The following is a 144179-nucleotide window of genomic DNA, read 5'->3' on the forward strand; positions in this document are numbered from 1 at the left end:
CACTTTCACTTTTCACTTTCATGCACTGGAGAAGGAAATGGCAACCCACTTCATTGTTCTTACCTGGAGAATCCCAGGGACGGCAGAGCCTGGTGGGCTGCCGACTATGGGGTCGCACAGAGTCGGACACAACTGAAGCTACTTAGCAGCAGCAGCAGCAGCAGCAGGGAAGCCTGGCGTGCTGCAGTCCATGGGGTTGCAAAGAGTTGGACATGACTGAGTGACTGAACTGAAGTGACTCTAACTTTGAATTCTCAAAGAGGTGTCAAAAATAAAATTAAATTAAAAAAAAAACCTCAATACTGAAAAAACTAAAAAAATAAAAATTAAAAAAAATAAAATTCAGGCTATAAGTTTAATATTGAATAAATTAAACAATTTACTTTTAAACAATAGCTCAACTGTAATGAGCTGAAAAGAATCAAATAGAGTCTCACTTCTAAATTCAAATGAAATTGTTGGAATTGCTGATTTTTTTTTAATGTTGTACCCTCTGCTCCCTTAAAAACATTCTGAAAGAATTTTTTCATCAATTCATCTCAAAGGAAAAAAGGTTGCCATAGTTTTAAACTGTTTGACACAGCATTTATAAATATGTTTTAAAACGTGGCTGCCATTGTTAAAGGAGTTGAAATTTCCCCCAAATCCTCAAAATCAGTGCAGTGTTTTGATCACTGGTTCTAGAGTTAGCCTTTTCTGGGTAATTTTAGCTCCGTGACTTCCTTACTGCTCAGCTTGGGGGAAGATTACATAACCTTGCTCAGAGCCATTTTTTTTTTCCAGCTGTAAAGTAGGGTCAACCATAATCTCTACCTCATAGGTTGATATTGGTACAAGATAAGGCATGAGTAGAAGGAGATACACTGCTAGTCATAGTAAGGCTCTATAAGCAATTCCATTTGTTGGTTTGTTATCATTTTTATTATAAGCTTATTATATATTTAAAATTGACACTCTGAGAACACATTCTCCGGAGTTTCACCTGTTTCATAGACCACAAGTGGCTGGCAGTACTCCAGGGCTGCCGCATGATCAGCTATGTCTTCAGAGGCAGAGGAGTATCTAGGGCATCTGGCTCTTCACACCCAGCTGGGCTATCTCATATCCTGGTCTCCAAATATCCAAAGTCAATATGAAACTGGGGATCCATGGAGAAGACAGAGCTGACATTGAATAAACTGTAGTTTATGATTTCACAGGCTCACAAGTCACTTGTCTTCCTGAAGAAGGTAAACTCTGGATTTAACAATAATGGCTTTTGCCTCAATTACTCTATCAAGACTTCTTGAGATGAGATCTGTATTTAACACCAGTGTAGGAGCACATGACTAGCACTGTCTTTAGAAAGAATGAGCTGATTTCTTTGGGGGATAAAGATATGCAAGTAGTCTGGATAATGGCCAAAATAGGCTAACAATGAGGATGGCAAGCTAGGTACACTGCAATTATGATCACACATGGCCCCTGAGTCCCAATAACAGGTATCAGAGCCAAAGGCAAGGACTGAAAGAAAACCAGCAAGACGGAAGGTGTTTTGTTATTTTGTTACTCTTGGTACCTACCCTTTTGTCCAAATCACAGTCCTCCTTGTATTAGACTATTTGTGTAACTATTTTATCAACACTTAATTGAGAATTCCACAGAGCCAGGTTTCATGCCACATGCTGCTATGTGAGGACTGACAGAGTCTGTCTGAGGAAAATGAGCCAGTCAATTACTAACAAAGTGTCCACATTCAAAGCCAACTTAAAATATAATGCTAAATTCAGATATGGCTTAGATATTAGCCATCGCGCAAAGTACATAATCATGCCAATTGGAAAGCCGCAATAGGTAAAGCTATTTCAATAATAGAAGATTGTCATAATTTATATTTCATATTTAAATAAGAAGAATAAGAGTTAAAAGTAATGTCTGGAGTAACCACTTGTCTGCAGTATTTAATCAGAGTAGGAGAAACAATCTCTTGAATGGATGTGCAAGTGACTGCCTCTCCAAGGTGCCATTCAAGATATTCAAAGGGATGGGATCAGGTTAAGTATGGAATAACAGAGGCAAGATAGAAATGCACTTGCAGGTAACTCACTTTTATATACATGCAGCTGAGAAGCATGTATATAAAAAACCAGGCGCATCAGAAACCCAGTGTCATTGTTTCCTTTTTTTTTTTTTTTTTGGGAGCATCGATTGACTAAATGTCTCTAGAGAAGAAATGAGAGGAGTAAAATCTGTGAAAAGAATGTAACAAGGTCTGTAAAATCCCTCCAGACTAACTGGGTTTATAATCTAAATTAGATTAACAAGGTCTATACTCGATGGAGGTTTCAATTAAGCAAGATCAATTATAACAACTGCACAGTCTCCACAACTTCAGAGGGGCAAAACAGTATTATACCTAAGTTACATGTAACTAAAATTAATTTACCTTTCATGGCAAGACTCTCAGAGACAGTAAAATCTGACAACAGTGTTTTAGCATCTTAAGATTTCACAGATGCTATTTTTATGAATGTACTTGAGTTCCTAATAGACACTTATCCATATAAAAATATAGAGCCAAACTGTAAATAATTTTTTTTCAATTCAAGACAGCTAGATAAAGGAACTGGCCAATTGTTTTGCTTGGTTAATCATCTTTTTTTATGCTTTGTGAAAGGAATTCATGGGAATTATATCCCTTTCAAAGGCAGAAAATTGTTTCACTTTATTCCTTATTCTCTATAAATCATAATCTCTAAAAACAGAGGTTTATCCCATACTTAGAAAAACCTAAAGAATATGTTCAGTCACACGTGAATCTTTTAAAAAAATTGATTCTGTATATCCAATTGCATTTCAAGGAGCTATTCAAGATTTATACCAATTTTCTAGAAAGTCCCCATCTCCTAAAAATAAAGAAGGAAGGAAGCAAGGAAGGAAGGGATAGAGATAAGGGGAAGGAATTAAAAATAAAGAAAAATAAGAAAACTATGAAAGTTAACATATTAAAGCAGAATTTTAATTACTATGTCTTCTATAGGAGAAACTGGCAAATAGATTAGCTGAAAAACAGGTAATTAATAGAAAATCTAGGTAAATTTTAAGATTTTTCTTAGTTTGCTTTTAAAACAAAGATTTCTAATACCTATTTTATTGAGCTAAATCAATCTTTGCCACCCATGAACTGTGGTCTACCAGACTCTTCTGTCCATGGGATTCTCCAGACAAGAGTACTGGAGTGGGTAGCTGTTCCCTTCTCCAGGGCTCTCCCCAACCCAGAGATGGAACCCAGGTCTCCTGCACTGCAGGCAGATTCTTTACCAGCTGAGCTACTCCGAAAGCCCATGTATATATCAGCTAAAGTTTTACATAATGTACTACTTGGGATGTTGGATTTCTATCCTTAATATTTAAGAGGACAGTTTACAGTTCTTCCCGCCCATTCAAATCTCAAATATGACATTTAAAAAGGGGTAAATATACAGAGAGAAGCTTATGTTCTCTTAAAGCAAAAACTAAAAAAAAAACAAAACTATTCACTGAATATTGCTTTGAATTCTGTGAACATATATAGAGTATTATGTGTCTTTTGACAGTGAGATTATAGAATCCAATGATTCTCAAGCCACTCTAAACATACAATTTAAATACTTAATAATATGGACTCATTTATTTCAAACTGTAATGACTGTGACCCAGAATAAAATAGATAATGTACATTGCAACCTAATGCATACACATCCCATGAAAGTTTTATGAAACAATATATACCCTTGCCAAGTGTGAAGTATAATATTTTTAATTCTACATTTTCTATTTTAGTCCAGTCAAAGCTATTCATTTTTATAAAAGTGTTTTTAAAAAATGAAAAAAATCTTTTACAACTCCATTAAAGATATGTGAACTCAGTGGGGTCTAAGGTCCATTTATAAAGGCTATGTGTTCTCTTTGTAAACGGAAAACTCTGGAAAAACCACATTTAAGATTCAGAAGATGAATTAAAGGCTGATTCCAAATGCAACCTTCAGGCACTGTGCAACAGAGAAATCTTGATTATAAATGAAACAGGAATTTTAAAGAGCTTTAAAAGAATCTGATAAGCATTTATGTAGCATTTACTATGTGATGAGCACTGTCCTAAGTGCTTTGTGGATCCTGTTTATCTTAATTCTTCTGCCAATTCTTCATGAGATCTCAACTCAGGGGTAGAGAATCTGAGGTATAGAGTGTTTAATGTCCAAAGAGCTGTCTGTTTATCAATGGAGGCTAAGTTTGCAAATAGAGTATTAGCAACAAGAGATGCTGAGTGATGTATACTGAGGACACGGTTGCAAAGAACATTTTGATAGTGCTTAGGAAATCTAGACACTTTCCAGAACAGAAATATAGGGAGGAGACTGGTGGGCTGCCATCTATGGGGTCGCACAGAGTCGGATACGACTGAGGCGACTTAGCAGCAGCAGCAGTATCATTCTGGGGCTTACCAGGTGATACGAGGGATAAAGAACCCTATTGTCAATTCAGGAGATGTTAAGAGGCACGGGTTTAATCCCTGGGACAGGAAGATTCCCCTGGAGGCGGGCATAGCAACCCACTCTAGTATTCTTGCCTGCAGAATCCCACAGACAGAGAAGCCTGAAGGGCTATAATCCATGGGGCCGCAAAGAGTCAGACACGACTAAAGTGGTTTAGCATACATGTACAGTATCGCTCTAGATTAATCTGGGATAAAGCAGGGACTCATGGAGTCAGGTATGTGACATTAGTCTTATTACTAAGGAAATATGGTGTCAACAACAATGGCAGTAAGAATGATTAATGTCTCCCACTGGTTTCAAAGGTTGGCCAGGAGGTCAGAAGATTTGTAGATAAAACAGTAAAGTATTGGTGTGAAAATAGACACATAGGTCAATAGAACAGAACAAGAGACCAGAAATAAATGCACACATACATGGTCAATTAATTTATAACAAAGGAGCCAAGAATATACAATGAGGAGAGGACAGATTCTTCAATAACTGGAACTGAGATAACTGGACAGCCACATGCAAAAGAATTAATAAGGACCACTATACATACACACAAGTTAACTCAAAACGGACCTGAGACTTGAATTTACATTCAAGTACCATCCCTGAAACCAAAGAACTCCAAGAAGAAGACACAGGAAGTAACCTTTTTGACATTGGTCTTGGTGATTTCTTTTTAATCTAGCATAAAAAGCAAAACAAGTACAAGTTCAAACTAAAACGCTTCTGCACAGCAAAGGAACAAAATGAAAAGGCAATCTACTGAATAAGAGAAATTATTTTCAAATCACATATCTGAGAAGGAGTTAATATCCAAAATAGACAAAGAACTCACACATCTCAGTGTAGGAAAAAAATCCAATTAAAAAATAGGCAGAAGAACTGAAAGACATTTTTCCAAAGACAACATACAGATGGTCAACAGGCACAAGAAAAGATGCTCAGCATCACTATCAGAGAAATTTAAATCAAGACTATAATGAGGTATCATCTCATACCTCTTAGAACAGTTAATACTAAATAGACAAAAGATGAGTGCTGGTGAGAATGTTCAGAAAAGGAAACCCTTGTGAACTATTAGTGGGAATGTAAACTAATGTAGCCAGTATGGAAATCAGTATAGCAGCTCCTCACAAAAGATGAGTGCTGGTGAGAATGTTCAGAAAAGGAAACCCTTGTGAACTATTAGTGGGAATGTAAACTAATGTAGCCAGTATGGAAATCAGTATAGCAGCTCCTCAAGAAAATAAAAGGCAAAGAATTTTTGTAACTAAGTATAGTAACAGATTGTTAAGTTACGTAGACATATTGTGGTGATCACTTCACAATGTATACCAATATCTAATCATGTTGTACACCCAAAACTAATATATTATATGTCAGTTCAGTTCAGTCGCTCAGTCGTGTCTGACTCTTTGTGACCCCATGAATTGCAGCATGCCAGGCCTCCCTATCCATCACCGACTCCTGGAGTTCACTCAGACTCACGTCCATTGAGTCAGTGATGCCATCCAGCCATCTCATCCTCTGTCGTCCCCTTCTCCTCCTGCCCCCAATTGGAAAACATGCTACTCTATGCCCTTTGGCACATTTTTACCTCTAATTCTTCACTGTAAAGGGCTATATATATATAAATTAATATATATATATATAAATATAAATTAATATATATATATAAATATAAATATAAATTAATTTATCATTGAGGATTGTCATGAGAATATGTAAAGCATCCAGTAAGTAACTTTGTATGCAGGAAAACCATTATAAATGGTTTACAATCTTTTTTTTATTTTATTCTCATTCTTGTCAATTCTATAATTTGTGTTTTTTCCTTCTCCCCAAGCCTGAAATTAAATTGTGAAATGAAGCTAAATCTGTTGGGAGAAGGTTAAGTGGCCCAGCTTTAACATAAAAGATGGGAAGAGACTGGATCAAGTATTCATACTCTGCGATGACTAACCTGAATTTCTCAGTTGAGAAGATTTACATTTTTTGATTTCACATCAAGTGGTTGTGTCCATCTGCTTCTGAGCATGTTATTAAATATGCTTGACAAAAAAGAAGGGTAAGGACGATGTGATTGCCACTTTCCAAGGAGAGGGGGGAAAAGGACTAAAATGATCTACTTAAATCTGTCAGGTTAATAGTGTTTTATAATGTAAAGCTTCAGCTTCTCTCTTAAAAGAAAAAAATTTAACAATATACTCCTTAGGGTATATTTCCCAGAGAAACCTAAGAGCTTGATATTGATGTCAGGAAGGGTGCAGTCAACTTTGTATTTAGTAAATAATTTTGATTTCTTGCCTATTTTGACAGTCCTTCAAAAGTTTTATCCTTTGATTAGAGCCATATAAGTGAAAATGCAAGAGAAAGAAGAAAACATTGGGGAAAAAATTACTTCATTTTATTTCTTTGCCAGTGAACTGAAGATATGATTAAGAAATATGCCTACATCCCTCCTTAAGCAGAAAAGTGACAGTAAAACAAATAACTAAGGGGAAAAAAATCAATAACTTTGAAAATATAATTAAATATTTTGTAAGCAATAATCATGAAATGAAAGTCAAGTGACATTTTTGGAAAATCATTTGCAACAAGTGTGCTAACTGGGTTAATAATATCTTCTATATAGAAATTCTGAGAGATAAAAATGTTAACACCAAAACAAAACTGGACAAAGAACAAGAGGAGACAAACAGCAAAGAGATAAAAGGCTAAGAGTTTAACTTCAGTCCGCTTCCAATAAATTAAAAAGTGAACAAGCAAGTTAACATTATCACCAAAATGACTTTTTTTTTCAGTTTTCTTTGTTTTTTTAATTGCCTATAAGTCTGAAGTAAGTATCCAGAGACATACATGTCCATATATTACTATGGATGTTTTGAAAGTGGAAAAAAAAAAATCTCTGTAAAAACTATTCCTTGTAAATGGAAATTGTAGACAGATTTAATACCAGAATCACTAAGATTGAGTGCAGGTCATCTGGACCACAAAATTAGAGGCACATGTCACTGATTTCCATCCACACCTCTTGTTTGTACTAACATTGCTTTCTGCTGCAAGAGATCATGCATGGTGAAAATTTCCAACTCAGTAAGTACCAAAGGATGAGAGAGAAAAGATGATATATTCATTCCAAACTAGAGGTCCTAAAATCAAGGTATCCTTAGCTTAGATATGTTCACCCAACTTGCAGCTCCTGCAAAAGCTTCTAACTTCCTCTCCTATTTTGTTCAAAGAGCCAAGGATGAAGGTTTGGAAGGCTACTTATGTAGAAAGAAAGAGAATCCTATTTTTCCACAGAAAACATTAAGAAATCTTTTATCCTTAAGTACAGACTATAACCGATGGACCTAACAATGGCTTGAAAACCAGGCTTACTTCTGAACCACAAAGGGCTTTTTTAAAGGGAAATCCTTTAATGGTAGCTTCTTTGTCCTGTATTGGTCTCCCTCTAAGATTTTACTAAGTAAAATGAATTTTAAAAATTCAGAGATAACATGATCAAACTTGATATTATAAGAAAAAACAACAAAATTATCAAAGCTATTAAGCAGTTGGCAAATTATTAAAAAAAAAAAAAAACTTCAGGAAATGAATCTATTCTACAGTTAGGTTGACCAATGTGTCTTTGCTGGTCTGGCAATTTCCTAGACTTCCCACTGAAATCCTTGCCTCTCAGGAAGTCACTCTATTCCAGGCAAACCATGACAGTTGGTTACCTTATGACTTGAATCTTCATATAGATTTAGAAAATGATAACCTACCTTGAGACAATGAGAGGCTAATGTTGTTTAGTCACTTCAGTCATGTCCCACTCTTTGCAACCCCAAGGACGGCAGCACACCAGGCTTCCTTGTCCTTCACTATTTCCTGGAGATAACTCACTCATGTCATGTCGATGATGTCATCCAACCACCTCATCCTCTGTCGCCCTTTCTCCTCCTGCCGTCAATCATCACCAGCATCAAGGTCTTTTCCAGTGAGTCCCCTCTTTGCATCAGGTGGCCAGAATACTGCAGACCAGGTTTACCAAGCTTTACTATTTACCAAATAGTATATGATGAAGTGCTTCTCGAAGGGTAAATGGAAATTCTCTATTCGAAGATCATGGCATCTGGTCCCATCACTTCATGGGAAATAGATGGGGAAACAGTGAAAACACTGTCAGACTTTATTTTTGAGGGCTAAAAATCACTGCAGATGGTGACTGCAGCCATGAAATTAAAAGACGCTTACTCCTTGGAAGAAAAGTTATGACCAGCCTAGATAGCATATTGAAAAGCAGAGATATTACTTTGCCAACAAAGGTCCGTCTAGTCAAGGCTAAGGTTTTTCCAGTGGTCACGTATGGGAGAGTTGGACTGTGAAGAAAGCTGGGTGCCGAAGAATTGATGCTTTTGAACTGTGATGTTGGAGAAGACTCTTGAGAGTCCCTTGAACTGCAAGGAGATCCAACCAGTCCATTCTGAAGATCAGCCCTGGGATTTCTTTGGAAGGAATGATGCTAAAGCAGAAACTCCAGTCCTTTGGCCACCTGAGTTGACTCATTGGAAAAGACTCTGATGCTGGGAGGGATTGGGGGCAGGAGGAGAAGGGGACGACAGAGGATGAGATGGCTGGATGGCATCACTGACTCGATGGACATGAGTCTGAGTGAACTCCGGGAGTTGGTGATGGACAGGGAGGCCTGGCGTGCTGCTATTCATGGGGTCGCAAAGAGTCGGACATGACTGAGCGACTGAACTGAACTGAACTGAACTGAATACCAAGGCAGACGGGGTTCTTGATTAACGGTTGTCTCATTTAACCAATACATTCACCAGGTCTCTGAGGGAAAGAAGCCATTCAATACACATCTCCCTCTAAAATGAGGGAAAAAAAAAAACAAAAACTTGAGCTAGAGCATTCCATCTCTTATGGGATTTATTCAGAATCCAACTCTCAACCCAAATAATTCTGGACCTGGAATACTGTTCAAGAATATCTCTATGGTCTTTTTTTTTTCAATATATTTATTTAATAATGTATTGAGACATGTAAATGCATTAAGAGCTAACTGGCACATAAAACATAATAGAGCTCATGGCTATTCCTGATCAAGTATTGTGGTACTTTATCAGCATTTCCAGGATCTTTAAAAAACTATAAAATATTTCTTGGCATACTAAACTATACAGGGACAAAATCTTCTCCCCACTTGGAGTTCTAGGAAGGGAGTTACTGTAGACTTATATTGTGTGACATCAATATCATTTGATTTGAATATTTCTGGATCAATCAAATTTCTTAGTATATGTATTAAAACATCTGATGTGACTCTATTGATTGAATATATTAAACTAGTTAAAATAGCTCTATGTAAAAGTATATGTAAATTAATTATAAATATGAGAAAATCCACAAACTTTAAACTACTAAGAAGTATGAAGTAAGGACAGATTTTTAATTAAATTTAAGTGGGACAACTTAACTTTGTCAAATGGAAAGACGTTCTTGTCAAAATTGTAAAAGTTCGACTTTTTCTCCAGATATTTTAGTAACATTCAAATGCACAGATATTTGGATTCACCATGTAGACAAAACATCCTACTGATTACTTGAATTGATTAAATTTATTCATCTCTTTCAGATGACAACACTATGTGGGCAGACTGATTTTCAAGAGTTTGTCTAATGACAATCTTGAAAATGAAAAAACTTTTCTGGAATAGATTTTTCTCAAAAGGCGATGCTTCCATCTTCTTGCTTCCACCTTCTTGGGAATCTTCAGATGCTGAAAGTGACCTTCTTTTTTATGTTGTTTAACTGAAAGAAATGATTAAGAGGCTGATACAGAACAGTCTTCCCTGGTTATCTATCTACAGATTTGAGCAGATTTTGGCATGATTTGTTTTTGAAACAAAGAGTAGTAAGATTAAGATTATGGATTATAGTTTTTTTTTAACTATTCAACGACAATTTCCTGATTGTTGAGCACAGATGTGAAAGGGCACTGTTTACTGTCACTGCCTTATATTTATCCCTCATTTTGACATCAATATTTCCAGACTGGACTGCTCTGTAACACTAGTGTTAAATGAGAATTTTAGTATTTAGAAGAAAATTCTAGAACCTCATATTAACAAAAGCATGAAAGATGGCCAGAAGATAACATTCCATGGTGAAGAAGATCAAGAACCAGGATTGGAGACAAAGGATATTATCATTGCTTTAGATCAAAAGGACCATGTTTTTACTTAAGGAGGAGAATACCATCTCATGTGCATGAACTTGCAGCTGCCTGATGTTTTGTGTGGCTTCTAAAAGGCAATTTACCTTTGACGACCAAACCATAGTCATCACTTCTCATCCAGGTCAGATTGTCAAGCATAAACACATCAAGGGTGTGCTAAATGAAGGCATGCTGATTTATCATAGACTATATGAAAAGGGCTGCCTAATCACTGAATTGAGGTTAAACTTTCCCAAGAATGGCTTTCTCTCCCCTGATCAACTCTCTGTGCTAGATAAACTCCTGAGAAGGAAGTAAAAGAGATTGATGAAACAGACCAAGTAAAACTAGTGGACTTTGATTCAGATCAGGAAAAACAGTGCCATTCAATGGAGAAGCATATGAGGATGATGATCATTCTTGAGGTGGTGTCAGTGTCAGACTTCTTACCGGGACCAGGAGTGAAACTCACCACTGGCATTTTATTTTTAATAGTAACAGAATGAAGGACTATAATCATCATACTTTCACTACTTGCTATTATTTTAATATTCATATATAGCAGTGTTTTAAAAGTTAAATGAAGAGTATTCTTGCATATAAAAGTTTAAAAATACCTCAAAATATTGGATATTTCAAAATACTCAATGGATTGGCCTTAAATGCAAAAAAATAATGTAGAATATTCTATTCTACCAACATTATTAACATTATGTTCTCAAAAAAAAAAAAAACATTATGTTCTCATACTTCTCAGCATAAGATGTGGTTCCACCTCAAAATAGGGGAAAATATCTTAAATATTCATTGGAAGGACTACTGCTGAAGCTCCAATACTTTGGCTGCCTGATGCAAAGAGCCAATTCATTGGAAAACACCCTGATGCTAAGAAAAAGACGGAAGGTAGAAGGAGAAGAGGGCGGCAGAGGATGAGATGGTTAGACAGCATCACTGACTCAATGGAGATGAATTTGAACAAACTCCAGGATATAATGGAGGACAATGGAGCCTGGCCTGCTCCAGTCAATTCATAGAATTACAAAGAGACAGACATGACTTAGTGACTGAACAATATAACAACATCATAAAATACACAAAACATCAAGATATTATTTATCATTTTAATTGTATGATAAATATCCTTTTGTTATGAAGACAGAGTAACTTTCTTCCAAAAAATACTGAGTTGCATCAAAATGTTTTTTTACACAAGAACTGTACATTTTAGAACTAGGTAAATGAAGGAGATTATGAATTAGTCATTTGCTCCACTTCCACTTTTACCACTCTGCTCCCTCTCTTTCTAATTCCACTGTTGTTCATTTATAGAAATCACTATTTATTATGAGTGCTTGTGATATTAGGAAGCTCCCTCCTTGTTTTGATTGCACATATTTTGGAAGCAAGTCATGCCTTCACTTGAATCCAGCTTCTTTATACATTGTTTTATAGTTGGATCAAATTGTTATTTAAACCCCAGGTTGGATCAGCAACATAATCTGCTGGGAAACACCATACTGGGAGAACAAAGCATTAATATTTATTGAAAAATTTGTAGACAGTGGCCTCAGTTATATATCTTTGACTATTTCTGAGGTACAAAATATGTTTTACTGATGAGAAAACAAGAACTCTGAGATGAGAGATATTTAGGAACTTGTTCAGAGACACAGTGTCAGGGTTGATATGCAAACCATGATCTATCTGGATTTCAAAAGTCTTTATTATTTTCATTGTATCTCACTAATCGTCATTCTAGGAAGTCCAAGTAGCAAACTGAAATGACAAAAGTTTCTTAATCCTTTAGACTGAGATGGAAGATATTTGAAATTCTTGTCCAATGTGAATGAATGCTTCATGACCCTATTGAACTACAGAATACCATGATTCCCACCCTTGGCCTTTTGCTAATAACTAATGTGACTTTGAACAATTCATTTCATCCTTTTCAAACTTAGTTACACATATATAAAATTTAAAGAAAACTCTTCAAACATGAGACTATCATTACATCTGTGATATATTATTTTATCCTTATTCTAATTCCAAAGTAGAATTTAGTGAAAATGTTAATTGCATTACTTTTCATATTTTTCTCTATTTGGGTACAAAGGGTTATAATTGTTGCCATTTATTGAGTGTCCTGTTATTTGATTCAAAATAATATAAAATTCTAAGTTACTAAAATAAATGTCAAATTGACTATGTACATTTAATATTGAGAGTTACATATCCACAAATGACGAAGATTAAGACTCATGAAACAGTCTCGAATAACTGCCAGAGTGTAATTCAGAGTTTTATAAAGCCACAATCTTCATGTAATGTGCCCACCCTAAACAATGAATAGCTAATTTATAAAATTGATATGTGCTAAGCCCACAAATTAAATCACATTTATCATCGTGCAAGTAAAACTAAAACAGTAATTGTCTTTACCCATATCTCTATTAGAAGCAAATAGAAAATGCTACTGGTCATGGCTAGTACCCTCAGGACACAATAACAGTTGAGATTTACAAAAAAAATAAATAAATAAAGTCCAATGTTTTCCATTACTAATTTCTCTGTGCAATTATCATTTGTGTTTTGAATTTAAATTTTCAGATTATATGGAAGTCTCTGAAGTAAAATTTCATAAAAGTTTATATGACTTCTCCTGATGTAGTTACTTATTGTAACAATTTGATAAATCAAACAGAAAGAACATACAGGTAGATAGAAGTTATTTAGCTGGGTGGAGGGCTCACTATTCAACATATTTTTATATTCAATTATTCTACTACTCAGTATATTATTAAAACAGAAATATTTTTCACAGAACTAGAACAAATAATTTCATAATTTGTATGGAGATACAAAAAACTTTGAATAGTCAAAGCAATCTTGAGAAAGAAGAATGGAACTGGAGGAATTAACCTGCCTGACTTCAGACTATACTATAAAGTTAGTCATCAAGACAGTATGGTACTGGCAAAAGACAGAAATATATATCAATGGAACAAAATAGAAAGTCCAGAGATAAATCCATGCACCTATGGACACCTTATCTTTGACAAATGAGGCAAAAATATACAATGGAGAAAAGATAATCTCTTTAACAAGTGGTGCTGGGAAAACTGGTCAACCACCTGTAAAAGAATGTAACTAGAACACTTTCTAACATCATACACAAAAATAAACTCAAACTGGATTAAAGAGCTAAATGTAAGACCAGAAACTATAAAACTCTTAGAGGAAAACATAGGCAAAACACCCTCTGACATAAAATACAGCAAGATCATATATGACCCACCTCCCAGAGTAATGGAAATAGAAGCAAAAATGAACAAATGGGACCTAATTAAGCTTAAAAGCTGTTGCACAATGAACGAAACTATAAGTAAGGTGAAAAGACAGCCTTCAGAGTGGGAGGAAATAATAGCAAATGAAGTAACTGACAAAGAATTAATCACAAAAATATATAAGCAGCTCATGCAGCTCAATAGCAGAAAAATAAATGATCTAATCAAAAATTGAGCCAAAGAACTAAACAGACATTTCTCCAAAGAAGACATACAGATGGCTAACAAACACATGGAAAGATATTCAACAGCACTCATTATCAGAGAAATGCAAATCAAAACTACAATGAGGTACCATCTCACACTGGTCAGAATGGCTGCGATCCAAAAGTCTATAAGCAATAAATGCTGGAGAGGGTGTGGAGAAAAAGGAACCCTCTTCCACTGTTGGTGGGAATGCAAACTAGTACAGCCACTATGGAGAACAGTGTGGAGATTCCTTAAAAAACTGGAAATAGAACTGCCGTATGACCCAGCAATCTCACTGTAGGGCATACACACTGAGGAAACCAGAATTGAAAGGGACACGTGTACCCCAGTGTTCATCACAGCACTATTTATAATAGCCAGGACATGGAAGCAACCTAGATGTCCATTGGCAGACAAATGGATAAGAAAGCTGTGGTACATATACACAATGGAATATTACTCAGCTATTAAAAAGAGCACACTTGAATCAGTTCTAATGAGGTGGATAAACTGGAGCCTATTATACGGAGTGAAGTAAGTCAGAAAGAGAAACACCAATACAGTATATTAATGCATATATATGGAATTTAGAAAGATGGTAACAATGACTGTAACAATGACTGTATATGTGAAACAGCAAAAGAGGCCCAAATATAAAGAACTAACTTTTGGACTCTGTGGGAGAATGTGAGGGTGGGATGATTTGAGAAAACAGCATTGAAACATGTATATTACCATATGTGAAATAGATGACCAGTCCAAGTTCAATGCATGAAACAGGGCACTCAAAGCCTGTGCATGGGGACAACCCAGAGAGAAGGGATGGGGAGGGAGGTGAGAGGAGGGTTCAGGATGGGGAACATGTGCACCCATGGCGGATTCATGTCAATGTATGGCAAAACCCACCACAATACTGTAAATTAATTAGCCTCTAATTAAAATAAATTGATTAAAAAAAGAAATATAAATGGATAGATTTATTTCTGTGATGAAAATGTGTGATATATCAAGGAGGAATCAATTCTTAAATACTAACCAGCTTGAAATCTATGTTTAATTATTTTTGTTTACCTTACAATTTTGAGCTAGGTAAAAGTTAAATGGGAGACTTCCCTGGTGGCTCAGACAGTAAAGCGTCTGCCTACAATGTGGGAGACCTGGGTTCAATCCCTGGGTTGGGAAGATCTCCTGGAGAAAGAAATGGCAACCCACTCCAGTATTCTTGCCTGGAAAATTCCATGGATGGAGGAGCCTGGTGGGCTATATAGTCCAAAGGGTCGCAAAGAGTCAGACATGACTGAGCGACTTTACTTTCACTTTCAAAAGTTAAATGAGAAATATGATCTTTTTAAATAGTAGTTCACAATAATGGAATTTTATGTAGCAAAAAAAGGAATAAGCCATTTGTGTAACTATGGTATATTAAAATATGTATCTTCTATTTTGTAAACTGATTAACATGCATAAATTAAAAATTAAAGATACTACATATTATAATCATTGAACACAAATTTAGTACACTATTGACAACTTTAGTCATAGTGTCCAACATTTAACTCAAATTTGTGATTGGAAAGTAAATGTTCTCTTGAAATAAGAGAGTTATTTTTGTATAGCCCACTAGAATGTGATGCATTTTAACACATAAGTACTTTAGAGATGAGGTTATTGATTGAGGAAAAGTCACAATTTGAGAGCCAGATGTGCTCTGACTCCCCTTTAAAATACATCCTTAATTAATTAAAGAAACATCTAGCTCTTCCTTTGTTTAACTAAGTAGATGGTAATTTAAGTCAGCCCCATAGCATCATATCCAAGGTCTACTCTGTGTAGAGACTCAAGACATTCTTGCTTTATCGTTATCATCAACACTGATAATTTTTTCTACAAATTCTTTACCACCACTATGATCACCATCTAAATTATACCTCTAAAACTCTCATAACTCAAAGACTGTAATGTTAGGAGCAAAACTAAGTTCCTCCAAAGTATAGAGAGAAACCAAGTTTAAATACAATTTTAAACAAGGCAGCATATGCTATTTACTGCTAGGCGATGGCGGCATCATGGGGCATGCAGGAATTGAAGTGAGCGTCACTCAAAGGCAATAAAGGCAGAGTATAGATTCCAAAGTGAAGGGACAGAAATATGAACATCAGTTGACCCTGCGAACCACAGTCCCGGCTGCTACCCAGAAGATATCCTGCAAGTGAGAAGTGAGCTCTCAATGCTACCTGAATTTAAATCAAAAGGAATAGGAAGCAAACTCTCCTTCTGCTTTGAATACAATTCTTTAAAATTAGTACCATGTTCATGGCCATTTATTGTATTTTTATCAAAATGTAATTATCTGCAATATGATTTAATATTTAAGTTTAATATTTAAGTTTAGGAATATATAGTTAACATATAAGGAACCATCCCAAGTTATTCTAGTATTCTGAATCACTTCAAATCTGATATATTTCTAAGTTTTCGATATCTAGGTTTCATGTCCTGATTTGGCAGATGTTTAAAATAGCTGAACCATATGGTCTACTAAAGATAACTTTATCAAATTCAGTATGTAATTCCTCATGTTCCAATATGTCCTACTCAATTATTTAAGTCACAGTGTCTCCTTAATTGTCTACTGGAAGAAAAATATACAACCTTACAATTCACTGGTGTCCAGGAGTCTTGTGGTGACCCATGTACAATTTTGCACAAAATAATGTTTCTGCCATAAGAAAATAATATTCTAGAGATGAAGAAAGACAAGACAAACAAGGAGGACAAGTAGATACACTGCATTAGTCTAACTGCATTAGATTAAGATGTTGGTAAAAACAGGAAACAGTGGCTTTGCACTAGTGTCTGAATGCATGATTCCATTTAGCATGATGAGGGAGAAAATAGTTCACAGTTTTGGCTTGGACACTATATGAGATGTCCATAAAACAAACAAGGAAACTCAGTTGTATATACACATCCAAAAACCAGAACAGCAGTCTAGGATGGCTTTAAAATAATAGGAATTATTAACAATTAGGTAGTATTTAAAAACTTGGGAAAGTAGATGACTCCTAACATAGTACAGTTTGAGATAAAGGTAGAAAGGTGGTACAACATGCTGAATCCAGAATTTCAGCCTGCAAAGAATGGGTAGAGGAAAGACAGATAATAATGCTAATGTAAGCAGCCAGCAAAATCTAAAGGATGCCCTGGCTCCATGAAAGTATTTCAAGGGAGAGCAAGTGACTGACTGTTGAAACCTGCTGGAAAGTCTACGTAAATATAATCAGGAAGCTCATGGTAAAGCAAAATTCATTGTTGTTCCTGATGAGAAAAGCTTCAGTGAATTGTTAGGGAAAGAATTCAGTTTGGGGAGGATGGAGAGGTTAATAAAAGAGGAAAAAGGGATACAGAAAATCTAGAATATACTTTTGAAGACAATTTAGGAGATAGAGAACAAAGGGGAAGAATTCCTTGAATAAGGTTGGGGGAATGAGATTCACAATATTCAAGAATTCTTAATAGGAAGATGGTAAAAAGATTGGAATAGATGTACGCTTGCATTTAACAATCAACAACTGGGAAAGTGTTGGCCAGTAACTTCCATTTCTCCATCATGTGTGAGGAAAGGGTACCCTGGAGTGAAAGGGATGGGAGGCTTTGTCAAGGATTTTAGGAGAAAGGATGCAACTGGTCATCTCAAAGTGTGGGAAAGGTAAATATGAGAGAAAATAGCATGACTGCAAGAAGTGTTGATTATTCATTTAAGTTTAGTGCTCTGTGAATTCTAAATAAATAATAATTCCTCCAGAACTTAAAGTTAAGTTTGAGGCATGGAGAACCTGTTTTGGACAAAAAGGAACTCTAGTTCCAATCTTGGCATTTCCCTGTGCCTTGCCAAGTACTGTCAGCTCTTACATGCCTACCGATTGCCCTTTACAGATTTGCTATTTTCTAATTCCTTCTGTGTCTTTTTAAAACATGTGTACTTTGTTCTCAGGGCTTCCCTGGTGATTCAAATGGTAAATAATCTGCCAGCAATGCAGGAGACCAAGGTTCAGTCCCAGGGTCAGGAAGATCCCCTGGAAAAGAGAAACAGCTACCCACTCCAGTATTCTTGCCTGAAGAATTCTATGGACAGAGAAGCCCAGTGTACTATACCCCACGGGGTCTCAAAGAGTGGGACATGACTGAGTGAATAACACTTTCACTTTTCACTTTCACTTGTCTCATTTAAACTTGTTAGATCTCAGTAGAAAAAGGAAAAAAATCAGTATGTATGGATCTATAAAGAAAGCTCCTGCTGCTAAGCCGCTTCAGTCGTGTCAGACTCTGTGTGATCCCATAGCCGGCAGCCCACCAGGCTCCACCATCCCTGGGATTCTCCAGGCAGGAATACTGGAGTGGGTTGCCATTTCCTTCTCCAATACATGAAAGTGAAAAGTGAAAGTGAAGTCGATCAGCGACCCCATGGACTGCAGCTCACCAGGCCTCCCTGTCTATCACCAACTCCCGGAGTTTACCCAAACTCATGTCCATTGAGTCCATGATGCCATGCAACCATCTCATCCTCTGATGTCCCCTTCTCCTCCCACCCTCAATCTTTCCCAGCATCAGGGTCTTTTCAAATGAGTTAGCTCTTCGCATCAGGTGGCCAAAGTACTTGAGTTTCAGCTTCAACATCCGTCCTTCCAATGAACACCCAGGACTGATCTCCTTTAGGATGGACTGGTTGGATCTCCTTGCAGTCCAAGGGACTCTCAAGAGTCTTCTCCAACACCACAGTTCAAAAGCATCATTTCTTCTGCACTCAGCTTTCTTTATAACAACTCTCACATCCATATATGACTACTGGAAAAATCATAGCCTTGACTAGATGGACCTTTGTTGGCAAAGTAATGTCTCTGCTTTTTAATGTGCTGCCTAGCTTTGTCATAACTTTCCTTCCAAGAAGTAAGTGTTTTTGTTTTTTTTTTAATTTCTTGGCTGAAATCACCATCCGCAGTGATTTTGGAGCCCCAAAAAATAAAGTCTGACACTGTTTCCCATCTATTTCCCATGAAGTAATGGGACCAGATGCCATGATCTTAGTTTTCTGAATGTTGAGCTTTAAGCCAACTTTTTCACTCTCCTCTTTAACTTTCATCAAAAGGCTCTTTAGTTCTTCTTCATGTTCTGCCATAGGGTGGTGTCATCTGCATATCTGAGGTTATTGATATTTCTCCCGGCAATCTTGATTCCAGCTTGTGCTTCTTCCAGCCCAGCGTTTCTCATGATGTACTCTGCATATAAGTTAAATAAGCAGGGTGACAGTATACAGCCTTGACATACTTCTTTTCCTGTTTGGAACCAGTCTGTTGTCCCATGTCCACTTCTAACTGTTGCTTCCTGACTTGTATACAGATTTCTCAAGAAGCAGGTCAAGTGGTCTGGTATTCCCATCTCTTTTAGAATTTTCCACAGTTTATTGTGATCCACCCAGTCAAAGGTTTTAGCATAGTCAATGAAGCAGAAATAGATATTTTTCTGGAACTCTCTTGCTTTTTGATGATCCAGCAGATGTTGGCAATTTGATATCTGGCACTCTGCCTTTTTTAAACCAGCTTGAACATCTGGAAGCTCACGGTTCATATACTGCTGAAGCCTAGTTTGTAGAATGTTGAGCATTACTTTACTAGCATGTGAGATGAGTGCAGTTGTGCAGTAGTTTGAGCATTCTTTGGGATTGGAATGAAAACTGACCTTTTCCAGTCCCGTGGCCACTGATGAGTTTTCCAAATTTTCTGGCATATTGAGATTGAGTGCAACAACTTAACAGCATCATCTTTTAGAATTTGAAATAGCTCAACTGGGATTCCATCACCTCCGTTAGCTTTGTTCATAGTGATGCTTTCTAAGGCCCACTTGACTTCACATTCCAGGATATCTGGCTCTAGGTGAGTGATCACACCATCATGATTACCTGAGTCATGAATATCTTTTTGTATAGTTCTTCTGTGTATTCTTGCCACCTCTTCTTAATATCTTCTGCTTTTGTTAGGTCCATACAATTTCTGTCCTTTATCGAGCCCATCTTTGAATGAAATGTTCCCTTGGTATCTCTAATTTTCATGAAGAGATCTCTAGTTTTCCCATTCTGTTGTTTTCCTCTATTTCTTTGCACTGATCAATGAGGAAGGCTTTCTTATCTCTCCTTGCTTTTCTTTGGAACTCTGCATTCAAATGGGTATATCTTTCTTTTTCTCCTTTGCTTTTCGCTTCTCTTCTTTTCTCAGCTATTTGTAAGGCCTCCTCAGAAAGCCATTTTGTGTTTTTTTTCCATTTCTTTTTCTTGGGGATGGTATTGCTCCCTGTCCCCCATGCAATGCCATGATCCTCCATCCATAGTTCATCAGGCACTTTGTCTATCAGATCTAGGCCCTTAAATCTATTTGTCACTTCCACTTTATACCCATTATTAGGATATGTGTATTCATAGAACCCTATGTGTTAGACTTCACTCTAAAATTAACAACTGTGTAATATGGTGATTATACCTCCCTTTATAATCTCTCACTGAATTCTGGCATCTCCAGGATGGAGTTCATACACCACAGTTTTTCATTAAGGTTTTTATGTTCCCCAGTTATAGCGTCATTCACCCTGATCACCCTTCATGCAACACAGAAAATAAGAATATGCACATCACTTTTAATTATATCATATTAAGAATCATATTAAATATTTTTATTTAAATGTGTACCTATTCACCTAAGATGTTCATAAATAACTGCATTTCTTTTTCCACTTAGCCTTAAGTCATGGATATTTTCACATGCCACTGGCCTTTCCCCTACACTGAATCTCATGTCTGCTTAGAGTTAACTCCTATGAAATTGTGATGATTTATCTTACACTATTCCACTTTGGGGGCACATGCATCACTTTTAACTATGCACTTTTATCAACCATGCTGTGACAACTGCTTTCCCTGAGAAGTTTTAATTCATCTCTGATTGTTTCCTAGAACTTGAGTAACTTGGCAGAGACTTAGGATGATCTTAAACACATTGACAAATTACCATTTCAATACCTTTTACTGGCTAATATTCCCATCAGAACTAACTGAGATTATCTATTTCCTACACCACTATCACCTCATGTTAATATTTTCAAAAAACAACTAATTTCTCATGAAAAAAAGAGCCAACACCATCTACATACACCATTCATCTATCTTTATGACTGAAGAGTGTGGAGTTCAATGCAGGCATCTGTTATGTCTGATGGTTGCATGATTCCATATGCCTAGATTAAAGCATTAAATAAAGATCTAATGTTTGAATAAATAAAAATTCCCTGACGCTTAAGTTTGTAACTACCTATGACACAGCTCCCTCTGATGAGCTGCAGAAACCCAAATCTCAATATATTAGAAGTTAAACTCATGTAACTTCCCCAACTTTATTAGATCCACAGTCATTCCCAGAGTTACCCATGTCTGAAACTTCAGAGTCATTTTCAGGGTTTCTATCTCAATCTACACTCAATAAGCTACCAATTTGCACAGATTATTCTTCTTCAGTCTGTCCACTGAGTCTCCTTCTGAAGTTCCTTTAGTCTCTTAGTTCTGGTTTTGTTTTCTATCTGAACTGTAGCATTAGTCTCCTAAGAAAGCAGTCCACCATGGACAACTCTTTCTAACCATCCCACAAGCTACACAGGGGTTTCTCAGCACTACTGCTATGGTGGTCTTGGTATTCTTTGTTGTAAGGTTGTCCTTCATATTGCAGGGAGCTTAACAGCACCCCACGTCTCTCTATTCACTAGATGCTATTAGAATATCACCAACCATGATGAGAAATGTCAGTTGTTATTGGTTAGTTGCTAAGTTGTGTCCAAGTCTTTATGATCCCATGGACTGTATGTAGCCCAACAGGCTCCTCTGTCCATGGGTTTTCCAGGCAAGAATACTGGAGTGGGTAGCCATTCCCATCTCCAGGGGATCTCATGACCCAGGGATCAAACTTGCATTTCTTGCATTGGCAGGCAGATTATTTGCCACGGAGTCACCAGGGAAGCCCAGAAATGTCTGTAAATATTATCAAATGATTCCTGTGAGGCCATATTGTCCTCCACATGCCCTCCTGAGGATCACTGACCCATACATTAAAGCTTGCAGGTCTTGTAGGTTTCTTCTTTTCCAGGAGACCAAAGTCCACATTTATCATGACATTCAAGTTTCTTGAAATCAAATATCTTTTTTTTCTTTTCCCTGCTTCATTGTTTTTATCAGCTCTATTTCTTTCCTATCTTTTCCCTCAAGTCAAGTAGAATATCTTGATATTTCCAGAACATACCATGTGTTCTGTTGTACAAAGAACCTACCCATTCTTCAAGATTCATCTCTCCTGCATCATTTTTATGATTCTTTTCCTGATTCTCATGTGCTTCAATAGCTCTCTTACAGCACTTAGTACTTTGTTCTTTATTATTGATATGTGGGCTACTTCTTGAGAGCAAGAATTGCTTTCCATTGATCTTTGTACACCCAATTCTGAGCACAGTGATCAGCCTATGGTGGAGTTCAATAAATACTTAATGAATTTGAAGTGATTGTTTGATTGATTGATTGATTGTTTCAGGTGTATACACTTAAAAACCTCATCACAGCTATAGTAGAGTGTTTGGTTTTTAAGAGAACCGCTGTTAAGTTCTGGAATCATATAAGAGCACCTCACTCTTAATACTTATATGGTATTCTTTGCATATTTGAAAGTATTTTTATATACTATACATAGATATATTTTTCTGATTCAGTCCTTTCATTATTTTATATAAGGGTTGCTGCTGCTGCTAAGTCACTTCAGTCGTGTCCAACTCTGTGCGACCCCATAGATGGCAGCCCACCAGGCTCCCCCGTCCCTGGGATTCTCCAGGCAAGAACACTGGAGTGGGTTGCTATTTCCTTCTCCAATGCATGAAAGTGAAAAGTGAAAGTGAAGTCGCTCAGTTGTGTCCGACTCTTGGCAACGCCATGGACTGCAGCCCACCAGGCTCCTCCATCCATGGGATTTTCCAGGCAAGAGTACTGGAGTGGGGTGCCATAGCCTTCTCTGATATAAGGGTTAACTATACAGAAAACACTGTGACATTTTCACTAACATAAATTATGCCTCACACACATAAAAAGTCCCATTATATACATATTGTATAGTTACATTTTTTCACTAATATGACTCTGGCTATCATGTCTCTGAATTGCCACCTACTCAACCTGGATAATCTTGAGTGGTGCAAAATTCCATTTTTTGATTGAACGCATGCAAACTGAACACTTAGCTGACTTATTAACTTCTGCTTAACTGCCTGAGACAATTTAAGAGGCAAGTAGGAAATGAATATAGCTCCAGAAACCCTGAAATATTCCTACTGACTATTCACAAAGAGTAGAAGAGATAATGACGAAGTGCCTCTAAGGCATACCATTGGGTTTCCTTGAAAAGGAAGGAGACTGTTAGAAGCAGTGGGTTGAAGAAACATATCAACAATTATTTCGTGGAGAAAGCCATCAGCCATTATCTGGGTCTGTGCAGAGGTCAACATCGTAACACAGGTGAGGTCACCCTTGAGGCATTTTCCTCACATACCATTATCTGTTAGTGTACACAGTTTAAGGCAGTAGTTTAAAATACTCAATAAGGATTAATAATTTATTAAATTGCCTACATTAGAGAGGTGATAAATGCTGTTATTTTCACATAGTCAATAAAGAGCTACAAGAAGATATTAAATGACTCGATCATTAAAGCAAAATCAAAAAGTAGGGTTTATGTTAGAACAGACAACTTTCAATAATAAGCTCCTTTCTAGAAGTCAGTGATTGCTCTTTAAGCATTTAGCATCTAGGGTGAGATCTAACGGAAAATACACAGACACTGTCTAAATGTAATTAAATTTAAATATTTTGGTGGCAAGAGTCCTGGCCACCAAAAAAACAATGCCATCCATAGTACTGCCTCTTATGTGTAATTAACAGATTAAGTTTATTATCTCTGGTAACAAATAATTATTTTATTGCTTCAAAAAAATTCAGATGTAGAAACAATAATCTGTCTAGTAGAGTGAGAGGAGACACTTGCTCAAAGTCTGATTTTAGTTCAGCTCCCAGCTTGACTGCTGATTAACTGTAACATCTAGAATAGCCACTTTAGGCAGATTTTAGCCATTATACATCCCTACTCCTCTTGTTTCCCCAGTTTTGGGTTAAAAGGCAGAAGTCACATAAAGAAGAAAAGAAAAACAGAATCACACAAGTAAGAGAATGTATACATTCTTCTAAATGTCAAAATCTCTTGGGGAAATGGAGCTATGGAAATTTCCTCACCATTCAACCCTAAATTGTAATTGTTTAGATGGTACATGGGTTTTTGAGAGGGGAAAAGGAAGAATTGAACTAGACAGCTTGAAAAAATTAGGTAGACGATAAAATATAAATTTTGCAGGAAATATATTCACCTTTCAGTGACAGAAAATGTAAAAATCATAAGTGTGAAGTTTTTGACATGTCTAACTATGAAAGAACCATGAGTCTCTTTAATCCAAAAAATATATCATACTTGGAATGGCTTACAGGTAACAAAAAAAATGTAAATGATAGAAACAAAACTGATGACATCATTTAGGGTTTAACAATGGAAAAAGACTATTCAAAGAAGCCAGTTTCTATAGGTCAAATCACAATTTCTCATGCGCTGTAATTGCAAATATTAATTCCTGAAAACAACAGAAAATGAACCAAAAAGAACAGCACCCTGGCAATGCAACAGTCAAAGAAAGGTAATGCATTTAAATAAAATCGCACGAATGTGTCCATTTGCATTGTAATTGAAATGGTATTTTGAGGGCTAAGCACAAAATTATCTTAGGTAGAGAATATATACCAAAAAATTTATAATTCTGGTCATAACCTGACAGGCTTTTGAAATACTCAGTGTGAAAAGATGGATGCTTGAAATATGAGAGAAGAATGGAAGGAAGAAAAAGGACTGTCATTTCACTTATCTCTGTAGTTATTTTCCTAATTATTTTATTCCCAATGTTAGCTTAAGTGAAATCCCATCATTCACTATGTAGAACCTTTATCCTTTTAAAAAGGATAAAGGAAATATTTATTTCTAATTCTCAAAATTGCCTTCTATGTTTTTTCTTATATTGTAGACTTAAATGTTAAGAATACCTTTTCAATAAAAAAAAAGTAACTTATCAATGAAGTACAGTTGAAAGTGGGTGAATATAGAAGAGTAATCAACAGGCCTTAGCCATAGGAGAAAAGAAGGGTTTTCAGGCTTTTTTTTTTTTTTTTTTTAGTACCTTGAAAAGGGATCATACATGACAAGGTACAAATTTCAAAAGTAATTTTGCTGACTCTTTGACAAAGCCCTGTTATGCAATTTTCTTCTGTTGAAAAGAAGAAAAAGTTGAATAGGTAACTGTATTTTTAACTTTAATTTAGGAAGTTCAAAGAGCAAAGTACATGAGACTGCTACATATACTACAAGTATATGAGAGATCATCTTCTTTTATTGCCAAAGGACAGCATTAGGGGTCACTCAATAGCACTGGGCTGTTGATTCTCTCTCTTAAATGAACTGCATGCCGAATTTGGCACAATTGTTTTAGCATTTTAATCCTTGAAGGGTCTCCATGCTTTGTCCCCAACAAAAAACAGGGGACATCTGAGGTTTCTTCTGGGAGCAGCTAAAATGTATTAAGCACCCACTGTGTGCAAAAAACTCTACTGGGCATGTATATATTACATGATGTTTAAGAATTATAAGTGAAGTGAGATTAACTCATTCCACATAGACTAAGGCTCCATGAGATTTAGTAGATGGCATGAGATCATATAAGTCACTGAAGTAAACGGAGGGAGCAAGATTCGAGCTAAGACTACAAGCCCAGTCTTCTCTATGGCATGAACTCTTTTAAGTTCGTATATTTTAGGACTGTTGCATGATTAGGATTTAAGAGTTTCCTGTATTGAGTATGGTTTCCCTCATAGTTCAGCTGGGAAAGAATCTGCCTGCAATGTAGGAGACCCCGGTTTGATCCCTGGATTGGGGAGATCCCCTGGAGAAGGAAAGGCTACCCACTCCAGAATTCTGGCCTGGAGAATTCCATGGACTGGTTGCAAAGAGTCGGATACGACTGAGCGACTTTCATTTTACATTGAGTAACGGACCACTTAACATTATAGATCTTTGCTCCTCATGACTAAATGTGGAAAACTTTTCTGCATTTGAATTCAACTGCACTAAAAGGTCTTCATCAGTCATTACAGTGTGTAGATAAGAAGCCAAGAGCTGACTGGGTTTTGTTTCTGAGCACTTGGACAGCATAGTAACTATCACCAATATAAGTCAGAAAAGGTTTACCATAGATTAAAAGATTCGACCTAAGTTATCAGGACGCCACAACCATATTTAGCTCTGCATGCTGTCAGGCACACAGGGTCATAAGTCACTGTATCCCTAAAGCAACATTTGAAGAAATTAAGTCCCTAGAGGAGCCTGGTGTTCTACAGTCCACAGAGTCTCAAAGAGTTAGATATGACTTAGCAAATAAACAGCAACAATCCTTTATTTCTCTCCTACACAGATTCTCAATCACAACAATATTAGTAACAGTGGCATTCCAGCCTAGTGTGGTGTTTGCTTGTAGCAAGGCAATGCTCACCCACACAGCCCAAAATAAGGGCTGGGAAACACTTCCTTCTGCTAATGGGCTACTTGAATCATCAGACACTGTCCTAATTAATACACTTAGTGCTGCCTGCCTTGTTGGGACACCCTCTTCTCATAATCACAAAATATCAGTGTAAGGATCTCTTCCACAAACAGTAGACAATTCCTAAGCTTCACTGTGACTGGACCATTTCAGGTGATATGCCCACTCTTGAGCAAATTGACCAGGTTTCATCTCCAGGCCCCACCCCTGTAGCCGGAAGTGGTCAGCTTCTCTTAGGCACTTGTGTGTTGTCAGTGAGGGACGCAGCCAGCAGGGGACAGCTATGCAAAGGAAATGGAGGCTGTGTGACCCAGAGTGACAGGAAATGGTATCTGGGAGGCAGAATTCACAATATGTTTGCTACACTAGAGACAAACACGAAGAACTCCAAATTTAGTTCTCTTTATTGCGTAAGATGTTTTTAGTAAAAAATCTTGACTGTGTCTCAACTATTCTCTGTAGAAATCTTATGGTCCAAAGGAATTCTGAAACAAAGGTTTTCAAAATCATGTTCATTAATTCCATGGCTTGACTTTTGTATATATTCATGTATTCCTCTGTGTTTGACCTAAACTATAAAGGGGTAAGTATTTTTGATAGTAAGCATATGTTGGTTTTGTATAATTACTGTCATCTTTTTAGGAACTTTGTTTTACTTCTGTGTATCTGGCGTTACTAGGCAGGTATGTAATAGATGGTTAGGGTCTTCGGATGTGTAGCTGAGTTTATTCTTCATTTATTTACAATCATCCTGTACATATATCTGTTTACAGAGTTCTAATAAGCATTTTACTGTTACAACAGTGAGAATATGATTGACTATTAGTAGTATTAATACCAATGTATTTAATAATTTATAAACTTGTCTAAGAATATTAATACCAGCTGCATAATAGATACTCTATAAATACTTCTTCAAACCATGACATAATTTACTGAAGTATTTCATCTCTTAAACAGTGATTTTTCTCTTTTAATTATTTGGGATTCTATAGAGCAAATTATTGGAATTTCTTAATGTTGTTACATTTAAACAGATTTTCATGATAGACACAAAATAGGTAGGTTTCCTTTTTGCAGTATGACCAAAAAAAAAAGAGCAAAAAGAAAAATATTAATTAGAAAAAGTACACACATACGCATCACCTACAAAGAGCTGCCCCTGGAAACATGTTGGCTTTGGCCTTAATCAATGGTTTTCCACTGAGACCGTATTTCCCTCACCCCCAAACAGCCAGATGGCAGTGTCTCCAGACACTTTTGGTTGTGAAAACTAACGGGAGATGCTACTGTGCTATCTAGTGGGTAGGAGTCAGGGATCCTGCTCAATATTTTTAAGCTCAGAACAGTTCTGACCACAACAAATCATCCATCTGTCATTAGTACCAGTGTCGAGAAACCTGCTTTTGACCTTGTCCATAATTTATTTTTTAAAAATAAAGAGGGACTTCCCTGGCGGTCCAGTGGTTAAGACTTTGCCTTCCAATGCAGGGGGTGCAGGTTCGAACCCTCATCAGGGAACTAAGATCCCACATGCCTTATGAACAAAAAAGCAAATATATAAAACAGAAGCAATATTGTAACAAATTCAATAAAGATTTAAAAAAAAATAAATAAAAAAAATAAAGAAAGCTTCTATGAGAAGTGATAAACCTAAGCTGACCCCAACATAGATTTGAGACCTAAATTCACACTGTAAATGAAAACATTCAATGTAAAGAATGCTCTCTAAGCCATCTCTGTGATAGTTAATTATGTTAAGTAGTAGGACTTTGAAAGAGAAAGACATTGTACTGGCTAGGCTTCTCAGCAATAATCACAGAGGCAAGAAAACATTGGGAACATCTGAAAATATCTAAAGTTTAATTGAATTCAGAGTGTTTACATTTAAATATATATATATTTAAAACACTGGGGAAAAGTGGTATTAACCTAGAATGTATACATGAATAATATATTCATGTATATCAAATGAATGTATTTGGTATTAATAAAATCGACAGGGAAAAAAATTGAGAGGGTTTAACAAAATAATTTAACCCTACTAAAGGAACATTTATAGACATGTCTGAGGTATAAAAACTATTGATGATCAAAGAAAATTCGTGAACAGAAACTTAAAAAGGATAAATTAAATTCAAATAGAAATACGAGCACTATTAGTAAAATGAAATTAATTCTCCAAAGCATAAAGATGGATAGTTAGTAATCCAGTTTTATACATTCCAAGGAACAAGCTTATATAATATGACCTTGTTCTACATGAATAATTTCAAAAACAGCACAATCCACTGCACGTACCTCCTATCCTGAAGCCAGCACTAAGGTCCGTCAGGAAAAACAGAAAATAGCTTTTAAAAACATACAAGTGAAAAGAGAAAGAAGCATCATACGTGCTCATGAACTGCTCTTCTTATAGTGCTTTCAGAGAACTTCCAGAAAGCCTCCTTACAAAATTATGCTGGAAGTATCCCTGCCTCCTGATACCTTTGCATCTGTTTCAGGATGAACAAAACTTTGCTGAAGGACAAGATGAAACAACAGAGAAATGCTCAAAATATGCCATTTAAAACCCTCACTTGGTATTTAATTTGATAATGATAGGGCACCACTTATTTAAAGAACACTTAGCCAAAGTGGAACCTCCCTAACATTTTCACATTCACTTTCTTTATATTGCTGACCATTCTCGGAAATGCAGGCAGCCCTAAGCAATGCTAACACAGCTGTCTTGAGAGCCCAGGTTACCAACAGGAAGGTGCCAGAGTCTCAGGTCTGGAGAAGAAAGCAGGGCAAGTCCCTCTGAGAGATCTTCCTCAGCAGTGACAGCGAAGAGAGGCATCAATACACAATGTGCTTAAGCTTAGAAGAGCATGGATGAGAAAGGAGGGAGAGTACATTACAAAAAAAACACAAACTGCCAGACTTTATTTTTCTGGGCTCCAAAATTACTGCAGATAGTGAGTGTAGCCATGAAATTAAAAGACGCTTACTCCTTGGAAGGAAAGTTATGACCAACCTAGACAGCATATTGAAAAGCAGAGACGTTACTTTGCCAACAAAGGTCCGTCTAGTCAAGGCTATGGTTTTTTCCAGTGGTCATGTATGGATGTGAGGGTTGGGCTGTGAAGAAAGCTGAGCACCGAAGAATTGATGCTTTTGAACTGTAGTGTTGGAGAAGACTCTTGAGAGTCCCTTGGACTGCAAGGAGATCCAACCAGTCCATTCTGAAGGAGATCAGCCCTGGGATTTCTTTGGAAGGAATGATGCTAAAGCAGAAACTCCAGCACTTTGGCCACCTCATGTGAAGAGTTGACTCATTGGAAAAGACTCTGATGCTGGGAGGGATTGGGGGCAGGAGGAGAAGGGGACGACAGAGGATGAGATGGCTGGATGGCATCACCGACTCGATGGACATGAGTCTGGGTGAACTCCGGGAGTTGGTGATGGACAGGGAGGCCTGGCATGCTGCGATTCATGGGGTTGCAAAGAGTCGGACATGACTGAACACTGGATACCCAGCCATCAGAAAATGGTATTTAAGTAGATCCTGAATGGGAAAAGTGAGGAAGACAAGAGTGTTTTGTTTTGTTTTTTTAAAGTGGGGTGCCATTTTCCAGAGCAAACTGTTGTAAGTAAACTGGGAGGATCTTTTGTATCAATTCCCTGTGCCCATTGAGGGAAGGATGGGGCTTATGGAAAAAATAAAATGGAACCAATAAATACCTTCCCTAGAACATTTTTCAAAGACTGAGAATCTATAAATTTCCTATGAAAGAGTAAATTTTCTATTTATATTTTGCATAGAAGAAAACCTTAGGAAAAATGTAAGTTGGTTCTCTGAGAAAACAAAGGCTCTATTTATATCTATTACGATGTGTTATTTTTTTCCCCAATCACCTTACCTAAATATAACTGAATATTCTGAATACAGTAAGTAGATTCCATGAGACTAACATTCTTACATATTTACATTACTCTCAGCTATTTGGGGCTTCCCTTGTGGCTCAACTGATAAAGAATCTGCCTGCCTGGAGACCTGGGTTTATTCCTAGGTTGGAAAGATCCCCTGGAGAAGGGAAAGCCTACCCACTCCAGTATTCTGGCCTGGAGAACTCCATGGACTGTATAGTCCATGGGGTCATAAAGAATCAGACACAACTGAGTGACTTTCACTCATTTAGCTATTTGAGTTTAGTTAGCAGACCCTGAAATTATACACTGTCCAGTGGTTTTCTTTGGGGCTTTTTCTCTCAGTTTTGTGTTCAGTGTTGAGAACATTTTTTTTTTTTCCTCCCAGTATGACAAGTATATTGCAATTCAGTTGGAGTTAAAGTGGATCTATTATCCTAAGATTTAGTTCTGTTATTTAGAGCTTAACCTATTTTATTTTTTTATCTGTCTATAAAGGATATAACACCTACTACAGAGTTGTGAATTGCAACTCTGATTTCTGAAGTACATGCTACTTGACTTTCTGTATAGTAACAGTGGGGGAGAGGCGATGCATGCAGCTCTACCCATCTCTTCTTACTGCTGCTGATGCTGGCCATCTGCTCGCTGTAGATGACTTCTCCTTGTGCTGAATCCCAACCACCCAGTCACTGAAAAATCCATATGCTGGGCTCACCCATTTGCATGTACCTGCCTGTTTCTGTCAACTATGGACTCTCAGGCTCAAAAAATATATATATTCAGTTTTTAACAAGAGAAGTGAAAGAAAATCTTCTATCTTTGCTTTCAGATATGGTTTTCTGCAATTTAACTGAAACCTAAAGGAACTTACACAAATAACTTGGTGTTCTGAACTCTCTTGATACTCTTGAGTATCACTGTGTGTAGTTCTTTTTTTTTAACTACATGATATTCTACATTATATATATATATATCATATCACATCATATTATATATATGATATATAATGTGTATTTCATATATATATATATATATATACACACACACACATAATATTGACCACCTGGATTGCCAGATCTTAATTCCCCATGTTTAGGGATTGAACACACACCCTCAGCAGTAAGAGCACAGACTCTTAACCATTGTATTGGTAGGGAATTCCAGTGTCTTGATTCTTAAATCAGAAGTTGACAAGTGGAAAGGGTTAGTCACTCAGTCTTTTCCAACCCTGAGATCCCTTGGATTGTAGCCCACCAGGGTACTCTGTTCACTGAATTCTCCAGGCACAAATACTGGGGTGGGTAGTCATTCCCTTCTCCAGGGGATCTTCTGAACCCAGGCATTGAACCCGGGTTTGTAAGAAGACTCTTTCCTGTTTGAGCCATCAGGGAAGCCCAGAGGTTGGCAAGCTTTCTGTCAAAAATCATATAATAAATATTTGAGAATTTTCAGCCTTGACTGTCTGTCACAACTACTTATTTCTGCTTTTCAAACAAAAGCAGCCACAGACCACATGTGAATAAATGAAGTGAGGCTGTTTCAATACAATGTTAGCTATGGTCACTGAAATGTCAATTGGCAATTTTAAATCATTTGCACTGGTAACAAACTATTTCTTTAGCCTTTCAAAATTGAGAGTCCCTTGGACTGCAAGGAGATCCAACCAGTCCATCCCAAAGGAGATCAGTCCTGGGTGTTCATTGGAAGGACTGATGCTGAAGCTGAAACTCCAGTACTTTGGCCACCTCATGCGAAGTACTGACTCATTGGAAAAGACCCTGATGCTGGGAGGGATTGGGGGCAGGAGGAAAAGGGAATGACAGAGGATGAGATGGCTGAATGGCATCACTGACTAGATGGACGTGAGTCTGAATGAACTCCGGGAGATGGTGATGGACAGGGAGGCCTGGCGTGCTGAGATTCATGGGGTTGCATAGAGTCGGACATGACTGAGCTACTGAACTGAACTGAATGTAAAAAAAAAAAAAAAAATTGCAAGCCATAGAGAAACAAGCAGTGACCACACTTGGCCTATAGGCTGTAGTTTCTAAACTTCTGCTTTTAAGTCCAGTATCTAAACCTCCAGATCTCTCACTTCTTCCATCAGAAATTTTCCAGTCTACACTTTCCCTTTAAGAACAAGACAAACACACGAAGCATCACTACAATCTGTTTCTACCAGAGAGCACAGGCAACCTTTTGAGTATTAAATATCAATATTTATGTATGTGATATCTCTTTTGGAAACATACCTTCATCCTAGAAACACTGAAGCTCTCTGTACAACCTTCTTCATAAACAATACATCTTATTTCTCTGATTGAATATTTTGAGTATTTTTTTTAAGATGGTAAGAGTCAATTCCGCATTGTGATCAATGCAAGAAACATGCCATTTGCACGTGGCTCTCCAGCAACATCAAAGTAGCCTTAGATTTTTCAACATATACCCAATATGGGTTGAAAATCAATAGAAAATCAGGCCCGTAATGACTCCAAACAACCACACTGCTACTGTACATGCAGCAACAAATTCAAGATCAAAGCTGTTAGAAATTAAGTTCTCTGCTACCACAGCATCATGGCAGTATTTTTCTGGGGAAGCCTGAGGATTACACAATTGCCTTGTCTCAAGATATCTATTTTTTCCCTCTGAATTGCTGACAGGATTATCATTTGTAAATTTGCCATGACTAAATAAACTGTACCTTTAGAAATCAGTGCTTACTCCAATGAACTCTGCAACAAGGAAATCTATAAATAAATGGCTGAAGGTTACTTATAAAAGCAGAATGCAAAGATCACTCTTCTAAATTTTAATCATAAACGTTTTCCCAACATTTCCATCTTTTTTATTATATAATTAATATCCCTGACAGGAAGTAACCATTCTATTTTTCCAATGGTAGAATACTATCATAGACAACTTAAAATCCTTGAGGTTGTACTACCATTCAGTTTCAAAGGATCCAGCTCTCCCAGCACACAATGCATGAATGATACCCAAATCACTAACAGGGCTAGTTACAGATCAACTGCATAGGTGGTCACCCTACTCCAGTACTCTTGCCTGGAAAATCCCATGGACGGAGGAGCCTGGTAGGCTGCAGTCCATGGGGTTGCTAGGAGTTGGACACGACTGAGCGACTTCACTTTCACTTTTCACTTTGATGCATTGGAGAAGGCAATGGTAACCCACTCCAGTGTTCCTGCCTGGAGAATCCCAGGGACGGGGGAGCCTGGTGGGCTGCCGTCTATGGGGTCACACAGAGTCGGACAAGACTGAAGCGACTTAGCAGCAGCAGCATAGGTGGTAAATAATTAAAGAGATAAAAAAATAAATATTTAAAAGCAGGGAAATAGAAAAGTAAATACATTTCCTTTGTCACTTACTCTCCAGTCACTTGAATTCCTAAACAAGCCATACTCTCTCTCATCCTGTCTTTACCCATAAATGCTTACTCAGCTAGGAACATCTTCTCCCTTCATGCAAAGGCTGAACATCTACTGCAAGCCCAAAGGAGTCCAAATGGATTTGACTGATCTCTCCAGGCAATAAAGCACTCCCTGCTGAGTTTCCATACTGTCCCATACATGTTGACTACTAAAGCCCTTACTGTATGGTTGCAATGAGTGTTGTACATGTTGGACTCGAATAGACAAGATTCTTTCACTATATTTGCATCCAAGTCACCTAGAACAGTGTCTGTCAATAAATCCTTAGTGAACACACAGATGAAATTACACAAGCAAAGCAGCAAGAGAGATGAATCTGATGCAGCCCTATCTGAATCTCCAAGCAGCCCTATCTGAATCTCCAAGCGCCACTCTGTGATGCCTCCAGCTCAGTGTCTTCATTGCCAAAGTCAACTGGCAAACTTCTTCGGCGGTAGAAGAAAGGTAGTTTGGAGAGTTACGATAAACATTACCAAGAGTAATTAAAATATTAACAGCATTAATGAGATGATAAGTTACTGTTTGTGTGCTACTCTGCTCCACAGACATTTCACTTTGCTTCCCAGCGTCTGCATGTGAATGAGGGCTCTGCCCTGCATGAACAGCGTGCAACACCACTTACTGCCAGGCCTTTATTCTTTCCCTGTCTCCCCAAATTACTATCCAGCCAACATCAGCAAACAGGTTCTTTCCTAACATTCACACTCTGCTTAAGAAGGAGTTCTTATTCTGTGCTATTCTTGCACTCCTTCCAGTCTAAATCTAGCTCGTCAGGAAATAGGAGTGGAGCAGTTTGTATAATTGTTAGAATGGAATCCATTTCAAATTACTCATCATCCACAAGTACATTATGAAGAGAAAAGATAAAAAGCTAAGCAGAGACGAAGAAGCGCAGTTATCAATGATGATTCATTTCAGTGTAATACTGAGGACTGGCTTATCTTCTGCTCTTCTGTAAATTACATTTGTGAAAGGCGAAGAATCTTGTTATATTTTACTTAAGTAATATAAGCATGCCTTATACAAGTTAATGAGAATGACATAAAAGGAACAATAAATCGCTTTCTCAATGAAAATGATTATAACTATGTCCAAAGATGTAGCTTTTAAAATGATTAAATAATATTTTCATTTAAAAATAATGTTCACATTTTTGTTATTTTTAACATCATTGAAGAATCTTATACTCTAATGTAGTTAATATTAAACTGCAAAATAACACCATCTAATGTGTTGGTAGGAAATTTTATTTCATTTTAATGTAGAGGACACATTTTTAATGGCACTCTCAAATTTTTCCATAATGATCCATTCATGAGGCATTGCAAAAATGTAAGTTCCAAAAAGATACCTTGGGTTAATTTAAAAATTGAGTTTTTACTTCAAACATCACTGAAACTATCTGAAACATGCACAGTGTTATTTATAGCTTGAAGTTACTATCATTCCTCTAAAGATTTCAGAGTGAGTGAAGAATTTTTCTTTTACATATATATTTCAGGTTAATCCATTTAAATTTTATTTAAAGTGATCAACTGAATTATATACATAAAAACTGTAAAATAAGTACAAATAAAATTGGAAATTTGTTTACAGGCCATTATTTCCAACACATTTATCAGTTGTGTAATTACCACTCTAGCTATAATTGCAATAAATCATTGTGTCCAGGTAATCTTTATTTAAAAAGTACAGTCAAAGAAATTACTACTCTATTGCCAGCTGTTCCTACTTTATAATAAGATTCATTTCATGTACATTAACATCCCTGATGAAAACAGATGGCAGTAACTCGTTTTAACATTTTTTAAAGTATTAATTATTTCAGTTTAATTTCTGTTGTGTTGTACAATGGGCAGTTTAAAAGGTAACATGTTCAAGCTCAGAATGAATATTTGTAGCTCATTTATAGCAAGACGATAACTGCAATTCTACTGTCATTTAAATTAACTCACTCTGGATCCATCCAAACTCATCATTATTGATGGCTATTGTTATAAAAATTATCTAATAATGCTGTATTTTGCAAAACAAGAAGGAACCCTAATCATCCTTAATAACCAAGCTGAAATATCTTCTGCCACATCTTAAAAGCAAAGCTCTCCACGGAGTCAAATATTAGACACACATGAAATTTGAGACAGTTCTTAGCTATTTACCCTGTTATGATAAAAAAAAAAAAAAATTCTCCTCGTTTTTGTAGACTACCAAAAAATTGAAAAAAATTATTTCAAGATCTGATGATTTTAAGTTTCTTAGTAAACTAACTGATGACTAATATTTAATATTTATTCAGTAGTTAGTAACTGGGCTAAGTTCTCTGCTTATATTTAACAAACTTCATATTTTATTGAAGATATATAAACTCATGACTAACAATGTGTTGAAAACAAAATCTCAAGAATTGTTTTGGGTTTGGAAAATCTTGTTTTACTTAAATTATTGAAGAAAGATTAATGCCTGAAAACTAGTCTTTAAAATCTCTGTAGCTGAATATCTAATGTTTGAAGTGCATCCATCCACCCACTCATCCGGTATATACTAATGAAGCGTCTATAGTGTGCTATGCATCTTCCTAGCCACTGGAGGCAGTGTGGTTGATAAAATCTGCAATACCTCTGTCCTCATGCAACTTGATATTAGGGGCAAGGTGAATCCTAAACAAATTCACAAGTAAATAAACAACATACACAAGTGAAAATGTTTTCAATATTTTACAATCAGGATATGAGAACCAGAAAGCCCTAGAATAATGGTTGTTATTTTTTTGAAGATCTCACTAATTTCACAAATAAACATTTAGCATCTCTTCAGAATCTATGGAGAAGAACCTGAGACCCAGTAAGATATATGCTAATTAAATGGATGAGGCCAAGTCCAAACGGCTGTTCTTCCCTTTGAGAAAAGATTGAAGGTTTCTGTGAAAGAAAATTATTTTGGAAATTTGGGGAAGAGGGGCTTACATCATTTTTTAAAGAATTTTTCACTTGGCCTGGGCCTTTAAGCTTATTAACCAGTATCTGACTTCTCAGACCATCTCCCATTTTGTTTAATAAATCATATTTTCAAACTAGTGAATGAAAATTAGCCACTGTCCAGTAAGGATATTATGCATTCCAGAATCTTATCAAGGAATGTCTCAGTAATTTCCACAATATTCTTTTTAAGTTACTTGCTATTATTTCCATTGTACAGAGAAGAAAATTTAAATTACAAGAATCTAAGTCATTTTTTCAACATCATATAGTGGTAACCATGTGACAGACGACATTTAAACCCCATCTCTGGTTGATTTCATATATTACAATACACCAAACCTGAGCTATTTTATTAGTATCCATCACTTGTGCGTCATCTAGCAGTGATAAAGAAGACAATACACACACGCACACATATAATTAAAATCACATTCTGCCTGGACTCATACTGTGTGAGGCATATGCTATCAAGGTGTCAGGCAAGTGACAGGTCATGATGAGAACTGCAGCAGGAACTTGATGGGGTGTCAAGTTCTCTACCAGAAAGAGTCAGTGGGCCCCCAGCCCAGGTGTATCATGTGCAGTCAGGCTTTATATTGCTCACTGTACATGTTGTCAAGAAGGCAGGATAATTGACCAGATGATGGACTTAACCTGGAGTAAAGAGATCAGAATCCTAGCGCTGTACCTGCTCTCGTCTCACTTCAGCTACGTGACTACCTAGCTTGAGCAATATATAAAAAGAGGGTTGGACTGGATAATCTTGGGAATCTTCCTTTGTGATTAAAATATTTGTGTATATTTGTTAAATATGCCTGTATATAAATGTGTGTATGAAATTTCAATGGTTTTCTTAAAACTGAAAAAAGTGAAGATATTACATGCAAATTATTTTTCTTCCCATATAGTGAAATAAGCTCCTAATAAGGACTCAGTGAATGAACTTGGTTATAATTCTGCTGTAATTTGTACACAGGATTTCATTTAAATCATGATGAAAGCTATGAGAAAAGTTGAAGAAATTAAATGAATATGGAGCAGAAACACCTGAAAAAAGCTTATTAAGAGGCTGGGGTGCTAAAGGAAGTAGGAACATAATTGAAGAACTTTTAATGTGCATTTTATGAGCACATTTGTTCTTGCAGAGGCTCATAAAGCAGAAAACTAGCCAACACCATTTCTTTTGTTCTGAAAAACAGAAAGGATCCAAATATACACTGGGCTATAAATTAATGACCATTGTGGCTAATGTCATAGAAACCATTTACAAGGATCAATTGGAAAACATCTCACATTTTGATTAAGGTAAATACAAGGTATTTCTCAAAACTCACTTTTCTTTGATAATGCCATTTCTGTATTTCTAGCACAAAATAATCACATCACATGAACATTCTCCAAAGTGTATTTGACACTTTCAAGCTTTGAGAGAAATGTTGAATATTTAATGACACTAGTCATTAAATGGAACATGTATTTTCAACATTCGTAATGTTAACTAAATCTTAGTTTGAAAACATGTAGGGAATTTTTTAAAAGTGTCTGCCTACAATGTGGGAGATCCGGGTTCAATCCCTGGGTCAGGAAGATCTCCTGGAGAAGAAAATGGCAGAATTTGTCCCCCAAAAGTTTTTACTGTGGATCATAAAACACTCTAGAAAGTAGCTTGACTATCAGGAAGGTAAAGGATTATAAAATGAAGCAATAACATTTTGAACTATTATAAAACTCTTCAAGTTATCTATAAACCAAATAAACAGTAAGATACTTTCTATTTATATTCTGAAGTCAAAGACAAGTAGGGTATTTATCGGGCTTCCCTGGTGGCTCAGAAGGTAAAGAATCTGCCTGCAATGTGAGAGACCCAGGTTCGATCCCTGGGTCAGGAAGATCCCCTGGAAAAAGAAATGGCAACCCACTCCAGTATTCTTGCATGGAGAATTCCATGGACAGAGGGGCCTAGTGAACTACAGTCCATGAGGTTGCAAAGAGTCAGACATCACTGACTAACAAACACACAGGGTAGTTACTGAGCTTCCCAGTGATAAAGAATCTTGTGATAAAGAATCTGTCTACCAATGCAGGAGACATAAGAGACACAGGTTCAATCCATGGGTTAGGAATATCTCCTGGAGGAGAGCATGGAAACCCACTCCATTATTCTTGCCTGGACAATAATTGCCTGAAGAATTCCACGGACAGAAGAGCTTGGTAGGCTACAAGCCAGAGAGTCGCAAAGAGTCGGACATGACTCAGCACACTGAACAGGGTATTTATGATTTTAAGCTTCCTTCTTTGATTCAAGGGTTTCCCTGATAACTCAGTAAAGAATCCACCTGCAATGCAGGAGACCCTGGTTGGATTCCTGTGTCAGGAAGATCCCCTAGGCCACCGACGCCAGTATTCTTGGGCTTATTTTGTGGCTCAGCTGGTAAAGAATCTCCCTGCAATGCAGGAGACCTGGGTTCAATCCCTGGGTTGGGATTCAAAACAGAGTTTAAGTGTCAGAAAAATATCCTTTTAAGAGGAAGACTTTATACAACAGTATTAAAAAGACATGATTTCCAATATTAATGAAAATAATCAACTAAAAAAGGATGCACATAAAGGAAAGAGAAACTCACATCCTCAAACAGCTTGAATATAAGTATATAAAAGTTTATTAAATCATATGTTGAACATAAATATTAATAATTAAGAAATCTACTGATATTGACCAAGCAAAAAATCATTTCAATAAAAATAAAAATTTTAGGTTTTCAAGAGTTACTGCTATAAGTTTTACATTATGTATTCTCTTTCAAGTCAAATCAGTTTTAAGAAATATATGTGTTCATGACAACTTCTGGCAGCCGCAGGAGAAAAGCAAAATCAAGACCCGACAATCACTATTTTCAGTCTGACCTTACAAAAACTTTCTAAAGTAATCTGGATATTTGTTCCAAAAAGAGTTTAACATGTGAGAGCAAAGATAACTATACAAAGGTCTAATGAGAGTATACTTTATCCTTCTATTCCAAATGAAAATGAACAATCTCAATAGCTATGGATTTTCCAGATGCAAATGAGACCAGTACCACCTATCTCCTTTATCCCTGGTTTCCCCACCCTGAGAAGGCCTCATAGACCAAGGGTTAATAGAAGAGGTATTTAAATTGCTTTCATTTGGGAGAAATCTTTTCTAAATTAATAATGACACTTCAAAAAAGTGCACAATCTACTTCATGAAACCTGGTGGTAGGTTTCCTTACGTAACAACAGAGACCCTGCAGATGTGTTTTAACTTTGTGTTTTCAGATGGGAAGATGATGCTGTGCCTATCCAGGAAGTCTAGAATAATCTCAAGGGTCCTTGTAACAGATACAAGGAAGCCACGAGTCAGGCCAGTGGTGCCACTGAAGCAGAAGAGGGAGGGGAGCTGTGGGACCAGGAGCCAAGAAACAAAGGCAGCATCTCTGGGGTGGCCAGAAGTTCATTTGGATTTTTCTGTTACATCATATGGAAAAAAAAACCTGAAGGAGCCTTTTGGTCAATCCTATAGATTCTAGAAATGGCATGGAAATGAATTCTTCCCTGGAGTCTCCATGAGAAAATCAGATCTCCCTATCATCTTGGACTTGTGGTCTCGAGAACTATAAGATAATAAATCTGAGGTGTTGTAAGCCATTGACTGCTGTTATTTCGTTACAGCAGCCATCAGAAACTAATATTTAAACTGCCTATGTGGCAAACGAAACCCAAACTGGGTAATTTGGATTCTAGTTTCTTCATACCTGTTTTCATATTTAGTCTATGCTACAATATCCCTGATTTCCCTGGTGGCTCAGACTGTAAAGTGTCTGCCTACAAAGCAGGAGACCCAGGTTCAATCTCTGGGTCAGGAAGATCTCCTGGAGAAGAAAATGGCAACCCACTCCAGTATCCTTGCCTGGAAAATCCCATGGACGGAGGAGCCTGGTAGGCTACAGTCCATGGGGTCGCAAAGAGTCGGACATGACTGAGTGACTTCACTTTCTTCACTTCACAATATTCCCACATGATGACTTGTGCCATAAAGACAACTGAGGGATAATAAGTAAACTGTAAATGAAATACTTATTTTTCATTTCATGATTAAAATAGCAAGTGCCTACTAATTATGTTTCTGCTTACAGCCAGTGAAGGTTAAAAGACACGTCAGCCTATCGTATGAAAACAGTTGTCAAAGAGTACCTTCTTTGAATTTTCGGAAAGCTGGCTTTAATGGGTTTTGATTATACTAACTTATTAAATCCAGTAAAGAAAAATAGTCATTTGCTATTTTTATCGCAGAAATGCTCGGTGAGAGTTATACTTTCAAATACAATATACAAAGAATGAATTTTTAAGTGCTCTTAGGCTCAGCCAATTCCTTAATAATGTTGAAGAACAGGTAGCACTGACAGAGATAAATCTCGTATAAGCAAAAATAATTCAGGACAGCACATATGTTAAAGATTTAAATAAACAACGTAAGTGTCCGTTGTATGTTGGCATGCCAGGCTCAGGACTGGACACAAAGATGAGTGAAACATGGTCTTTTTTTTTTTCTTGGTATTCACATGGTCATAGAGGAGCCTCCAGATAAGGTAATAGAATATCTATTAGAAGCACCAGTTGTTAGAGCTTTTCCAAGGGAGGCTTATGCAGAAGGTAAAATGAAGAAAATGCAGGAACTATTATAAATAAAAAGCCTGGTGCAGGAGAAACCTCTCCGCTCATGAACTTTTCCCTGACTCCGAACCAGAAGTCAGCTGTGCCGCATTGGAATTTCTGCCAAAGTTAGCTGCTGTGACTTCAGAACACACAGGCAACGCAAGCTGCAGTACAACGTGTTGTCTATTCTCTGCCCTCATCCAGATAGTAGGTGCTTGGAGAATGGGGATTTTCATTTTGTTTAAAGGTTAAGAAGTTCCACACGATTTGAGGGTCATGTTTTGCTGGTATAATTTTTCAACACCTATTTTCGTAATTTATATTTACCCTTATCAGTGGTAACAAATGCATCTGCTGCTAAGATGCTTCAGTCGTGTCTGACTCTGTGCGACCCCATAGACGGCAGCCCACCAGGCTCCCCTGTCCCTGGGATTCTCCAGGCAAGAATACCAGAGTGGGTTGCCATTTTCTTCTCCAATGCATGAAAGTGAAAAGCATCTAGTTGTCACAAAAAGAAAGAGTGATTATGAAATATTCCAGTATTAAAGCCATGGCAAAGAAAGGTTGTCTTGAACTTTGCTACTTTTTTGGTGTACATTTTAGAATCAACAAGGAATAAGTCTCTGTAATGTTTCCACAGACACAGAATGTGCAAATGCTGCATGACTGCATAAACCAGGATTGTTGAATAGTTCAATTATATATGTTTCTTCCCTTTGAGTCATCTACAAGCTGAAAGAAGTATATATTATTTTATAAATCCAAATTGCATTTTAGGGGTAATACCTTAGATACTTATCAGTTACATTAATGAAAATATTAGCTCAAGCAGTGTTAAAAATTCTGGTATATAAAATTAGCTCTGGAAAGGTTCATTCTTTTATTGTTACCATTATTTTTTCACTACGATTTCTTGATTGTTTGAGCATAAAATTTCAGTAACCTTTATAACAACAACAGTAGGTTTGCAGTAGGTAATCAGCCAATTTAGATATGCTAATATGGATTGTTAACATTAAGAAATACTTCAAATCTAATTGTTTTCCTGTGTGTCACTGGGATGTCACATTCTTATTTTCAGGGGTTTAACTAGACTGATTTGTTCTGCTTTCAGACACAAGCAGAAAATGTCAGGTTTCCAATTCAGCAGACTACAAATAAATATCAGCATGTGTACGTGTGCACGCACACATACAGACTCAACTGGAGGATTAATTTTTTTTCTAGATGAACTCTAGAAAACACAGCCTAAAGATGACTGGTTTCTGATGCTAATGGCTGTTCTGCAGGTATCATATCCTTCTGGGTCCAGGCAGCTATGACAGAAGAGGTGCTACTTCCATAATCGGCTCTGGCATGAGGGATGCACGGCTGGTAGATGATGTGGAAAAATATGGACCAGACATTTCATCCATAATTGATTACAAACCTAATGTATTATTCCCAAAACCGCAACTCTAGTCATAGCTCATCCTTGTTAAACTATTTTTTTTCCTGTTGCTGTTTTGCTCTTCATGGAGCATTTCCATGACTTTTTAAAATTAAACTATTAAACTAAGACAAAGACCTCCTGTAGTGGCTGGAGCTGCTGAGTGACTATTAGATGACAGGTTTCCCTGAAATACCAACCTCTGTAAACCACACACGAATAATCCAATATCCACTGGAGGATTTAAAATATTAAAAGATCCAGTTTTACTTGGAACCGCATGGGATTCTTTTTTTCCTTCATGGATACAAACATATTAACCTTTGAAGACAGTAGATGAATTACTGCATTTGGACTATGAAAAATATGTATCTGCTAAAATGCCAAATCGCTTTTTTATTCTAGTTTTTGCACTTGGCTGTGTAATATTTAACAATCTTTGTTAATTCTCTGCAGTTCAACTTAAACATACATTAAGTTAGCTTATGTAACTTAGATTATATAATTTTCCAAATATCTCTAAGAAATTTAAAACTTCTAAGCTCCTATGCATTCTTCCTTTCCATTAACCAAGGGGCCAGGTGATCAAACATTTAACATTAACCAATGGGCCAGAAACAATCAATTTTACTCAAAAATAGTATGGGAAGAATCAGTGTCTGGTGTAGTAAATGAATTAATAACTACCTAAAATTGCCCAGTTGTTGTTCAGTCACTAAGTCGTGTTCAAATCTTTGAGACCCCAGGGACGACAGCACACCAGGGTCCCAGTCCTACACTGTCTCCCGGGATTTATTTGCCAATTATATAGCTGTGTATCCTTCCAGATGTGGTAGTTTATTTATTCAAATATTTACTGCTAAGTGTGGACTATGTTCCAGGCAATCTGTTGGGGACTGAGAAGTAGACAGTGTGCCAAATACACTCACTGACTGAGAGGCTTTACCACTTTACTGTAGGTAACTCAGACCAGCATCTTACAGTCCCATCAGTGCAGGGTAAGAAAAGTGAAGCATTGTAGGAAATGAGGTTTTTGCGGGGAAGGGGAGACTACATTGATGCCTCAATGATGAGCAGGTAAGAGCCAGGTGAAGAAAAGACATATGGGTGGAAGTGAAACGACTCCCAGGAGAGAAGGGCATATGCAAGTGTCTGGAAGTGAAGGCACATTTATTGGGTTGAAATAAAAGGATGTTAGACTGGGATACACAGTGGACAGGAGACACTCTAGAAAAAAACATTACTTGGGTGTCCGCAAGAACTAATTTTTATGGATATATTAGGCAAACTAGGAAATTCAGACTTTTCCTGTGGGCAACCAGAAGGCAATGGCACCCCACTCCAGTACTCTTGCCTGGAAAATCCCATGGGTGGAGGAGCCTGGTAGGCTGCAGTCCATGGGGTCGCAAAGAGTCAGACACGACTGAGCGACTTCACTTTCACTTTTCACTTTCATGCATTGGAGAAGGAAATGGCAACCCACTCCAGTGTTCTTGCCTGGAGAATCCCAGGGACGGGGGAGCCTGGTAGGCTGCCGTCTATGGGGTGGCACAGAGTCGGACACGACTGAAGTGACTTAGCAGAAGAAGATTACAATTAGATTTGCAAGCTGGAAGTGCAGCAAAGAGAATGGAAATCATTCCAACCAAGAAAGAAGTAACGTGTATTCACTGCAATTCCTGTTGTGCAATTTAGCTCCATCCAATACGCCTTCAACCAAATACATGGTTGGCAACATTATGAAGTAAAGACATGGCAATTGTCTCCTGTAATAAGACTTTGGGAAATTTATATCATCCCTGTTACTATTAATTCCATAAAAATTAAGCATGCACAAATAAATAAATAACAAATAAATAAAATGCTAACCTTCTTTCATTCTGAACTATCTTCTTCACCTTTGCTCAGGGACCATTTATAGCCATTTCATAATTTTGACTTATTAACACTTGAACCATATTAATAGATAATATTTTAAAGTATGTAGCATTTCAAATCATAATTAGTATTTTTCATAATGGATAAAATAAGGAAATTGGGATAATAAAACTTCAAACTATTTTTAGAAGTCTGAAAACATGAATATGTATGTTTACATGTGTTAGAGATCAATCTATCTAGTTTTCTAGGCCAAGTCAATAATTTTCATTGTTCCAACAACCTTAAATATACAGTCATATTCTTGAGCTTATAGAGAACAGCAAATTAAAATATTAGATTTTTATATATTATATATTTATGCTGTTCTTATTTTGTAATTACTAACTCTATGAAACTCAATATTTGTTTCTGACATCTCTAAGGTTCTTTAGAAAATTAAGCCTGTCTTCAAGTATATTCTCTGCTTCTTTGGGCAGTCATCAAAAACTATACACACTCACAGTGCACTATGAATTTATATATATAACAAAAAAGTGCTGACAGAAGAAAACCGGAATACACATACCTGAATTCATTATAGCAACGGTAGTCCTTACCAAAGCAGGATTTAAAAGGCCATGGAACAGTTCCTCTGGTGTCCTAACATATTGATTCTACTCATATTTATAAGTCAGACACTTTTGCAACAGGGTATATGCCTTTGGCATTGCTACTTTGCTGTTGCCATTAATATTTTTTAAACGTTCTTGAATGATGATATGGGATCTTAAAAAAATACAAATAGAAGATGTATCAAGAGTTCCAAGTATCATAACTATAAGGCCGGCTGCAAGAGCAAACACCACTCCTGGATAACCTTGTCTAATAAATCTCGTAAACTGCAGCGGGCACCGTCATTCTTATCTGTCTGCCTCTCCTGGGTTATTTACCTATTATTTATCTCTCAGGTGTACTGTATGTTTATTTATGCTTTATAGTTTTCAAAAAATGCTTGATATACTTTATAGAAATATGCAGGTCAACTAGATAAAATGTAAAAAGCAGTAGGAAATTGACAGAGAGAAAGAGGTAGATTCTGGTTGTGACGGCAACAGTAAACTAAATACTATCATTCTGGACACCTGAATAGGTCAAAAACCAAAGCCTTCTGGTCCGGTCATAGATTCAACACATCAGATTGACTTCCTTGGGAACTGTCTGTTTCAAAGGTAAAATAAAATCTAGGTCACAAATCTGAAATTTCCTGATTTTTACTTTACTATTATATTTTCAGTGATTATTTACATTTCAAACCTTTATTTTCAAAAGGTGACATTGATATTTTTCACTTCTAAAATCAACCACTAAATTGTTCTCAGTTTTCCAAGCCAGATGGCATTGCAACTGTCTTTTTCAAATAAGGTATAATGAATCTAGTGAAAAAAATCTGTCTTTCAGAGTCTAATTATAAATGCAAACAAGAGGGAAAACACATTTTTTTATCCTCCAGAATAAATACTTATAAGTAGGAAACATTTCTATTACCTTAAAAAAAAAGGGTCAAAGATTTTCATGGTGTTAATCAAGGATCACTGCTAGATAGGATTCTGAATTACTTATAAAAACAAGGTATTTTCCCTTTAATTTCTCTGAAAATTTGCAATCAATGTTTAGGAGAAAAACAACTTTTTACCCTCACTTCATTTATCAGGGAAGATCCCCTACAGGAAGGCATGGCAACTCACTCCAATATTCTTGCCTGGAGAATCCCATGGACATAGGCGCATGGTAGGCTACAGCTCATAGAAACTGTGCCAGGCATTCTAGATGTATATAATGTTATATGATTAGATAAAAGATAACCGTATGAGTGCACACTGGAAGATCCTTCTTAAAGATTATATAGATGAATGCTCTATGCAGGTATTAATCACTGCTAGAAGAGGGAGGCAATGGCACCCCATTCCAGTACTCTTGCCTGGAAAATCCCATGGATGGAAGAGCCTGGTAGTCTGCAGTCCATGGGGTTGCTAAGAGTTGGACACGACTGAGCGACTTAACTTTCCCTTTTCACTTTCATGCATTGGAGAAGGAAATGGCACCCCACTCCAGTGTTCTTGCCTGGAGAATCCCAGGGATGGGGGAGCCTGGTGGGCTGCCATCTATGGGGTCACACAGAGTCGGACACGACTGAAGTGACTTAGCAGCAGCAGCAGCAGCAGAAGAGGGAGGATCATTCCAATTTGAATAAAGTCCTGAAGAATGAGTAGCTCTTAGGGAGGTTGAGAAGCAGAGAGGAGGAGAAATTCATAGAACAAAAATGAAAGGAAGCCACAGTGTATATTTGGCACCCCACTCCAGTACTCTTGCCTGGAAAATCCTATGGACGGAGGAACCTGGTAGACTGCAGTCCATGGAGTCGCAAAGAGTCGGGCGTGACTGAGCGACTTCCCTTTCACTTTTCACTTTCATGCATTGGAGAAGGAAATGGCAACCCACTCTAGTGTTCTTGCTTGGAGAAACCCAGGGACAGAGGAGCCTAGTGGGCTGCTGTCTATGGGGTTGCACAGAGTCGGACACAACTGAAGTGACTTAGCAGCAGCAGGGGAGATCATCTTAAAGTATCATACACAGAAAAAGTTGGAAAAGTCTCAAAGCACTGTGTAAAACAGAAACATCTGAAAGAGTTTGAATTTTGGAGGCAAACCACAAAGGCAGAAGCTATCCAGGAAAAGACTGTCCATAGGTTTTGTTAAGAAGTTATTTTAATAATCAACACTCAGAGGAAACATTAGTTTCCACACCAAGGCTTCCTATTATTACCTGGTCTCTCCTTGAAAATTTTATATAAAATATTAAAACTTCCACATTTACACTAAATCACTCTATTGCTCCTAAAACCATTTAATTGCTCACATGTGTGTAAGCAAATGACAGAATTTAGTGAGATGGGAGGATGGATTAATTTCCAATGAGTCACTTCATACTTCTGCTTAATAATTAAATATTAACTGAAAAGCAGGAACACAAAGCAAGTAACTAGTAGCTGGCCTTATCTTACTATAAACCATGTCTGACATTTACTGAATGTCTATTTTATACTAGGCTATATGAATTACCTACATATCTCATTTATATCTTGTAGCAGCTTTTTGAAGTAGCTTATTGATATACTCACTTACAGGTAAGTAAAATTAAACCTCAGAGAAGTTAAGTGAATTGTAAAGGTTGAACCCAGGATTTGAACTCAAGTCAAGTCTCTGCACAACAAGGCAGAGTTATTCTGCTAAAAAAAACTACAGACTTTTTTAAAAGGATTTTTCTTGATTAAAATCATCCTTTCAAAACATCTGTTTAAGAATGTGGTTGGTAAAACATTAATTCTACAGTTGTTCAGCAACCACTGGGAAATAAAATGTTGCAAAATATTCAAATGCTCATAATAGAAAAACATGTGTATAAAGAGACTATGAAATTAATTTTATGTAAAAGATGTATTTCATGCTTGTAATGTATATAGATAGCATTTGTATTTTCACTGAATAAAAGTTGACAACATCTTCGCAAGTTCATAGCAAAATCCCTTCATGAAAATTGCCTGCGGTAGGGCAACATTACACTCTACCCTTAGTTTTTTCTGCCAGAATGATACAAAGTTACAAGTGTCAGACAACCCTCTGAAGTATTGATACTTCAATCCCAAAGCAACAGGCTAGTTTCTCTGGAGTAATATTTTCTCAGTTGATTTTGGTTTTCACTATCCTTAATGTGGGCATTTTCATACCACAAAGTCATTACCTCTTCACTGCTATAAAATTGCTTGAGTATGATTATGTTCTCCCTCAAGGATGAAAGGTATACTCTTTGGTCTTCTCCCCCTTTTATCAATGCCTGGCTTTGGTGTCCTGTACTGAAACCGAGCAGCATCCTGTGCGGCTCATGGGCACAGAAGTGTTTCTGTGTCTGTGTCCCCAAGTCATTGTTTGTAGGGAACAGACTCTAGCCTCCATGACCTTCCCTGAGTCCTGAAAGACAGATTCAAACAGTTGATAATTAGGGAAGAGAGAGGATGCAAAACAAGGGAGGAGTAGCCAAGAAACAATAGTGCAGCCTTGGGACAGGATCCTGGTTCTGCCTCATTTCAGTTCAGTTCAGTCCCTGTCGTGTCTGGCTCTTTCCGACCTCCTGAACTGCAGCACTCCAGACTTCTCTGTCGATCACCAACTCCCGGAACTTGCTCAAACTCATGTCCATCAAGTCAGTGATGGCATCCAACCATCTCATCCTCTGTCGTCCCCTTCTCCTCCTGCCTTCAATCTTTCCCAGCAGCAGTGTCTTTTCTGATAAGTCACTTCTTTACATCAGGTGGCCAAAGTATTGGAGCTTCAGCATCAGTCCATCCAATGAATATCTAGGACTGATTTCCTTTAGGATGGACTGGTTGGATCTCCTTGCAGTCCAAGGGATTCTCAGAAGTCTTCTTCAACACCACAGTTCAAAAGCATCAATTCTTCGGTGCTCAGCTTTCTTTATGATCCAACTCTCACATCCATACATGACTTCTGGAAAAACCATAACTTTAACTAGATGGACCTTTGTCAGCAAAGTAATGCCTCTGCTTTTTAATATGCTGTCTGGGGTTGTCATACCTTTTCTTCCAAAGAGAAAGTGTCTTTTAATTTCATGGCTGAAGTGCCTCAAGGGAAACAAGTAAGAGTATCTTTTGAGCTCCTTATAGAAATGAAGTGCTAGTTGCTCAGTAGTGTCTGACTCTTTGCGATACCATGGATTGTAACCTGCCAGGCTCCTCTGGACCACAACTAATTCTGAAAAATTTTTAAAGAGATGGGAATACCAGACCACCTGACCTGCCTCTTGAGAAATCTGTATGCACATCAGGAAGAAACAGTTAGAACTGGACATGGAACAACAGACTGGTTCCAAATAGGGAAAGGAGTATGTTAAGGCTGTATATTGTCACCCAGCTTATTTAACTTATATGCAGAGCACATCATGAGAATATCTGGGCTGGATGAAGCACAAGCTGGAATCAAGATTTCCAGGAAAAATATCAATAACCTCAGATACGCAGATGACACCATCCTTATGGCAAAAAGTGAAGAGCTAAAGAGCCTCTTGATGAAAGTGAAAGAGGAGAGTGAAAAAGTTGGCTTAAAACTCAACATTCAGAAAACTAAGATCATGGCATCCAGTCCCATCACTTCATGGCTAATAGATGGGGAACCAGTGGAAACAGTGACAGACTTCATTTTGGGGGGCTCCAACATCATTGCCGATGATGACTGCAGCTATGAAATTAAAAGACACTTGCTCCTTCGAAGAAAAATTATGACCAACCTAGACAGCATATTAAAAAGCAAAGACAGTACTTTGCCAACAATGGTCCATCTAGTCAAAGCTATGGTTTTTCCAGTAGTCACGTATGGATGTGAGAGTTGGATTATTAAGAAAGCTGAGCACCAAAGAATTGATGCTCTTGAACTATGGTGTTGGAGAAGCCTCCTGAAGTCCCCTGGACTGCAAGGAGATAAAACCTGTCCATCCTAAAGGTAATCTGTCCTGAATATTCATTGGAAGGACTGATGCTGAAGCTGAAACTCCTATATTTTGGCCACCTGATGCAAAGAGATGACTCATTTGAAAAGACCCTGATGCTGGGAAAGATTGAAGGTGGGAAGAAAAGGGGACAACAGAGGATGAGATGACTGGATGGCACCACGGACTTGATGGACATGAGTATGAGTAAACTCCGGGAGTTGGTGATGGACAGGGAGGCCTGGAGTGCTGCAGTCCATGGGGTCACAAGAGTCCGACATGACTGAGCAACTGAATTGATCTGAGGCTCCTCTGTCCATGAAATTCTCCAGGCAAGATTACTGGATTTGGATGCCATATTCTTCTCTGGGGCTCCTATTGGGGAAATTAGAACTGGATGCCTGAAGTCCAAAGAAGCCCCCTGGGCATGTTCATTTTTAGACTGTTCCTCCCCTTTGTAAAGCACTTCTGACTGCCAGATTGTTTAGTTGTGAGCCATTCAGGGGTCATTGCTGTCTGATCTTAACATATCTAATGGGCACCCCAAAGATCTTTCTTTGGATGGGTGAAACATTTCCCATTTTTATAAGCTTTATAACACCAAAACACAAAAGATACACACAAATACCAACAACAGCAGCGCAAATAGATCCCAGCATGGATGCATACAGAAATGAAACCCCTGATAAATAGACGTCAACATTCTTCATTCCAGAGAAGACCATCTGAGGCCAGATTAAAAGGAATCAGAAAAGGTTATCAAGAGATTATCTGCAACCAGTTTAAAGGAGTACAGACTCTACACACACCCTCATCTTATCAGCAACTCTGCCATTGAATCAATGCTATAAAACTCCTTACCAGATCCTCCCTGATGGAGCATTTTTTTGTAGGCACACACCATCTGTTTCCCCTTTGCCTGGCAAAGCAATAAAGCTATTCTTTTCTACTTCACTCCAAACTCTGTCTAAGGTTAAATTCAAACTCATTGTCTCAGATTCAATTCAGCACCAGCGTGGAGAGGCCAAGCTTCTGGCATTAGTACTATGAGAACCAACAAAGGTCCATATAGTCAAGGTTATGGTCTTTCCAGTGGTTACGTATGGTTGTTGAGAGCTGGACCATAAGCAAGGCAGAGTGTGGAAGAATTGATGCTTCTGAACCGTGGTGCTGGAGAAGACTTTTGAGAGTCCTCTGGACAAAAAGGAGATCAAACCAGTCAATCTTAAAGGAAATCAACCCTGAATACTCATTGGACTGATGCTGAAGCTCCAATACTTTGGCCACTTGATGAGAAGAGCTGACTCACTGGAAAGATTCTGATGCTGGGAAAGATCGAAGGCAGAAGAAGAGGGCGACAGAGGTTGAGATGGTTGGATGCCATCACCTATGCAATGGACATGAACTTGGGCAAACTCTGGGAGGTGTGAGGGACAGAGAAGCCTGGTGTGCTGCAGTCCAGGGGATCATGAAGAGATGGACACAACTTGGTGACTGAACAACTTTGAGAACATCACTGAAGAGTATTTATGCAAATTATTTGCAGAATAGCAAGAGACACCTTTTCACAATCAAGAGTCTGATTAAACATTCCTAGTGACTTAGGGTTTCTCACTTAGAAACTAATGACCACCATTCAGTTGACCCTTGAAAAACTCAGATTTAAATTGTATGGGTCCATTTATATGTTGATTTTTTAATATATGATAATATTATAAAATTTGTGATTGCTACATCTTTAGATGTGAAAAACCATCCATTTGGAGGGCCAAATATGTTATATACTGATTTTCAACTATGGACAATCAGTGTCCCTAACCCTCCGCACTGTTTAAGCAGTAACTGCATATGAATATCTAAAAATTCTCTCAGCATTATAAAGACACCAGACGTACCACGGGTAATGGTGATTTACAATATAACTAAAGGGGAAAAACTGAGGAAAAAGTCCTAAGTATACTACTTGTCTAAATTTTAAGATATAAAGATAGCCCTTTAACCATTTCAACTTTGGATTTTTGCCCAACTTTTCCATTAGAAATAGTTTTTTCTATTCAGGATGTTTCCTGAACATGTATCAGAGATGGGCATCAGCTGAAAAGAAATCAGAGCCATTGCTGAAGTTGCGTTCATCCCTAGCAGTCTGATGAGGTCAGAATTACAAAGTTTCTCTTATTTATGAACATCAGTCTATGTCGCCTCTAGCTACTACCTAATGAAACTGGTTACGCATTTCAAGCTGCCAGAATATGCGACTGAAAGAGAAATAAAATGTTTTTTTAATGCACATAGTAAGCACTGGTTATCACAACTCTAAACAAAATATGTTTCCCCTCCCCCACCCTCAGGAGAAACAACTCAATATCAGTGTATTACTGAGAATCCCTATTTTCGGTAAAACCTTAAGTCAGTTTTTCTGTTAAACATACGGTTGAACACTATGCTTGTTAACATAGGATTTTATGTTCTGATAGTTGAGAAATTTCATTCATGTTTTTTGTCTACAATGTCTCTATTCATGCAATTTTGTTTTCTAGGTCACGTATGTCTTCAGAAGTTTTAAAATAATGCTTAAAAGATGCACAATCAAAACAGATTCACTTCTGAATATCAGAGTAACCCTCCTTTGACTTAGTTACCATCTTGTTGATTGCTTTTCAATGAATTTTGCGTGAGTGGTTTGTTGACTAAAGTGATCAACCTAAGTAGTAACATCAATGGAGGAAGCAATGGCACCCCACTCCAGTACTCTTGCCTGGAAAATCCCATGGACAGAGGAGCCTGGTAGGCTGCAGTCCATGGGGTTGCTAAGAGTTGGGCACAGCTGAGCAACTTCACTTTCACTTTTCACTTTCATGCATTGGAGAAGGAAATGGCAACCCACTCCAGTGTTCTTGCCTGGAGAATCCCAGGGACAGGGAAGCCTGGTGGGCTGCCGTCTATGGGGTCACACAGAGTTGGACACGACTGAAGCGACTTAGCAGCAGCAGCAGTAATATCAAAGGAGTCTTTTTCAAAAACAGAGCTTAGCTACATTGACTCTTTCCTGAGTGAATCCACATAAACAAACCTAAGTTACTCTATGAAAATATTTTTGGTGATAACATTTTAAGGGGCTAGAAATAGTGTGGTGAGATCTAAAATTAAATTAATTCAATCAAATCAAGTGAGGTCTGAGATGACATTACAAATTTCAAAACAATATCAATGCAAATCTATAGGAGAGCAGTTGGGCCAGCCAGTTCCTGTAACATAGTATTAGAATATAAATTACTTTGAAAAATTGGGAAAGCAGTCAGAAATAAATTTGATGCTGCTCGATCTAGATAAATGCTGAGAGGCAAAAAAATCACTATGCAAATCCCAAGGGTAAATAAATAGAATGATATCTAGCTCATCACTGAAAAGGTTTGAAGGTAATTCATGGGCTTATGCAGGATTTTAAATCCTTTCAACTCACTTTGCTTTATTCTTGGTTACTATGAGATAAACCTGTGATGTGAATGCCTATTTATTCACATCAGACCTAACTCAGAAAAGATTATATTGTCTAATATAATCAGTTTTTTACACATCTATTGAGTATACATGACAATTAAGTTTGCTTACAACTCTTAAAATTACCTAACTAGAGTCAGTTTAAACATCAGCTAAAAAGCTGAAAAGCAACAATTTACCTTAGGTAAATCTATTGTCATTTTTTTTCTTTTTTTGTAATTTAAGAATGGCAATCGGGGTGTCAAGAAATGGCCACATTGTTAATACACAATAATTCTGACTCTCATTTTACATGCAAGTTGAGTTATGAGAAATCGCCAGTATTAAACTTGTTTTGGCTCATGAAACTAGTGACCTCATGAAGTTCAACATATTATCGCCCTCAGATCATGATCACTCTCCCCCGAAGTAGATGAAAATAAAAGTTTCCTATAGCTCTTCCATGGAATCTCCACTGCTTGCCCCCACAGTAGTTCGCTTGCTACAGATTCTCCTGACTTGATCAACACTGAAATATTTCTTCTGCACTCCTATTGTGGTTTGAATTGAGGTCCCTCCCTTCCTCAAATACATGCTGAAGTCCTAACCCCTAGCACCTATGAATGTGACATTCTTTGAAAATAGGGTCTTTGCAGATGCAATCGAGTTGAGTTCATCTTGGATGAGGGTGGCCCTTAATCCAATGGCAGGTGCCATAAGAGAAAACGGACACAATGCCACACAGATACACATAGTGGACTTCTGTCCTCAGGAAATTTGAGAATAAATGTCTTATTCTAAGCTGGTAGTAATTCATGATAGCAGTCCTAGGAAATTACTACTACTGATAAGTCTCCTTCACTTGAGGCCCTGGAGCCAAGGATGTGGCCTCTCAGCCACCAAACGCTGCAAGAACAGGGTACCACTACCACTTAAGGTATCAACTTGTATTTTCGCAATAGATGGAAACCACGTCACATACTACCATGAAAATCATGTTCTCCCAATTTTCCTTTTGCTCTATTAGATGGGAGCAAAGCAATGGCCCTTGTGCTCAAAAAGGCCTCCAGTGTATTATGGAATGAATGTTTGTATTTCACCAAAATTAATATGTTGAAATCCTGACCGCCTCTCGTGATGGAATTAGCAACTGTGGCCTTTGTGAAATGATTAGGTGGAATACTCTGGGATTAGTGCCCTTATAAAACAGACCCCCCAGGGAGCGTCTCAATCCCCCTATCATGTGACGACACAACCCAAAGAGGGGATTCCTCACCAAACACCAAATCTGCCAGGACCTTGGTGTGAGGCTTCCCAGCCTCCAGAACTGTGAGAAATAAATATCTGTTGTTCAATCTACCCACTCTAGAATCCCACTTATAGCACCCAAGCAGATTCAGACACAGTATGCCAGTGCAATGAACTGCCCCCTGCACTTGTTTTGTTCCATTTTCACCTGCAGTCCCCTCTTTCCTAAGAAATGCAACGAGCAGTTGGTGGCTGAGCTAAAGCACAGTCACCATGTCATGTGCAAAATCTGCCTTTCCCCATCTCTATGTGCTTTTCTTTTCCTTAATAGCTTTGCTCAGTTGCTCAGTCGTGTCCAGCTCTTTGCAACCCCATGGACTGTAGCCTACCCAGCTCCTCTGTCCATGGGATTTCCCAAGCAAGAATACTGGAGTGGGTTGCCATGTCCTTCTCCAGGGGATCTTCCTGATCCAAGGATAGAACCCACGTTTCCTGTGCTGCAGATGGATTCTTTTCCTGCTGAGCCATTGAGGAAGCCTCTTAAGAGCACTTATTTCACAACAAACTCATCAACTAGATTGAGAGTGAGGAGGTGATGGGGTAAGAAATCGCCTTCCAGAAATAAAGTGTAAGTATGAACTGTATGGAAAATATAGTTTAAACTCCGCTGAGAATAAGCCATTTCTAGCAGAATCAACTAAGTTTCCACTTTATGAATTTTCTTGGGTTCTTAAATATCTGCAAATTATTTTAAATGTTAACACTGAAGTAGGAAAAAGGCAGGTATTTATTAGGTAGATGCTGGTTACATGAAATAGAAAAAAATATCTTAAGGGAAATCTAAAAAGTTAAATTTTTAATTAAATATATACAGAAATTAAAATGCATTTTGCATGGTCAACTATCAGAGTAAATAAAACATGTGGGGAAAAAAAGACACATCAACATATCTATCCACACATGAGCAAAGCTAAACATCCCCATGGATTTCAGGAAGCTAAATGGACACTTAAATTCAGAGGCTCAAAAAATGAATAAGATCCTAAGAACTTGAGTCATAATATTGAAAGGGTCTGTTCAATATAATTTTTCATATTGAAGGCAAGCAGAGTATGCCACCCCCAAATGTGCTACTTCGGAAGGTGGATTCTTTTGAGCTGTAGCAATCAACAGAGCAAACTCAAAAAACTGTTACCTCCCCCTTAACTGGTTAAAATAATTTCAGTAGAGGGCTTGTTCCAGAAAGTGAGCTACTACCTGAGGTAATTTTTTTATCATCTGAAAGACTTAACTGGGAGGCTGGGCAAATATCTAATGCCAATCGTTTACCATGATCTTCCTAAGAATCACCTTCCTCCCTTTTGAAGCCCCAGGCCCCCATCCCACTTCTTAGCACAGATGGCATACCAACTTCAGTGGCCCAACTTGCCTTTGGGTCTCACATTTTATGGTATCCCCTAAGTATAAAATAAGCTAGTTTTTTTCCTGTTATTCTGTCATGTGTCAATTCAATTTTTAGACCAGCCAAAGAACCAAGAAGGGAATATTTTCCTTCCCTGTGATACTGAAGAATTAGTAAAACGTTTTGAAGTTTGTGAGGGATGCAATATATACTGAGGGTCAGAAACATAAATCAGAATATATGGGTTTTTAAATAAAAAAGGAAATACAAGTATGATTTTTACCACCAAGTGGTTAGATTTAGATTTGGAAATGATGGACATGACTGTACACAGAGCTTATGATGTTCTGAGATAAATTTTTAAAAGACATAGATTTAAAAAAAAAAAAGATGAATCAGTAAGCCCAGTTTATGGTAATCAGGGGATTTTAAAGAAACTAACAGGGAGCTTTGCAAATTGCTGTTTTGCAACCTACAGCTTTGCAATTGCTGTAGGTTGAGATCCAACTTGAATGCGAGCTTTTTCAGGCTGTATTTCATGTAAAAAATTGACATGCAAATTTTTTTACACCTACCACCCACTGCCTGTTTGAGGCACAGGTCCGTCCACTCGGCTTGTTTACACATCTCCTAGAATTCACTGACTTTTGATATCCAGGCGCTGAATGAACTCCTCATTGTTAAAGTGGGTGCAGTGCTGGCAAAGAGGTGGATTCTTCATGTTTATTCATCAACTGTGCAAGCTAGTGGGGATTATAAGGGACATCTTCATTAATGATAAACGACTTACTGGGGAAAAATCTTTAAGAGAAACAGAATCAGCATAACTGGGCTGTAAGGAACCTATTAGAATTATTTCTAAGACAGAGGGCTATGTAAATAGGATTGAAAGGTTATAGCTTGCTTGAGTATCTTTTAATTCATTCATTTTCCTGTCAATGACTGTTTAATAAACGCAATAGCCAAGGGCATTTGCAGGAGAGGGACCGTTGCATCGTAAGTAAGAACACTTAATGGTAATAAAGAAACAGTAGGTCTCTATGGCCATTTCTGTGCCTAAGAAATATAAGGAATAAACCATGTTGATATAAAAACCATTAGGCTAATTAGATATGAACATAAGGTAAACATTTTTACTCTTTATCATAAATATGCCCTTATTCAATGGAAATTGGGTCTGAATAGCAGTTTAAAAGCTAATGAGTCTCAGTTCCTGCTTTACTGAGGTTTATCCTCTCCAGAGCAGTCCTGCCTGTGGGGCCACTGCAACCAGGAGTTAATTAGGCCTTCTGGCCAGGAGAGTACTGAGCAAAAGAAGGCGATGGTTTATCGAGCCCTCTACTGAACACTTCATATCCTAAATTTTAAATATATTTTGAACATCTCATCAGGACTGTATTTAAGCAAGTCGGACTGTTGCTTAAATGTTATCCCAATTCCAGAATGCTAAGAAAACTCATTTTTGTCCCTTGTGTAACATTTATCTAACTGGGAATAGCCTTGTTCAGAGATAAGGAAAAGGTAGGATCTTTGAGAGTGTTCTTGGGCCAAGCACTGGGGGAACCATCTATTCAGCCACCATATGAAAACTGTTCCACACCTCCAGAATCAGAGGAGCTGGGAGAATACTAATCATCTCTCCATTAAGGTCCCAAGCCTGCTCTGTATTAGAGCTTTCTAATGCAGAAGATATGCATAACCCATGTCCTGTGACCACAGACCACAATTAGCTGGGTGCCAACACTGTCAGTCACAATAAATACATGAATAAGTAACACTATATTCATAAATGATGGCTAGTGCCAAAATCTGAATTAAAAGAAATTTCTTTTATATGGATTTTCCATGGTCTGTTTATCAGATGTTAAGTGAATTCCTATGACACACTCTTCTTAATATTTTGAAATACACTTACTAACATGTAAAACTAACTGATTGAGTTGCAATGTTTTCTTGCATTATGAAATGCTTCTCAAAATTCTGAAGTAGCCTTCTTATTGTCAGCCTTTTAGGTTATATTGAAATAAGAAATAAATCCTACGTTTGAATGTGTAGAGAAAAGCCTGTCTCATATAGATAAATTTAAGTTTTAAAAAATTTCTAGGAAATATTCATGAAAATATTCACAATTTGATAACAACTGTTTGTTATTAAAATATACCTAATATTGGAAAATTGAAGATAAAATTTTTATAGAAAACTAGCTAAATTAAACATTCATATTAAGAGGTAGTATTATGCAGCTATTAAAGTGAGGCTGGAGAAGAATTAGTGATGTAAAAATGTAAATACAACTTAAAAAATATTAGATTAAAAACTAAAATTACAAAATCTAATTTTATAAAACACAACCAAAGGAAACTGTAGAAAAGTATGTATTTGTACAAAAATTAGACACTACAAGTATATTAATAAAAATGTAAATACTGTTTAGGCTCGGGTGCTTGAGTAGGGTAGTAACTATTTTTAATTTCATTTTTTTCATTAAATCATGCTTTTTCCATTGTCTAAAATAAAAAACATAGTGCTCTTTAATAAAGAAAGAATAATTTAAGGATTCCTAGCTCTGCTTTTTGGAGAAGGCAATGGCACCCCACTCCAGTACTCTTGCCTGGAAAATCCCATGGACGGAGGAGCCTGGTGGGCTGCAGTCCATGAGGTCGCAAGAGTCGGGCACGACTGAGCGACTTCACTTTCACTTTTCACTTTTATGCACTGGAGAAGGAAATGGCAACCCACTCCAGTGTTCTTGCCTGGAGAATCCCAGGGACGGGGGAGCCTGATGGGCTGCTGTCTATGGGGTCACACAGAGTTGGACACGACTGAAGCGACTTAGCCGCAGCAGCAGCTCTGCTTTTTATCTTGGTATATAAGATGACAGAGAATCACAAGACATGGTTTCCCAACTGTAATTCTCTCTGGTTCTCAGAAAAATCAACTGAGTTTTCACATTACTATATAGAAAATGGAGACCTCTGGCATAGATGTGAATTATCTATTAATATTTGATCTGGCTTAAGTGAAAAGGGAAGAGCAAATAAGCCAGTACTAGAAGTCAAATTCAAACAAGGAAAACTGAGCTGTATTTAGCAAAGCCCATCTCCTAGAATGACAGTACAACTTCCAAAACAAAACAAAAAACAAAAATAACATCAGCATAGTTATAAGGAGAGCTCTATGACTAAGTACAAAAATTCCTGAGTCAAGGATATGGAGCAAGTCCAGTCCCCTATAACAAGAAATGTTTAACATAAAAATGGAAAAAAAAACTATAAAAATCCTTCTAACAGATTTATGACAAATAAAATGAAAACAAAAAGTAATATAGTCCGTGATGTTTTATAGGATAATATATACTGTCAGTTGTCACATTTGTTTTTTATCTGGTCATTGAAAACACCTCTGTGTTCTATTTTCTAACAAAGCTGTTTTGAAAATGTTCAGAAATGCTTAGAAAATCTGTATTTTTTTTCTTCCTGTTTTGGCTTTGGTGGGTATAGAACTGAATTGAAACAGCCAAGGCATGGATGGTTCAGGATTTTGTCTCTTTAGTCATCAATTTAGATTGTTCCATGCTCAATTTAACCATAATAAACCAATCCATCAAACTATACCTATCTAGTTAGGTATAGTAGGCTATATAGGCTATGCTGCGACAGGTGATTTAAGTAAAATCGAGCAGCATCTCACCAACAATTACCTTCCAGTGTTTAAAAAAAAAAAAAATAGCAACTCTTGCTCCTTATACAGTCACCAACAGGATAAGATTTAAAGCACATTCAAATTGTTTACTCTCCTGGCTCACACTTGCTTGGGATTTTGCCATGTTTCTCCAATATGTTCACTTTGACAACTGATACTGTTGATCTAAAGTTCAAGCGATATTGGTATTTCATTATTATGTTTCATCTAATTTCCTTTTTAAGCAAACTTGCCTACAACCTATACTATGTGTAAGGCCCTGGAAGGTAAAAGAGACTCAATAACAGGGATGAGTACAGCTAAGCGCCCAAGGAGCAGAGGCAGTGGGAAAATCCAACTATCAAATTATTCCAAGAACCATAAGCAATGCAACAGGACTGTGGAATAAATTGTGAGTAAAGAAGAAAGGTTCGAGATTGAAGGCTAAGCAGGGATCAGACTTGAAGAACAACTGTCTGAAGTTATTATCCTGACCAAATCCCAAAAAATTTCTACATCTACGTCTTTATTTCTCTATTAGCTTCCCCTTTCCTTGTGGTTTCAAATTACAAAGTGATTCATACTATATCTTTTTGAGGAAAATATGTGGGAAAAGTCTTCCAATAAGATATCAAAAATGCCTAAAGTACTAACATGTTAATAATGTTTCTTTCTGATGAGAGGATTTTTTTAAATGATAAAAAATAATCAGTATCTCTAAAGGAATTCAAATGTAATAATGGATCCAAGATTAGTATGTTACACTTATATGAGTATATTAAAACTCATAACTAAATGATATATAAACTCACAGTATTTAATTCTACTTATTTTTCAATTATCAAAAGATAACTAATATATTTCTAACTATAGCATTACCAAAATATTTTTAGCATTTATTACTAAAATATATTATTCATATATTTATACTTTAAGTGTTACTGATTAAAATACAACCTTTAAATTTAAGTGAAATATATTCACATTTAGCAAATAATGAATGCACTACAACTTTCTCATTTTGAATATGACTTATTCTCTTTCAGCAGGCATAAAACAAAGCGTCAAAAATGACTGGTGAAGATAACTCAGAAGATAGGTATTATACATTTAAGCCATAATTTGGCTTTCTAAAAAGCTAGATGTCAATAAATATTTGTCAAAATAAGTTCAAGTGATGTTCAATACGCATTAGTTCAGAATTAATCTAAATCCTACTATTAGCTTTGGGTTTTGTTTGAACAGCATGAATATACAATAGTCAACTTAATATATAAAAGTGGTATAAAAGATAGGCATTCTTCTCTAGTCATAAGTATAGGGCCATAGTTTGAGCTCTAGGAAATAGGATGGAAGTGGAAGAGGTTATATCATATCTATTATAAGAAAGGAATTTTAACACCAAAATTTTCATGTTAAAATTCAAAAGAGAAAACATTAATGGATAATGTCATACATACTCCTCAAGGTCCCTGACATTTGGAACATGAAGAATGAACCCACTCTTGTTTCAGGAGCCACCACATAACCTATGTCTTAATTTTTCTTACTCTCTCACCTTCTTTCTCTGGTTGTCTCTATGGCGGGGAGTTCCCTAAAATAGAGGGAAAGGTTGCCAAAAATTAAAACCTAGTCACCTATTACTTGATTCTATTTATTGTGACCATTGAGATACATACAACTGAACTTCAAAAGGGTCTTTCAAAAATGTGTTGCTTATGTTTTAACTTGGCATTCAGCACTCTAAAACAACTGAACAAAATATCGATATAGCCCATCTTGCTCTACATACCCACTCGTGCTTACTCAACATCCCTGGGAGAAGCCATGTATAATTTTTATTTCCTGATGTCTTTGGTCATACCATCATCAGATTCCAATAGCCTGTGAACTTCTCTCTTTCTGTCCTGTCTTCAACTAACATTGCTCCCAGGTACAACATTTGTAGCCATGGCAATCTATTCACACATCAAGGTCAAACACAAAACACTGACTTTTCTCCAATATTCTTCAGCTCTTCCTACTTAATACCAAATTAATTGCTCCTTATCAATGTTTCCACTCTATTTTCTCATTTTTTCACATTTATCTAAATTTTAGTTCAGCCTCTTCATTCTTGCCTTTCCAACCCAATAGTCAGGGCCCTGAAGCTAGAAAAATGTCGTATCTAAAAGAACAGGCTTAATGCCCATATACACTTTAGCAAAAACCTTTTATGTTACAAGCAAAGGCATCTGGTGAGCCATTTAACCTTTTTTGCCTCCTTTTTATTCTTATGTGAATAACAGTGCCACAAAATAGTTATTATGAGAATTATATCCAACAATGTATTCATTTAAGTATGATGCCTGAAACAAGTATCAGGAAAAACTTGCTAAAGTGTATGCTACAAAAAAAAACTTTTGCTGAAAGTAATGACCATATAATGAACACAGACTCATTTTGTGATTTTCATAAAACCCAGCATAGTGTTTTACACATAATTTCACATTTGAGCCCCTTGAATTGATGTCTGTAATGGGTTTCTCTAAATTCTGAAAGCCAAGAGCACATTTCTTTCAGTGACAAAAGTACTCAGGAATCCTGAAGTTCAAAATTCTTTTCTTATGTTGATACACTTCTGTTAAGTTACATGCATGATTTTAAGTTTCAGTTGCATAAACCTTAGTCTCTGCTTGATATTGTCTTTTATGGGTAAACAAGTGAAACCCAGAGCAAAAAACCCCAGGTAGATAATAAAAGCAAGGCCTAGGCTTGGGAAAACACATGGCAGTTTAATACTGCAGACTCTCTCATTCTCCTGTGGTGCTGAGCACGTCTAATTTAAAGCTACCAGAAACAGGGAATCCTTAAAAACTGCTGAGGTTGGGGAGACCCAGTTAACCTGCATCCTACGCAGGAGAGAACTCACCACATATTCTCTGGGCTGCACAGGACTGGCTGTGTAGACTGATGGATAATTTCATTTTAGCTGATTTGGAATAAATGCAATGAAAACAAGTCTCTTTAGTGGACCCAAGTCTTAGGCTCATATCAACCTTGCAATAATAGTAAACTCTGATAGTTTACATTATTATATAGTAGTGAAGAACATGATTATATATATTAAGCATTAAAATCGCCTATTAGAAGACAACCCTTTAAGATCTGAAGAGACGTCATATGTAGGTGGTAATCTTGTATGTCTTATTAACAAAAGAGTCAGAATTTTCCCTTTGTATTTATTTCTATATTTATTCTCCTAGCCAAATCCAAATATTTTCTCTATATTCTTCTAAAATTAATGGTAACAGTAATCATAGCTAAGTACATTTTGGAGAACTACTATTTTCTCAATGAAGGTTTAAATATTTAGACTGAGGAGAACTAGTTTGAATAACAGATGATGAGATGATAGAGGCAAGTAGAACATTTGAGTATCACAGAAGAACCTAGAAATATCTTTTTAAAATGTTTTCTTTAACAGTTCCCTTCAAGCAAGGAGGGCGGATGCTCTGTTACCAAGTGAGTTGGGAAATGGAGACATTGGTGTCAAATACGTTCTTTATCAAAGTTTTTGAATGACAAATAAAGAATCTGGGACTTTGTGAAAATTCAGATCTCATATTCACTGAAAGACAATGTCTAGAGAATGAAAAGAAAAGGCATAGCCTGAGAAAATATTTGCCAAAGATATATATGATCATGAATTTTTACCCAAAATGCACATACATAGAACTCCTAAAACTTGGTAAAAAACAACCCAATTAAAAACTGGTTAAAAGGCATTAACAGAGAAGATACTTCAGAGAAGATGTACAGATAAAAAACAAGCATATGCAAAGATGATCCCTATGGTACGTCAACAGGGAAATTCAAATTAAAACAACCATCAGCCACCACTTTACATACCTATCCCAATGGCCTAAATCCTAAATACTGACAGTACTAAATGCTGACAAGGATGCAGCACCAGGAATTATCATACAATACTGGTGAAAATGAAAAACAATCCAGCCACTTTGGAAGACAGGCTGATGGTTTCTTACAAAACGAAACATTCTTACCATACAGTCCAACAGCCAGGTTCCTTGGTATTTATCCATTTTCCCAAAGGAAATAAAAACTTAAGCTGACATGAAAACTTCCCACATGAATGTCTGTGACAGCTTTATGCATAACTGACAAAGCTTGAAAGCAGCCAAGATGCTCTTCATAGGTATATGGATGCACAAACTTTAGGCTCCCCAGACAATGGAATATCATTTCAAGTTAAAAAATAAATGAACGATTAAGCCACAAAGACATGGAGGGAATGGAAATACAAACAGCTAAATGAAAGCAGCCCAACTGAAAGGGCTACATATTGTACAATTCAAATTACATCCGAGGGAAGACAAAATCACAGATACAGTAAATAGATAATTGACTGCCAGGGGTGGAGGGGATGTGAAGGGGCAAATAGGCAGAGCAGAGATTTTTAGAGCACTGAAAATACTGTTAATGATGGATATACATCACTACACATTTGCCCGAACCTATAGACTGCATGACACCAAGGATGAATCCGAACAAACCGTGGACACTGGTTGATAATGATGTGTCAATGCAGGCCCGTCAACTGTCGCAAACGCAGCACTCTGGTGAGTTATATTTTTAATGGGGGAGATTACGCACCTGTGTGTGGGGAACAGGACATAGAAATATCTATAGTGTTTTCTCAATTTTGCTGTGAATCTGAAACTGCTCTAAAAAAGTCCATTAAAAATATGTGTGAATACAAAGAATACAATCTGAAACAGTACAAATGAGTTTATCTCCTTAGAGGTTTAAATACCCAAATGAGAAGCAGCTGTAAATTTCTTTTAAGTTAGAGGTGAGCATGATGTAGAATCTAGGAGGACTTTTAAGAGCTATTATTCATACAATGACACAGTAATATACTCAAATGAATAAAGCAGTTGTTTTTCAACAGACTATACAGAGATGCTTGGCATCACTTACTCAATGGACATGAGTTTGAGCAAGCTCCAGGAGATAGTGAAGGACAGGAAAGGCTGGCGTGCTACAGTCCATGGGGTCACAAAGAGTTGAACACAACTGAGGGACTCAACAACAGCAACAATATAAGGTTCAACAAGCTTTAGAATTATATTAAAAGTACTAAATTGACATCAGTTATTATCTTGGCATGATGGATAGGTATATACATAGTACTTTCTATCATGCCCTTCTCTATTTTCAAAACTTTGAGAGGGGAAACTTTGGCTTTATAATGCTGCTGCTGCTGCTGCTGCTGCTGAGTCACTTCAGTCGTGTCCGACTCTGTGCGACCCCAGAGATGGCAGCCCACAGGGCTCCCCCGTCCCTGGGATTCTCCAGGCAAGACCACTGGAGTGGGTTGCCATTTCCTTCTCCAAGGCGTGAAAGTGAAGTCGCTCAGTCGTGCCCGACTCCTAACGACCCCATGGACTGCAGCCTACCAGGCTCCTCTGTCCATGGGATTTGCCAAGCACGAGTACTGGAGTGGGGTGCCATTGCCTTCTCCGTGGCTTTATACTAAAGGATATTAAACCAAATAAAACCAAGTGATTGTGATAGAGAAGCAGGGAAGCACCTTCAGTTCAGCTCTGTGTTTTTCTATTTTCTCCCTTAATTTTCTAATTTCAGTTCAGTTCAGTCGCTCAGTCATGTCCAACTCTTTGCGACCCCGTGGACTGCAGCACACCAGATTTCCTTGTCCATCACCAACTCCCGGAGCTTGCTCAAATTCAAGTCTATCAAGTTGGCGACGCCATCCAACCATCTCGTCCTCTGTCATCCCCTTCTCCTCCTGCTTTTAATCTTTCCCAGCATCAGGGTCTTTTCCAATGAGGCAGTTATTCGCATCAGGTGGCCAAAGTATTGAAATTTCAGTTTCAGTTCCACAATTCATCCAGCTTTCTTTTGCTTTTTATCTTTCTAGAAACAATTTTGCATGATTTGTTTTGCAAATTTGGTTGTGAAAAACATTTGTGATATGAACCCAATGACAAAAATCTTGGCACGAGTCTCCAGCACTCTTCTGTCATGTGTCCAGTCACTATTTTACTTACACGTACAATTATATGCTCACATAGTATTAAAAATCGGAAGGCAAGACACCTAAATATAGAAGATACTTTCATAGTGCTATGGTAATTTGACGAATTTTCCATACTAAAATATGATAGTGATATTCTAATTTAAGGAAAGTGAAATTGCAACTGAAAACTGATTCTGTATTTCAGATGCATAACATCTCTCAAAAAAATATGCATCTGCCTGGTTACAGTTTTGCATGTGCTTCAGGAAGCTGATCTCCCCTCATGTTGCTATAGCTACACTATGTACCTTTAAAAGGATTACAAAAATGAATTCCATTATATTGGAGAACAAAACACCAGAGACATTTGACTTGACAGAAATTTTAAATTTATCTCCTTACAGAAAATCCGTAACTTTTAGTCACTTTGCAGGTGAATGACCCTTTATTGTAGTCATCCCACTTATATGCATTAATTTCCAAGACTCCTGCTATTTGTAAAGCACAAAAGAAATGTTTGCATGCTGGGGCATAATGATAATCCATCACAATGAAAAGTTTCAAAGCTTGTGTAAAATGTTTAGTTTTAATAAGCTTAGTTCTTCCATTTGAGAATATACCAAATTCTTTTGTAATCTCCTATAAGTTGGAAAGTCTCCCTTCACCCAATGTAAAATGCCTGGGGACTGGGGGTTTAACCTCTGACTTGTCATGGTCAAGAAACTGTGATAGAATGAAAGAGGAAAAAAAGGGATTTTTCTTCTAAAGTAGAGATTATAAAAATCAGCACTACTTAAACGCTAGAATAAAAATCAAGATTCACTTATCAACATTCGTATTGTTGATGCAACTGTCCAAGGAACCAGTCTAGAGTCATGTTTTCGACCATTTTCAGTATATTATTTTCAAGGAATTCCTATATATATTTTTTCTTGTACACAGGCCTTGTGCCACATCATGAGCTTTATGGGCTTATATTCTATCAGTATTCTTTAATAGCTGAGGCTTATTTTCCTTGTCTGTTAAAGGGTGTTAATCATAGAAACTACTTCATAGAATGTAGAGTTTTCATTTAAACCTCACTTAGCCCAGGAAGTTCTCAGCAGTGTTCACTGTTATTATTGTTGTTTTTTGCAGGAAGGAAACTAATAATAATGATAACTTGTGACATGCCATATCCACAGTAAACAGAAGAGATAAACCATATCTATCCTTATGACTTGAGCTATTAATAATCCACATCTTGAATGCAGTATGTTGTTTTCATATTTCCAGTTAGCATTAACTCTCATGCAAAGGTATTTAATCATTTACAAAGAAAACACAAAAAGAAACGCAAATAAAATATATTGTTTTTCCCTAGAGGTCTCTCCTTTATCACTGACCCTGAGGATAACATTGTAGTTTAAAAAAAAAAAACATGCAATAACTCATCCAGTCTGCAGCTACTTATAGAACAGTGTTGGAGGGAAAGTAGTAAAGCAGAGATAATCTGTGCCCTGGCAACACTCAGGTATTAATTATGTTTAGAGCTAAGTTTATATCACATTAACATTTTTATCTACATATGCAAATATAACTAGTAATCAGTATTTTAAAAACTAATGAATCAGTAAGCTCTCCATTTTTGCATATTTGTCATGTAATTGATAAAATCTTTCTCTTTTCCAAGGCATTAGGGTGAAAACACCTCAGCCCCGACCCACCTGAAACTATCCCCTCCCCCAATCTTGTTTATTCACATATTCTGCTTCTGTCTACATCAGACTGCTCATACTACATGTCAGCCTGTTGCTTTCCACTTATTTTGAGCTTTGAGTTTCATCTTCCTTCATGATTATTGACCATGATTTTCATGCTGCCCAAACATCAGGATGTATAGATGGATCTCTGCAAATAAACTTTACATTTAAACACTTTTATATTTTCTTATGTCTTTGAGACCTAAGTTGACTATCCACCTGGAAATCTTGTTATTAAATGAAGCAGCTCTAGTTTTTAGAAGTTAAACAACTCTTTTCTCCCACATAAGTGTAGGTAGCATATCCTGGGAAAGCAGGCAGGAATCAGGCTACTACATCTTATACACAGATCAGTCGCTCAGTCGTGTCTGACTCTTTGTGACCCCATGAATCACAGCAAGCCAGGCCTCCCTGTCCATCACCAACTCCCGGAGTTCACACAGACTCACATCCATAGAGTCAGTGATGCCATCCAGCCATCTCATCCTCTGTCGTCCCCCTCTCCTCCTGCCCCCAATCCCTCCCAGCATCAGAGTCTTTTCCAATGAGTCAACTCTTCGCATGAGGTGGCCAAAGGACTGGAGTTTCCGCTTTAGCATCATTCCTTCCAAAGAAATCCCAGGGCTGATCTCCTTCAGAATGGACTGGTTGGATCTCCTTGCAGTCCAAGGGACTCTCAAGAGTCTTCTCCAATACCACAGTTCAAAAGCATCAATTCTTCGGTGCTCAGCCTTCTTCACAGTCCAACTCTCACATCCATACATGACCACAGGAAAAACCATAGCCTTGACTAGACGAACCTTTGTTGGCAAAGTAATGTCTCTGCTTTTGAATATGCTATCTAGGTTGGTCATAACTTTCCTTCCAAGGAGTAAGCATCTTTTAATTTCATGGCTGCAGTCACCATCTGCAGTGATTTTGGAGCCCAGAAAAATAAAATCTGACACTGTTTCCACTGTTTCCTCATCTATTTCCCATGAAGTGGTGGGACCGGATGCCATGATCTTTGTTTTCTGAATGTTGAGCTTTAAGCCAACTTTTTCACTCTCCACTTTCACTTTCATCAAGAGGCTTTTTAGTTCCTCTTCACTTTCTGCCATAAGGGTGGTGTCATCTGCATATCTGAGGTTATTGAGATTTCTCCCGGCAATCTTGATTCCAGTTTGTGTTTCTTCCAGTCCAGCATTTCTCATGATGTACTCTGCATATAACTTAAATAAACAGGGTGACAATATACAGCCTTGACGAACTCCTTTTCCTATTTGGAACCAGACTGTTGTTCCATGTCCAGTTCTAACTGTTGCTTCCTGACCTGCATACAAATTTCTCAAGAGGCAGATCAGGTGGTCTGGTATTCCCATCTCTTAAAGAATTTTCCACAGTTTATTGTGATCCACACAGTCAAAGGCTTTGGCATAGTCAATAAAGCAGAGATAGATGTTTTTCTGGAACTCTCTTGCTTTTTCGATGATCCAGCGGATGTTGGCAATTTGATCTCTGGTTTCTCTGCCTTTTCTAAAACCAGCTTGAACATCAGGAAGTTCACGATTCACATATTGCTGAAGCCTGGCTTGGAGAATTTTGAGCATTACTTTACTAGCGTGTGAGATGAGTGGAATTGTGCGGTAGTTTGAGCATTCTTTGGCATTGCCTTTCTTTGAGATTGGAATGAAAACTAACCTTTTCCAGTCCTGTGGCCACTGCTGAGTTTTTCAAATTTGCTGGCATATTGAGTGCAGCACTTTCACAGCATCATCTTCCAGGATTTGGAATAGCTCAACTGGAATTCCATCACCTCCACTAGCTTTGTCCGTAGTGATGCTTTCTAAGGCCCACTTGACTTCACATTCCAGGATGTCTGGCTTTAGGTCAGTGATCACACCATCATGATTATCTGGGTCGTGAAGATCTTTTTTGTACAGTTCTTCTGTGTATTCTTGCCATCTCTTCTTAATATCTTCTGCTTCTGTTAGGTCCATACTATTTCTGTCCTTTATCGAGCCCATCTTTGCATGAAATGTTCCTTTGGTATCTCTGATTTTCTTGAAGAGATCCCTAGTCTTTCCCATTCTGTTGTTTTCCTCTATTTCTTTGCAATGATCGCTGAAGAAGGCTTTCTTATCTCTTCTTGCTATTCTTTGGAACTCTGCATTCAGGTGTTTATATCTTTCCTTTTCTCCTTTGCTTTTGGCTTCTCTTCTTTTCACAGCTATTTGTAAGGCCTCCCCAGACAGCCATTTTGCTTTTTTGCATTTCTTTTCTATGGGAATGATCTTGATTCCTGTCTCCTGTACAATGTCACAAACCTCATTCCATAGTTCATCAGGCACTCTATCTATCAGATCTAGGCCCTTAAATCTATTTCTCACTTCCACTATAATCATAAGGGATTTGATTTAGGTCATACCTGAATGGTCTAGTGGTTTTCCCTACTTTCTTCAATTTAAGTCTGAATTTGGCAATAAGGAGTTATACACAAGAAGTTTTTATTGTTCTCTAGACTAGCCTTCCCTAGACTTTCACGTGTATACAAATCACATGAGGAAATTGTTAAAGTGCAGATCAAAATTCAGTAGGTCTGGGGTGGGCCTAAGAAGCTGCCTTTTAAACAGCTTCCAGATGATCCTGCTCACACTAGTGTAAGGACTAATACAAGACTAGCCAGATCTGGTATGTGCGTGTTCTCAGTTACTTCAGTTGTGTCTGACTCTTTGCAACCCCACGAATTGTAGCCCTCCAGGCTCCTCTGTCCAGGGATTCTCCAGGCAATAATACTGGAGTGGATTACCATGCCCTCCCCCAGGGGATCTTCTCGTCGCATGGATCAAACCAGTGTCTCTTATGTCTCCTGCATTGGCAAACAGGTTCTTTACCGCTAGTGCCACCTGGGACATAGAGTGATCCCAGTCCCATTCTTTATTTTGATAACAATTCCATTCATTATACAAATTTAGTACTATCGCCTGTAATTTCTGTATCATTGATTTCAGCCTTCTAGATCACAATGTCTATCAGGATACAAAATATCTTCTCTAGGTTTAACATTATTAAGTCCACACACATGTTCTAGCAGAATCTTTCATGAATTCAAGACACTTTAAGAATATCTCAGTCTTTTAAAAACTGGGCACAATACACGCATGCACAGGGTGAGGGAAACTGACCACCTCATTTTATCTGTTAGTGTAACTTCTTGATACTGACATGCAAACCATCTCCTATAATTCCCATCAAAAGGACATTTTAGGGCAGTATCAAATGAGTTAGTAGAATAACATTAATACCAGACCTTTAAAATTCATTTAAAAAAATAAATAAAAAATAAAATAAAATAAAATAAAATTCATTTTTTTTCTTTCCCCTGCTGGACGGTATAAGTTAGATGGAGAAACAGTAAAATGTCAGGTCTCTCTTGATATTTGGTGATAATAGTGCCCAAACTTAAGAACAACACATTAATATTGTTTTTGTGGCAGCATATGACATTAATGATATGATTTGTGATAATCCTTTGTGTCCTTCTTAACCAAGGAGAATAGGGACAAAATTGGGTTTAAATCCTAATTTTGGCATTGACTAACTTTGTAACCTTGAGTGCATTCTTAGAAAAATTCCTGGAACTTAATATACATTCAATATTAGTTTTTAATATTAATTGGGCTTCCCAGATGAATTACTGGTAAGGAATCTGCCTACCAAGTAGGGGACCTAAGTTCATCCCTTGGGTCAGGAAGATACCCTAGAGAAGGAAATGGCAGCCCACTCCAGTATCCTTGCCTGGAGAACGCCATGGACAGAGGAGCCTGGCAGGTTATAGTCCATGGGGGTCACAGAGTCAGACAAGACTTAGAGACTAAACAGCATTAATATGAATCATACTGGTATATTTCAGAGAACTCCAACTATAGTTGTGGAGATGACTGCATGGCAAAAGTTACAGTGGATGGTTCACTTTGCACAAACAAGAGCACGAGTTTTTAAGAGGGTCTAAAGAACACTATGGTGTTGGCGAAGACTCTTGTGAGTCCCTTTGACTGCAAGGAGATCCAACCAGTCCATCCTAAAGGAGATCAGTCCTGGGTGTTCATTGGAGGGACTGATGCTGAAGCTGAAACTCCAACACTTTGGCCACCTCATGCGAAGAGTTGACTCACTGGAAAAGACTCTGATGCTGGGAGGGATTGGGAGCAGGAAGAGAAGGGGACAACAGAGGATGAGATGGCAGGATGGCATCACCGACACGATGGATTTGAGTTAGGATAAACTCCAGGACTTGGTGATGGACAGGGAGGCCTGGCAAGCTGCTATTCATGCGGTTGCAAAGAGTCGGACACGACTGAAAGACTGAACTGAACTGAACTGAAAGAACATTAAATGGTCCTTCTGTTCCCTATCTTCCATTTCTAAACTGTCATCTTACTATTAATCTAAGACTAACTCAAGGACAATAGAATATTATGGAACATAGTCAGTGAGAAAATTAGCTATAGAAAATCAGCAACAACAATTCATAAAGTCCTCAGATTCACAAATTGACAGAAAATGACAGTGATAAAAATTTATAAGCTACTGACCTAGGTAAAACCAAAAATAAGTTCTGAACATTTTGGACTAGGAATTGATGTAATTGTTAATTTTTTCATCTATTTCTTAGACATTCCCTAAATACATGAGGAAGATACAGTGTCTATATTTTTAAATGAAACTCAACCAAACAAAAATTATTTCACTTATTTTACATTAGGTTTAAGCAGTGGATGACAGTTTTCAACTTAATTATGAAGAAAAGTACACTAATGGACAGTCAGAAAACTATATATACTCACAAACATTTTTCTGTAAAATAATGCTAGTGTCTGAATCAAAAGGTATCCAGAAATTTCACAGTCATGAAATTTAATAGTTTCAGGTTTATTATGATTTTGAGAAAATGTAATGTAACCACACTGAAGTTCTATTACACCTTCTAAAATATAATCATTTTCAATTCTGGATATAGCTAGATGTCAGTCAAATGTGATGATACACATGTGTTTGATATCATAGCATAGACATAAATAAACTATTTATATTTGATCAGTCAGCAAAAACCTGTTACTATATAGTGCTTTTTAAATAACTTTTTCAGTTTTGTCAATTGGACTTTAAAAAAAAAATTTCCATTTAAGAAAAATCTTGCCATTTATTCTAAAGAATTAAAATATTCAGATGAGTTAAGATGTGTATTTATAATTTGATTTTCTTCAACAGTGCAATAATACAAATGTGGAAACATTACTTTCTAAATCTCTGGGGATGCATAATGTAAAATTATAAATAACTTTAACTACATTGAATATGCTTGAATATTTACTGCTGACTCTTTCTGTATTTCATTATAAGGCATAAAATGTATTTTTCCTCCAGGTACTTGATACTTTAAATAACAAATGCTATTTTTACAGTACATTAAAATGTCATTTAGAATATGCATCAATTATGCATACTAAATTAAGTTACACATCATTCATACCCATAATGTTCATTTCTATACGTTTCTGTCTTGGCAATGGCAAGAAGATGGGAAAAATCACTGAATATTTGATATGACAACAGATAAACCCAGACAAAAAACATTTGGCTCTGAACTGAAGTGAATGCATCTGATTCAATCTAAATTGCTATAACATAACATTATCTGGTAATGTTAACATAAAGGAGCTGCTGCTAGAATCCAGATTTACCTTATAGATACCACAGAAGTTAAGTGGTGTTGCTAAAATTTGAATCTTACAACAATTCTACAGGAGGCAAGTATACCCAAATGTTCTGTGCAATTTACCTCAAGATGTCTTTTCCAGTAATGATCATTTATAAGGCTTGTAATAAAACACAAAGAGAGGAGAACACATGGTTATGTGCGTGTTAAAAGCGTCAATTTAAATTCTGGGTCCTGGAACCAATTTCTTGGAAAGAGCCTCCCTTTCCTGTTGCCCCATCCCTGTTCCAAACATCTAATTACACTTCAAAAGTGGAAGATCACGTTAAATATGGGCAGGAAACAGTGTTTCAATATTACTGTCAATGTGCCATTATTCCTGAGCTATGAAACCCTTCCCAAATATCTCACTTAAATATCTTGATTTACTGGACAGGGCAGGAGTGGGGGTAGGTAAATGAGGTTTTAGTTTCAGTTAAATCTCTAGTGTACCTCTGTGATTCATGCTTATACTGAATGCTTTCCTTTCTTGAGACTATTCATTAAGAATAGACTCTTTAGTACAAAACAACAGATTCAGGTTAACAACAAAAAGAGGCAAGAATATGTTGATGTGTGGCAAAAACCATCACAATATTGCAAAGTAATTATCCTCCAATTAAAATAAATAAATTATTTTTTTTTAAAAAGAAAAGATTATTTTCAAAAGAGCAGAAAGGCTATCATGTCTGGGCAGGGGTCTTCTGAGCAAACTGGCAGAATACCACCAAGAATATCCATTTAGTGTCAAGTCTGAAAGCAGAAATTCAAATATGTTCAAGGGCCCAGATATTCACAGGTGTTCTAAAATCCCTCTTTGCTCTTTTGTAAACTGATTCCTGGATTAAATTCTCTATATATTTCTTTGATTTTTTTTAAGTGCTTTGAGGCATAGAGAAATAAGAACAAAGTAACTATCGCTCCATGCAAGAAACATGATGAATCTCCCAAATACAATATCAGAAACAGAAGCAAGACAAATACTAATTGCGTGATTCAATATATAGCAGGTTCCAAAACTCACAAACCTCATCTAAGGCATCGGAATTTAGGACAGAGCTTACAGACGGGTTGGGGAGGTCCAAGAGGAAGTAGAGAGAGGGACTTTTAGGGTGCTGGTGATGATTTCATCACTCTGATTCAGGTGCCAGTTCCACAGGTAAATTTCACTCGTGAAAGTTCTTTTAAACTTTAATAAAGGGTCTACTGTAATAAAAGTTTACTTACACATGACTTGCGGCAATAACAGAAGGAAGGAAAGATATTCCTCTATGGTCTGTAGGGGTGTGTACACTGAATACACTGTGTGAAATCAATATGCCAACACACTTACAACAATCAGATCAATGCATAAAGAGCTGAATTTTTAATCATAAACCAGGCTATCTTGAAATTAAGTAAATTTAATCTTGATTTATCTCAAATTAAGACTTCAATTTAATATCATTTGAATGAAAATAATGACATCTGAACTCGAATTGAATAATAAAATCAGTTTCCTCATTTAAGAATCTATCAAGAAATTCCACAAACATCTGTACACTCTGGGCCAGATATTGTGTTGCATGCTTGACCAATACCCAATTTTACTATCAGGAAAAAAAAAAAAAAGCAACAGCAGCAGCAGAAGCACAGACCTTTGAAAAATCCCTATTTGTCAAAAAGGGGAAAATGAGACTCCGAAGATTCAAGTAGTTGAACCTGAATTACCAGTAGAAAAGAGAGGTTAGTCTGACACCAAATGTTGTGTTTTAGGCTTCCCCACAGCTCAGCCAGTAAAGAGTCCACCTGCAATACAGGAAACACAGGAGATGTGAGTTTGATCTCTGGGTTGGGAAGATGCTCTGGAGGAGAAAATGGCCACCCACTCCAGTATTCTTGCCTGGAGAATCCCATGTTCAGAAAAGCCTGGAAGGCTACATCTATGTGGTCACAAAGAGTTGGACACGACTGAGCAACTAAGCAGCATCTCACCACTGGTTCTCAACTCATTGTGCAGCAGAGGCTTGTTAATAACACAATTCCTGGAATCCACCTGTAAGACTTCTGGTTTCCTATGTCTACATAAGCTGCATTTTCTAACAAGCTGCCAGGTGATACTAATGCTGCCCCTGCCACTGCTGCTGCTAAGTCACTTCAGTCGTGTCTGACCCTCAGTGACCCCATGGACCACAGCCTTCCAGGCTCCTCCGTCCATGGGATTTTCCAGGCAAGAGTACTGGAGTGGGGTGCCACTGCCTTCTCCGAATGCTGCCCCTACAGAACCAAAATTCTCCAAGCCAGGACTCAGCAATACGTGAACCATGAACTTCCAGATGTTCAAGCTGGTTTTAGAAAAGGCAGAGGAACCAGAGATCAAATTGCCAACATCTGCTCGATCATTGAAAAAGCAAGAGTTACAGAAAAACATCTATTTCTGCTTTATTGACTACGATAAAGTCTTTGACTGTGTGGATCACAATAAACTGTGGAAAATTCTGAAAGAGATGGGAATACCAGACCACCTGACCTGCCTCTTGAGAAACCTATATGCAGGTCAGGAAGCAACAGTTAGAACTGGACATAGAACAACAGACTGGTTCCAAATTGGAAAAGGAGTACATCAAGGCTGTATATTGTCACCCTGCTTATTTAACTTATATGCAGAGAAATGCATGAGAAATGCTGGGCTGGATGAAGCACAGGCTGGAATCAAGATTGCCAGGAGAAATATCAATAGCCTCAGATATGCAGATGACACCACCCTTATGGCAGAAAGTGAAGAGGAACTAAAGAGCTTCTTGATGAAAGTAAAAGTGGAGAGTGAAAAAGTTGGCTTAAAACTCAACATTCAGAAAACTAGGATCATGGCATCTGGCCCTATTACTTCATGGCAAATACATGGGGAAACAGTGGAAACAGTGATAAACTTTATTTTTGGGGGCTCCAAAATCATTGCAGATGGTGATTGCAGCCATGAAATTAAAAGACGCTTACTCCTTGGAAGGAAAGTTACAACCAACCTAGACAGCATATTAAAAAGCAGAGACCTTACTTTGTCAACAGAGGTCCATCTTGTCAAGGCTATGGTTTTTCCAGTGGTCATGTATGGATGTGAGAGTTGGACTATAAAGAAAGCTGAGCCCCAAAGAATTGATGCTTTTGAACTGTGGTGTTGGATAAGACTCTTGAGAGTCCCTTGGACTGCAAGGAGATACAACCAGTCCATACTAAAGGAGATCAGTCCAGGGTGTTCTTTGGAAGGACTGACGTTGAAGCTGAAACTCCAATACTTTGGCCACCTCATGCAAAGAGCTGACTCATTTGAAAAGACCCTGATGCTGGGAAAGATTGAGGGCAGGAGGAGAAGGGACGACAGAGGATGAGATGTTTGGATGGCATCACCGACTCAATGACATGAGTTTGGGTAAACTACAGGAGTTGGTGATGGACAGGGAGGCCTGGCGTGCTGTGGTTCTTGGGGTTGCAAACAGTCGGACACACTGAGCAACTGAACTGTACTGAAACTGACAGGACCACTCCTGGGAACAACAGTACCAAGCTGCATGCAGTCATCTCCAAGAGTGCTGGGTCTGGCCTCCTATGAGGGATCACTCTACCCCTCTTGGGCCTAGCATAGTTTAAGGTTGATAGGAAATATTTAATAAACAAGATACTTAATAAACATTTGAGTGAATAGAGGCCTTAATGAAAGTCTGTAAGACACAGGCAGCAACACAGCTCATTTTTAAATCTAATTAAGCATTAAACCGTGATGGAATTACAGAAATAAGGCCAACGTCATCATTTTACAGGTGAAGGAACACAATTACAGAGCTTTGAGATGGCCAAAGTGTCACAAAGTCAAGGCAAGAACAGCTGCTTCCTAGTATTGACCTTATTTAAAAAAAAAATGGAACATGTTAAGGTAGCTAGAGACACTATGAGACTGAAGACTATAAACCACTTATCTTATTGTTTTATCTTTTGTACCAAATGGAGTTCTGGAAAATATAACAACTTGCATTTGTTCAACATACGTTCTATGCCTGTGACATGGCAGCCCTGGTGGAGACTGAAACATTCCTAAAACATAGCAGCTTCCATCAGAATTTTACCTTCTAAGTAGGGAGACAAAATTCACATGTGAGTCACACAGGAGACATTAGGCAGCATGAATGGAACGTAACATGGCACTTACTACACACACTGCCCTGACAGAGTCAAGGATTATTGGAGATGATCAAGCCTCACTTAAGAGGAGTTTGAACAAGACTAAAAAAAATGGACTAGCAAGGGTAGAGAGAGGCAGGGAATGAAGTGGCCTGATCTACGTGCACTGCATAGTATATAAAACAGATTTGCAAACTTAGGGGTCAAAGACGCATCTGGGAGTAAGTGAACTGATAGAGCTAAGTAGGATTCTCACACTGACAGTCTTCTGGGAGCTCTGAGAAATCACTCAGTACTGTTAACAGGTCCTGGTCACTCGGGAAGGGCAGACACACAGTGGGAGGAGCTTTTTGCTCCTCACTCATCACTTCAGTATGTACTACAGGCAAAAATATTTTTTAAGAGAGTCAGGATTTCAGACCCTTCCTCAGTGTTTAACTTATCTATGGCATCGACACCATTACAAACAGGACCAGTTAGATTATCCTGCACCATCTAAGGCATCTCAGATTATTTGCCTGGACGTGAAGAAATTGGACAGCTTAGTTTGCAGCCGCTTCACGGGTCCCTCCAGTTACAGAAGGTAGGCTCCTTGAATCCTCAACTGTCATGAACCTTTGCGCATCCATCTGTTTTACCCTCCAGCAACCACAATTGTTTTATTGTTTAGTGGCTCAGTTGCGTCTGACTCTGATGCGACCCCATGGACTGTAGTCTGCCAGGCTCCTCTGTCCATGGGATTCTCCACCTGGAGAGGGTGGAGATCTTCCCTACAAGGGATCAAACCCACGTCTCCTGCACTGTCAGGCCACCTGAGTCACTTGGGAAGTCCATACATCCTTGGGCTATGACCCAAAATCTTTTAGTCTATTCTTTAAGTCAAAACCCTTGTCCTCAGGGTTATCTTAATCTCAGTGCATAAGATTCCCTGAGACTGTTCCCAGAGGGCATCCCTAAAGTAACCTTTCCTCTGTTCTGCTTCCACCCACCACATGCACCCATCTGCGTGTGTGATTCAGCCAATCCATCTGCTCCTGTTTTTAATCATTTTCCGGCATACCCATCAGTTCAACAGGCCCTCCAATCTCGGCAAGGCCATCCTGACTCAGTTATTTATTCTTTGCCTTCTCTTATAGAAGTCTCTATTTAACTGTGAAAGGTTGCCTTTCACCTAGCTTCCAATAGAGACCTGCCCCATTCTAGGATTCTATTGCCTCCACTCCACAACTCAATGTATTCCTCAAATATTTTACTTCACAAGATAAAATGTAGGTATCACTCAGGAATAACCTCTCTTATTAACCTTCTCCAAACTAAGGGTGTTCTTAAATATTTCTTAAAATCTATATAAAGTCTTAAGTACTTATTTAAAATTTGAGTTTACAAAGAGGACAAATCAAAATTAAGTGTGATGCTCAAGAAGACACCTGCTGTTTTTTAGCCACTAGGTCATGTCCAGCTCTTTGCAAACACACTGGGCTCTTCTGTCCATGGGATTTCCCAGGCAAGAATACTGGAGTAAGTTGCCATTTCCTTCTCCAAAATTTGATTTTTACAAAGAAGGCAAATCAATACCGAGGATGATGCTCAAGAAGACACCTGAAGAGACGTATTTGCGAATGAGTCTGCTAATCTTTGTTACATTCCTGAATGCTTCCTGCCAGATTTTGTTATTTCAATAATACAGCGTATGTTTTTACAGATTTTTAAAAAATGTAAAAATATATTTTAGTTTCTCTGAACTATTATAGCATATGTATTTAGTTGCCAATCTTCTTGAATATATATGTTAAAAAAATCTAAGCAGCTGAAAAATCAAATATTTAGCTTGGAAATTACATGAAAGTTTAACACAGGAAAAAAAAAAATGGACAAAGAACAAAGAACCACCTCCCAATCTCTATGTTATGTAAGTCACCAAAGGAAATAAACTCATAGCATTTATTATCCTATTTAAAAAAATATTAGTTCTAGGTTAAGTGAACTCAAATTATAACAAAACTGCATATGAAAACTGACTGTTAAGTGAGGGTCTCAAAGTATTATCTATACTGCCCAAATCTTTGCATTTTTGAAGTTTATTCATTATTACTATTATTTTCTGAGTATGGGCTGTTAAAATAAGAATTAATTTATTACTGTAGTAAATGTTTGATGTTGTTAACCAATAATTATTCCCAAAGACTTTTTAATTAATTAGTAGTTTCATAAATCACAAGGCAAATTAAGTATTACTTGAGAAAAAGAACACTTTTTGTTATAAAGGCTCATTTTTGAAAGAAGTTCAGTGATTAAAAAACTAAAAATTGACTTATATTTTAAAATAGTGGCTCATAAATTTGAAAATACAAAGTGTTTTTATTATTTCTGAAAATATTTTCAACTCTGTAGAGTGTACACTCACTTCTAAATTTCTGAATGTATACTAGAATGAGGTTTTTCTTTTTATATATTGAAAATCCATTGAAGAATTATTCTCCATATGGGATAGCAACGTATTTCATACAGTTTCACTCTGGCATAATTGTGTATACATCTACTCAGTATCCATTTCAGTTTATTTCAGATAATAAATGCTGAAAATACTCAGTATCTTATAGCATTATCTAGCTATGGATAATTATATAGGAAAATGTTTTAACTGGTTAAAAGAAAAACTATTACATATACTATCTTGCTACACTTATTCTGTAAAAAACCTGAAAAAAGTCATTCAAAGTTATGCTCAAGGGATGAACTGCAAGTCTCTTTCCCTATCTGGGATCTCCTCTTCCTCTTCCAGTGTGCACGAGTGTGGGTGTGTACACATGTGTACATGTATGCCTGTGCATGTGTGTCATATATACAGGCCATAAGAATAAGAAACAATGGGTAGAAGCCTCTCAAATCATTTGTAATATCGATTTACCCACACATGGTTTCAAGTTTATGTCTTCCCCAAGGCAATGAGCCTGTGCAGATGTTATGGGAATCAACTTCCTACAGTGTTTGAAACACAAATCATTAACTTGTTACCAGTCTACATTGGAAGCCAGAATACAAAACAGTTTCAATATGTTAACTTAGATGCAGTCAAGCTTTCTCCACATCATTTGAACTGTTGAGAAGTCAGTATAAAACCCACAAACTTCCTATGCCTTGGAGGGTTTCTTTGTTCTCCCAAGAACACAACACTGTCTGAACATGCTCTCCACAAATTTATGCAATTCAACAATTTGATAGACACATTCACAGTGTGGAAAAATATATATAATTCGATATTAAAAAATACAAGGGATATGGAATCTTATTGGGTATACGATACATACAATGTATGTTCAACTAATTACTCAAATGATGTACTCTGAACAATATTCACACTTCACCCTAGTATAAGTGACTCAGCCCATTTAGGATAAGTTCATTTAACTATTATTTCTTGCATGCCTGAGTGAGTGAGTGACAGTCACTCGGTTGTGTCTGACTTTTTGTGACCCCCATGGACTATAGCCTGCCAGGCTCCTCTGTCCATGAATTCTCCAGGCAAGAATCCTGGAGTGGCTTGCCATTTCCTTCTCTATGGTAAGGGCCTACTAGTCCCTAAAAAGTGTTCAAGGAATGCAAATTTTCCTTTATGGAAAAATAATTTCCTATTATGGGCTTCCCAGGTGTCATTAGTGATAAAGAACCCTCCTGTCAAACAGGAGATGCCATTTTGATCCCTGGGCTGGGAAGACTTCCTGGAGCAGGAAGGAACAGCAACCCACTCCAGTATTCTTGGCTGGGAAATCCTACGGACAGAGGAGCCTGGCGGGCTACAGTCCATGGGGTTGCAAAGAGTCGGACATATCTGAGTGAATGAGCACAGCACACAAGATTCTAGTATATCCAAGCTGGGGGAGGGAAAAAAAAGAATTTAAATGTAAGAATGTTAAATGGTATTAAACACAACTAAGAGTAGGGAAAGCTACAGTTTTAAGTAGGAAAGGGAAGCAGTTCTCATGGAAAATGGAGAAGAGATATTAATGAGAAGTAAGCCAAAGGGCTCTCTAGAGAAGAATATTCCATATAGAGGAAAAAAATGTATGGGAAAAATTCTTAAGATTTATAATGCCATGCCATTTTTTCTCCATGTAGCTTGTTCAATTACTGAATATCAGAACTCTCATGCCCAGCATATCATAGTTATATTGGTTAAATGATAAGTACTGATACAGAACTTTGCCCAGAACCTGGAAAACAGGAACAATTGTAGATTTTACCATTGTGCTAATAAGCTGATACATATATAACTTGGCTTTCAATCTTCCTCCAAGATACCATCACTATAAAGAGCCACTTATCAAGGAACTGAGGCATATGTTCAGGAAATGGCAGCATGAGACATGTACTGAATTGCAGGATTTCCATTCTATGAAGACAATAAATGCACACAGTCATGCATATACAATCATAATACAGAGCCTATATGCTAAGAAGTTGGTTAATATAGTACTATCAATATTTGCAGTTAGCTGTCCAACCATGCCTGAAGACAATTTCAAATTTTAATAGTTTTATAAGGTAGGGTTAGGATCCTGACAAGATGACACAATTCACCAACATGTCTTTACTTGACCTTCATATCATAGCACATCTGTAGATTTTGCATAGCCTTCTACAGCTTTGAAATGCTGATGGAGAATTTCTTTAACACATATCTGCTTTCTATGTATGATTAAAAAAAAAATCACTGAAGACATTGATTCCTTATTCCTGGAGTAATAAGGAGGCCTCACAAAATCAATACCCATATTATCAATTGGAGCTAAGCAGTGAGATCGACCCATTGTCTTTGCAGACATTGCTTCATTTATGAAGAAATAAATAAAAGCATTCATGTTAGTAGTACAAATACCAACCCGCCTTTCAAGGTCATTGACTTACTATTGATTTGGAAGAGACAATTACTACTGAAAGAACTACATAGGCCCATCTCTTGTTTACTTAAAACCTAGCACCTTAAACCCCATGTTTGCATTTTAGCTTCATTTCAGGTGGCTCATGGCCAATACACACTTACTTCATATTGAAGATGCAACAGTATTTCACCTTCAAAGATAGCAAAGACACTGGTGTTGTTCAGAACACTTAAAGTGAAGGACAGAACACAAACATCCTGAAGAGACTGAACGATAGCAGAGTAACAAGCCAGTGCAGACACCTGTTTTCACATAATGAATTAATATGAGTACAATTACGAGTGTTTCAAAATCACAGCAGACAAAGACAATATTTGCAACATGCCCTAAGAGCCATTCATTATGAATAGCCCTCATAAGAGGCACATTTCTGTGTCAATTTTTGTGGGAACTATGGCTTGGCTATACTTACAACTTTATAGAGAAAATGTAGATAATGCCTTCGTCAGCATCCATCCAATTGAAACTATACCTCTGGGAATACTGTAAGTGGGCTAGATATTTTATGACTGCAGATGAGGTACCTTCCTACCTTTGTGTACACCATGGTCAAGGTGGAGAACTTTCTCCCCAACCCTGACTGAGGTGACAGCGTGATTAACAAAACAACTCTGACTTTCCTCTGCCCCCCACTCCACTGCATCAGAGGTGAACGAAAGGGGAGGTTGGTAAATCTGAGATAAATAAACTCTACGACTTCCTCTGAGCTCTACTTTTCTCCTTGCTCGCAACCTTCCTGCAGGAGAAAGGAAGCAGTATGTCTGTTGTAGCAGGCAATTCCTTACCTGGAACAGGCTATTATTTTCCTGTTAACAGTTATGATTTAGCCTCAATCTGCCACACAATAAGTTGTTTGGAACTGGTGTGGGGAAGATGGTTGCTTTTCATGGGGCCTTTTCCAGAGATCTCAATCACCCTGGCCTTGGGTCTGCGGAGGGATGGCTATTGTAATTAACCAGGAGAGAGAGTGAGCTTTGGCAGCGTTTCCAGTTAAATGAGAAGAACTGCCTGAATGCTTCATGGCCAGAGACAACCCACTAAATTACTACAATAATAATCATAACCTAACGATCACTGAGGGCTTACAGTGTGTGGAGAATCATTCTAAAGACTTTTTTTGTAGTAACCCATTTAGTTCCCTTGACATCGTCTTTCAGATGATGGAAGCAAAAGAGACAAGTTGAATAACTTTCAAAGGTCCATCAGAGAGACAGAAAAAGATGTGCACCCAGGGAGTCTTGGTCTAGGGCAGCAGCCTCAAGCCTGTGCTTCACAACTAGTAGCAGGAAAAGAACCGCTACCTTGTTTTGGTCGACAAGCCTCAGCACAGAGTGAACGCACAGCCATGTCAAGTCTCGGGGTAACATACCCAGAGTATCAGAAACCTCCGTAAAATGAGCAGCTGATGGCCTCTGAGGTGAACTGACTCAACAGGAGATTTAAAAATGAGAGTGAATCTGATGGGTTTGAAATCTCTCTCATGCCATTTTTATTTACAGCATATCCAGGCCAAGCAAGTGTGGGGATGCCTAAGACAGCCGATTTTCTCACAAGAAAAACCTGCCAACCTGATTAGCTGGAAAGGATTCTCTTGACAATTCAGCTGAGCAAAACTGAAGATATTTTCTGAGTCCTAAAAGCAGCCACAATGGCCTCAATAGTCCTAGAAGGCAGAGCCACACATAAGGTAATTATTGTTACCTATGGCGTTTAATGTATTAAATTAAAATATTCAACTAAAGGTGTGATTTCATATAGAAAAGTTCAGCTACAATGGATAGCATAGGCTGAAAATAAGACAGGTTATAACTCAAAGTGCTTGTTTCTCATAGCAATCTATACCAAAATGTGCTATGATTTCCTTGTTTTATGTTGCTGCTTGTAAATTCAAAATCCTGTATTGGATTTATCTGGCAATTATCTGAGGTGAAGAATACATAGAGATATGAAAGTATTATTAATAAATATATTTGGAATATTTGAATGATTTTGCATTTGTTTCCTAGTTTATAACTATTCTACTGTTTCAATTAAGGGCTAATGAGGTGATTTTTCTATGCACAAGGGCAGAATACTCCAGGCATAACAAATATGCTTTGTCTGCATGAATGCTAAACTCGAGGTCACTACTTAGCAGAAAACTTATTACTTCAAAGACGCTAAGGGGAATGATCAGCAAATTTCTCACAAATAACTTGGGGAGAGTCACTAACCTGACTTCAGTATGTGGGGACAACAGAAGGACTTACGTCCATAGGAGATAATTAAGTCCAGGTCTCCTGCAATGTGGGAGACCTGGGTTTGATCCCTGGGTTGGGAAGATCCCCTGGAGAAGGGAAAGGCTACCCACTCCAGTATTCGGACCTGGAGAATTGCATGGACTGTATAGTCCGTGGGGTTGCAAAGAATCAGACATGACTGAGTGACTTTCACTAGGAAAATAAGACTTTCACTAGGCTTAAAATTAAAGGGTATCATCTCTAGAGCATTTTAGGGAAAATCAAAAGTACCCAAAAGTCTTAGACTCTCCACTAATATATTCTTCTCTTCTCCCCACTCTTCAGCTGACATCAGAATGGAAACGTCATTCATTTGGAATAAACTGTTTAATCATTCCCATGGGAGTTATAAATATGAAGTACCAGGTAAATGACATCCAAATAGGGCACACTGCTTCCATCAAGCCACATTTGGTCTCCAACAAGACAGTTGCTCAATCTAGGTTTTATTGGTCAATTTATCTGTTTCTGGTGACTAAAACCTAGAAATAGCATTCCAGGTTACTTACACCTGATGTGTCTGCTGTATACTCAGTTGTCTCTCTTTGTGACCCCATGGGCTGTAGCCTGCCAGGCTCCTCTGTCCAGGCAAGAATCCTGGAACAGGTTGCCATTTCTTTCTCTAGGGGTCTTTGTGACCCAGGGATCAAACCTGTGTGCAGGCAGATTCTTTACCACTAGTGACACCTGGGAAGCACTGCTACCTAAATAGGTTAAAAAGAACAAAGCATATCAGATTAGCATATATTTGTAATCCACCTCAAAATAATTTATAGAGACAAATTTCTCTCATCAAAATGTATCATGAAAATAAAAACAGAACGTATTTTGCATTTCACACAGGGAGAACAATGTAAATTAAAAGTGTTATCTCCCATTCCATTGAGAGAAATATTTACAAAAACTGGTGTTGTAATTTTTTCATTTTGTCTTTTCTATTATGAAGAAACTGCTCTAATGAACACAACTATCAGCTTTAGTCAATAATATGATGGCTCAGATGGTGAAGAATCTGCTTGGAATGTGGGAGACCCAGGTTCGATCCTTGGATCGGGAAAACCCCCTGGAGAAAGGAATGGCTACCACTCCAGTATTCTTGCCTGGAAAATCCCATGGACAGAAGAGTTTGGTGGGCTACAGTCCATGGGGTCACAAAGATTTGGACATGAATAAGTGACTATCACTTTCATTTTTTCCACATTTGTTCATTGAAGACATTTTTATTCATTTTATTCTATCTGCCCTACATTTAAGGTAAAATGATTTCATGAAGTCACCTATTGCTGAAAGAGAATAACCAGGTTTTACCCAGTTTATTATATTTTACAACAACTTAAGTGATGCTGATCATTTGCTCAAGAGGGCAGCTCTTCTTGAGAGTTCTAAAGCCAGAGTTATAATTATAATCAAAATAAGTTTTGTTCATAACTGATTCATAAAGTTTCACTCAGGAAACAGCATTACAATCTCAAAAAAAATTACCTAAAATAAACACTGAAATATCAGTTTCAAATACAGAATTGATTACATATGTATAGTGAATCTATGGCTGCTGCTGCTGCTGCTAAGTTGCTTCAGTTGTGTCTGACTCTGTGCGATCCCATAGATGGCAGCCCACCAGGCTCCGCTGTCCCTGGGATTCTCCAGGCAAGAACACTGGACTGGGTTGCCATTGGAGAACCTATGTCAGTAGCATTTAAATATTTTGGAATTCTATTAGTTGAACTGTTTCCATTACATTCATATCTTTATATTTTAAAAGGCAGTATGAATATGCAAAATCCATTTTTTAATATCTACCACTATATACATTTAAGTGTCTATTTTTCTGAAAGAGAAATTGTGTATCCATTTAGTCTAATATCATTCAAATTCTAATTCAACTCAGATTTAAATTTTATAAAAAAGTAGATTCTTAAAAGCAAAACATCTTTGGCACAATTCAACTTAAATACACAGTCTATAATTTACTATCCATTGTCCCAATAATAGTCACTATATTCTAATTTTTCATCATTTATTCCATTATTTAGAAACACTTCTTTGGTTATATTCCTCTTATTAAAATATATGTGAAAATAACTTGAACACTATAGCTTTTTCTCTAATACAAGAAAAATGATTACTTTTCCTAACTGTTGTTAATGAATATGTTCTCCTCAACTAAAATTGCGTGGCATTTGCTATGCTTCAGTGTGTTTTACAATATTTCAAGCAATGCCACAAACTGGAGACACCAATAACACATGTCAAGGATTAGAAAAATTAACTTTCAAAAATATCCTTATTTTACAATCTCTGTCATTAAAAATAGATTTCCAATTTCCAATAAAATGAAAAGGTGTTACAACAGTCATAAAATGGCAGGGTAAAGACTCAAAATAAACAGCTCAAATTGAAGCAACAAAGTCAATCAATACCTTTAAAAAAGCATGCACCCTGAATAATAATGTGGAACACATAAAATTACACAAAAACTTACACACAAAATTATATTCACACAACATGTTGGAGGGAATTTTCATGGTTCCAGTTAATCAAATGAAATGTCCTCATTTTAAAGGTGCTACACATAAGCCTTTACATTAGAAATTTGAATTCCTGGCCTGTAAACTACATTTATGATGAAGCTGTGAATGGCATTATGAAACTCCATACTTGCATCTGCTTCCTACTACTGCAGTGAGGACTTTAACTGAAGATGTCTTCTTTGATAAAAGATTAACTTTGCTTAATCATTTCTTTTATAGCACTCTTTCTTTACTTTTAGGAAAGGATATTCTGCAGAAATACTATACTCCAAACTAATATATTAACTCTTCCTTGATTAACATTGAGTCATTTTAATTTCTGTTTCTTTGTTCCCATCATTTCCATTCAAAAACATCCTCTCTTAAATTCAAATATAATGTATCCTCGTGACTCACCTCATGACTACCTTCTCTGATGGTCTTCCCACTGAAATGCTTGTCAATATATGTAGGTCACACTCATTTAGTACATCATGATGTGCAGCCCTTTAATTACTTCCAGCTCTTCCTTGACTCATTTTCTTATGTGTATGCAACTTTCCTCATAACCCTGTGGAAAACTCCTTTAAACAACTAAGTATTAAATAACTTTGAGATTCTAATCAAAGTTAGAATGAATGAATGAAGGAATGAATCATTCATTCAACTTAACTTTTCAGTCAGAGAGATCCATGTCATAGTACTTGAAATACAATAATCACATTAAAAATAAGCTAGCATATTTAAAAACTAGGACCGTAGATTTGGGGAGCTAAAAGGTATTGGTGATAGTTCTCATAAATATTGGTAATGAATGTGGAGTCCATAGGAAGCTATGATTGCTGTTTATATCCAAATTATTTAACAACTTATAGACCTTAGACATATTAATACATCTTTTGTTACTTGAACAAAAGATGTATTATTGACTAGAGTGTTTCAATATTCATTTAGATAACAAATTACTGGCCACAGACCTTTGTTTCTGTAAAAATTCCCCCAGTCAATAATCTTAATATTTCTAGTAAGAGGCAGTAATAGTACTATTAAATATGTAGAATAAACTAAGAGTTAAATAATGAGATGTGATTCAGTAGGTAACTGCAACATTAGTTGGCATTGAAACATGTATAATATCATATAAGAAACGAATCACCAGTCCAGGTTCGATGCAGGATACAGGAAGGATGCTTGGGGCTGGTGCACTGGGATAACCCAGAGAGATGGTATGGGGAGGAAGGTGGGAGGGGGGTTCAGGATTGGGAACATGTGTACACCCGTGGTGGATTCATGTTGATGTATGTCAAAACCAATACAATATTGTAAAGTAATTAGCCTCTAATTAAAATAAATAAATTTAAATTAAAAAAATAAAATGTATGAGTAATAGAACAAACTATACTTTGACAGTATCAAAAACAAAGTTTGACAGGTTGTATAGCTCTGTTTAATAAGAGTAGCACCCCATTTTGCAAATGAAGGAAATGTTATAAAATAACCAAGAACCTATTATGGTCAAGACAGTGACATTCTGTTATTGCTGTTAACTGTTCAGTCGCTAAGTCGTGTCTGACTCTTTATGACTCCATGGACTGCAGCATGCCAGGCTTCCCTGTCCTTCACTGTCTCCCAGAGTTTGCTCAAATTCATGTCCATTGAGTATATGATGCCATCCAACCATCTCATCCTCTGTCGCCACCTTCTCCTCTCGCCCTCAATCTTTCCCAATACCAGGGTCTTTTCCAATAAGTTGGCTCCTCACAGCAGGTTGCCAAAATATTGGAGCTTCAGCTTCAGCATCAGTTCTTCCAACGAATATTCCATGTTGATCTCCTTTAGGATTGATAGGTTTAATCTCCTTGCTGTCCAAGGGACTCTCAAGATTCTTCTCTAGCATCACAGTCTGAAAGCATCAATTTTTTGGCATTCAACCTTCTTTTGGTCCAACTCTCACTTCCATACATGACTACTGGAAAAACCATAGCTTTGACTATATGGACCCCTGCCAGCAAAGTGATGCCTCTGCTTTTTAATACACTGCCTGTCTGTCATAGCTTTTCTTCTAAAGAACAAGCATCTTTAATTCCATTTTACTATTATCATTTAAAATTCCTAACAGTCCTATGAGATATTGATTCCCCTTTTTCGATGAACAAATGGAGTATCAGTAAGCCTTAAAAAGTAGTACACATTCTTTTTATTCATTAGAATCAAAGCTTGTTCTTGAACTCAAGGCCACTTAATTTCAAAACCACCTAAAGTTTTAATGCAGGAGAGACAAGGTATCCCACAGGCAAGAATAAGGAGGTGCTTATCAAAACAGCTTTGGAACTATTCATTGCTTCAACTCTGAACCATAGTTTTTTGGGGAAAAGAAGGACAGAAAGTGCCATTTCTTAGAAGAGTTTGAAGTAGAGTTGTCAGTTACCTGCTTTTAGCATTAGAGGATTTTTAATATGACTCTTGTGGAACATAAAATCTTGAGCAGACTGTTTCCCAGTGGGTTTGCCAGGATAAATCATCTGCAAGCCTACCTCTAGACAACTAAATTAGTTAACCTATTGAATCGAGTTGCTTACTGTTATCCATCTGGATGACATCGAGTGCCAAAAATAATGATTTCAGTTTTGGCATAATTTATATTTAGGTCTTTCTCTTCTGAAAGAAACTGGCCAAGAATTTTAGTTGAATCTTAAAGTCAGTACTGCAATATAACCATTAAGACCGTTAATATTAGCCTCAGGAGAATGTGTGATTGCCTGCTCGCTCTGGTAGGGGAATAATCAGTTATCTAGAATCTTATAAATCATGACTCCTTATTCCCACTGATTAGTATCGTTCCCATTGAATTTTCTTTCTTTCTTTTTTTTTCTTGTAAAGATATTTACTCCTGATTGCTCTGATCCTCCTGGGTGTACTTTTGATAATTTTGCTTTTTCATGGTGCTTGTCAACTTGAAAATTGAGCACCACCAGGTGCAGTTCTGAGAAAACTAATGAGATGAGGTTCCAGTCCATAAAGTAAGGGGTCCTCTGAGTTTGGGGCCAATTCCCAGATAAGTTGATTTATCTTTTATGCTCTAATAATATTTTCTACAATTCTTTCCCCCAGTGGCAATCATGTCAGACTCTTCCTGTGTAAAATGCCCTCACCATCCCATCAGATTTTAAGTATTTTGAGGGTGGGAAGTCCATGTCATTCTTCTTTGTATATCAAAACATCATCCAGTGGAGGAGGCACAGACACAAACTTGATGAATACTTAATGTCACAAGATAAAGTTAATCTAAACAAAATCTACACTGCTCAAAAAAGACAGGTGATTGTCTATTATGAGCAACAGTAGAAAAGTAGAGCTGTAAGGACTAGCCATGCTTCAGAATCTCGCACAGAGGCCTTAGCCTTGAGTTTATACATAAAATCTGACTCAGTTTTGTAGAAGCTTCCAGCCATTCACTAGGCATAGGACGATCCACTGTCTAGTCTGAGACGGAAAGGGCAGAAACTGGAGAGAAAGATGTAGAGAGATGATATATGCACTTATATTTAAGATATTTCCAGTATTTCTTCACTATAATTTTCCCTCAGTTGTTCCCCAAATGGGAACAAAATAGACCAGTAAAAATATATTAGTCATGTGACAGGTATAAGTATAGATTAAGGAATTTGAAATATTTAGCTTAATAGCCGAGGTGATGATCACAAACTTAAAAAAAAAAAAATCATTTCATGAGAAACTCTCTATATCATGAACTTCCCAACCCCTGTTTCTACCCTCTACTCAGATTTCAGCAGCCATTCATATCAAATTAGAAAACATGAAGTGTGAAACCAGAGGGAAACCCTCATACGCTAATGTTTCCTACCCGCTGTACATCCCACGGTCATTGTCAAGAGTCAAGTGGTTGACTGGCTGGGAGTGATGGATCTGGGATCAATATAATGCCATTCACTTCAGGGAGAGGTTGCAATTACTGCCTTGGCGAGCACTCTAGCCTAATTTCAATATTAAGTCAATGCTCTAAATGCCTGGATTTTGATCGGTGTTACACTAGCTCAAACGAGAAAAGATATTTTAAGCTGATTCTTAAGACAGGTTAATGTGTATATATGGGGTTGGCTGCTATTAAAGATGTAAAAACTGAGGAAGTAAGGTAGCCAGCTCTAAAACCACTTTTCATGAGACAATATTTATAGAATGCAAATGAAGTGATGTAAAGCATCTCAGATGGACCAAGCACTATTTTGTCATTTTCATTTCAATCTATCCCACCATGTGCAAACGTGCTGTAATTACACCTTTTAAAAGCCTACTTATCGGACAATGCAAGAGAAATCATATACTGTAACACTGGTTGTAGAAAATGAACTGTCTAAATGATGTTGGGAGTAGTTATGATAATGAAACTTTCTTTCTTCTCAAAATAAGTGACCACCCTACTTTGAGTTCTAAAGACCCTGAAGGACCTGTTAATCTTGTTAAGATGCTAATTTGACATGGCTGTCTAGATCACTAGGGCTTCCTACATAGTCGCAAATAGTTTAAAAGAAGAGGAATCATGCTAACAATAAAAATGCTTCAAGCCTCTATATGTATTCTTATCAGAAAAATGCTGAGGTATGTTTTAGAAAGTTTTATTTTCAGCAGAAATGTCAGTTGCATTCTAATGAATGTCATGCTCAACACTTTCTGCTTCTTCAGATGAGTTTTCCTAACATTTTAAGTAAAAGTGGATGTGAGTTGAGCCCATGTTAATGTCCTTACTGACAAAGGCTAGAATGCCCTATTTCCTGAAAATAGGACAGGTATTTTAACGGGAAGAAAACATCTTGATTTGTAAATAAAGTTTTAGAAAATACATCATTTGATCTAAGTTTTATGTTGGGGAAAAATAAAAATAAACCCTGCCTACCTATTTGTTTATAAATACCATTTTGGTAATTTCATAGGAATGAACATAAAGTATTTGTGGGGCTTTTTAAAGCTTAAGGTTTATTAAAGTATTTAACAAAATTCACTGAGATAATTTTAGTTAATGTTAAGATGCACTCTGTAGAATAGGAAGAACATGGACTTTTGCTTCAAAGTGAGATGTATATAGTCTCCCCTACTTACCAATCCAGGTATCTTTGGTAAATTGAATATCTGAGCTCCTGTTTATACACTTAAATAAAAATTGCAATTGTTAGTTAAATAAAAATTGCAATTGTTAGTTAAAGAAATATTGTGAGAACTGAAGGGCTAATACAAACAAATTACCTAACAGTCCCCATGGCTCAGTAGGCTCTCAATGAATAGCATATATAATGCTGCTATTAGAAAGATGAATATAATCAGAGAAAAGGATGATACAAAAAGTGAGGTTTTCTTTTGAATAGTAAATTTTTAGCTTATGCTAGCTAGATTGAAGCAAAGTTAAAATACAGATGATTTCATTTATGTGTTGATGACTAACAATGTTAGCTGTCTCAGCACTCTGGTTAATGCTAATCATCTAAACGAAAAACTAAAATGTCGTTAAGTTGTAGCCTACTTTCGAATCTACCTTTTCCCCCAAAAAATCCAGACTAGGACACTTGGAACACTTTTGTCAGGCTGGTGAAATGAAGAATGTCACATGAGGAAATATGAATAGATCTGGGACTGGTTTAGTAGATGTGTATGTGGACATATCTCTTGGCAAGAAAGGCTTTTAGGAGTTGATTGATTGTCAGATTTCATTTTCTTGGACTCCAAAATCAAGATGGTATATGGTGACCACAGCCATGAAATTAAAAGACGCTTGTTCCTTGGAAGAAAAGCTATGATGACAAGCCTAGACAGTCTATTAAAAAGCAGAGACATCACTTTGCCGACAAAGGTCCCTATAGTCAAAGGCATGGTTTTTCCAGTGGTCATGTATGGATGTGAGAGCTGGACCATAAGGAAGGCTGAGTGCTGAAGAACTGATGCTTTCAAACTGTGGTGTTGGAGAAGACACTTGAGAGTCCCTTGGACTGCAAGGAGATCCAACCAGTCCATCCTAAAGGAGATCAGTCCTGGGTGTTCATTGGAAGGACTGATGCTAAAGCTGAAGCTCCATTACTCTGGCTACCTAATGTGAAAAGCTGACTTATTGGAGAAGACTTTGTGGGAAAGATAGAGGGCAAGAGGAGAAGAAGTTGACAGTGGAGGAGATGGATGGATGGCAGGATTGACTCAATGGACATGGAGTGTGAATAAACTCAGGGAGATAGTGAAGGACAGGGAAGCCTGGTGCGCTTCGGTTCATTGGGTCTCAGAGAATAGGACACAACTTAGCAGCTGAACAAGGCTGATGATTCCTGATGGTCACAGAAGTAGTCTGAGCTAAACCCAAGAAAGTTACTACAGTATCCAGGAGATCATTTTTTTCTGAATGAGTTGGAGATTGACAGATAGGAAACAAGAAGATAGAATCAACAGGAAGAAGACCTTAGGTACTGAACATTCCTCATTCAGGAAATACTAAGGAAGTGGACCACTGAGTGAAGGGTGTGGTGACCACAGCATGTACAGGTGTTAAGAAGGGAAATTTGACATAGCTGAATGGCTAACTCGAGTTTTATTGCATTGGACTTCCTTGTCTTACTGTACTGCAGAACCTTAGGTGCATGAATCAAGACCTTGTAGATCAACAATCCAACATGTGAAACACAGCAAAAAATATTTGGTGTTCGAGTAAGAAAAATTACCATGAGTTTACAGAATTGGAAATTTCCCTGACTCTTGTCAAGGGAGCAACTGAAAGGTAAACTAATGTCCTGAAAATAACAGGGGTAATTACACCATCAACTGAAGCTCCCTCCCGAGGGCTCATCTCTAGGTGAGAGATGACGTCATTTCCTTCTGTACCATACTTTCTAGAGCTTCTCACATTCAGCTTTTATTTCATCTGGGTGAGTAAAACGATGCTGTGTTCCAGACGTCCATTCACAAGAGCTCTAACCACCAGTAACCATGCTACTCTCAGGACATGGGTATTTGTCCAGTTACTCTCAAAACTAGGCAAGAATGAAGAGTTGCTGGATAAATCACCTTTATGTGAGGGGAGGAAGGTGAAACATTCCATCATCACATAGTATAAAAGCATCCCTGTGCCCTCCTGACACTCAGTGACAACCGCCCCTGCCAGGAAGGTGACTTCCCTGTTGCCTGCTGGTCTCTCGGGGTAAGATCCAGTGAGTCTGAGCAGCAGTACTGCTTAAACTCTAAGGACCCTTGCTGTATTTCTGGTTCTCTATAAAGATCAGAAAACCTGCAGAGCACAGTGCTGGATGGGCAGGAAGAACAGTTAACCCAGGGGAGTCCCTGGAAGTGATAAGCAGACCCACTTCTACATTGATCACTGATCCCAAGGCCTATGTATTTACATGCAGGATGTTGTCTCAACCAGGCACCTCCACTGGGCCATTTGTGAGCTGTTTCATCACTTTTCAAAATGACAACCCATGGGTGGCATATTTGTGGCCAGAATGGAAGATTCAGTTGTACTGTGCCCATAGAAGCACCTTCTTTAAAGATGAAGTTTAAGTTTTCAATATGTAAAGTTAAGCATGTTATTTAAACGTGATCTTGAAATAGTAGTGGTTTATGAGCAGGTAGAAACAGTCATGTTAATAAAATGTTTCAGATGAAAAGTTGTCTTTGTTTAAAGGATGATTTTAGCCGTTGCTATCCTGAGGTAATAATCCTATTTGGCTCAAATATTAACTTCTGTATAAGCCAACTTTCATTGTACTTACAGCTTTTCCACTGGTTTCCTCCATCTAATTTATTAGTTTTGTTAAGTGAGTATATAGTACAAGCAGATAAGAAAATTAACAAAATTGGTATCGGGTTAAAAAAATAAAAGAGTGAATGCAGCATGTGATTTGAAGCTAATCCATTTTCATAGTGTTTAAAAGTTGAAATATTAATTTTCTCTGTTGTTAAATATTTACCATGTAACAGAAAATGAAATTATTGAATAGAAAATAGACGGGTAAAGCAAATCAACTATGTACAGAACTTATCATTAGTCATTTAGAATATATTTTAATTGTTTTTTATCATAAGACCTTTTACACTGTATTTGAACACATGCCAGGCCCCTTTGACTCATATTACCAGAGTAGGGGTAGGATGTTCATATGTTAACCATCTTGTCAGCACACATTCAATTTCCTCTAACATTCAGCCTGATTTTTAATACGATTAGTTTCTCTACAATTTATAGGATTTTTCAGAGTTGTTTAAAAATGTATTTTAAAACAAGCTTTACAGAAAAAAAAATACTATTCAGGCAATACAGGGTTGACCTCTCACTTTTTTAAGTTGCTGTCTTACATTTTGTTTCAAACATACTGCTATTTCATCAAATCAGATTGCTTATACTTTATAGCTCGTCATTACAATGAATTAGCATGCCAAATTTTAATGTATTTGAGACAATTACTATAAGAATCAAGTGTCTGGTAAAACCCCAGCTATATTACTCTTCTTTATCATTCAAACAATGTAGATTCTTTAAAAATTAAAACAAAGGCTCATTTTATTGGGGTTTTTAAATCAAACACCATTCAACTCACATGGTTTGATTCATGCTATATTGACAAAGCTAAGCATTTTGACTCTTTAAGGCACATCAAAAACATATCACCAAGTCATGTAATTGCCATGAGACTTTGCTTTTCTTTAACAGCAAATATGTCACTACTCTTCTTTGAAAGTCTCTAAAGATTCAGATACAAAAATACTAAGTAGCAGCATTATAAAAATCCATATTAATTTTGATTTCATCTCACTGAAAAAAGTGAGCTCATAAAAATGATCAGAATCCACAAAACTTGAGTTGTTTTTTACAGTCAAACCTATCTGAAACACAAAATTTAGCTTGAAAACAGTAATACTCCCTAGGTGACATGATAACTCTAATACTTTGCAAAGTATAAAATGAATGTTCTCAAGTATTATTTTCTCATAATAAAAGAATCTTTAAAATATTACTGAAGAGAGGGAAAGTTTCTTTATTAAGCAGACAGATTAAATGTGTGATGCTCTCTACAACAGATCACTCTTTTAATATATAGAAATACAAATTTTCTAAAAAGGAGTTAGCAATATAGAGCTGGTATGAAAATGTTATTTTTCACTTTTATAATTTAATATATATACCAACAGAAAAACATGGGATCTTTACCACCGTGAGTGCAGACCTCACGTTGCTCATAACTGACAAGTTGTGATTTTGGATGAAATTACAAACTTACAAGAAGTTTTTTAAGCAAAACACTGAAAGAACCAAACATTTACAGACAAGTAAACCATGCTGGTTTTATTTGTGTGAGTGTTCCAAGAAATTAGTCTTGCTCAACACTTAAGTAACTGGGACCTTTTTACTGTGATTTTAATATTATGAAGTCACTATGTAAGTAAGGTGGAAAACTGTTCTTTTTCTCCCTTTCAACTTTAAGGCAGAATTTCAACCTTTAGATTCATGAGTATTAACTCAGTTAAGGATAAAGGTGTCACTGAGCAAAATGTTCTACATTTAGGCTCTGCCTGTTTTTAACTGATAGGCCAGGATCAAACCTGGGTCTCCCACATTGCAGACAGATTCTTTCCTGTAAGCCACCATGCAAGGACCAAGTATTAGTCACTGAGTCGTGTGTGACTCTTTGTGACCTCATGGACTGTGTCCACCAGGCTCTTCTGTCCATGGAATTCTCCTGGCAAGAATACTGGAGTGGATAGCCATTCTCTTTCTCCAGGGGATCTTCCTGAGCCAGGAGTCAAACCCGCGTTTCCTGCATTGCAGGCAGATTCTTTACCATCTGAGCCACCAGGGAAGCCCAAGTACTAGGCACTCAGCTTCTAATCATGAGCATACATGGCATTTCCAAAGTCTGTGTGCAGAAAGGGAATAGCGTCTCTAGCTGACAGTATGCTTGACCTCACAATCTTCTAGGTGCTTTTCAAGCAGGTTTACCCTACTTCTCTGCAGTGTCCAATACTCAATCTCAAGGAGCCAGGTGATAAAAGCTGGCATTTTGAGCTTTTATGTACAAAATACTGAAACTGTTCTGATGTTCTAAGAAAAGCCAAGGAGCTGAGTAGAACTGAGCTTTCAGTCAGATATATATGGACCAATAATAGACACCTGAAGAATTCTAATGTGAAACCTGATCCTAAATTGCCTTCTTCAGTGTAGAAAACTCTGCACCTATTAATTAGATTTCCCCACTTCATTCTTAACTGCTCTTTAAGAACAACCAAAATTGGAAGAGTGCCTTACTTTCTCTCACCTTCATTTGATGCTGAAACAGACTACATTTATTTTTTCCAATAAGTCCATTGCCGCAACACAGAATGCTCCGCATCTCTGACCCTTGACTGCCTCTCCAACTGCACTTCCTGCCCATCTCACTCTCACTAATTAAGCAGACACACCAACAGGCCCTCCGGTAACACCAACTCTTCTCGCCACTCAGGGCCTCTGCCTCTTTCTTTGCTGTCCTGCCAGGAAAGCTCTCTCCCCAGATCTTCAGGCTGTTTCTCAAATTCCAGGTCTTAGGAAACGGCAATTCCTTGGGGACCTTCTCTAAGCACCCATGTAAAGCCCGTTGGACTCTTCTATTTCAGGACAACCAATTAGTACTTCCACTGTGTGTTTTTTTTTTTTTTTTTTTAATTGAACTTGTTTATGTCCCATCTCCCTGATTAGAATATAAGCTCCACAGGGTAAACAAACACAAACAAACCACATGCTTGTCTTGTTCACATTTGATTTCTAGAATCGATGTTTTCTGCAAATGTTAAGGGCATGCAGGTGCCTGGTAATCAGCAGAACAGACACACTCGTTGACCCTGGAAGTTCACTGTCTAATGAGGCTGGGGGTGGCAAGGATGTGTGATGGGGTTTCCAGGAAATACAACCAGAAAGAGGGAGGTGCTCTTTGAACACATCTTTATTAATTGGATATGTATGCTTTTCTATTTCTATATTACCATTCAATTTAGCTATTACCAAGACATTAGTGATAAATTTTCCCTGGAAAGAAAAATGGATTTTCTTAAATAGCTCCTGATTATACATCATGCTTTATAATGCTGAGGTGAATTTATAAGCAAACAGATGGATTTTATAAGTGGGTATATAAATCAGGGATTTTCAAAAACTTCAATGTGCATAGAATTACCTGAAAGGATTCTTAAAACAGGATTCCAAGTCCTGCCCTCACTGTTTGATTTCGATCTCTCTCTCATCTGCCTACACTCTAGAGCTAAACATGAGTTATTTTCCCAGCTTACCCCAATATTTAGAGTAAGCATGTGACTGAGTTCTGTTCAGAGAGACAGGGGTTGAGTGATGGGCGCAGCTAGCGATTCTTCCTCTAGCCTGCCCCTTAGTAACTGCCCTTGCCTTCTATTCCTTTGTGCCTGTGAATGTGATAGCGATCCCTGCAGCCACACTGTGATCATAAGGCAACAAACACTGAACGATCAGCTAGTGGTTACTGATGGCTACTAGCGAGAGCTTCGATCCATGATAGCCCAAGAAGCTCAGACAATGCTATTTATAGGGTTTCTACAAAATTCGGTGGAAAAATGAGGTTTCTAGTGTTTAAGACAGTGTATCCCCCTATTACTTGCAAGTGAACACATTTCTGGCTGATACAAACGTCATATGATAGATTTTGAGCTTAGCATATGAGTAGTAGATAATGTACCTGAGGACATTCTGAGTATCTATAAAGGCTAAGTACCAAGATGTTGATAAGGAAAACTGAAGTGTCATCTCCTTTGTCAATTGTAGAGAGGATTATTGTCCCATTTTCTAAATGGACAGAACACTGGAGTGATGGAGTGTGTGTCTCCCTGATTGGATGAGGTAAATTTAACCTTAATGTTTTCAGTTAGAGACCAGTCAGTTCATTCTTGGACAATTTCTTATGGGAACTTAAATTCTTAAATGCTATTGCCTTTTAGCTTCACAATGAAGGAATTTATCCGAGAATTTTAAAGTCAATATAAAAGTAATGTTCATCAACTACTCTGATTTCCTGGTTCTCCCCAACCCTACTAATATATACAACATGACGATTAAAATATGAGTTAGATTTCTGATTAAATGATCTCTCAATTCCCAATACTCAAAATTCATTTAAAAATGACTCATCAGCTAAATACACAAACATAACTGAAGTCTGTATATTCATGCAGCATATTAAATACAATACAGTGTAGTAAATACATGAAAGCAACTATCACGGAAGAATATCAGCTATGTAGTTCACCTTTGTGGCCAGGATTAAAAAAACAAAACAAAAAAACAAAAATTAAAATCTAAGACAGAGAAGTTAAACTAGAGACAACTTTTTTTTTTTTTTTCATAAACAGTAAGTGCTCCGGTAGACTTATTCTCCATAGTGAATGATTTGAAATATTCAGGTATAAAGCAAAAAGGGGGACTGTCATGATAGCAGTCTGATAGCTCAGACCTCAATCTATATCCTCAGGGAGATGTAAAGCGACACAAAATGCTTTCTTTAAATAAGATGGAAATTTTAGAATAAATGCATTGTGAAATTGCCAAAGGCAAATTTCAATGCTAAATCTGAGATCAAAGTACATAATAATCAAGTTATAACATTAATTTCCCTGTAATGTAACCATGAGGCACATTTCCTGCATAACATGAAAAAAAAAAAAAATGATGAGTTACTTAGGATGGAGTGACTTAAAGGGAAAGGAAATGGATTATGAGTCAACAGTGCATAGTAGTCTGAGAAACAAAGAGTTGGATGAAGCTGCAATATTTCAACTTGAGGAAACAATTATACTGAGGAATAGCCTTAAATTAATGTATTTTAAGTTGTTAGTATTTACTTTGGTGTCCAAGCGTTTTCTACAAAGTGACATGTTCTTTGACAATGTCAGAGTGTAGAGTATGTTAATAATTTCTTCTTAACTTGAGTTTCAGATAATTTTTCTATTCTAATACTGATTACTTATTGGTCTCTCTAGACTTTATTACCCATACTTATTACTGCAAAGGAAAAATTCAGAAGGCCCTTATGTTACAAGAGATATAAATTCCAAAATACTATTTTAATAACCCCAAAATTTTTTAAACAATGCACTCCTAAACTATGTTACCTGCACACAAAAGATAGGTTGTTTCAATTTCTGGAGGTCTGTTTAAAATCTGACTTCCTGTTTTAACATGATTTGGGGAAGTTTTCCAGAGTAAGAGTTAAGATTGTCATTTGGAGGGTTTTCCTTCTCAAAAGAAATCCATATGGCAACCTCTGTCCTCCAGTCACACAGTCATAGCAGGGTCCTGAAGCCTGGCTTGTAACTGTAAGAGCGCCCTCACTGTTCTGAGGTCTCCCTTGCACCAAGTCTCAATATTTTAAGAAATGGCAGCCTCAGGTGTAGAGACAAACTCACTAGGCTTTTCCTGGTAATTCTGACTTTTTAGCTCCTTTCCCTTTTCATTCATTCCTCAAATGTTAATATATTGCTATTGCAAGAAAATGAAGCCATTAAGTTTTTCCACATAATTTCTAGTCACATTGTCCCCAAATAAGCCCAAGTGCATTTACTTATATCTATCTTTACATCTTATTCCTTTTGCCTTCATGGAAAGGGATTTACAGCCACAGGGAAAGATCTAAAAACTGGAAACTGGAAATAAAAATAATGCACAGATATACAGCCGTTAGTAGAACATCAGCATTAGTTGATGCCATGTGCAATTAAGGCACGCAGTGAGATGAAAATTCAGTCCTATTATAAAATGAGAAATTCAAATTCAACTTTAAGTGTAAAGCTAATAATACCTCTATCTTTCAAGAAATCCTCACTTGGGTTTAAAATGAGGTTAACCAAAAAATTCTAGATCATATGAATACTGTATTTTTTAAAGATGTGACAGAAAAAAAGTACCTTCATGTGTGATTTATCTTCACTTTCATTTTAATCTGTGTAAGTAGTATATAGATTTTCCTAGCTTGATTTCAGAGATCATTGCCTACAGCTTATGGATATATATGTCAGTGATTCTAAGGTTTGGGTTCCTTAACAATATGAGACCAGAGGTGGGGAAGAAGAAAACCATTAAGGGGAAAGGTTACGGGGGAGGGACAAGACGGTGGGGAGGCTTAAGCCATTAACAGCACTGAGAGAGATGGTGTGACCACTCAGGGCACAGCGATGCAACCCATACCGAAGAATCAATTTCAGATTTATTATCTTGCTGGCTTTATGCTGAATCTTTAATTAAAGTCGTAATTTCCCGAGTTTAAAGTGATGTTGTGCCAAATTTGGGTTTGCATTATGGCTCCAAGTCAAAATACTGCTTGTGGTCCTAGTAATAAATACCCTGCAATAATTCATTAAGAACAAGCCATGTGAGAGGCAGAAAGTGGTCCAAACTGGGCTGTGAAGATGGCCGACCACCTTCTCACCACCTGGGAAGACAGCTCCCAAATCTTCTCAAGCACATAATCCCTCCTTTTGCTAATTTCTACAATATCTCTTAGTACTTTCATTGCATATAGTTCTTTCTTACATTGAACCCAACATCTCTGAACTCTGTACTGATTTCCTTATAGTCTCCCACCATTTCAAACAGTATGGTATTAAGCATATTTTCTCTTCATATGATCAAGAAAAGAAATGTGAAATGGGCATAGCAGATGATAAACATTAAATACAGAAAATATACATTTCAAAAGGTTATTCACTGCTAAAATTTCTTTGAAAATATCCCATTTTAGCATGCATATCACTTAAAACATTCAAGGAAACCTTCATCCAAAGTGGCAGTGTACTAGGCAAGCCTGAGGCATCTAGAATAAGACAGCTTGGGTTTGAATCCTGCTCACCTATTTGGGACCTTGAGCAAAGCATTTAACTTTTTTCAAGTCTTCATTTCCTCATCTGTATATTAGGGGTGTTGACATTAACTCCCTCATAAGTAGTTCACAACTATTTAAAGAACTTAGTAACACCTGGCACATAACTGGTTAAGATTATAATTTGTTTTAATTATTAAAAACAGAGAACACTATATTACTCAAATATTCTTCTTGGCTTATGAATATTGATTTAGATATTCTGAACTGTATTCATGTGATTAATATAGTCATTCATACTAAACTATCAAGAATTAGGGCTCTTTTATTGAACAGCATTACGGAGAAATGTTGCAAAGTAAGACTCTACTTAGTTTAAATTCATCTTTGATCATTTTAGAACACATCTGAGCTATAAGGTTAGAACCATTATAGGAGAGGTTTACACCTGAGGTCAAGCTGTGAAGTCAATTTTATCTTTACTGCTTTCTTACTTTTATCTTTCCAGATTTGTCTTGCCAATCCTTTTCAAGCCCTATTACAGAGGTGCCCGAAGGACAAACAGCCCTGAACTGAGAATTTAGATCACTGGCCTCTAGAACCAGCTCTGACTTCATCTTGCAAACCTGGGCCATTTGTTCAACTTTTCTCAAATTCCTCATTTGCAAAATTGAGTGCTAGGATTGAAGTTCCTTCCAGATCAAATAGGTTCCATTAATAGACACCATTTTTCCAGAAGACCTTCAAATTTTATATCAAATTTCCATTTTGATTAAGGAGTGAAAATTTAACAGGTTGGGGATTCTCAATTTGGTTTTTAACATCACTCTTCGGCAGATTCCACAACTTTTCTGTTACTTTTAATTATTAAAACCAGTCTAAAGATTCAGTCTCAGCTTCAATATAAATTCCATCTCTTCACCTATAATTACCAGAGCCTTGACTGGAAGTTCAAGTGACCTCAGAGGGCTGGGGAGCTACATTAGTCTGCTCTTTGATTCCTCTGCCCACCTCTGCCCTTGGAGAGGGAGAGAAGAGGGTTTCTTTGGTCTGGGATTGTATTAACCACCCCTGTGCCTCTCCCCTCAAAGCCTAGATCAGAGAGCGTTGGGGATGGGAGGGGCAATGAAGGATGTGTGGGTGGGAGGGGAGGATGCAGGTGTTTTTAAGTTAATTTACCCATCTTGCCCTAGCTTGCTTTGTTTCCATCTACTGTTGATTGCTTTCTTGACAATGTAACATCTTAAAGGGGGAGGGGTGTGGAGGAGGGTGTGGGTGGGGGGGTGTGGGTGAGTGGGGGGGTGTGGGTGGGGGGAGGGTGTGTGTGTGTGTGTGTGTGTGTGTGTGTGTGTGTGTACGCGCGTGCGTGCAGGTCATATCTGACTCTGCAGTTCCATGGATTCTAGCCCACCAGGCTTCTCTGTTCATGGAATTTTCCAGGCAAGAATACTGGAGTGGGTTGCGATGCCCTCCTCCAGGGGAATCTTCCCGACCCAGGGATCAAAACTGTGTCTCTTGTATCTCCTGCCTTGGCAAGCAGATTTTTTACCACTAGCACTACCTGGGAAGCCCTAATCTTAAAATCTTAAAAAAAAGTTAAGGATTTCGGTAATTGCTTTTTTCTTAGAATAGAGGTTATTTTACTATATAGATATTATGAGTTAACTCTTCATTGTGATTTGGCTTATGGAAATATTTTAGGTGTTTTTTTTTTTTTTTCCTGCAACAAGTTTACTCAGGACCAGAAAGTTTTGGCCAAACAGAAAAAAAGAAACATTTCCTTTCTGATCAAGCATCTGTATGACTCTTAGCATTCAAATACCTTTAAATTTCATATTTCTCCTTTTTTTGATGATTCACAATTTTTCAAAAGACACTAACCTAATCAACAGTATCAGCTGTAATGACATGTGGTTTTATAGAAGGGATTTCAATTATTTCTAAGATATGTGTTGTAAAACTAGACTATTAAAATGTATTGTGTCTGAATATGTTTTCCAAAAGGTTATTTTTTTCTTCTTTGAGATAGTTTTTTTTTTTTTTTTTTTTTAAACTTTACATAATTGTATTAGTTTTGCCAAACATCAAAATGAATCCGCCACAGGTACACATGTGTTCCCCATCCTGAACCCTCCTCCCTCCTCCCTCCCCATACCATCCCTCTGGGTCGTCCCAGTGCACCAGCCCCAAGCATCCAGATAGTTCTTAAGAGTATTTTTTCAAAGTGGCTTTTTAGAAATGTTTTAGGGGTTGCATTTTAATTTGGCCCAGAAGAGCAGGATTTCTATACTAAACATGGGAGATTTAGAGCTCATGAACAAATGACAGTATTATTCATAGGCAGTTCTATTGTATTTTAACTTGCTTTTCTTAGTCTTATGCAGATCCTGGTGGTCTGACTGCTGAAATGCATCATAGTCAACTCCCCCGCCCCCTACCCTGAGCTTTATCTAAAAACAAATTAACACGTGTCACCTATGGTTAGTCACGGACCCTGTGTAGCTATGCTGGTTCATACAGTTCACTGGCAGTGAAACATCAGGCGCACATTTGGTGGTTTCTGTGGCCAAGGCCATTAGCGGCCCAAGGCGGCCATGAGGTGTGAGGGATTGGGAAGGAGTAATGAATAGGCTGACAGCATCCGGCGACACTGCCCCACTCCTATCTTCACACAGGCAGGTTGTCAGACAGCCTAGCCTATTTTCCGCCCTCAACCAGATGATCTAAATTCCAAAATCTCTTTGAGTTGTACATGTGTAAAAATTGTAACAACTGTATTATTAGACTCTTCCATTTGAACCTGAGATTATGAGCCTTTTTTTTAATCCCAGAAAAATTCCAACCCAACTTTAATGTTCTAGCATAATCTGCAGCATGGGCTTTACATATTTTGAGTCCACTGGGCAGGGCAGATTGTCTACAGTTGTCTATGCACACAGCCTGATATATTTCAGTCTTTAATAAAAGTAGAAGGAAAAACAATGAAATGCTCAGGTAAGCCTTTCAAGATTTTTCAAAAAATCACATTTATATTTATATTTGGTCTCAAATCCTTAAACAATGATCAGAGAAAGTAAGAACTGAGAAGTCTTTCGGCTGTTTACATTTATAAAGCCAAATTCAGAGATTTTTCTAGGAAGACTGGCCTCTGTTTACAGCTGAGTTGACAATCTTCTCTCATATAGGCATTTAGTGGGCAACACACCCTGCACCTTAACAAGTCCCTAATGCAAACATAAAGAAGAGCGATGTCTCAGTAATAACAATAGCACGCCATTATGCTCTTTCTTAAAAACATTTACCGTGTATGATATTGACAGATAAGAGCTTTATGGCTTAGAGCATGCTTCTTGGGTTTCGTATTCTTCAAACTACCTGTCCCCTGGGATATCACCACTTCTAAAAGGATATTAGACATTTGGGTAATAAGGACAGACTCTTGTTTACCAGTTAGGTATCACAAACCTTTCAAAAACTGTATGCAATTTTCCTCTCAGTGTCATATCAGTGTAGTGTAGAGAGACCTCAATGTGTCTCAAGTTGAGAAGCAGTATGTCAATATGACTAAAACGGCCTAAACTGTTTCCTGTAATATCTGATATGCACAGAAGTTCCACAGGCTCGCCTGCATATGGTGAAGGCCTGTCATTCAATTTGTTCACAGGCATGTTCCCTGATTATTTGGGAGGAAAAGCTTTCCAGGTGGCACAGTAGGTGATGGAAAGAGTGCAGTCACCTCTCACATCTGCAAAGGAAATCGCTTCCCTAATGAGTCAGGCCAGAAGTGAGAGTGAGTGAGTTCTAACAGGCATCTACGTGTGTAAAATCACAGACATTTCAGAATAACTGGCAACACTTCAAGTAAAACATCTAGACCAAACAAGATGATTGCACTATAGGGTTTTAAAAAGGTACCTAGTACTGCCTATGAGTTATATACAGCAGCTACCACATACCCCTAGGCAATACCCATGGGAAGTAAAGGGTATTAAAAAAAGTCTGCAAAACAAAAATATCTAACATTTTATGCAAATAATGCATAAGTGCCGAACCAAGAAAACCCAACAATAATAAATCTGAAAACAAACCTGTATTCAGCCTGACTCTTAACACAGATGTATAATAGCTGACATTTCAATAGGTGAGAAGTGATTTCACATAAAAAAATATTTTAAGTGTTTGCTATATACTTTATATCATAATTATTTTACATTTGATAATGATTGCTTTCCAGATGTTTACAGTACAAATTTATACATTTAACAGTACAGCAGTATTTATAACCTTTAAAATGTTTAGTTTGAATTTATTTCTACCAAACTTTCCAAAGTGCTATGACTATAAAGGAAGAGTCTATAATTGTTGTTCTATTTTGTGAGATTAAAATTTTCATAGTATGTGGTCCATGTGAAGACATAGGTAATGATCTTCTTTAGTTTAACATGATCTCACATACCTTTAATACAGGTACTATCAGACACACCTTTAATATCTATTTTTTGGAAGTTGTTGTCTAGATTGTTTCCTGCACAGTGATTACTATTTGCAAAGATACTGTAACAACAGCAAAATGGAAAATAATTCATTCAACAATCATTCATCATCTATTTCTTGAGTATGTTCTTGCTAACTAATGGTTAAATCAACAGTTAATACAGAGATGAAGCCACACCCGACTTTAAAAAGTTCACAGCTTAATGCTTAGATAAAAAGAAAATCAAGGACTGCAGTACAGTGTTAGAGACATGCTACCAGCATATGGTAGGTCTAGGTAGCTCACTTAGCTCAAAGGTTTACAATGGATTAAGGGTTAGGAAGTACCTAAGCTGATTTCTGGACAATACCAAGTTGGATGGGCAAACACAGTGGGGTGTTCCTTGTACAAACCATGGGACATGCAGGCAAACAGACTCAGTGCCTGCAGGAAAGAGGTGGGACATGAAAACAGGCGCCAGGGATTCACTATGACTCAGACAACACACTAAGGAATTTAAATTCGACCCAGAAAGCAAAGGTCAATTGCGAAACAATGTTAACTTGAGCAAAGACTTACTCTGTGTACAGAACTACGTATCTGATTCTAGTCAGGAGGATGGATTAGAGGTAATCACAATTAATGACTGAGGGTTTTGTTAGGAGAATGCTGTAATATAAGAAAATTCATAACCACTAAAGTATAAAACAACAGATGTATAGGAGGCAGAATCAATTGTCAGGACATGGTAACTGGCATTTTGTTTCTTTGCTTTACTTAATTTTATTTTTATTTACTTATCTTTAATTTCAGAAGGAGAGGAAAAAAGTTTAAATATAAAATCAATACATTCTTATTATAAAATAACCCAGGTAACTATTTTAAAAAAACATTAAAAATGGCAGTAATCTTACTTCTCTATGTTATCATTTTTATCTGTACTTTCATACTATATTTTCTTTTTAATTAGTGAAGGAATAAAACTTAGATTATGTTTTTTATTGTATACATATTTTGTTTTCATCAATTAAAAGTACTGAATTATAAATAATTGGTGTAAGTTTGACATAGTGCCATATTATTGTTAACTCTAGTTTTCAGTTTGTATTTTTTTGCCTGAATAAAATAACTCTATTTGCTTGCTGTTACAAGTTTCTTTCAGGTATGGTAACTTTGCTTTCAGACAGGCCATGAATGCAAAACTTGAATTCCAAAGTTACTGTTAACTAGTTTTGAACCTAGAAACTCTTGCCGATTTTTTTTAATCTGCTTGGTTTAACTTGATATATTACTTAAGATACTATACTGACTCACTAGAAAACACCCGGATGCTGGGAACAATTGAAGGCAGGAGGAGAAGGGGACGACAGAGGATGAGATGATTGGATGGCATCACTGACTCGATGGACATGAGTTTGAGCAAGCTCTTGGAGTTGGTGATGGACAGGGAAGCCTGGCGTGCTGCAGTCCATGGGTTGCAAAGAGTCAGACATGACTGAGCGACTGAACTGAACTGATACTATACTGCAGTTTGTCATATCTGTCAAACTATTTCTAGTTGATATTAAATGTTAAATCTATCACCAATTCAATTGCTTATGGGGATGAAATAGCTTTTGTTACTAGATAAAGTTGAGTCAACTGGAAGTTCAAGTATTTTAAAAATCTATGCCAATGTTAAAACCAAAAGTTTCAGAGTTGTCTAATCATCTATTTATGTTACTGAAGTAGGGGATTAAGATATATATTCATGAAGAATATGCTTTTGATAATGTGAAATATTAATGGGTTTATAGAAATGAATTGATTTGTAAAGAGCTAATCCAAATTGGACTTAATTGGACAAAACTGGACATGCCATAAATGGAAAATAAATCATGTAAATAAGGCTGAAGAGGAAACCAATAAAACAGTTTAGAAAGATGAAGTTTAAGTTAATATGTAGCCATATGATGAAACAATAGAAACCACAAACGATTTCTTGATTTCACCCAAGATAAAGTATCTTCCAGAATACATGATGATGAAAATAGGTTTCCTTAATGGGCTGACATAAATAGTGTTTTGAGGCAATGAGTAGAGAAATGAAGTTAAAAAGGTTCTATATAAGTTTGAAATTAGACCTTTTGTTTCTTTCAATCAATAGAGACTTCTGTTTTCTTACTCTAATTAATATTCATGAAATAATCTTTGTGAACTAAAACCGATCTTAACTGGGATGTGAATATGTAGTGTGTGTTTGTTCTATCAATAAATCAATGAGTATATTTTGATCTAGAATTACTTGACATCTCAGAGCAATAGACAGCATGCTAGTTTGGTGTTTTGCAAAGTGTGCAATATAATTATAAATGTAAAATACAAACTTAATACTTTGAAAATTACTAATATAATATAAAGAACATATTTCAAAGAATAAGTGTACAAATCTGTATACACACATTAAGATATCTATAGATACACACATAAGATTTATGCATAGATACATATCAGTCAAAAAAGGGAACAAGAAGATCTTCTACATTATAAAATTATATTGGCTTTCTGTGCATGAAAGAATTATGTGGATTAGTGCATATAAGTTGACTTTTTAGTGTCTAATCAATGCCAGACAAGCTAGGGGATCAGAAACAATTTAGTGTAAAGCAAATATTTTTATTCATTAATTAATCAATTTTTATTGAGCAAATCCTTTGTTTCGGAACATATTCTACTATCATTATACCGGGAGAGCAGAAAAAGCTTCTGTACTTTCCTAACTTGTATTCTAGTGGACAAGGAATAGTGAACATATCCACTGAAAGTATCAGATGCTGATAAACAGTATGGGGAAAAACATGAAGGATGATAGAAGAACAGGAACATAGCAGGTGCTCTTTGCTGAAATCTCCATGAAGGCCTCTCTGGTCAGGCGACACTCGAGCAGAAACAAAGGAAAAGTACGGAGTGATTTCTGAGGATAGGAGAAGGAAGGGTAGGTATTACAAGCAAAAACATCTGCCTGGGCAAAGAACCTTGATGCAGGAGAAAATTTGACAGCTTTTAGGATGTGCAAGAAAAGACGTATGTAGTGAGAGAGATTTGCAAGGGAGGGGGCAGGTGATGAAGCCAAGTTCATTGCAGGGGGCAGGGGTAGATTGTGAAGGGGCTTCCAGGTGGGAGAGTAGGAGGAAAACACTTCTGCTTTGTCTGGGATTGTGTCTGTTTACGCATGTTGTCTGGGACTGATTGTTCAAAGTGCTCCTTTTCAGTATGAAGAAGGTCTTCATTTGGGGATGATAAATTAGATGAGCACCATAATAGCTGCTCATTCTACTAATTTTAATTTTTGTTGTTAGTGAAATGGGAAGCCATTCAAGGCTTTTTTTTATTTTTTTTAACTAGATGTGTATCAATTCCTAACTCAAATGTCATCAGAATCACTGATTGGTGAGCTAAATACACATGCTATGGCAGCATAGTGGAAGCAGATTAGTTCAAGGAAAACACTGAAATAGCCCAGGTACAATTTGTATGGTGGGTTGACCACAAGATTTTTTGTTAGATGTGGAAATGTGATGGGATTCTGAATATGGTTTGAATTCAAAGTGAACATGATGTATGGGTGGATTAGGTATGGGATAGGGCTTCCCTGATAGCTCAGTTGGTAAAGAATCTGCCTGCAATGAAGGAGACCCTGGTTCAATTTCTGGGTCTGGAAGATCCCCTAGACAAGGGACAGGCTACCCACTCCAGTATTCTTGGGCTTCCCTGGTGGCTCAGTGCAGGGGTTAATAATCAGCCGCCTGCTGCTCCGGGTAAGCCATGAGTAAAACACCATGGGGAAAGAATAAAGCAAAATATAGCAATGCAGCATCATCTAAACAAAAGTACATTGGGTTGATTAGTTGTGGTCATCATGCCCTGCTGAGCTAAGGAAAAACACAGTGTAGACCTTGGAACACCAGGTCAGCACAAGTTCAGAACACCCGCTTGTGTACATACCAAGATATTTTCCCAAGGCATATGTGGGTTTATGGCTTCACCTGGGTGACACCCTTTGTACAAGAAAGTAACGAAGATAGTTCAAAGTAATCAATAAAATGGGAGATGTGACCGGGGACACAGGGGGCTGATTTTATCACAGCACAACAGATACTTTCTGCATGCCAAGACCCTACATAAAAGTGATGCGGCTCCGAGGAACAGGGCTCTTGATCCTAGAGGTCTTGAGTCCTCCAGTCCCATCTTTAAAATTTTAATTCTGTCTCTAAACTATGTGTTGACCACTTTTGATCCCTACCTGCTGCGCTGGCCCCAGCAGCTCACCTGGTAATGAATCCAGATGGCACACCTGCAATGCGGGAGACCTGGGTTCGGTCCCTGGGTTGGGAAGATCTCCTGGAGAAGGGAAAGACTACCCACTCCAGTATTCTGGGCTGGAGAATTCCATAGACTGTAAAGTCCAGGGGGTCGCAAAGAGTTGGACACGACTGAGCAACTTTCACTTCACTAGATATGCGATACTAGAGAAAGATGAGCCAAAACTGACTTCAAGAATTTTGGCCCAACTATAAAGTTGCCATTTATGAAGATGGAGGAAGATTGGTGTGGATCAGGTTTTTGTGAATCAGGTGAAGACAGGAGTTTAGTTTATATACGTTAACTTCTAGTTGTCTACTAAAAATCCAAGTACAACTGGATAAATTAGTCTAGGGTTCAGGGGACAGAGCAATTTGGAGATACAAGTTTGAAAGATGGTATTCAAAGGCAAGAAGTTGAATGAGCTCACACAAGAGTTCCTTAGGTGGCAATGAACAAGAGTTACAAGGAAAATACTTCATGTTCAGAAGGTAAGAGGATAAGAATAAAACTAGCAAAGAAAACTAAAAACAGCCTGCGAGGGAAGAAAAGAAAAGAGGGTAATGGAATATCAGAAGCCAAAAGAGAAAAAAACCTGCTTCAAAGGGGGGGAAGTGAGCAAAATGGCATATGAGATAAGGGGAGAAAATCATCCATGCAATTAAAGAAAGCTGAAGTCATCAGTGACCTCACATAACACTAGCAATTTTGATGGAGTGACTCTAAGAACTGCTTTAAAGGAGTGACACAGAGTATAGACAAGAGGGAGAGGGTGGGAAGATTTGGGAGAATGGCATTGAAACATGTAGAATACCATGTATGAAACGAGTCACCAGTCCAGGTTCGATGCAAGATACTGATGCTTGGGGCTGGTGCACTGGGACGACCCAGAGGGATGGTATGGGGAGGGAGGAGGGAGGAGGGTTCAGGATGGAGAACACATGTATACCTGTGGTGGATTCATTTCGATATTTGGCAAAACCAATACAATATTGTAAAGTTTAAAAATAAAATAAAATTTAAAAAAATTAATAAAAAAAGAAAGAACCAACAGGAAAAAAAAAAAACAGTTCCAATGTCATCTGGCAGCAAAGAAATAAAGCAATATTCAGAAAGGGACATGGGACCAATGAAAAGTTTATTTAAAATAGGAGATTTCATTAGTTTTCCAAGTTGGTGGGAATGAATCAGTGGAATGAAGAATTGAAATAATGCTATAGAAGGGAGGTACCTAGACAGAAGAATCTGTGGATCAAAGTAGAACTGAGATCTAATGGATAAAGGAAGGTGGGGCTCATCTGTAGAACTAGAGGCGGGAAGAAAATGAAGCAGATAGGTATGTGCTGATGGAAAGATGGGGAAGTTCTTCTCACACAGAACCAACATCAGGGGGCATGTAGATGGGGAAGGGCATGTTAGAGATGGATGTAGAAAGAAGAAGGTATAGAATATTCAGAAGAATGAGAGTGAAAAACGCAAGGAAAATAAAGAAGGTCTGCCAAACAGATTCAGAGTCATTTGAGCCAAGATGCCACAATTTTAAAGAAAGGAAAGATTCCTGTTTCATTGCCTGGGACTTGTCAAAATGTATAACTGTAGGTTTAGGATTTTATATGACTATTCAAAGAAGAGAGAGATGGGCAAGGCAGCTGGAGTAAGAACTCCAGAGGGCAGAGTGGAAAGGTGATGAGACTTGGGTGGGTGTAGGGCATTTTCGTGGCTGATTTTGACAGTGCCGGTGGTGATGAGACTGAGGGCTTAGGAGGAGGTGGGAGTGGGGACAATGTGAAGCAGGAACAGCTCTGAGCCTCTGTCATCGCTACTCTATTTCAGAGAGGGAGCGGGGAGAGGTCTAAAGTCACGTGATGGATCTTGGTCTTAAGGAGGGAAGCACACGGGAAGCACAGTGACAAAGCATACACAGGAGCATGATGTGCTGGGTTGAAAGACTCATACATGGGACAGTATCCAGTCCAGAGGCTTTCAGACTGCTCTACAGAAGCTTGGAAAAGTGGAAACGTTTCTCAGAGCAACCTTGTGGGAGGACTTGAAGGAACACCATTCAGAACTCTGTGTCCCCCACCTTCACCCGAACCAGAGTAGCTCTGACGATTCTTATTGTAAGACAAAGACATGAAGATTATTTTTTCAAAATTCTGCTATTAAAACAAAAACCTTTGAAAATCATTGATGTGCTTCAAACCACAATTATTACAAACTTAATTGAGATTATATAGCTAAAGCATGTCTGATACATTGCTTTTAAAAAAATCTTTTATGTGGGATAAATGTGTTATTTGTGTTTCTTGGGAGGATTTTTTAAGGATGATTTGAGGAAGTATTGGAGAAGAAAATGGCAACCTGCTCCAGTATTCTTGCCTGAAAAATTTCATGGACAGGAGAGCCTGGTGGGCTACAGTCCATGGGGTCCCAAAGAGTCAGACATGAATAAGTACACACACCACCAAACACAAAAACAGCTACTTCTAAAACTCATGTTATTTCTATTATACTTGGATTCTTTACAGCTTCAACTAGTACACTTACATTCCCTTGTTTCACATCGGCTATACCTAACAAAAATTATTAAACATCAGTACATTTCGGGCCACAAGTTAGACAGTACAAGTATATTTATCAAGTTTAAGGTAGACTACTTATGGTTTTTTTGAAGAAATTATTGTCTTACGAGACAGAAAAGTCTCTTTCCCTTAGGAAGATTTCAGACCTTGTAAGTTTCATGGAAGTACCAGGAAATCACATTGAGAGTTAATACGAAATTTAATATTGACATCTAAGAAGTTTGAGTGATGGACGTTCAGTTCAGTTCAGTTCAGTCACTCAGTTATGTCCGACTCTTTGCGACCCCATGGACTGTAGCACCCCAGGCCTCCCTGTCCATCACCAACTCCTGGAGTTCACTCAAACTCCTGTCCATTGAGTCGGTGATGCCATCCAACCATCTCATCCTCTGTCGCCCCCTTCTCCTCCTGCCTTCAATATTTCCCAGAATCAGGGGCTTTTCCAGTGAGTCAGTTCTTCGCATCAGTAGCCAAAGTATTATCATTTCAGCTTCAACATCATTCCTTACAATGAATATTCAGGACTGAATTCCTTTAGGATGGACTGGTTGGATCTCCTTGCAGTCCAAGGGACTCTCAAGAGTCTTCTCCAACACCACAGTTCAAAAGCATCAATTCCCCGGCCCTCAGTTTTCTTTATAGTCCAATTGTCACATCCATAGATGACTACCAGGAAAACCATAGCCTTGACTAGATGGACCTTTGTTGGCAAAGGAATGTCTCTGCTTCTTAATATGCTGTCTAGGTTGGTCATAACTTTCCTTCCAAGGAGTAAGCGTCTTTTAATTTCATGATTGCAGTCACCATCTGCAGTGATTTTGGAGCCCCCAAAAATAAAGTCTGCCACTGTTTCCACTGTTTCCCCATCTATTTGCCATGAAGTGATGGGATCAGATGTCATGATCTTCGTTTTCTGAATGTTGAGCTTTAAACCAACTTTTTCACTCTCCTCTTTCACTTTCATCAAGAGGCTCTTTAGTTCTTCACTTTCTGTCATGAGAGTGGTGTCATCTGCATATCTGAGGTTATTGATATTTCTCTCAGCAATCTTGATTCCAGCTTGTGCTTCTTCCAGCCCAGCATTTCTCATGATGTACCATGCATATAAGTTAAATAAGCAGAGTGACAATATATGGCTTTGACATAGTCCTTTCCCGATTTGGAACCAGTCTGTTGTTCCATGTCCAGTTCTAACTGTTGCTTCCTGACCTGCATATAGACTTCTCAGGAGGCAGGTCAGGTGGTCTGGTATTCCCATCTCTTTCAGAATTTTCCAGTTTATTGTGATCCACACAGTCAAAGGCTTTGGCATAGTCAATAAAGCAGAAATAAATGTTTTTTCTAGAGCTCTCTTGCTTTTTTGATGATCCAGCAGATGTTGGCAACTTGATCTCTGGTTCATTTGCCTTTTTGAAAACCAGCTTGAACATCTGGATGTTCACAGTTCACATATTGGTGAAGCCTGGCTTGGAGAATTTTGAGCATTACTTTACTAGCGTGTGAGATGAGTACAATTGTGCGGTAGTTTGAGCATTCTGTGGCATTGTCTTTCTTTGGGATTGGAATGAAAACTGACCTTTTCCAGTCCTGTGGCCACTGCTGCATTTTCCAAATTTGCTGGCACATTGAGTGCAGCACTTTCACAGCATCATCTTTTAGGACTTGAAATAGCTCAACTGGAATTCCATCACCTCCACTAGCTTTGTTTGTAGTGATGCTTCCTAAGGCCCACTTGACTTCACATTCCAGGATATCTGGCTCTAGATGAGTGATCATACCATCATGATTATCTGGGTTGTGAAGATCTTTTTTTGTACAGTTCTTCTGTGTATTCTTGCCACCTCTTCTTCTTATCTTCTGCTTCTGTATGGTCCATAACATTTCTGTCCTTATTAAGCCCATCTTTGCATGAATCTCTCCCAGTTCTTAGCTGACAATCACATGGAAAAAATCAGTCCACAAAATTTACCTTAGATCTAGAAAGTGGACACTACTCTTTAGAACAGAGCCTTCTAATACTCAAATCATAATGACAGAGAAAATTACTAGATCAGATAAGGAAACACCAGGACAGTTATTCTGAAAATGTACTTGGTGAGTAATACCAATTCTCTTTAAGGTAACTACCATCAGGTTATCAAAAGTAAAGTCTGTGAAAAGAGACAGTTGCTTAACTCGTCACTAGGGGAAACTGCTGGATTGAAACACTAAAATCACAGCAACAAGTTATAGTATATATTTTTATAAACATCTTGTCAGAAATTTTTTCCCAGTAGACTTCACTCTTGGTCAATTCTAAAAAGATAGTCACTCAGTAGATTCTAGATTAACTATTTTGGGGAAACCGGCTCTCTTAGCAATGGGTCTTAGAAAATAATCTTAGAATCCTGAAGACAGAGCTCAGTAGAAAATGAGATAAAAGTGTAACCAAAGATCAGTAGGGAATTAGTGCTAAAACCAGCAGGAAATCCACAGCACTCCAGACAACAGTTCAGCCAGCTGACTCCTGATAAACAGGGGCTGGGGGAAGGCAGCCAAGCCCAGTGACTCAAAGCAGCAGAAATAGCGGGAGTACCAGCAGGAACAATGGAAGCTGCCCGGGGTTTCATTGAAAAGTTAATTGAAGCAACAAGCTGAGAACCCTGGAAGTCAGAGAGCACACTCTGGGAGGCAGATGGAGCAGTGCAACAAGAAGAAACTGAAATAACAAGAATGAAAAAAAGCAGACAGTGCTACAGATGAAGAAATCTCAGTCCTAGCAGTCTTGAATAATCCTTGGCCATCCGGGGGGGCTACAGATATAACTGTGGTGGTTGGTGGTTTAGTCGCTAAGTCATGTCCGACTCTTGTGGCCCCATGGACTACAGCCTTCCAGGCACCTCTGTCCATGGGATTCTCCAGGCAAGAATAACTGGAGGTGGTGGCCATTTCTTTCTCCAGGGGATCTTCCCAACCCAGGAATCGAACCTGGGTCTCCTGCATTGCAGGTAGAGTCTTTACCGACTGAGCTATAATCAGTAAAAAAGACCACATGTGAAATGCAGTGGAAAATATGCATTTGAATTATATGGGAATTCATGGGTCTCCTCCATTACACATTTATTTTAAAGGAATTATGAGGTATTTATGAAATGATGAGAAATGTAATGGAATTAATGAGAAAAAATTTTCTCAATTTAAAAGACACCAAAATCCAAAAGATTAATTTGAGCTACTATGATTTAGAAAAAGAATCAGTAATAACATAGCAGCCAATATGGTTAATAAATTATGGACAAGGACGTTCTGGAGATTCTGGTTAAAAGACAGGACTGTGCTATATAAAGAGAAATATGACATAGGGAACTATATTCAATATCTGTAATAAACCATAATGGAAAATAATATGCAGAAGACTATATACGTACAAGTATTACTGAATCACTTTGCTATACAAAAATTGCCACCTATATTCATCAATAGGTTAAAATCACCTATGCTTCATTAAAAAAAATATGAGATTTCCTTCTCTCAGGTTCTTAGAAGCAGTCCAGTGGATATACAAGTTGCTTTTGCTCTATAACCTCTCTATTAAACATACAAATCAGTTCATAGAAGAGTTTGATCTTAGGTGTTGAGACATAGGAGACATTAAGAAGTTAAGAAGTTATGCTAGATCAGATTCTAGGGAAAAGAAATCCTCTAAGAATCAACAAATTTTAGGGAATTTCTACTACAGACATCTTCAACATTAGAGAGAAGTGGGCAGAAAGGTGTATCTGAGCAAGTTCAGCTCAGAAGATACAACCATTCATAAATTCAGGTTATTTGAAAGAGAACAAATCATCAAAAACAGTGAAAGAAAAAGGACCACATTTCCCTCTCAAAGTTGGATTTGTAGAATAATTTTTTTAGTGGTTTTAAGTGTTATCTTCAGACTAGTAAACAGGAAACATGTTAGCACAGCTATAAAAAGGTAATTAGGAAGGTATACATAATTTCACTTTCTTGATAGAGAAGAAATAAGAGTATACAGAAAGATCCTGATCCTTCATTAAAAAACTCACCTTTGCTTTTTAACTTATTGAGCAAAAATATAACAAGTTATCTCAAGTTGCAGTGTATATACTCAGTGATCAAAGAATTAAGGAAGAGCACAGTTAATTAGCCAAAGATAATTAGACAAGAATGAATAGCATTTTGAGCTAGAAAATTAAAAATTTTCAAGCATGTGGTAGAATATGCATTTAGATGTGGAAATTTATTTTTAAAAGAATGTTCATTTTATTAATATGAATTATTTAGTTGTGGGTAAAATACTAAGAAAGTACAAAGAAACTCAATGTCAGTTTACCAGAAGATTCTAACACAGAATTCTTGATGTTACTGATTTTCAAGTGCCATTACACTAATGTGTATCATTTTAAGACATAATACCCATAAAAATAATAGATTAACAATAGATTAACAGTGTATGAAAGAACATCCTTTTCATATATAAAATATTGATACTAATCCCCATAATATAAGCTTTTTGGTAGTTTGGTTCATATATCAAAAAATTGTGTGCAATTTACATAGAGTTTGACTTTCAATTTACATTTGGTAAGTTGATTTGAATAGAGGTTTTAAAAAGAAATGGGAAGCCAGATACAAAACAGTGTGCACTGAAGATTAAATAAATCATCTATTGAATCATCCAATAAAGGCTTCCCCGATGGCCGATGCAATGCACAGATGGAGGAGATAAAGATCTGATCCGTGGAAGAGCCCTTTGAGGAGGAAATGGCAACCCATTCCAATATTCTTGCCTAGGAAATCCCACAGACAGAGGAGGCGGCAGACTATAATCCAAAGGGCTGAGAAGAGTTGGATGCAACTGACAGGAGCATAATACGGTGTTTGTTAGATCTTGACTCTTGTGTTAGCTGGCATCATTTCCTGCTGTAGTCAGTAGGCTTTTAAAAGTATGACTTACTCAGCATTTGTTATTTGTCAAGAGTTGTGATTATATGTGTATGTATTATTGCATTTATTCCTTATTGTAGTTATTACAATCTCCTCTTTATAAATGAAAAAGAATTGGGGGTTAGAGACTAGATACAGTGAGTGCACCAGATATTCATATTGTCAAGATTTAAAAATAAGATCTTTATTAATGTACATGCCAGAACTATGACTCTCATAATGTGATATAAGAAATTATTTTCAGATGAATTAAAACTGTTATCAGAAAGCATCTTTTCAATACACTTCTGGAAAAATCCTAGAGAGGAAATCTGCATTTACTATGTGCAAAGGATATGGTACTTGTCGAAAGCTTAAGTATATGTTAAACTTCCAGATTTTATTCTCATCATCTTTTAATCAATTCTTGAAGCACTGCTAAATTAGCCAATTAAGCAAGAAAACAAGAAGGGAAGAAAACATCTCTAGTAACTGTTAGCCCTGAGGAACAATGGCAGAGACAGAGAGCTGGACCCTGTATCAGAAGACCTGGATTGGAATTCCAGCCTGTCCACTTTAAGTTTGAGCAAGCTCTACAGCCTTCTTGAACCCTCTCTGAAAAATAAGGGTAACACCACTAACCTATCCACTTGACACAATTTCAAGAGTTTCAAACTACATTCTCCTGACTAAAGTGATCTGCAAACCGACAAGTTGCTTTCTCCACATAAACCTTAAAATTGAATTATTATCAATGCCCCAATTATCCTATAAACTCACTTGTAAATCCTACCTGCCTTTTAGTTTTCATCTGAAATACGGGCACTATATTATAAAGCATTCTACTCTATTCCAGGAACACTGGAAGGAAAATATTGTGTGGGGAATGGAAATAACTCTTATTTTGATTTCTAACTTTTAAGAAATTGAGTAGTGAACAACATTTTAGAAAACACAAAAGCTTTTAAGCCCCCTGTGGTCTAAATGGTGTTTGAAGGGAGGGATCCTTGAATGTGTACAAAGGAAGAAAACGCAGTTCCAGTGCACTCTGCTTGCCTTCCAGAGCCCAATGGCCACACACATTAAAGCAACAAGAAAACTGAGCATGCATATTTCAAAACTCCTCAAATGTTTACGCCATAAACGAGAAGTTAAAAATGGAGACTTCAAGTGATTAAACAGACATTTTTACCAGGACTTGGTGAAAATATATATTAATACAAGCACCTTTTAAAACTCAAGTATTATTATATCATGTTTCTTAGGAAATGTTATAGGCACCTATGTATCAAGGCTATTTTCTAACTGCAAAACAGCTGTAATAGCAATGGATCTTTGCAAATATATCTCTTGTACCAAAAAAATTATTCTGAGTCTAGTTATTCAGGGAACTCTTATCAAAAATAATTATCTTTTAAATACAAAAAAAATGTACAATATAAAAATTAAAATATTTATAAGTGTATAGATAATACATTAAAACCAACTCTTTCACAAAGGTATGTTGGGATTTTGACACAGAAATATATAACTTTGTGTCACTCAAGTCTTCAGCTGTGTCATTTTGAAAAAAAGTATGTATTTAAAAGGGGTAATCAGATTATTATTAGATGAAATGTAATAATCAACATAGCCATTTTATGGCAACAAATTAAAGTAGGATTTACAGTAAAAAAAAATCAATCTATTTCTGTCTTTTCATTATTTTACAATGGTATGTATTTTTTGAGCCATATGAAAGTGTTGGGCTTCCTTTGTTCAGCAATGAAACGTCATTAACTATTAATGAAGAAGAAGTAGAGTCCAAGAAGCTACATTTAACTCCACTGCACTTTAAAGCATTTTTCTAGAACTGGACATGTAATTATCATGTACGGATTCTGCATTTGAGGACTAAGGCATATATATATACACAAGGGAGGCAAGTCATTAAATAAACACTACAGAGGGAAGGCATATAAGGAAAGCAAGAAAAATGCAAGAGGCAATACAGTGGGAAAGCAGGATTTTAGCAAGAAGCTCCAGGTTAAAGAGGATTTTTTTTAATAGGTAGAAAGAGGTGGCTTCAAGGAAAGGGATAGAAATCTAGTTATAAAAATAGATAAGCAGGGGCATGGTGAGAGAAACCGAGGAAGGAGACAGGTGAAGGCTGAAGAGCTAGAGTTTTTGCCCGTGGACGGTTAGTCCAAGATGAAGACAACAGCAGAGAAAGCTAGTCCCCGCCCAGATAAAAGACTGCATATTTCTCATTCTCGAGGTCAAGGAGACCTTCCCAAGTACACATTTGGAGAGAAGTTTCACAGAGGTCAAAAGGGAGGGGTCGCCACCCCATAGTAAGGTGATGTCAACTTACCCATAGGCCTCTTGGCTAGAATCCATCTTTGGCTAAGAGCTGAACACACATGGGGGAGGAGCCTGAGATAAGCCAAATACAGACTCAGAACCAGGCAAATAAGATGACTGGCCAAAAAGAAGCCTGGAAGAAATGCTTCATATAAGTGATTCAAACAACCGCAAGGGAGCAAATTTTTTCTGAGCCTGCCTCATCTGTCTACCCACGCATACTTTATTTTTTTTCCCCTAATAAATACTTTATTTGTTTGGCTACTTTCTGTCTCTTTATGGGAACTGATTTTTATGAAGCTAACGTACCACAGTCTTGTCACTGGCCATGGTCCCTACTGGCCTGGTGGCTAGGATTTGGAGCTCAACTGCAGGAGCCTAACTTCAGTCTCTGGCTGGGGAACTGAAATCGTGCTTCAGGCCACTGCAGGCCGAGGCTCAGTTCAGTTCACTTCAGTCACTCAGTCATGTCCGACTCTTTGCGACCCCATGAATCACAGCACGCCAAGCTTCCCTGTCCATCACCAACTCCTGGAGTTCACTGAGACTCACGTCCATCCAGTTAGTGATGCCATCCAGCCATCTCATCCTCTGTTGTCCCTTCTCCTCCTGCCCCCAATCCCTCCCAGCATCAGAGTCTTTTCCAATGAGTCAACTCTTCACATGAGGTGGCCAAAGTACTAGAGTTTCAGCTTTAGCATCATTCCTTCCAAAGAAATCCCAGGGCTGATCTCCTTCAGAATGGACCGGTTGGATCTGCTTGCAGTCCAAGGGACTCTCAAGAGTCTTATCCAACACCACAGTTCAAAAGCATCAATTCTTCGGCACTCAGCCTTCTTCACAGTCCAACTCTCACATCCATACATGACCACAGGAAAAACCATAGCCGTGACTAGATGGACCTTTGTTGGCAAAGTAATGTCTCTGCTCTTGAATATGCTATCTAGGTTGGTCATAACTTTCCTTCCAAGGAGTAAGCGTCTTTAATTTCATGGCTGCAGTCACCATCTGCAGTGATTTTGGAGCCCCTAAAAATAAAATCTGACACTGTTTCCACTGTTTCCCTATCTATTTCCCATGAAGTGATGGGACCGGATGCCATGATCTTCGTTTTCTGAATGTTGAGATTTAAGCCAACTTTTTCACTCTCCACTTTCACTTTCATCAAGAGGCTTTTTAGTTCCTCTTCACTTTCTGCCATAAGGGCCGAGGCTACCAGAGATCAAAACTGCAGATGATCTGAGAAACAAGGGATTGTCTGCTGTAAGCAGAGGAATGATGTCTAACAGTGTTGAGCGGGTGGGCAGAAGTTGGAGAGTACGGTTCATGAGGCTGCTACGGTTGATGTGACGGTGAACATACACATGGACCAAGGAACTGGGAGGCCAGAATGGAGGCAAGGAGTGACAAGCTTACCCGTGAGTCAGGGCAAACTATACCAAGAGCTCAGTACAAGATGAGAAGGCAGTGTGTCTTGCTCAAAAAGCAGAATAAAAGTGCCTTGAAATGCACTAAAGTGTAACTTTTTCCTTCAGTTTTCCTTTTGATAAGTCATAATTTTCTTTTAATTACCTTGCCTGTGCTCTGTTATCTCTTCAGACTTCACCATGAAACACAAACTCAAGATGAAATTAAGAATTTTAAGACAGGATCTCAGCATTAACCCTAATGCAGGGCTTTCTGTGCATGAGGTCCTGTGCAGATGCACCAACTGCTCATTCAGGATGCTGGTGTCATCAGCAGTCCTCACAGTAGATGCCAAAAGCCTAGGGTCAGGCACCATTAGTGGGGATGGAAAGGTATAGAGAGGAAAAAGAGTTAAAAAAAAAAGTATAAGGTACATACAGATTCATTTACCCATTTGATCAATAACCTCAGATATGCAGATGACACCACCCTTATGGCAGAAAGTGAAGAGGAACTAAAAAGCCTCTTGATGAAAGTGAAAGTGGAGAGTGAAAAAGTTGGCTACATTTTACTTTAGATTATCTAAAGAAATAAAGCCTATGAAAATTATATTTCTAAATGAATCTGTTGGTTAACTGATTGCTGAACTGGGTTTATATATCAAAATTGGCAAACTATAACATTTTGTTTGCCTTCCTTTATCTCTTGGTCCCTTTGTCTGTGAATTCTTCCTTGTTTCTTTAGGCACCCTCTTGCACTTATGGAATCTCCTTTCCTGGATCTTTCCCCTCTATTCAAAGACCCTATATTGGTTCTTTGCCTGATAAATCTTTATACATTCATTAATATATTGAGGAAAATTAAAGTTTGAGAGTTTGAGTTTAAAAAACTCAGCTGAATGACCTTGCAGCAGCTCTGAAGTTTTACAGAGTAACAGTTTTTTGTGTGTGTGTGTGTGTGTGTGTGTGTGTTTTTCCAAAATTGACACATGTGCTTGACCTATCCTTGGCCGGCATAAGTTTCTTTAAGAGAATATTATGATTCTCCACTTTCACTCATTTCTGTTTCCAGTGTTATGTTTACACAAATGATCTTCAAACCTATTCTCTTCTAACTAGGATCCAGAGCATAGTTCTACAAACTTTCTTGCTATTGCTAGTCAAAAATATACAGTAGCCATGTTAAACATGGCTTAAATCTAATATCTCCTTCTTTTACAAATGTCACATTTTCCCTCTGGGCTTCTTTCTTGTTCAATAAGATCATTATTTACCTGGTAAACCAAAGTAGAACCTTAGTTTTCTGTCTACCATCATTTTCAAATTGTTAATCAAATGGCCTTCATTTGATTCAGCAAATTCAGTTCAGCAATCAGTTAACCAACAGATTCATTTAGAAATATAATTTTCATAGGCTTTATTTCTTTTGATAATCTAAAGTAAAATGTAGTAATAACTCAGGTCATCATTTATTCCATCCTCTTGAATATCCAAAGTCAGGTTTTGTTACCTTTCTATGTAAAATATTATTAACTTGGGAAAGTTATTATTAGGCTACTGTAATGGCCATAGCAATTTTTCCACAACTTAACATTTTAAAAGTACCTATCTACCCACCCACCCCCTAAATTTTTTAACCTTTTAATATATGAATAAACTACCTAAGAATTACAAATATATTTAATAACTGTTGGCTATGCAGAGAACATGTCTCAAACATTTTATAATAGGTATGTGTATGTTACAACATTAATTGCTTGAGTATAATTTTAATAGATATATTTGTCAGTTTTATATATAGTAGTTTGTGCATATATGTAACTGTATCTATATATATAAATATAGATATTTATATGTATAAATTCTACATAGGCTTATAAATAATATGCTATGTAGTTTAAAAACCAGAGCATGAAGCAAGGTTCATCTGTCTGCTCTATCATTATGGTGAAGTCAGAGGTTAATTATTTAGAAAGGCTCTCTTTAATAATATCATAGCTGGTCTATTGTGATTTTTCTCCCTTTTAAACAGCAGGATTTCTTCCATACTGTATATGCCATGTAATTACTTCACTTGAATGCAATACTTTAATGAAGACCATTTTAATTAAATTAAATTTCTCCCTTGTGGTAACTCAATCAAAATGCATCACACCCTCATTATAATGTAATCTGTAGGAGTCCAACATTATAAGTGCTATAAGGAGGGTTTATTTTAATAACAGCAGCAATAATAAACTATCAAGTTATATAATATCGTAACTGAAAATTTCATGTTAAGTTCACAGCCTATGCATTTTAGTTCCTAATTAGTTTAGTCTGTTTATGTTGCTTTATTAGAGGCAATGCCATTCAAATAACTATCTTCTGTTTGACTAATATTTATGACAAGCCTCTACTTCAACTGGCATAATTAAATTTACATAAATAATTAAACAATTTCTTTCTAATTCAGTAGCTCCATCATAGGCCTGGTTTAAACACAATTCACTTTTATTTCATAGAGTCTTGATCAGACTGGACATATTTCAACTTGAAAGAATGTCATCTACGTTTTAAGAGGTCAAGATGGGTTCAGGAAAATATTCACACAGTAAACTAAATGAAAACTAAATAAAAGGAATTTAGCCTTGTTATTTAAAACTAATTGTATTTTGAATAAGTGTAACTGCTTACGTTTTGATGGGATTCAAAAATATCCAAACCATAGTAAATTATACAATTGTTTCTTTTAGATTTTTATATATATATATATATATATATAAAACATGTGTTTCAAAGAATATATTCCTTAGGCAAATTATGAAAAACAATGGTAATCCATTCTCATTATATTCAACCAAAAGCAAGTTATGAAATTATAATCATACTCCAGATTTTCATTTTGGACTTCTTTAATGTCTGAGACAGCATAGTACATCAGTGAGATTTCTAAATTAACACAATATTTGCATTTATTGGCCTCACTACATAGAGAGCTCAGATTCATCCTGGTTTCCAACTTTTCCCTCCTACTATGGGATTTAATTGGTCATTGAGTTCAACAGCTTATACACCACACCTAAGTATCTCTTGTGTCCATCCACTCCTTCTTATATTTATTGCCATTTCCCTAAATAAGATCCATTTGACTGTTAAAATAGCTCCTTGGTCTTTATGCCTGCCGACTCAGCCCCTTCCACGCTGCCCTGCATATTGCTTCCAGAATAACCTCGAGATGTCAGAGATGCTACACAGTTTCATTCCAACCACAGACTACATAAGAGAGACTCCTACCTTGGGCTCTGCCCTTTAGAGGGCCTTGTTCTTTCCTTTCTTCATCCACACCCCTTTCAAAGTGCAAGGGATATAAGGGGCAAGTGGGATGTGACTGTCCAGAGCTTACTACGTCTATGCTCCCTAATCCCTTAAGACCACTGTGGCAGCTTCTAGGACCTGCTTGAACCCCTTCCTCAGGTACTTCCTCTGACCTGAGAAGGGGCCAAGAGGCATCTGCTTGGGGAGCAGGGGGTTAGAACTTGGCCACGTGGGCTGGGCTGAAGTTGCTGGGACTGGTGTAGGAAGGGGTTCAACTGAGTTCTGCAGTGTCCCTGTATTGACATGTGATAAAGTGGAACTCTGAATAACAAAGATCAAAGATACCCACCGATATCATTTTACTCACTTTGTGTGACAGTTCTTAAGCCTGGAAAGACAAAAACACGTGTGTGCTTTTCACCCATTTCTTATAACCTTCAAGGTTTGCCTGAGTTGGGATGCCACCCAAATTCTACCAAAGATCAGCTTATCATGTGCCCCTCAGACAAGCTCTTCCACTGTTTGCACCATTTCCACATGACCTGTTTGCAATATCTCTCTGTAGACTGCTCATCAGGTATCTGTCCTGCACATGGGATAGTTATTGTTTCCCTATGACCCAATTGTGGTGTCCTAGGCCCCTGCACTAGACTTACTGTGAAGCTATACTCAGCACACACCTTCCCTCCACAAACATTAAACTAGATACAAATTTTTTTTTTTTATCACATGTTCCATGGGTGGCAGGGAAGAGAACTCCCTCATGCACACAGCAGAAACACCATCAGATTCCCCACAAGACATCTTTATACTCCCCATCGCTCCTCTCCCTGGCTTGTTGCGTTAATGTTCTGTCCTCTCTTCCTTTACACATACTCTAAAAATCATTTCTATTAGCTTGGACTGTTCAGCATCTGCCTCTATTTAGTACCCACCACTCAGCAAAAATAAAGTAGTTAAGTAAATACTGTCCCAGACCAGCTGCTATTCTTCAAGTTGCCTTGAGTAATCGCCTCCGTGAAACAGACCCCTGGGGAGGTGAGTAATGTCCTGCTTCTAAGAAAGTAAGAATCTCTCCATATTGTAATAGGCACAGAGTCTGTTTCTCACTCAAATTATCAGACAACTTAGTGTTTGCTAAACTGACATTGTGCCTGATGGGAATGCTTTCCCCCAAGAAACATTCCTGTTTTGGATAACCAAACTTAAATCCTGGTTTGGACGGGAATATGATACTTCCTCAATAAGGGTATGTATCTAAAGATATTTAATTAGAATCAGCAGGTGATGGAGATGTGTTTATTACTGTCCCTGTGATTTCAATTACACAACCTAAGTCAAATCTCTCTCTGGGGGATGCAGGGAAGTTAACCGGCACTGTTTTTAACCTTCATCTTTATTTTTCATCCTTTTTCACCCTTAACAAAATTCACTTCACTCAGGTTCGAGTATTTTTCAGACTGTCTTAACTGTTTACTCATGCATAGAGAAGGGGATCTCTGCCTCTAATTTCAAACCTGATTTTAATTGGTTTCAAACTCTAATGTCTGAATGTTTTCCTTAGTAGCTCACTCAATTTGGGGATTATTTTACTGTTTATCTTTACACTTATTCTCATTATTTTTTAATATATTTTTATTTTTCATCTACCTAGATAATTTTGAATTTCCATAGTAAGTTCTGAAAACAAAATAAAATGTAACAACAATACCAACAATAATAATTATATGCAGCTGCAAACTTCAGCACTTGGATGTCTTTCAAAGTCCCTGAAATCCATTTTAGGCTTTGCTAGTGAACAGAGGTGTCTACTTCAAATAACATCACAATGGAAACTTTTTCAATTGGGAATTTGACTGTGTTTTTCAATGCATTTTTAAAGAAAAGTGTTTATTTTAAACTTTATATATTCAAGCATGCATGTAATAAAAAGATATCAATGATGCAAGACACTTCAACTTTAAAGAAGTACACAAAATTGATTACAATGTGGTCTTAGCTCCCAAGGGGCTCTCATGTTAGAAGAAAGCCACACAAATTTGCAGTCATCAACAGCTAACCTGGGACACTGAAAAGAAGGGGAGGAGGGCAGAGGTAACCAGCTGCTGTTGCTAAGTCGCTTCAGTCGTGTCCGACTCTGTGCGACCCCATAGACGGCAGCCCACCAGGCTCCGCCATCCTTGGGATTCTCCAGGCAAGAACACTGGAGTGGGTTGCCATTTCCTTCTCCAGAAGTAAAGCCTAAAGCAAGTCTTAGGTAAGCTCCAGTTTCTATGTAGATTCAGGTTTTGACATCTTAGAGCAAGTGTGTACTAAATAGAATCCCAGGTCTTTGCTCTGGCCTTAACACTTTATCATTTCCAATAAGAGCCACCTGATTCTAGGGAAGTCCGTTGCTCATCTCTGGGATCAGCATATTAGAGTTGCCTAATTTCCATCTAACTAAAACCACAGCCAGCATCAGAGCCAGACGTGATTAATCACACAGGGAATCAATACTATAGAATTGCCTACTTTGCATATATTAAAGATGCACAACTATTTACATATCTATGGTAACAGAAAGCACGTGGTCATCATAAATTAAGGTTCAGTCAGCTTCCATAATACAATGGTCCTTGTTCCTGCTGTGAAAGTGAAGTCGCTCAGTCGTGTCCGCCTCTTTGCGACCCAATAGACTGTAGCCCACGTGGCTCCTCCATGCATGTAATTTTCCAGGCAAGAGTACTGGAGTGGGTTGCCATTGCCTTCTCCAGAGGATCTTCCCTACCCAGGGACTGAACCCGGGTCTCCCACATTGCAAGCAGATACTTTTACTATCTGAGCCACGAAGGAAGCTCCTGCCTTAAGGGTGTATATATCACTTTCTTCTCTGGACATTTTCAGGTTAAACGTTGAAGCTCTGCATCTTAATTTGAGGAGAGCTCTCACACATGGCCCAACCCAGTGATGAGCCCAGAAGCTCTGGGGGGACATGGGTGAGAAGGGAAAAGGAGGAGAAAGGGAGGGTCCTTCCCTACAAAGCAAGTCACCACAGGGACCCCCTAGTGGTTAAGAAGGTTAAGAACTGTGGCCTTCCACTCTTACCCCCAAGAAATGCACGCACATCGGTTAGATACTACTAGGAAGGATGGCTTTAGGTAAGGTGGGTGATTATCCCGGATAAACACTACTTGTTTTGTAATTTTATTAGATGACTTTCCTAGATGAATAATTCTACGATAAATATATCTAATTGGACACGTTTGCCTCTGTCTCATACTCTTCTCAAAGTCAGTGGTGTGATGGTGTCAAGTCTCCGAGTCCTGTAACTTACTGACTTCCCCAGAGAGGGGCCACTAACAAGGCAACTGATGACTACTTTTGTTTGGCATTTCCTTGTCAACTTTAAAAAAATGCACAACATGAGAGTTGCAAGTTAAGTTTTATCAGGGGCAAAATGAATACTGCAGTCCAGGAGACAGCACTTCAGATCGCTGAGAAACTGTTCCAAAGAGGCAGTAGGGGGGAAGGTCAGTATATATGTGATTTTAGTGAAGAGGGATTGTGTGCAATCAAGCACATACTTTTCCAGAAGGTTGCTACTAGTCTCGTGAAGTTTTGCTAGTCACAAGGAACAGTCGGTCACCATGAAGGCTTTTAGTGGCTTTCTAGATAAAAGGAGATACAGAACTGGGATCTTAAAATCAGCTCCTGAAAATATCCAACTGTCTGAAGACCTTTCCTGCCACTTTTTCTAGAGCACAGAATGCCTCATTTCTGCTCTCTACCCTGAACTCCTTTCAGGAGGTGTTGAAAATCAGCAGCTGCCGCAGCACATGATTTAATCCTTGTGGAGATAGATGGCAAGTGCAAATGGCAAGGGCCAATATGTAGCTGACAGCTTCTAACTCCAGTCGGAGAAGAAGAAAGGCCCAACATCAAGCTGTGGAGAGGAAAACACACGAGACTTCTGGACAGTTACCTGGGCTCCAACCTGAGCGCTTCTTCACCAGCTTTTGTTTTCTCCTCCTTGTCTCCAGCCCCAGGGGATCCTGATTACAGTGTTCATCCATCACTGCCAAATGGTCCAACTCCAAGGGAGATGGCCCAGACCCAACTCCCTGTTGTGCTTTCATCACTATTAATATGCAAACCTAATTTATCCTGGGTACCTACTGTCTATAAATCTTTGGCAATACATCAGTAAACAAAAGCACAGGACCAGGCCAAACACTGCAAACTCTTAGAAACAGAACTTACTGTGGAATCTAAGGATTTCTTAGCCTGATGTTGCACTCCACAGAGGGACCATTGGGTAGGTCACAGGAGGCTCTGTGGTTTCCTAGTTAGGGCTTACCAGTCCCTCATCTGCGGTGTCCAGGGACTCAGCTCCTGCAGCGGGATTCTAGGACAGGATCTTGGCCTCCTCCCAGCTGAGATGCCAGTCTGTAGGGACTAGTCTTATTCTCGGAGAGAAATAGAATATAAACATGTGACAGTCATTAGGGAAGGGAACCTTGTCAAAGATGCTATCTGACCTAGACCTACATAAATGCACAGGATTTCAAAGGTCAGATAGGGAAGGAAGACTCCAGAGGAAGGCTGCTGAAGGAGGTGTAAGAGAACAGGGAAATTGGTGTAAGGACTGGACATTTTTGAAAGCCAGGCAAAGGTTTCCTCCTTCATTTATGTCATTCTGTAAGAATTATTGCCAGGTGGGATTAAGGAGTTCAAGAAGTTAAGAGAAAATAGGAGACAAAGATCATGAAATAAAGATCTGAAAGTGAAAAGCAGTATTGGGAATGGTGAATAAGTGACTTTTGACTTATTTGACTGAAGTGTTAGATAATCAATAGAGGTAGCACATGTTAACATATGGAATTAAAGATGGCTATTTTCAACTAATCTCTAAAAATGAAATCTCTACAGATACAGTATTATTAGAAGTAAGCCAACTACTAAAGCAAATAAATTTTCTGACAAGAGAATTAACAGTGATCTGACTGTATTCTAAAGCTGAGGTAAACAGATATAGCTTATCTACAAGGTGACCATTACTATTTTATAGCTTTTTCTTGGAATATTTCATTTGAAATTATCAAAGTCACTAAATCCTCTCCTTGAGGGGAAAATCCTTGCAATATAAGTATTAAATTTTTATTGAATAATTAAGACCATATGGTAATTGTACTATTCATTATTAAAAACACAGAAAGTCAACAGTGTTTGTTCTTTTCTGAATGAAACAAAAAAAGACTGCATAAATAAATGTGCAAAAATGGTTTATAGACATATTAACAAGACAGAAACAAAACATACCTCTAAAGGAATGTTAAAACAGCCTGCTGTATTATTTATTCTAATTTCAACTTTTTATGCCTTTCGTCTGGGAAGCTGCTAAATTTCTCTACTGTTTTCTTATATCAATTAGATGAACTATAAAACTGCTAAGCCAACACCCTCAAACAATTTTTCCATCATTTACATTATCAAAAATGCTAACATCTACCTATTACAGGGGTCAGCAAACCCTAGCCCCATGAAGCCAAACACAGCAGCTTGCAGTGCAGGTAGTGAAGTTTCTGTGTAACTCTGCTGCTGCTGCTGCTGCTAAGTCGCTTCAGCCGTGTCCGACTCTGCGACCCCATAGACGGCAGACCACCAGGCTCCCCCGTCCCTGGGATTCTCCAGGCAAGAACACTGGAGTGGGTTGCCATTTCCTTCTCCAATGCGTGAAAGTGAGAAGTGAAAGTGAAGTCGCTCAGTTGTGTCCGACCCCCAGCGACCCCCTGGACTGTAGCCTTCCAGGCTCCTCCATTCATTGGATTTTCCAGGCAAGAGTACTGGAGTGGGGTGCCATCGCCTTCTCTGTCTGTGTAACTCAGACATCCCTATTTGTTCACGTCTCATCTGTGATGGCTTTCACATAGAGATGGCAGAGTTAAGTACTTGCAACGGAGATCATACACCCCAAAGCCTAAGATTACTACCGGACCCCTTTAGAGAAATGGTTTGTAGACTATTGACAGAGGATTATTTTATTTTTGTCTTCTTTATTTATATTTTTGTGATCCTCTCTTAAGAAAGCCACACTTGGCAGGGATTCCTTCTTTTTCTCTCATTTTGCAAATGTGTTGTGTTATTATCACTAAACATTAGTATCATGTTCATTTTTTAATATTGCTCCTTCATTAAAAAAAAAGCTTTCTGATAAACCCACCAGGGTTCCCTTAAAGGTCAGAGCATACTACTTTCTGGTAGAAAGAGGTTAGTCTTTTTACAAATCATTTTGTTTAAATCTTTTTGGGACCTATGTTAGTTTGTTCTAATTTTCAAGAAAAAGTTATGTTTATTTTCTTTAATAAAGTTCACAAATAGAATGGAAAGCACAATGTCATAATAAACATTTTGGAGTATCATTTTTTTATTCTTAGGTTTCTTACGAAATTCCTTTTGTGCTGAAACCTCTTATCAAGAGCCTCACAGACTGCTAAACATGTGAAATTCTGTAGAGAATCTATGCCTGCTTATTTCATGCTAAATCCCACTCCACCATCTCAAAGATCTAGAATAAGGTACATAAATACTGCTCACACCTGGAAGGGTAGCTAAGCTTAGAGATCAAGAACATTCAGACTTTTAAAAAGAAAAGCATTCTTGCTATCCCTACTGGAGACAGTGATGAACAAAAAATTATTGCCATAGCCAGAGTTCCTAATCGAAATGTGATAAATTCAGGATATTCTGAGGAAATACATATTTTCTGGTTAAAAGAGAATATCAATTATGAAGAATTCAATAAAATGTTAGAGATATATTATCCCTTCTACATGGATAAAGACTTCTCTCTGTAGAGTTTACTATAATTCAAAGTTCACTAAGGGCAGGCAGTAAAATTAGGTTCACTGTTATATTGTCACTGAATAACGACACATTTGACAAATAATTAGTCAATATTTATAAAAAAATAAATCAGTGAGTGAACAGGAAGATGAATGGATGTTTGGATGAAACAAGTTTTCTTGTTCTTTTTTGTTTTTTTTTTTTCACGTATTTGAAATGGTTTCCCGTGAAATATACAAAGTACCACTGGTGAGCACAGCATAGTTTTTTTCATTGACTCGGTGACTAGATTTTCCCTTATTCAAATGTTGGGAGGAGGAAAAATTTAAAGTTGAACCAGTGTCTTGGTTTTACAGTATTATTATGAAGTAACATTTTCTATATTTCTAAATAGTTTATTTTGTATAGTGTCAACATTTTTAACTACATTGTCTAACCTGTAGGAAAGCTTTGACAATTAGAAACAGATTCACTAATCTGTGAAGAAGCAATAGTATTACCCAGGACAGCTTTTATTCCATTTAAAAACCATTACATATGTTAGCTTCAGCTTGCAGATGCTACATCATGGTGATTAAGACCCTTGCATCAAGAATCAGAACCAGGTTTAATTTTCTGTTTTCTTAATTATTCAGTGCATAGCTTCAGCAACATACTTATGTCTCAATTTTCACATTACTTAAAAAGTAGAGCATTTCCTTATAAGGCTTAAATGAGGTGGAGAGAAAAGGTATAAAGGGAAACTGTAAAGAAGTATAGGGGACGGAGAGAGGAAAAACCCAGGAACAAGAGGACAGCAGGAGCTAAAGCAGAGGAAGAAGGTCATTAAAGTGAGCAAAGCAGCAGCCATGTTGACACTTCCCCACATCACTAAAGAAGTGCAGTCAACGGCCTCAGATGCCTCGTGTTTGCTGTAGTCAACACTGGAAATTAAGTGAAATGTTGAGATTTTTATAACGTAATACCTAGGACTAGTAGACAGTACTCACTTTCAAGATCAAAGCAAAAAGATATACTTGCTGAAATTATAATTCCAAGCAAATCAGTAGTGGTAATTTTAAAATGAAAAATAAAATATTAATTATCCTAAGTGAAATTGATTTGAAGTCTATAAAAACTGGTTCTTAGCCAGATGCCCCTGAACGTGAGGAAGGGCAGAAAGAAAATAGTTGAGCTAATTAGAAGGATGCTCAATCAGAAGATGTACTTTTGAAATATAAATATCCTAGAGGTGAAAGTGATCCATACTAATTGTAAGGGAACAATGGAGAAAAAGCACACACACACACACACACACACACACACACACACAACAGGAAATGAAAATTCAGAGGAATGGCAAGACCTATCAGGAATTCCCTAAAATGGAAACAAATTCAACAGTCAAGAATAAAGATGAAAGGTAAATTGCTTAGAATATGAAGACAAATAATTAGGTCCTGACAGAGATACTGCTTCTTTAAGGTGCCCTTTGGAAAATTTAAAGCAAACAGTGAAAACAGATGCAGACATTCCATTAACTAAATAACTATTTCATGTTAACTTAGACTGCAGTGCGAAAAGTGGCTCCCACATAAGTTGTATGATGGAAATACAAATACTTAAACATGAATGTTTACATTGCCTTGGCATTCAGGAGGGATGATTAATCCATTTGCAAAGAATAAAAGGTATTAAACAAAGTAGCTTTCTTTCCATGCATAGAAAAATTAAAGAAGAGGATAATATCTCTTAATTTTTTACCCTTTGAGTGTGATAAAGTAAAAACACTTAGATATGAATTTAAGATGCACCTTTCTCCTTCTTGCCATCATTTATGATCAGGCACAGGACAAGCACTCCTACCACAACTGACTCTAAAACTGGACGTGCTATGTGAAACCAAGGAGTACAAATTCTGGCAAACAGCACAGGACTTCTGCAGGGAGAGAAACCATAGCGTAAGCCTTACCGTTGCTCAGGCTGTCTGCCCACAGGCACTTTAATGTTTCCATTGCAAACAAGTGACTCCAAAAGGAACACAGGTCTCACTGAGCAGAAGATGAAGAGATCAGAACTGGGGGTAGCCAAGGCTGATGGAACCTATGGGGCTGAGCACTCCAGGGAAGTGAGCTATGCCATGAAGGACTTCCAGAACCCTGTATAGGGTCCCCCTCAGGGCAGTTTCCAAAAAAATGCTAAGCTGTATATATGCTAGAAGTTTGGTCAACCCACACCCTCCCACAAAACAAAAACAAACAAACAACAAAAAAAAAAAACAACAAAAAAACAGCTAACTGGGAAGCTGTGTGCTGATTAAAGTTTAACATGGAATCAGTAAAAAAAAAAAAAAAAGAATCTTGGATAGATAGATCGTTGAACATTTCACACCTTGCAAGAGGCAGAGCAGAAAGTTAAGACTGAAGGTCCCTAAATCCTTCCAGAGTTTTCTCCATCATCTACACTAGGGAGAAATATAGAATTTGACTTTTGGTGAAAACCATGTGTGTACAACTGCCACTAATTTTCTTTCCTAGCTTGAGACAGAACTGGCATAGAACACTGTTTAACTATAAAGTATACAATGCAATGACTGCATATGTGTACACTGCAAACTACCACATTAAGGTTAGCCAACGCATCACCTCATATACTTGTAATCCTGTGTGTGTGGCGAGAATTATTTTCTCTCAGCAACTTTCAAATATACAACACACAGTATTAACTGAGGTCACCATGCTGTGAATTATGTCCCTGGAATTTAATCACCTTCTACCTGGAAGTTTGTACACTGTGACTTTCACCCATTTCTAGTCACCACTGTTTTTCTTTCATTGTCTCTTCAGTTCAGTTCAGTCGCCCAGTCGTGTCTGACTCTTTGAGACCCCATGAATCGCAGCACGCCAGGCCTCCCTGTCCATCACCAACTCTCGGAGTTTACTCAAACTCACGTCCATTGAGTCGGTGATGCCATCCAGCCGTCTCTTCCTCTGTCGTCCCCTTCTCCTCCTGTCCCCAATCCCTCCCAGCATCAGGGTCTTTTCCAACGAGTCAACTCTTCGCATCAGGTGGCCAAAGTTATTGCAGTTTCAGCCTCAGCATCAGTCCTTCCAATGAATACCCAGGACTGATCTCCTTGAGGATTGTCTCTTCATTCCCTCTTAAAATCTACCTTCTCTACAGACCGACTGTCACTCTGACTTTTTCCTTCTCCTTGTTGGTCCAGAAGTGAGACCAGTCAACGGGAGATAAAGAGGGCTGAACACACAGGTGATGCCAGCTTTCTTGGTTCCATGGCACCTGGTTCCTGAAAAGATTCAGGCACAACTATTCCAATATTGACTAGAACTACACAGAGAGTCAGACACGACTGAGCGACTGATCTGATCTGATCTGATAGACAATCATAGCCTGTTAAACTGCAACAACTTCAGAGAGCATGCATCTTAATTCCTTTCTTCAAAGAATGAGTTATCCTGTAAAATTTCAGGCTGAACAAAGTTTATGTATGTGGCTCCATTTTATAAATTCATATTATCTACATTTTTACTTGATATCTTTTTCAAAAGTCACTCCCTCATATCTTTATGTACGAGGAATTTTATAATTTTCTGTTGTTAAATTTTCTGCTTTTATCTCTCTTTAATTTCTTCACTCTCTCCTTCTTGTAAATCTTCATTCCATTATAACTAACAATTACATGTTTTAACCAATCCTTAATATACTGAATTATAGTCAGCCATTTTAAAAGTTTTAATGAAAAGTGACAATGAAGTACAAAACATTAAACCCGATACTGCTTAAAACAGTTATAAATATCAATGTGATAAGCAACTAACCAAACGTTAAACACTGTGTGTTCTGATACAATACAATTAATTTATATTTAAGGAAAATATACATTCTCTTTAAAAATTATATTGTAAGCTAATATCTAACCATTGCAATTAATCTTTCTATGGACTTCCCTATGTTGAAAAGCCCTCAGTATTTCTACTTTCTTTATATTTAACAGTAAATACAGGGCATTTTGCCAATTCCCTTGTAATGTTTTTAAGCTGGCATTCTTTAACTTCTGTGAGACACCATTTGAACTTATTTTGTCGTTTCCTGTCTTAACCAAAATATTGAGGACTACACTGCAAAACTGACTTGAGACAAGGTCATCCAGTTGGACCTTCCAGCATATTCCCATTATTCCACACAGTTTGGAATCTAAAGGGCAGCTTAAAAAGGCCATACTATTTTTCTTGAGTTTTTAATCTTGTATTGAGGACGTGATTCAGTTTCAAGAATAACCTAATTCTCAGTGGCACAAAAGAAAATGCCGTGAAATTAAATGAAATAAAAATGTGGGCAACTGTACAGAATTATATAAATTGATTCACACATTATAAAATAATACCATTTTAAAGGCGATTTTTAAAAAATTCTGAGTATGCTTTCAAAAACCTATAAATAATTTAGTCCTTGTAAGCTGCAGACAGTGGCAAGTTTGCGTAGAGCTAAATTCCTATCCTCACATGATCTCCCTGGTGCAGGTCCTGTGACAAGAGCCACACCTCGCTTTCTTCTACTTCTCAATTCTCCCTTTACTAGTATAATTTTGTAGATTAACTCTATTAATGGCCCCAATTTTTCATGCCTCCCTGTATCCATACCTTTAGGCCATATCCTCTCACAATGGCCAGTGATACTTGGAACTGTAAAAAAAAAAAAAAAAAAAGTAATAATACTGTAAGCCTTGAAGTGATAGCTACTTAAAGCAATAGCCCTTGTCAGATCTCACTTTATAGCTTTAGAGATACAGCTCAAAAAATTTCCAACATAAGTCAACTCGTTTTTGTTTTTTTTTTTTTTGGTCCCTATTCCTTAAATTTTTCTTCATTACCAGACTGAACTGCATATATGAGGATGCTAGTCTTCTAATAATGATCCAAAATTCCTTATTGCTATAAGAGTTCAACTGTGTTCAGTTCAGTTCAATTCAGTCGCTCAGTCCTGTCTGACTCTTTGTGACCCCATGAATCGCAGCATGCCCGGCCTCCCTGTCCATCACCAACTCCCAGAGTTCACCCAGACTCAGATCCATCAAGTCAGTGATGCCATCCAGCCATCTCATCCTCTGTCGTCCCCTTCTCCTCCTGCCCCTAATCCCTCCCAGCATCAGAGTCTTTTCCAAAGAGTCAACTCTTCGCATGAGGTGGCCAAAGTACTGGAGTTTCAGCTTTTGCATCATTCCTTCCAAAGAAATCTCAGGGCTGATCTCCTGCAGAATGGACTGGTTGGATCTGCTTGCAGTCCAAGGGACTCTCAAGAGTCTTCTCCAACACCACAGTTCAAAAGCATCAATTCTTCGGCCCTTCTTCACAGTCTAACTCTCACATCCATACATGACCACAGGAAAAACCATAGCCTTGACTAGACGAACCTTTGTTGGCAAAGTAATGTCTCTGCTTTTGAATATGCTATCTAGGTTGGTCATAACTTTCCTTCCAAGGAGTAAGCGTCTTTTAATTTCATGGCTGCAGTCACCATCTGCAGTGATTTTAGGGCCCAAAAAATAAAGTCTGACACTGTTTCCACTGTTTCCCCATCTATTTCCCATGAATTAATGGGACCGGATGCCATGATCTTCGTTTTCTGAATGTTGAGCTTTAAGCCAACTTTTTCACTCTCCACTTACATTAAAAAGCAGAGACATTACTTTGCCAACAAAAGTCCGTATAGTCAAAGCTATGGTTTTTCCAGTAGTCATGTATGGATGTGAGTCTTGGACCATAAGGAAAGTTGAGTGCTGAAGAACTGATGCTTTTGAACTGTGGTGTTGGAGAAGACTCTTGAGAGTCCCTTGCACTGCAAGGAGATCAAACCAATCAATCCTAAAGGAAATCAGTCCTGAATCTTCATTGGAAGGACTGATGCTGAAGCTGAAACTCCAATGCATTGGCCACCTGAGGCAAAGAACTGACTCATTGGAAAAGTCAGTGAGGCTGGGAAAGATTGAAGGTGGGAGGAGAAGGGGATGACAGAGGATGAGATGGTTGGATGCTATCACTGACTCGATGGACAGGAATTTGAGCAAGCTCTGGGAGTTAGTGATGGACAGGGAAGCCTGGCATGCTGAAGTCTATGGGGTCACAAAGAGTTGGACCTGACTGAGCTACTGAACTGAATAGCATTGTTTCCCTAAACAAATGAGCAACTCCTTGTAGTGGTGGGAAAAGTACAACATGAAAGGCCATCTGTTTCTTCAAGGAAACCCATGTGCTTTTCTCTGAAATCAGTGATTTCACCAGATTTGGGACAGGGAATGCTGCCTACCAGGCTTTAAACCTTAGGAAGACAGAGAAGGTGCAGGAAAAAGTGAGAAATTTTTTCTTTTCAATTTCTGGAAGCGATGACTACAGGATTCACAGTAATGCTACGGAGGAAAACAGGCATTGTATTTTCAAAGGCCACAACTCATTGAAAGTGATCGAGAAAGGTGGCACATAAATGAAAAGCACACCGAGGCACAAGAGAATGCTTCGAAACAAACAGAGGAGTGTATGTCAGACAGTACCAGCAGTCCTCGTGAGCCTTGTGACAAGAAGATCCCAGCTCCCCCTGTAACTCATTCTAAGAGCTCTGGAATGATATTCATGATGGACCTAAGACACTGTAAAAGCATTAGTTGATCAGCCATGTCAGAGTCTTTGCAACTGATGGACTGTAGCCCACCAGGCTCCTCCATATGTGGGATATCCCAGGCAAGAATAATGGAGTGGGTTGCCATTTCCTTTTCCAAGGGATCCTCCCAATCTAGAGATCAAACCCACGTCTCCTGCATTGACAGGAAGATTCTTTACCACTGAGCTACCAGGGAAGCACCAAAGCTATGTCCAAATCATGAGCTTTATGTTCACTCAGATCAGTGAGTCTAAGCAGCTTATTGATAACAATTGCAATGTATATGCCCAGAAGAAACTTTAGGAAAGGGAATAGAAACCTAAGAACTTTCTACTAAAGAAATTACTTACTAAGCTGGATAGATCCATGAGGAGATCTTTAAAGAGCAAATACACATATACAGTGTGGGTTCAATATTTATTTATGCCTCACAATAGTTGATTTCATGGCAGATTAAACCATCAAGTTTATTTGCATTTAAGGCAAGATTTTTCACACAAACCCAGGTGGGCTGTTAAAATGAGCAGTGGTTTCACTGGTCTAAATATTGTTCTAACAAATACAACAAAACAGAAACAAACACACAGAGAGAGCTAATGATTTCCAGAAGGGATGGAGGTGGGGAGGGGGATATCAAGATAGATGAAGGAGAGGCGGTAGACACTACCAGTTATAAAATAAGGAAGTCCCAGGGATGTGATGAACAGCACAAGAAATATAGTCAACAATACTATAATAACTTTGAATGATGTGTAATTTAAAAAATCCAATCACTATGCTGTACACCTGAAACTAACATTCTAAGTCAACTATACTGCAATGTAAGTTAATACAAAACTAAATATCGTTCTCTCAAATAACCTACATACCGCTAAAATTCTTATATTTAAGAAACACAAAGTGTCTTGAATAACCATAATTAAGACCTTAAGAAAAATTTTCAGATAAAAACATGTGTGTAAAATACTTTAAGAAAAATATGAGAAGCATAATGACTAGGACTAATGTATCTATCTTGTTAAACCATAAAAGATGATTTTTTGGAAGATATAATGAATGATACTTCATTATAAAGATGTAAAACTCAAAATTCCAATAGGATAGAATGCAATTTCATTAATAATGAAGGCCTCTTTAAGTTTTTTGTTTAATCACTTAGTACCACAAGTAAGCAAAATTAACATTTTTTGCAAGTAACTTATTTTTCCCATATCATGCATGCATTATTTAAAATATTCAATATCTTAGGTCCAAGAGTTGCTAATAAACAATCAATTATTTCTCAATTTAAAGTGTAAGTCAATTACATGATTATATAATCTAACATAATTTTGAAACAGAATTGCCCATTTAACTGATAATCATTTTTATTAACTCACTTTTACATAAGACTGTATTCTGCAAAAACCTACAATTGCACTTTTATTGCATTTGCACAACAGAGTTCTTATATTAAGTCATAAAACATCACACAGGAAAAAACTCATATTTCACCATGATATTCGATGTGGTACACATTCTTTCCTGTTATGCAGTTCAGATAGAATAATTACAACTGCCAATAGGCCACTTGCTTTGTAGGGAAAATTACCTAACCAAGCGTGCACTTTAGTTGTCCATGATTCCACACTAGTCATATTCCTTGGAAGAGTAATAGTGTAGATTCCACTAACAGCAAATGACTTTCTGAGATGGTTTCCATAGCTAACCTTATTAAAAGGGCTATTACCCAACTGAAAGTATTTCAGAAGAAACAATAAGTAACATATAAGTGTGAAACAATAATCATTCCTGCACAGTTGTGTCTGACTCTTTGTGACCCCATAACTGTAGCCCACCAGGCATCTCTGTCCATGGGATTCTCCAGGCAAGAATACTGGAGTTGACATTTCCTCCTCCAAGAGATCTTCCTGACACAGGGATCAAACCTATGCCTCCTGCATTTCCTGCACTGGCAGGCAGGTTCTTACCACTGAGCCACCTGGGAAGCTCTCATATATTCATATAGGGATAAGTATAAATTTATCAGGTGATTGCAATTTATAATATTAGTCAATATTGAGTGTTTATTGTTAAGGGACTTGTATGGATTAATTGGATTCTTACAAAATCATTCTATGTAGAAAGTATCAAATTATTCCCATTTTATAGGTGAGAAATTCAAGATACAGAAATTTTAATTAATTTTCTTCAAGTTATTTAGCTAGAAACAGAATGTAAGACTTGAGTTCAGGCAATCAGGATCCATTCATCCATACAACATAATGGAACATTTACTGAACCTATAATTCCTTAGTTTTTAAATCAGGCAAATGGCAATAACCACAGTGGTTCTTTGGGAATGGCACTTAGCACTGATGTATCTTTTTCCTCAGATATAAAATGAGAAAAATGGGCTGCATAAGTATCTTTGTGAGAACTAGAATTCCCTTATTTGCTCTCTGCAAATTTGTGATGAGATCATTCGCACAATTTTGAAAAATGCCTGCTTGAATTTTATTTTCTTTTGCTTCAGGGTAATGTTTAATACTTGACACAAACCCCAAATGCAACCAAAGCCCATTTAAAAAATTCCCACTTTCAGGAAATGTAGTTGACATGTTCAATCTGTTAATTTCGAGTGCTTTACCTTCAGTTATGTAAAGACATAAACACTGCCTGTATCCTGCCCATGCGATTATGCTCCACAGCTAAAGCTACTTCTTAATGCTGCTCCAGATATGTTAACCCAGTGCTGACAGAGACAGGGACCAAAGTCACGCTCAGTCAACACTAATCAGTAATTCCTGCCCATCTTCCAATCATTAGCACTGAAACAGATGGGCAGAAAGGTAAAGGACAAGCTTTTCACTTCTGCCACTGTCTCTTAGAATATGTCCAAGGTTGAAATAAGCTTTCATCATTCATACAGGAGCCTGCTCACCTTAACGGAGAGAAAAACTCAATCATTTGGAAATGTAAGGTTTCTTAACATCAGGGAGGTGAAATGGATATTGGGCTTGAGACCTGAGTGTAAGAAACAAAACCAAACTCATCACATGGTCAGTGAAAGAGCTAAAGGATGAACCGAAAAAGTGGGCTCCAGACACGAGCACTGACCACTTGGTTGCGTTCATGTGAGTGTCCCTGTCATTAAGCCTTATCTTCACAACAAAACTGATGAGGCCTTTGCTTGGCTGTGCAATATCACCGAATCAGCGTATACCTGTTTTGAAAAGATGAGTAAAGACTTCCTCAGTTAACTCAGTGCATTGTCAATTATACCAGTGTCTCTAGTTCTTCACCTCAGAAACTGCTTTGCTCAGTTTTCTTTGCTTGACTGGACCCCTGAGCACTGGGCCCAGACTGGTTAAAGTTGCATTTATATGACATTTATGTTATGTTATATCAAGTGCAGCAGCCTAGCTCTCCATCTTCAGTGGGGTCACTATGAACTGTCATTATCTGCCAACAGATATGAGATAGTCCCACATAGGGCTCAGGTTTGATCATTTTAATTCTTGATTAATATTCTGTTTTAGGGATATTGGAACTCATAATTATCTTCAGAAAATTATCAAATAAAATCTCTACTTATTCAACCTGACAACCTCCTCTGAGAAGTTTTGGAAATGAGACTTCATTATTTTTAGTTGTGTTCAGCTAATAGAGTCTTAAAAAGCTGCATTTGAATATGGATTCTCTTTCCATCAGATGTTATTAAGATTTTATTCAACAGTTGAGTGGCAATGTTACAGAGGTGAAATAAAGGTTACAATCAATTAAACTTAGTTATAAACATTACCAAATGAAATACTACTTCATAAATTTGAAAAACACCAAAAAAAAAAAAAATAAAACCCTCTACCCTACTGAATAAATTAGCTCCTGACATCTTGTAGAGAAAATAAATATAGAATCACCTACTGATGTGTGGTTAGGTTCATAATTGTCACTTAAAGTATTTTTAAGATAAAGCATTATATTTCATTGCTCTAATTTGGATTGAAAAACCTTTATTTTTCCTTATGAAAATTGCTAAGTGTTCATTAGAACAAGTCTTTTTACTTCCAAATTATAGCACCAATGTTTATGAAATTGCAAGATCTCTAATTGAATGCTACAAACATTACATAAAATACATTAGCCAAATAATATTTTCAAAGTATTAAAGATTTAAGATGTCTAATATTAATGGAAATCTGGAAGACAGAAATCATTGCCAAAATTCTATTTCCACATTAAGAGAGATAACCTATGACTTAGCATACCAAGTTCATACGCTGCACATTTAAGATGTACTCAATAATGAGGAAAATTGAAAACTGTAAGTAAAATAAGAATTTACTATTTATCTAAAAATTTCACTAGCAAACTCTGTCCTACGTCAGAGAGG

General features: G+C 37.5%; 1 pseudogene; it reads left to right on the forward strand.

Moving 5' to 3' along the window:
• Positions 1-9596: 9596 nt before the first annotated feature.
• LOC123332884 lies at positions 9597-84702 on the forward strand (annotated as a pseudogene).
• The last annotated feature ends 59477 nt before the right edge of the window (positions 84703-144179 follow it).

The sequence above is a fragment of the Bubalus bubalis genome, chromosome 1 (assembly GCF_019923935.1).
Source record: "Bubalus bubalis isolate 160015118507 breed Murrah chromosome 1, NDDB_SH_1, whole genome shotgun sequence".
Classification (NCBI taxonomy): Eukaryota; Metazoa; Chordata; class Mammalia; order Artiodactyla; family Bovidae; genus Bubalus; species Bubalus bubalis.